At 43.1% G+C, this 144,179-nt stretch overlaps 2 protein-coding genes across 3 annotated transcripts; both read right to left on the minus strand.

Annotated features, from left to right (window-relative positions):
- Positions 1 to 7,332: 7,332 nt before the first annotated feature.
- On the minus strand, positions 7,333 to 80,770 carry EFNB2 (ephrin B2). Of its 2 annotated transcripts, XM_060233690.1 has the most exons (5): positions 80,587 to 80,770; positions 47,419 to 47,702; positions 14,074 to 14,166; positions 13,224 to 13,337; positions 7,333 to 10,931 (listed from the first exon to the last, which is right to left on the minus strand). In XM_060233690.1, exons 1-5 carry the CDS (start codon positions 80,712 to 80,714, stop codon positions 10,549 to 10,551), a joined length of 1,002 nt encoding a protein of 333 aa, XP_060089673.1. In that variant the 5' UTR covers positions 80,715 to 80,770; the 3' UTR covers positions 7,333 to 10,548. The 2 variants fall into 2 exon arrangements, with proteins under 2 accessions (XP_060089673.1, XP_060089674.1); XM_060233691.1 differs by lacking the exon at positions 13,224 to 13,337.
- An 8,937-nt stretch (positions 80,771 to 89,707) lies between these two features.
- ARGLU1 (arginine and glutamate rich 1) lies at positions 89,708 to 101,329 on the minus strand. The gene is made up of 4 exons (XM_060233692.1): positions 100,758 to 101,329; positions 93,866 to 94,091; positions 91,466 to 91,549; positions 89,708 to 90,524 (listed from the first exon to the last, which is right to left on the minus strand). Exons 1-4 carry the CDS (start codon positions 101,120 to 101,122, stop codon positions 90,360 to 90,362), a joined length of 840 nt encoding a protein of 279 aa, XP_060089675.1. The 5' UTR covers positions 101,123 to 101,329; the 3' UTR covers positions 89,708 to 90,359.
- Positions 101,330 to 144,179: the final 42,850 nt, after the last annotated feature.

The raw sequence follows: 144,179 nt of genomic DNA on the forward strand, positions 1-144,179 counted from the left end.
CAGCCAAGGCCCTGTTTCTTGTAGTCTCACCAGCCTTTCTTCAGAGGTATCTGCAACAAGGCTGGATAACTTATCACACAGATCTCTAATAGGATGAGATGATCAGGCTGTTTAGAACAGGGGTGACAAACATGCAGCCTGAGAGATGGATCAGCACTATGGAGGGCTTCTATCACTCCCACTAGCAGCTCACCATCATCTGCTTCCTTCTCCCTCTCTTGCTTCCTTCTGCATCGCAACTTGCTTTACCAGGCTTGCTCAATTGCACAGGCGTTACAGAGCAAAGCCTCTATTTTTTCCCATTGGGGAGGAAGGAAGGGAAGGGAGAGCTTGGTTTGCCAGGGTCTCTCAATTGCACAGCAGAGCTACTGAACCAAGCTTCTCTTCCTTCTATTGGCTGAGACCAGGGCTTCCCCCCCCCCCCCAGCAGGAATGCACAGGAATGCTGTTTCAGCTGGCTTCTTAAAGTGCCACAACAACTGAAACAAATAGTTGTTGTGGCACTTTAAGAAATTAATGCACTTTAGAAGACTATAATATTCCTGCAGTGGTTGAAAATTTAACTCAATAGTGTGAATATATTCATTATTATTCCACATTTTGATATTGCTGATATTATCTTTGTTTCTTCCGAATTCTTGGGTTGCTATCCTAACATTTTTTTTCTGAAAGGACTCCAGTAGGTGCCAGCCCTGGAATGGGTGGATCACAGAATCATAGAGTTGGAAGGGACTCTGAGGGTTATCTAGTCCAGCCTCTTGCGCAATACTGGACATTCACAAGTGCCTCCCCCTGCCCTCCTTCTCATGAAGTGCCCTGACTCCTTTCTCTCACATGCTGGAGCCTACACAGGAGACATGCCAGGAAAACAACAACAACCTGGCATATGCATAGATCACACCAGCTCTGGCACCTAGCCTGCTTTAGACTTGCACAAGCCCAGACCTCCTACTGAAGCAATGACTCTGTTGAACCACAGTGACTACTGGAAGGTGCTGTTTGGCTTGATTAGTGCTGTTGACCTCTTTGATGCATTGTGTGCCACTCAGACTTCATCTGGTTAATGATACACGTTAACACGCCTCCATTCAAATCATTTTCCCACAGCTGTCCTAACTTTACATACTTTGTATGTACAGTCTCTTCAATAAGTAATCTGTCTACATGAAAGGTTCTGCTATGGAGGAGGAATGTGAGGAGCAATGAAGGGTGTCCTTTTTCTTTCTTTTTAAAGCATAGCGTTGCACATTTGGGATATGCCGTTTCCTTGTGCATAGCCTGTGAGCTGCTCCTTCCTTTCTTTAACAGATTCTTTCTCCTCTCAAAGTGGATCACTACTGTACATTAGAATTTTATTTTCTACTTAGAGCCTATTGATTCAGCTGGGCTCTTGCTAGGACCACAAGCTTCATAATGAGGTAGTAAATTCTGATTTTTGTACTCAGTTGATAATTAATGTCAGCAACAGTTTGAAATGTAAGTACATTTTTTCCCTTCAAGTTACAAAACATGGGTTATAAGTCAACATGCTTTATGCTGGGCATGTTTCTGGAAGGCGTACAAGCTTTTGCCAAGAGCTGCATGATGTTACTCTGTGGAGTTTTATTTGCTTGCTTGCAGAGTTCCAAATCAATACAGTGATGTTAGCCATCCTACTACTGGTACTAAACTAGTGCGGGGGTGGGGTTATTACAAAAGTCAGACATAAGGAAATGTAGGGAAAATGTTGCTTCGATCAACTATTCTGAGCCAAACAGCTTGCTTTAAAGCAATTTATGGAACCAACTGCCCACTGCAAAACTTGTATACTTTGCTGGATGGAAGAAACATGTAATGGTGTACATAAAAGTTCCTGAACATAATGTGAGGGTCTATGGTCTAGTACAGAGCATTTGGAGACTTAGATGTGAATCTCAGGCCAGCCATACACTTAATGGGTTCACAAAGTGGAAGATTAGAACAACATCATGCCGTTGCAGAAGATAGAACTCGACTCCCCCTTGCAAAAAAATGCTGCAGAAGAGAAGAGATTGGATTTATATCCCACCCTTCACTCAGAGTCTCAAAACAGTTTACAATTGCCTTTCCTTTCCCCTCCCCACAACAGACAGGGCTGAGAGATCTCTTTTGAGAACTGCTCTTGAGAAAGCAACTCTTTCAAGAACTGTGACTGACCCAAGGTCACTCAGCAGGTGCATGTGGAGCAGCGGGGAATCAAACACGGTTCTCCCAGATTAGAGTCCTCACATTTTATCACTACTCAAAACTGGCTCTCAAACAAGAGCTTTACTGAAAGGGAAAGGCATGATAATCACCTTATGAAATCCAGACTTGTGTGGCAGCAGCTAGTGTGTGTGTAAGTGGAAAACATCAGGATTCATTATATATAATTATATGAAAGAACGGTCACATAAAAATTCTCAGGCAGGGGCGAGGGCAAGCATGGTGGCAGTGGGGTGTACAGCAAGGGAGGGCTGGTTCCAAGCACCTCTGAGCACACATGCCACCCTGCCCTACCCCTGCTCAGCCTTCCCAGGTCTGTGCTTTCACTCGACATGTTGTTAGAACTAGACCCGGAGGCTGAGAAGGGACAGGGTGGCATGTGCCCTCGGAGGCACTTGGAGCCAATCCTCCCTTGCTTCAGTGCACCCACTGCCACACCACCCCTACTCAGCCCCTTCCCCACCACTATTGCCACCCACCCACAGGGCGCAAGGCTGGATGAGGTGGAGGAGGGCAGTGGAGAGGTGGGCGAGGGTGGTAGCAAGGCTAAGCATGGCAGCAGGGAAGGGGCACCGGGGTGGCAGGGCACCCACTGCTCACCCCTATGGCCAGGTGGCACCCTAGGTGGCCACCGACCTGGCCTACTGGGTAGCGCTGGCCCTGACTGCATACACTGTATCTGAAGATGTGAGCATGCACAAGAAAGTTTATACCTTGAATAAAACTTTGTTGGTCTTAAAGGTGCCATTTATTGATTTTTTAAGACAGCCATATTCAGGTATGACAACTACAGTTGGCTGAAGACTTAATTCTTTAATCTCAGTTCAGCTGCCCTTTGTGCAAAGGGACTGAAAGGAGCCTTTGTCTTAAATGGACAAATTCTATTCCATCAGGTTCAGTAAGTACAGAAATACACCTAGATTGACTGTATCTCAACTAAAATATCAAAATCCACAGCATGAGAACCAGTTCGTTCGTTCGTTCGTTCGTTCATTCATTCATATATTCAATTTAATGAATTGCCCCTCTGGGCAATGTACAAGAATTACTAATACAATCATATAAAACCAATAAAATTAACTCAAAAACCCTGATGGCGTCCTATCAATATTCTTCTGATCTAGACTTACGGACGCAGCATCGGGGGGGAGGGGGAGGCTTGTTGAGGCAGGGGAGGGATGTGCCAGCTCGGCAACCATCGCTGTCCTACTCATAAGCCTGGTGGAACATCTCTCTTACACACCCTGTGGAGCTGTAAAAGATTTCACAGGGCCCTGATGCTCTCTGGCAGAGAGTTCCATCAGGTCAGGGCCAGCACTGAAAGGGTCCTTGTCAAGCTCTTGTCAAGGACATCTGGACTTCTCTAGGGCCAGGGATCACCAGTAAATTGTGACCAGTAGAGAGTAACGCCCTTCCAGGGACATGTCATGATCTATGAAAAGTCCTTTAGGATGCTGATACGCTGTAGTTTCCATTAGGCTTATTTCTCAGGTCTAACTACCTGTTACAGTCAGCACAATCAAATGTGTGTTGTGAGTTCAGGGCTGGGAATTTAATCCAGGCTCATATTGGAGAGGGTCTTCTCAGTCATGGCATCAAAGTGCTGGAAGTCTCTTCCCAGGGAGATTCATCTAACCCCTTCTGTTGCTGTCTTCCACCAGTGCTTAAAGATGTTTTTGTCTCATTTGGCATTCTGCCAATGACCCCTCTTTCCTAACCAATGTTTAATTACTGTTTTCAGGGCTTTTTTTGTAGAAAAAGCCCAGCAGGAACTCATTTGCACATTAGGCCACACACCCTGATGCCAAGCCAGCCAGAACTGTGTTCCTATGAGTTCCTGCTCCAAAAAGGTCATTTCAGTGTTTTGTATGTTTCAACTTCATTCTAATTGCTTTAATGTGTGTGTGGGTTTTTGGTAGGGGAGGTGATTTTGATGGTTTTAAAGTGCAATTTTATCATTTTATTTTAAATTGCTACCTGCCTTGCAAGGGAAGAAAGGTGGAATACAAATTTTGTAAATAAAAAACAATGGAATAGATTTGGTTCAGAACCACTTTTTCCCCCAAACCTGAAATGGCTCAACAAGGCTGCCTTTTGCTCTGTCAGGGGGCTCCAAGTCTACTGATGGTACTCCTTGGTCCCCCAATAAGTCAAATGCCACCAGCTGTTTCCAGTGGGAAAATGGAAGAGAGATGCTTAAACTGGCTCTCTGCATGCTGTGGTTTGCATCCAAATCAGACCATACATGTCTGGAACTGAAGATCCCAGCACTGAACTTGCCATACACATTTGATCATGTTGATCTAGAGAGGATATGGGGTAACACTGACATGTGGTCAGGATCTCAGAATCTGATTATGACTGATGATAACATGATGATGATGACCGATTTCACACTCACCTTATGCCACTCTCACGTTCATCTTCTCAGCGTGGCTTCCTTCCGATTTCCCACTATCTGCCCTGGGGCTGCAGCAAGGATAGGCGTTTTCATGCAGCAAACAAACTGCTAAAAACCAGTTTCTGTTTGCTGTGTGAAAACGCTGATCCTTGCTGCAGTCCTGGGGGGATAGTGGGAAATCGGAAGGAAACCGCACTGAGAAGACGAATGTGAGAGCAGCGTGAGGTGAGTGTGAAATCAGTCAATGATTTCAGTTTTGATGCTGATAGACATATGAAGACAACCCTGACAAATACATATATGAAACGAAAAGATAATAAAAAAACTGGGTGGTACTAAGCGTTCATCAAGTGCAGGAGTACTTTGGATGAACACGACATTTTGTTCATGTGGTCAGGTGAATGGGGGTGATACTACAGAAGTAGCCTTTGGTAGCTCTGTAAGATTTTCCACATCACAAGAAGTAGGTTTATTAAGTGAGAATTGGTGCACAATCACACAATCTTCCCTAGATATCATTAAAGTTATATTGTACAGTGAGTTTGTTGCCATTTTCCATGTTTTCACATCCCTCACTGTGGCAGTCACCTCATGGTGCTATACATTTCAACCCATGCTTATGACACAAGCAAGGCCCTATAAGGCCTCACTGGTATCTAGCCCGTCTCCACCCTCTCCAACTGTTGACATTAAAAATAGCCTCAGCTGCACATGCCTGATGGCTCATTAAAGTTGTTAGTAGTCCAGTTTTTGTATGGAGACTCAAATTGGATTGCACAGGGAAAGTCAAATGCAATCAACACTATGGGGCATCCAGTAAACAAAGCCATAAAGTTTGGGTTGCAAAAATCTGAAAACAATGCAGAAATTACATTGTAGGATTATAATTACATCAACAGACAGTGTGCGTTCTACATAGTAGTATAGTCCACAGCCCTTATTCCTTTACCACAACATCTTTCTGAAACATTTTGTTACAGTGCAGCCCTAACTGCATGTGTAGAAAAGTCCAGGGCAACCAAAGAAGCCATAAAATCCTGATGAATGTTGAAATCACACAAAATCATCAGCCTAGGGCTTTTAGGTGCTGCAGAACTCCTCAGTGGTTTGGTGACAGTAGACTAGCACAGCTCTCCCTCCAAAACATCCTGTATTCCGTTTTCTATAGTCATTTTTTTTAAAAAAAAATTAGTGCATATAGGTCAAGATTCTGCTGTGAAGGAGTTTTTCCTTGTGTAAGCTGTTGATAATGTCTGTTGTACAGCTTGACAAGAATGGGAACCCAGCTTCTCCAGCTTCATTCCATGCTAGGTAACTGTTAATAGTATTATATTGCCATTTGGGATTTTATCACAAGGACTGAAGTAGAAATTTCATAGAAGTACTTGAAGTACACATTCTTTTCACATTAAACTTCACCCTTTGCTAGTTTTAAGTGTAATTCTTTCCTATGATTCTCTATTGCATGTCCTGCGCAATCACAATCTTAATCACTGAGCCTTTACAAGGGAGTGAGGGTAGATTCTTATGCCAGCAACAGAAATGCATTGCCATTTTTCGTCTCCATTGCTTTTATTACTTAGTTTTCTTCTTGTTCAGTGTAAAAAATTTCGACATTTACCAGAGAAAATAAGCCTTTTGTCTATGAACGCTCAAAATGTACAACCATAAATTACAGCATGAGACAGAAACCTTATTTGACATGTCCATCTTGTAACCTGAAGGGAAGAAAACAAATTTATTCACTTCAGCATCTTAGGAAAAAATACACAGGTGTATCTGCTTAGATTTTTTTTTAAAAAAAAGGACTGTTAGGATTGATTCTCTTTTTCTGTGCTGCTGGAAGGAGAAGCACTGAAACTGTTGGGTCCTGTTCTTGTGGAGACTGTTTACAAACTCTGTGAAGATCAACGTTTGAATAGTGTCTGACTCTAGTAGTATGTACTACAGTTTCTACTTGGGGTCAGGGCAAGCTCAATTCACATTGCTGACTCTCATTATGTAGCCTATGTGGAAACCATTCTCTCTTCTAGCATTTTCCTTCCACTCCTAGCTCCTTTCAGAGTACAACACAGGACACCAAATACATCACAAGGGGAAAGGGCTACAGCAGGGGAAATCAACCAACTCTTTGCTTCACATCCTGTTGTTTAAAAGTTCTGAGACACATTAAAGAACTGCGTCATCCTCTCTGAGGATTTGCCAGATAATTAATTCCCTCTCGGATCCCGACATCCTAGAAAGGTACTTGTACAGCCTTATTGAGTTAGGCCAGGATATAGGCTTGGACTTTTTGCACTGTGTTCCAATGAGTCAAGGAAATGGGTCCATTCTCACAAACTGTGATTAAGAGTACCATTGCTTTGTACTGTTTGCACTTCGCTCTCCCAGTTACTAACCAGGTCTAGTTCATCACACTAAACATCTGAGTTAAAGGAAACTCTTTCCCTTAAAGTTTGGGCAAAAACTGTGTTCACCATCTCTTTGGCCGAACACTGAAGTGGGAGTGGGGATGGCGTGGAGAAGGGAAGAAAACCCACAGAAGGCATTATTTCCATAGGAAAAAAATATTTTATTTTTTTAAAAGAACAAATTCAGTTTGAAACAGATGCGGAATGTGAATTTTCATAGATTTCGTTTTCTGGGAGGGGCTAACTGCAATGGAGAACAAAAAGCAGATTTCAAATCTATGACAGTCTAGTTTAAAAAAAAGAGAGAGAAAATTATTTGTAACTCAAGCATAATACTGTGTTACTTACAAACTGGACAAAGGAATTCTTAAATAAATATTCATGGTACACAATTACAGCACAAATATGCAGCAATTTGGCAACCTTTTTTATACCATATCTTTTTTTTTCCTGGATACAGTGCAAAGGGGAATGACACTGCCTTTAAACAAGCTGTAGCTAAATACATAGCAAAAGTCAGATTTTATACAAAACATCTTGCTTAGACTTTATAAAAAACCAATGTTGCTCTATATACACAATCTGGTTAAGAAAAGATGTTTTTTCTTGTTTTCCATGTGTATTTTTAATTTTATATTTACTTTAAAAAGGTGAATAAGGCTACTGTAACACCCCAAATCCATATACAGTAAATCTGAATTTATTTACAGCATCTTCACTCTTTAGACAGGATGGTGCAAATTCCAAAAAGTTAAGTGATCAAGGGGTAACACAAAGCAAGGCATTTACAGTAACTTCTCAAAGCTGAACCAACACACCTACCAAAGGAACAGTTGGTAAGATTGTCATTATTCTGCACGAGACACAACACAGATACATGGGGTTCTTTTTTCTCTCCCCCCCTCAGTTGGTTGTAGGGTGCTCTTTCCCCCATTGATTTGTCCAGATCTCCTAATCCCCCACGGACCAGTTTAGTATATAATCAGAATACAACCAACCGTTTAATCATATTGTTGGTTTAAAAAAAAAAAAAAAAAAAATCAGGCCCACCATTATTTCCCCTCCCCCAAAACAAAATCTTAATGACTTACAAGGGGGAAAAAATCTTGCATGGATGGATTCACAGAGAGGAAGGCTTTAAGGAAAGAACTACATCTGTATTGTAGTTAGTTACCATGGTAACCTCCCACAGAACCCTGCTTCCTTTCCACCCTCCTCTCCCCCTCTCCCTTTTTCGGATCAACATTTTCAGGTTCAGAAAATACAGAGAGTAATCATTTCTGTGACAGTACATTTTTGCACGTGCTCAGTGGAGGTTTGAGAACCTTAAAACGCTGTAGTTACATGTTCTTTCCAGTCCAGAAAGTGAAGCGTTACTATGGTAACAGGACTATGTGAAAAGACATCTATTTTGCATAGCACATAAATAAGTAGATTTTTTTTCTTTCCCCCAGGGTGTAGAGGTTGGAGGGAGGACAACTACCATGCTTCAAGCAGAAACTTTACACTGGAACTCTCCTATTTGTGACTAGCTGGAATATTCCATCCCATAAGGCAAGGGGGGGGGGAGGACACAACATGGGGGGGAACTCTACCAGAATTATCTTGTTGTTAAAATGTATGATGCACTTAACATTGACTTTGTGGTATTTTGGGGCTTGTATTTCCTAGTCTACTGTTATGAAAGATAGCTTTAGAGGGCCTAGTTATTTTTATATTTCCTCTCAGTATTGTTCTTTTCGGAGTGAAGCTATTTCTTTCCCAGAAGAAGCTGCCCAAATTGTTTTGCTTTAATGCTGACTATTTTAAGATTTAATTTTTACTGCCACAGATGAATTTCACATCTTCTGGTATAGATTCTGTGCAATCTCTCTCTCTCTTTCTATATATATAGATATATATATATATTAGTAATCATAACAAAATCTGCTACTTTATATCCCTTGGGTTCTATACACCTATTATAAATAAGACATACCTTCCTTTCCCTAACCCCTGCTCTTGTGTCTTGAATGTATTGCATTTTTTATGGACCATAAGCAGTTTACCATATGTGCTTTAATTCTGAAAAAGAACAACCCCAGGAACAGCAGTGTCCACGACAACATCACTTTGTGAATACACTGCTGGAAACTAGAAATGTTAAAAGGCTTGAATGGAGGAAAAATAAAACCCTGATAATTTTTGTAAAAAAGAGATCTGAATTTCCTTTCTTTTTAAAGAGATGGAATTATAGCCCTCTTGACAGTTTAAGCTTGTAATTTCCCCCTCTCAGTCAGATGTTGCTGTTTTTTCAAACAGTTTTTCTCCCCTTGTCATTAGTTAAAATGTGATAACTATAGCAGCTGAGCCTGCTTTTAAAAACCAAGTGTCATCTGAAGCAAGCCAAGATTCTGCTCCAGCTTCTTCAAAGCTGTACATCTTATTGCTGGTACAGTACCGCAGTAGTCCTGCCCCTAATATATCACCAATGGCCTTCTGCTGTCTTGTCTTCCAGGCACGATCATCGACTTCCCCTCTCTTTGTCCTACTTTGAGGGAGAGAACTAGTTTCTCCTATATGCTGCAACTTGAGAATAACCTTGGCATCTTTCAAGTGCAGCCCTAACCCACTGACTGTCGTTACTGTATCCCCGAACGTGCTTGCCTCTTAGAACTCCAAAGTGCTGTGCTACCTAAATTGTCAGGCATTGTCCAGTTGATTTCAGAAGCGGCAGCAGTCAATCAGCTCTACCCCTCTCACTTCTCCACACCGCACCACCTCATCTTACATATGACTCTGCTGACAAGCTAACTTTCAGCTGGAAGATTCCTTTTTTAGCAAGCCCAAATTCTCCCAGAGTGTTATCCATTCAACTGAGGCTGCTATCAGAAAAGGATGGGAATATGGAATATCAAAAAAACATTTTATGTTTTTCCAACAGCAATGCAGGATGTGTAGAGAAATGATTCGTGTATGAAGAATGCTACCTAAGTGAAGTAAAATGCAATACGGGGACAGACTAAAAGCAAGAAAAAAATGATTAAAAGTCTTACTTAAAAGCCAAGGTTCTGTATGACAAATCCATAAGCACTTAGAGAGAAGCACACACACAGAGTCACTGGGCTTCGTTTCAAGGTGGATGAGTTAAGGCTTCTTCCCAGAATGCCTAAAACCATTATCATCCGTGAATTGCTTCATCTTCTCTGGGCTTTTCTCTTTTTTTTCTTTTTTTGTACGTGCCTGAACACCTGCAGCACATGACTTAGAAGGTGATGAATGTACAGCAATTGGTATGGGTATCTTCTATGTAAATTCTTCCAGCTCCCAAGCCAAAGCTTGTCCACCAAGACAGGAATTCTACAGACTAGAGAAGCTGTCCATCTCTCTGTAACAGGGTGGGGAGGGGGGCCTTGCTGTTCCCTCCGCCACACCTGGTCCAGTAACCTGCATGGGGGTTCATCGCAACCCAACCCCGTCATGGATAGCATTTGGCCAGAAAAGAGTTCCCAAAGGTACCATGCCGAGCATTTGTCAGACCTTGTAGTAAATGTTCGCTGGGCTCTGAGGGGGCATCTCTTGGACTATGTACACCGGGTGTCCATAGTCGCCGCTGACCTTTTCATAGTGGGGGCAAAAGACACTGTCTGCAGTCCTCAGAGGGATGATAATGTCACTAGGCTCAGACCCGTTGTTGTTCCCGCTGCGTTTTGGGGTGGCTAATGTGCTGAGCGACAGAGTTGTCGTGTGCTGTGGCGAATGCTTCCGGTGTCTCCTCCGATACTTCAGCAGCAGAACCACCAGTGTGATGATGATGATGAGGAATATGATGCACCCTGAAGCTATCCCTGCAAATAAGGCCACCTCTGAACCAAGGATACTGGAATGACCAGCCTTGCTGCCATCTGTGTTGGAACCTAGGAATAGGATTGGGCAGAGGAGGGGAGAGAAAAGAGAGACAAAAAGCTCAGCTCAAAATAATCATGTCCCGTCACCACTCTGCAGTACTGAAAGACTCAACTGTCAAAGTGAACTTTGACAAATCAATTACCCTGCAAGACAGCTAGATACAACCAGTCAAAGTATGCCTGTTCATATTAAGCCTGCCTCCCATCTGTTGCTTTTTTGCTTTTATGATGCTCCTAAACCACACTTGTGTTCCTTTTCATCTCTCATCGTTCATCAACAGCAAGGACAGGCACTGACAAGGCAGTCTTTGATGCATGCCAGGGTTAAACAGATGCTGGTCAGCTTAAAGCAGTTAAAAGGGACAAGACAGTGAAATGAAAAATGCAGCAGACTAGCCTTTACCACTTTCTTTTTCAGACACTAATTTCAACTAACCTCTATCTTTGCAACAGATCACAGGACATGAAAGTAGGGATGGAAGGCAGATGAAAACATTCCAAAATCTGAATTAGTTCCATCTAATGTTAGGGGGTTTATTGCTGTGCATTCAGGGAAATAACAAAACAGGAGTCTCATGCTAAGGTCTGGCCTCTTGCTGGTGGCAGGTTGTTTTCTCTCTCTTTTTGTATATTTTTGAGGGGGGGGGGGTATGTCTGCACCTGGAAGTCATGGAGACCTCTGGTGACTGACCCCTACTGGGGGCCTGGAGGATATTCAGAGAGGTGGCTGAATAAAGCCTGCCCCTGTCCTCCCAACTAGTATTTTAAAAAGTTTCCCATCGAAGTACTAACCACAGTTGACCCTGTTTAGGTTCTGAGATCTGATGAGACCAGGCTTGCATGAGCTTATCCAGGTCAGGGCCCGGTGGCAGTTTCTTTTAGGGAACAAACCTATCATCCAGGGCAGAAAAGAGTGCTTCATAAATCCCAGAACTATGATTGACACAAAGAGGGGGGGGGGGTCAGCTGATCCGCAAAAGTGCCAGGGCCCTCCTAAACCATAGTGCAACAGATTCCTAGCTCTGGTGCATTATGGCCAGGACACAGAAAACAACTTCTATGTGTGAAGGTGGCAAAAGAATCTCCCTTTGAGCTTTTGAACCCATCCAGTGGGACCTTTTGGCCTACTAGAATTAGAAAGGACAGCACTTATGTGTGCTGAACATAGCTGGTAGCAAGGGGGACAACAAGATTCCCATGTAGTTGCAGGGGCGTAAGCCATAACAGCAGAAAACAATGACACAAACAGATCAGCAGGTCACACGCTGCTGGATTAATTAATTAAATTTGGAGCAATGAGGAGATTTTGAAATCATTTCACTGCAATTGGATTCTTATGTCAAGATGGAATACTGTCACAAAGGCTAAATTAATGCGTGCAAGCCCCCTTCCTCACATGTGGTAACCTTAGTTGCATAGCTGCTATTTGATAACTCCCAAGCACAGGAGACATTAGCATGGCAGCAAATAATGTTGGGAAAAATGTGAAAACACCACTGAGAACTCATGAAGTCAACTGACACCCACTATAGCTTTGCAAGAGATCTTAAAAACTGCTTAGTATTTCTTCCCTCCCCCCGCCCCATCTTATCTAGTATATTCTTTCTTGTTCAGATCCAACCAGAAAAGGAAAGAGAAGAAGCTGATGTTAGAGTATGTGTATATGGTAGGAAAGGGAAAAGGGGTGTATTCATTCTGGAGGCTTAAACAGGCACCTTATAATCATCCACGAATGAGATCAGTCATTTACGGAGCTGATACGAGTTACAGAGCAAAGATGTGATCAGCCGAAAGATTACTGCAGTAATTATAACATGTACTAAAGCAAGCCTTATAAAGTGCTAACCAGGAAGTTCTTCATAACAGCATCAAGAGACAGCAGCGAAAATCCAGCACACAGTTAAGATATTTAAATGCCTCTGAAATCAGCAGGAGCTAAGAGTGCTTAACTCTGTGCTGGACTGCGGCCAGTGATCATAAAAGCTTCCCCTCCTCTAGCAAGGCAGCCCCTACAGTTATCAAACTGTTTAGATCAATGCCCATTTCTGCAAGCCAATAATATCCTCATGCGGAACAATTAAATTTAAGTGTCAAATTATAATGAAGAGAAGGCCCTGGTTTCGCCAAAGTAAACATCTTTGACCTCCCACATACTGGTGCATCAGAACACACACTTTTGATCTGCCTCCCTGTGCAAATGATTATTTTAATCATCTAATAAACTATTATTATAGAAAATGTATGGGAAAAAAATAGCCTTTGAAACAATCTCCTCAAAGATCTAAAAGCTGTCCTGTTTACCTGAGTGATCCTTTACAAAGGGACTTGTTGTAGAGCTTTTCCCGTTGGTACCAGCTTCCTGTTCCGGGCGTTTAGTTGGATCAGCATTATTTGGGAACCCACCAGAATTGGGAACTGAAAGAACACAAATGATTCACTACAAACTAACAGTAATGTGCTTTATAAGCCGGTTATCAATTTTCATGAGGCATGAACGGCTTTGAACACAAGATCTTTTATGTAGGCGTACAAGGAGATACGAGAGTGTAATTTTCATCTTTAAAGCAAAAAAAAAAAAAAGTTTGCTATACTAGTTATTTCTGAGGTTTAGATAATGAGGCCCATTGGTAGAAAATGAAGGAGGTTGTTGAAACAGGCAGGAAACCTTTGCAGATGACATTTCAGTATAGCCAAGCAAATTGACTGACTACTAACCAACCTCTAATTAGAAAGAATTTTTTTTTTCCTGGGGAGGTTGTGGACTATACAATAGGTTATCTTTGTATGATGGTAAAAAAGGACGATGAACACAAAAAAAATTCTCTTTTTTGGCCAGGATCCATAACAAGCAAACCACGGAAACATTAGCTCCCTGTCCCTTTTGTTTGTTTTAAATAATTTTTGAACTGTAAACCTGCACGTTTAATTTTTAGCACACAAGCAAGAATAACTGGAGCATGTGTCATTCATGGATGAGAGAGCTCTTCAATGAAGAGATCTGATCATATTAACACTTCTCCTACAAAACCTGTCCAGAAGTAAGGTATATAAAAATAGGCTTTGCCCTCTTAGTAGAAGCTGGAGGGGGGCTGAGCAGGCGGCGGGGATTGCTGATCAAAGTGGCTGGATGAAACCAACAGGTGGTCTTTACCTTGTCCAACTTTCATGAGGATCTTCATGGCTTTTGTCTGGCACACCCCTCCCTCCTGGTTATCCAGGCCCTCCAGTGATCCATTGGAAGTTGCTGTTTGAAAATAAAACAAATCAAAAATCATTTTTTATATCAGCAGGTGAAATGAATCAGAACAAGAGCACCTGAAAAGCAGATTGAATTGGTCCAGATTTTACTTATGTCATTCATATTTACCCAGACAAAGCTGCAAAATTCTGACAGCCAAGGGAATGAATACATTGTCAAGACTGGCTCTGTGATGCCTTAATATATTATCAAGTTTCACCTTTATCCAGGCATTTCTCTTCCTGATAGCTATTTCAGGTATGACACTGGATGACAGAGCAGAATCCCTTCACACCCATAGTTCCACTCCCCAAAAAGCTGAGAGTTGGTGAGGGCAGGGGAGAGGAACAGGAGTCCTGCCAGGCTTGGCAGAGCAAAGAGCAGGTGACTGGGCATGCGTGTGTTTTTTCAAGCCCGCATTCTGCAGCAATCTCTTTGGTACTGAGGTTAAACAAATGGCTTGCAATGATTCTAAATGAAGCATTTTCTCTTTCAATTTTTTCCTAAGAATTTATCTTAGGTTGAGGAGCCTGAACAGAATTTTTTCGTAAGAAGCAGCTTTTCAAGATATTTATTTTTAGAACATTTTAATCTCTTCATTCCACCCAATTAGGGCCCTAAGGGCAATGAAGTTAGAAAATAATAAAACTAATGTTTAAAACAACACACACACACACACAAACATATACATAATGAGAATTCAAGACAGGAAGGAGGGTCAACCAGAGAAAGCCGAATGACACAAAAAAGTGCCCAGTCACAAGTTGAAAATAAAAATGGAGGGGGGAGGACACAGATGAATCTCACTGTAAAGGTAATTACACAGTTCTAGTGCCACAACCAAAAAGGCCCTCTCTCAGATTCCTACCTATCTATTATCTGATGATGGGGGTGTCTGAAGCAAGGAGATAGCTGTAAGGGTTGGGTAGGTTCATATGAGATAAGCTATGAAGTTGCCATCCTCCAAGTGGTGCCTAGAGATCTGCTTGCAAAGATCAACTCCCCTAGAAAAAAAGGCTGCTTTGAAGGGTGGACTCTATGGCATTGTACCATTCTGAGGCCCCTCCTCTCCCCAAATCCCACCCTTTCCTGGATCCACCTCCGAAGTTTCCTGACATGGCAACCCTAGATTAGGTGGTCCCAAGCCATAAAGGCTCAAGAAATCCACAAAGGGTAGGGAATGTGGATAGCTCTTAGGTATTTCAATAACCAGCCAGAAGAAATGAAGAATTCTCTGCAGTCCATGCTAGGTTGGATGGAGCCTCCAGGCTACCAACTCAATCTTATGCTATCTATGTAGAAAAATTTTGACACTGCAACAAATTGTACATCCTCTTGAGCAGCAACAGCAGGGCAGATTGCATGGCTCAACTCATAATGTCAATACAATTTTAATTCGGGCAGTTAATTATAAACCTGTTAAGTTTGCTATCAACATGCTTTCTTGGCACTTTTCCCCCCTCTCTCTGTGTCCTTTTGTCTTTCAAGTACATATGAACTGACATCTGGTCACTTAACTAAGATATGAAAGGGGGAAAAGAAAAAGAAAGGCCATGGAAGTGCTTGCAGGGGGTTCCCGTGGAGAAAAAGCAATTAAATGGTGCTTCTTGCACTTAGAAGAATCTCCCTTTTCATCTGAGAGATTAATTTAGCTAGGGCCCCCGCCCCCATAAGTCTTCTTTTTCTTTCAGTTCACCCCCCCCCCCGCCCCGCACACACACACACACACACACACACACATCTTGCCTTTGGGATTTTGGGGGAATATATATATATTGGCTTATACACATTTCTGATGTCCTTCACAGTCTCCCATCACCTTTCACGAAGTATCTTCTCAGCCCCATAGTGATATTTTTCTTTCTCTAATCCTCTCACTAGCTGCAAAAACTACAAACTTTTTGGCTTGCCTTTGATCTACTTCTTGCTTTTGTTCTACTTCTCCCTCCTTGTGTGCGTAACTCAATTCCTCGCTATGTGAACTTCCCTTCTTGCAGCTCCTTCCAGGAGTCTGCCATTCTCCTTAGAGCGGATCCTGCCTAGGCTCCCCCGCCCCTCCCCCAATTGTGCTTTTCCATATTCCACAAAAATAGTCAGCCAAACTTTATTTTCCAGCTTCCTGGGTGCATTCTTCAAGTGAGTAACTCAGTGAGGGGGGGGGGTGGAGGGAGAGAATAGATCTGTTGTATACAACTACACTGCCAGACTCAGAAAATAATGGAGATATATCGTTTTGTTTCACTGGGATCTTCCCTGTTCCCCCCAGAGAAAAGAAAATCGATACTAAGAACCAGTTTTGGACATAAATCAAATGCATTTTTGCTCTTTTTATGACCTCTTTTGTTTTTGCCCTTGTGCTTGCACATTGGAAGACAATGTATAGAAATACAGCAACTGAGACGAGTATTCTATGGCCATTTTAACTTGTTATTGTTAAACTGCAGAAATTTGCCAAGACTTAAGCTACCTTTCTCAGATAACAATCAGAGGGGCTGTCTGCATTCCTCCTTCTTACTTGCCTGTCTTGTGAGGTATAGACAACATCATTTAATTCCAAACAACTTACAAATGAACTTCCATACAGCTGCACCTACAATCATTAGCTACTGTGCTAGAGCAATCTTTTGCAACTGGACTGGCTTGCCCACAAAGGATAACCCAGTTCAAATAGTTGCTATAGCATAATAATAGTGCACTATCTAGCAACACATGGATTCAGCCATTTGAGACATCAAAGACGATCACAGAAGAAAACCCAAAGACTGGTAACCTTTAGGGATCCCAACCTGTCTGGCTTCTATAAAATTTTAATTACAATGCCTGGCTTTGCAGAAGTGCAACCTTGGCCAAAATAGGCATTTATCAAAGTCTTGAGATGAACATTTGGCAAACAATATTGCAGCAAAAAATCCTTGAACTGACAACTGACCAAAATGTAACTATTTGAAACACTTTCCTAATATCATATGACAATCCAATAACAGAAAAAGAGGGATGGGGTAAAGAACGTGTATTTCCAGCAATTAAATAATTCAGTAAAGGAAAAGGATTTTCACAACAAAAGTTGCAAGTGATCTAGGTCTGACCTTAACATCAAGCAAGATGAGGCCATCCAGATGGCACTATTATAAGGTGGCAAGCTATTAATGAGTTAGTACTCTATTTTTATCACCACAGGAAAGGGAGAAACTATTGGCATTTCTGCCTCTGTTACCCAAATTTCAGCCATGTTTGCCTGGGATCTAAGAGATGAAACTGCTTTGAACTTCTAATACCTTTTGAAAGATGAGTACATAACAGTGATTAGAGAATATCGCTACATCAGGAGCAGTGTTCCCTCTAAGCTTAGCTAGTATGAGCTAGCTCACAGTTTTTTAGCCTCCAGCTCACACATTTTTGTCTTAGCTCAGGAAGGATGGCCCCAAAACAAACAAATTTATGCAGTAGCCAAATGCCCTGCTCCCGACTTCAATGCTCGTGGCCCAGAAAGTAGAATTTTTGCTCATAAGACATGACAGCCTAGAGGGAACATTGATCAGGAGTCCCAAATATGGTGCCCATGGCCCTGATGCTGCCTACTGGCTCTTTTCCTGCTGCCTGACTTCTCCAACTTTTTTTTAGGAAGCTAAGTACGGAAGTTATTCAGGAGCAGCAGCCTAACTGTTTGACTCTGAACACTGGCATTCATTCAACCAGCAATCCAGAAGGTGAATTCTGGTTTGCAAGCTGGGTGTAAACAGCTTTTTGTTTAAGCTCTAAAAGTCAACCATAAGGTTTCTGCTGATCACACTCAAAAACAGAGTGCAGGCCCACACAACCTGTGAGCCACCAAGTCAAAGGATGGCCAATATGCATGATGATCCACCAAGAGCTTAAGAACAGAGGTGTGTTTGTCTTAGGGGCGGGTAGGTTGCCAGCTCTGGGTTTGGAAATATTTGGAGATGGGGGGAGCCTGGGGAAGGAAGGCCATCCAGATGGCACTATTATAGGGTGGCAAGCTATTAATGAGTTAGTACTCTATTTTTATCACCACAGGAAAGGGAGAAACTATTGGCATTTCTGCCTCAGTTACCCAAATTTCAGCCACGTTTGCCTGGGATCTAAGAGATGACACTGCTTTGAACTTCTAATACCTTTTGAAAGATGAGTACATAACAGATGGTGGGGCCATTCAGCCCACCATCCAAAGCAGCCATTTTCTGCAGGGAAACTGATCTTGGTCATATAGAGATCACTTGTAATAGTGGGAGATCTCCAGGTGCCAGCTGGATATTGGCAACCTTAGAGGGGTGACAATCTGGAAAGCCTCCTTCCTTAGGAGCTGCATTTGTGGTAGTTGTTCACAGGATGTGGAAGCCTGATACCTTCCTCATTGAAATGTCAGTTTCAACTTTCTAATTCGTGCTCATTTGAAGGTGTAAGAATTATGATCCTATAAGCAATGCAATGTCAGGGCTTTATTAGTTTTGCTCTGTGTCACTTTTTTTTTTTTTTGAATGGCAGTTAAGGGAAACTGTAAAATGTTAAAGACAACGTAGCACAATTGTAAAATACGCTGTAAACATGGTTTACAGCTGAAGGACGCTAGTACAGCTACTTGGCTGAAACATCCACTACCAGTTTGGCCCTCTCTACATAATCATCATATTTAAAAGCATTGGAAATCCTGTAAACTGAGCTTTGGTTTGATAGATTTATTTGGTTCAAAAACTATGCCATCATTCTATTTACAGAATAAAATACATTCTTTCTGAATGCAAAGCAATCGGCAAGTGAGACAGACTAGAAGAGTATCTGGGCTCTGATTTTTATACAGTCCCCATGGAGTAGAAGTAATATTACATTTTAATACATCTTCATTTGATTATTATTACTCTGTCTCCTGGGAGGCAAAGCTACTGCCTAGATCTTGGCTGTTTCAACCTATCAAGCTGGTAACAGTACTCTAATCAGATGGAGAATTAAGCTACACTACAGGATTTGTGCCTTTAGTTCAAAAACAAATTAGAAATGAAGGCTATGTCTCTTCTCTCTCACACAAGTATTTCTTTTCTAAACATGTTTTCTTTTCTAAATGTGCAATACAAAAGTTTTTTTTAAAAAAAACTCAATAAAACTTTTTATCTCAAACTACAGATCACAGCTAGCATTTGTATTTGTAGACTATGGTTGCTAGTGGTTATGCCAACTGTAATTCCAGTTTGATATAATATTGCATTCTGCAGATTAGAGTGGCAACATGTGAATAATCCATTCACTTCAGACTAAATGGCATGGATTCTATCCAGGGATCATTTTGTAGAAAAATATGTGGTAGAGCAATTTAGCATAACTCATTTGCATATGTCCCCCCCAACTAAAAGCAACCCAACCCCCCAAAAAGGAAAGCCCCAGGCAAGCGAAGCCTGCTTGGGCTGGGCTGACTAGAGATCAAGCCATCCCAATCAGGTCTCACTCACCTGGGGCTCTCCTTGGCTGCACCCCACCCCCCAGTCAAAAGCCAGCCAACAAACCCAGCCAACAAACCACCCACCACCCATAATCACATAAGAAGTTGAGAAAGGATGGCACGGGCTTCTTCAGGTGTTATTGAGGCTGCTCGGGGTGTGGCAAAGCCCCGGATGGCTGGCTGCCCACTTTCCTAATCCAAGGACTCTTATGCAGCTGTACCTACTATTCAATGGACAAGGTAGAAGGGGAGGGGGGGCTATCAGAAAAGTTCAGGAGCTGTGCTCCTGTGAGCTCTTGCTGAATTCAAGGCCTGATTCTATCTTTGATCCTCTCTGTCTTTTGAACAGTTTACGAAGAGGTGGTATATATAAGGAAAAGGAAACATATTAAAAAGGTAAAGGTAGTCCCCTGTGCAAGTACCAGTCATTTATTACTCTGGGGTGATGTCACATCACGTTTTCATGACAGACTTTTTTACGGGGTGGTTTTCCATTGCCTTCTCCAGTCATCTACACTTTCCCCCAGCATTACCACATGACCAAGCACCTTTTCAGCATAACATATTAATTATAAATTAGCCTTCATTCTTATAATCCTTCTTGCCATTGTCATTTCTGGGGTTTTTTTTGTTATAAGCTTATTAATGAGTAATTAAAAACAAACAAATCAATGAAAAGGCAGCAACAAATCATTTCTCTGTCAATTATATCTATCAACGAAATGTTAGAGATCTGATTTCTATTAGGCACTTCCCTGGTATTCTTTGGGGGCTTCTCATTCAAATACTGATCCTGCTAACTTTCCCAGACCCAACAAGATCAGGCTAGCCTGGGCCGTCCAGGTCAGGCATTTACATAATCAATCCTCATACGTGGGTGTTATGTATCTGACATTTTAGTGTATGTTTTCAAGTTACTACTAGCCAAACTATTCTAATGTGTGAATCTTAAGGCAGCAGCTATGGAGTTGTATGTAAACCTTCTTACAGTGTTCAATGTTGCTGTTACTCCCGTCCCAGAACAGGGGTTACATAGCCTTGTTGAGCTTGTGGGGACTCGCACAATTTTGAGAAAGGGTAGTGAGCATAGGGGGCTGCAGCTAGGATTTTTTAGGTAGGGGGCTTTTTAAAAATTCAGGGGGTATCTGAAGTTTTAAAAATCCCTCTCCCACCTAAAAGAAAATCTATGCCCCCCACACCTTTCCTCCTGGCCTCAGCCTCTGCCAGCAATTCAACTCACGTGGGAGGGCTAGCAGAAGCTGACCACCCTCCCTGCATCATTTAAAGACCCCGCCAACCAGCTGGTTGACAGGGTCTTTAAATCATCCGAGGATCCCAGCCCTCTAGTCTGATTTGAATTACTGGCAGGGGTGGCCTTCAAGCCATGGCAGGTCTTTGCTCTTTGCCGCCACCAAGGCTTGTGAGCCACTCGTGCCGGCAATCCAAATCATGCAGGAGACGCAGCAGAAGCAGCCACCAGCCTCTCCCTGTGTGATTTATAAATTGAACAAGGGCATCCCCTCCCTCTGCATGATCCAAATCAAGTGGAAGCAGCAGCAGGAATGGCTGCCAGCCTCCCTATGTGATTTAAAGCCCCCGCTGACCAGCTGCTTGTAGGGGGCCTATAAATTGCAGGGGGAGGCCAACGGCTGCTCTTGCTGCCTCTCCCATGCGATTTGAATCATGAGGAGGGAGGTGACAGCAGAGAGCAAAGGCCACTGGTTGGGGGCCCCCTCCCAGAAGGCTATGGGCCTGAATGAGCACCACCACAAACTGCTACCATGGAGGTCAATATCAATTTAAACATTTCTACTATCTCCAAGTGGAGCCTGGAGAACTTATCCCAGATGACAGAGATCAGGTACCCTGGAGAAAGTGGCAGTTTTGGAGGTGGACTCTATGGCAATTTACACTGCTGGGTTTCTGCCACTCCCTCCCTCCACCAACTCCACCCCCAAAATTGCTGAGCATTTCCCAACTAAGAGTTGGAAACCCTAATTGGATGGGAGGCATCACAAAACAACTGCAACTGGGGCAGGACCAGTTCTTTGCTGTCTAGTTTCAGTTTCCAAGAAAGTACAACTCAGAGGTATAAGAAAATTGGTGTATATGTCCAAGCTGAGAGTGAATGGCTGTGACCGATGGGCTCAGAGCCTTCCCTGCCAGCCGGTTGGAAGGGAGCAACCAGATGCCTTCTGTCCAATGAAGTCTGTTTGTTTCCTCAAGACTCAAGGAGCAAATAGGTTCCCTGAAACAACAGACACATCTTGGGCACCACACTGAGAACTGCTGTCCTAAAGGTTGTCTACAATTTCCCCCTGTTTAATTTTCCTTAGTAGGAGATATATAATTTCCAGCCACTCCTGCAAATTAAACAAAAACAACACAGAAACAGGCATACCACCTTTCCGTATATACAGTGGATCCCATTCAGCAAACTGCCTCTTGGGAATTTGCAACCACAGCGCATCCCAGTGTTTTCTGCAGAATATGCCTACATCTAATGTCATAATTTTACTTTGGTATTAACAAAAGGCAATGTTTCTTTGCTCAGGAACAGAAGAAAGTGTCAAAAAATTTAGACAGGTTGAGCATGCTTGAAAAGAGGTGTTGCTCAGCATGATGTCCCAATGCTCTTTTTTCCTACCATTGTTTCTGATCAAACTGGTTTTGCAGGGTGTCAATAAAAAAAAAATGTAAAAATGGTTTGCTGGAGGCAAAAGTGGGGTGAGTGTAGGTGCTATGAGCAGCAATTCCTCCCTTCAAACGTCCTTCAGTTCCTGAGCAAAGAAGACAACAAAATATTTGTCTCCAGTATCATACGCAACACATACCCCGATGCACAGATTCTCTTAAGGACCATCTTTCCCCAGCCTGCAGACAAGTTTGTTAGAATTTTGGCCCAATGTTATTTTGGTTCACCAGGCATTTTTAATTTGAGCATGTTTTGCTAACACCTTTTATACAGGTGTTTTGTCCTGGCCTGAATGGCCCAGGCTAGTTTGGATCTGGGAAGGTAAGAAGGTCTGACCCTGGTCTGGGTCGCTACACAGAGACAGGCAATGGCAAACCCCTGGCAGGGTTGCCAGAAGTCGACTGCAACTTGACAGCACTTTTACACATTTGAAGGTGTTTATTATGCTGATGCTGGTTTTTAATTGTTGTTTTCACAACTGTTTGATGTTAGCTTTTAGGCACAGCACTCTTTCAGTTCCACTGCTCTGGTCCATTGTACTTTTCTGCTTTTAGTTCTGCACTGCATTATTAGGTTGGAAACTGCCTCCAGTGATTTTAACCAAAGATTTTATTAAATCTTTTAAATAAAATGTGAAATTGTTAAAGACAAAAAAAGATCTCCTGAGAGAGGATGACTGAGCACGGAGGCAGTCATCCTCAAAGTGTGGTACCTACTTGACATCTTCAGGGAAATTCAATCAAGTAAATAGCAAGAGCTCTGACCCAAATGGCCCAGGCTAGTCCAATTTCATCAGATCTCAAAAGCTAAAAGCAGGGTCAGCCCTAGTTAGTAATTTGATAGGAGACCAGCAAGGAAATTCAGGGTTGCTTTGCAGAAGAAGGCAATGGCAAACCACCTCTGAACATCTCTTGCCAGTTTGATGTAGTGGTTAAGTGTGCGGACTCTTATCTGGGAGAACCGGGTTTGATTCCCCACTCCTCCACTTGCACCTGCTGGCATGGCATGGCATGGGTCAGCCATAGCTCTGGCGGAGGTTGTCCTTGAAAGGGCAGCTGTTGTGAGAGCCCTCTCCAGCCCCACCCACCTCACAGGGTGTCTGTTGTGGGGGAGGAAGGTAAAGGAGATTGTGAGCCGCTCTGAGACTCTTTGGAGTGGAGGGCAGGATATAAATCCAATATTTTCATCTTCTTCTTGCCCTGAAAATCCCAAGGGGGGGGTGCGGATTGACATAAATCAGGTGTGACCTGGCAGCACTTTTCACCACCACCAAGATGGCTTAGGGCAGAACTGTTAACCCATCCTGGGAGACAGGAAAGCTCACTGTTCAAAGCTAAAATTCTTGCTACCTCTGACTTGAACATGGGAACCAAAATTGATTCACTAAAGAAATCACCGTGTAAATAAACACTGACAAAGATGTAAAAAATGAATAACTTTTTTTCCCTGTTTTAATCTTTTTAATTGAAGAACTGAAATACAGATAGATACTACAATTATAAAATAAAGTTATTTATATCAAAATTGTGAAGTTATTTAAATAAACTGTTACAATAAAATAACCACAGCCAATCAAAAAATATATCATATCACGCAACAAAAGCTCCACACATGCAATATATGACATTCTATAGTATTAGTCACAGGTCCATATTATGCTCACTGCTTCAAAGAATGGCAAACATCAGTAGAAATAGCTGCCCTCAGTGGAAGTAGTAGCCCAATGGATCGCCAGTCTGTATTCTGTGTCGGATTGCTCCTTTGTCCGAAGATTAACATATTCCACTGAGCTTCTCATCTAAGATCATAAAAATCTCCTGTGATCCTTTGTTCTCCAGCCAGTGCAGAATTGAAAGTATACTAATTTCTATATAAATTTTATACACAAACTTCTTAAACCTTTCCTGGAGTGCTGTTGTTTATTCACCACTGAAACCAACCAATGAAATGCTGAGCTACTACTTCCACATCATATATTGTATGTGTGCAGCTTAAGTTGTGTGATACCATATTGTTAATAGTTATTTTATTATAACCATTTATTTAAATAACAGTACACAATTTTGATATTCATTTATTCATTTTTCTTATATTGGTTAGTGTTTGTTTACACTGCAATTTCTTTAGTGACTGACCTTTTGAGCGCCTGGTAAAGCGAAGACACTACATGGGGATCACAGTTCTTCCTACCGGCTTCCTTTTACACAAGGCTCATATGAGCCGTTGCACAGGAGTGGGCTGTGGCTCAGTGGTAGAGCATCTGCTTGGCATGCAGAATGTCCCAGGTTCAATCCCTGGTATCACCTGTTAAAACAGCCAACTAGTAGCTGATGTGAAAGACCACCACTTGAGTCCCTGGACAGTCTGAGTAGACAATACTGACCTTGATTGACCGATGGTCTGATTTGGTATAAGGCAGTTTTGCATATACTTTTAAAGGATTAATATTCCTTAAGAAGCTGGGCAACTGTGAACTATTCAGCCTTCACCAAATATTGTACTCAAAGACAGATAATAAGCAAATGGGGTAGGAGGATATACAAAAGGGAAAATAAAAAAGAAAGTCACCACAACAGCTTTCAGCCCAGTAATAGCAATAACATATGCTCAATAGCAAAGTTATTCTTGCTGTAATGTGAATTCCCTGGATTATCAACTACACAGTCTTTTTTTTTAAAAAAGTGAGAAGAAAATTAGTTTGTTAAAGGATTGCACATCTACACTGCACCTGCTGTCAGTTGCCTTTGCCTCTGTTAAATGTCTTTCTTGGTAAAGTATTGAGTAATTACATCTTCTTACACATATGTTATCTAATTTTACAAGACAGCTTTAAGAACACCGGGAACCACAGAAATTGAAAAACCACAAATCAAGGTGTTTGTTTCTAGAACAGCCAGAAACAGCAAATAAAGCAGCTGTGGTGGATCTGTGCACAGAGTGTTTCAATTAAATGGTATTAACATTTGCTTTTAAACACAAATTCTCTGATCTCAGAGCTTCCAGAGCATGGAAGAAGTAGAAGCAATACCTTCAGATCAGGTTCAAAGCACAGGGAAAGCCCACAGATGCTGTGCTTGTTGATCTTGTGATACATTTTACATTGAGATGAAGTCTGTTTCTCTAAGTAACTTAAATACACAACGCCATTTAAAATGCATGCAGTACTTGATTTAAACAGCTTTCTAATTCTATCCCCAGGTAGATCCAAATATAGATGTCACATATTCACACTATTCTTGTTTTAAGTAAGTGTTGCTAAGTTACACAATCCATATAACAATTGCCAAGTCCAGGATCCGGAGATCCTTAAGATCTGGAAAATAGTATCAGAGAAGCCACATGGCATCCTGCTTGATGAGGCTATCAGACAGAGGGGGAGGCAACTTCCAGGCACTCTGAGTGTGTAACAACTGAGTTCTAGCAGACACACTTTTTCCTTCTCCCATCACCAACTCCTCCCTAGCTAACAATCCTTAATTCTTCTTTTTGTGCGTTATGTGCTTTCTTAGGTGCACTGAACAGTTAAACTGGACTTCCCATTTTAAAAAGCTTCTGTAATGGTCAGGATTTTATTTTTTTAAAAAAGACTCCACTTTTTCTAGGGTAAAATGCATTAGAAAAGAGCATGAGTCCAGTAGCACCTTAAAAATTAACAACAGCTCATATTCTGCCACAAATTTTGTTAATTTTTAGGTTACACTTGATCTTTTCTACTGCTACAGACAGATTAACCCAGCTACTGCTACAGACAGATTAAACACAGCCACCCATCTTGATCTATCTCCAATGGCTGATGACCAATGCGACCACAGTCCACAAAGCACTTGAAATACCTCCGAAGAGCAGGTCGGGAGAGGGGGAAATGTGGAGAATCACATTGCCTTTCCACTTTTTTATCGCCATGTTGTGAGATTTAGAGCCAAACTAGATGTGCAGGCTCCCCACCACACAGCTGCCTCACAGCCACAAATACTCAACATGGAGCAGCAAAAAGGGGAACATAACTCCACCCCAGAACTATTTTGGTGTGGGAAAATGGCTAGGGAGAAGGCTGGAGTTCTGAGCCCAAACAGGCTCTCCTTTACTTTTTAAAAAGCATTCCATGGCAGCTGCGGGGAACCCAGACACAATTCTTTAAAAACCTGCACATCCAGTCTGACCCTTAATTTTCTTTTAAATGAAAGCAGGGAGTTCAAAGGACCCAGGAGATCATGGCAACAGATCGTTATAACATTATTGCTCTATAGCACAACAGCAATTGCCAATTTATAAAAAGCCCTCTGAAGGCACAGCAGGGGGAAATGGCGGCTGACAAAGGAAAATACAAAACTCTGGTAAGGACACTCCATTACCCGTGCAAATGCCTCTACATTCGCAGTGGGGAACAAAAGTCCTTGCCGTGTGGATGCAAATCTTAAGATCCTGCTCAAGATATTCTTAGAACAATGCATTCTTCATTTGGGATGGCCTTTGTTGCCATGCTGAACAGGCCACACTATGCTTAGGAATTTTTTCAAACACCACCATCGACTGAGCTATTACATATATTTGTGCTATAATATGTAACAGCCTATAACAGACTAACTCAAAAGCCTTCACCAGTGCAACTCAAAAAGGATGCTTCTGACATTTTTCAGTTGCCAAAGTTATCACCTTCCTTGCACTGCCTTCTTCGCTCTTATAGAACCAAGATGGCTATCAAAGTTCTTTAATCCATTGGTTGTGAAAATAAGCAAACGGCAGTGGAAACTCAAGGTGCCTACTGAGAAAGTCCCAGAAAGACACTTGTTCTGTGATCTCAAAATGCATTAAAATGCATTAGTTAGTGTCCAAGTTACACTGATTCACAGTAACAACATGCAGGCTTCTTCATGGGGGGAAATGGATATTTTAATTTAATGGGATAATGTGATGTGGGGCAAATGTTTTCCTATTTTTTCCAGCCTTCTCAAAAATCTCCTAGAGTTTTGTAACTCTGTCCCTTGTTTGAGAAAGGTTAAAATGGAAAGTTCCTATTTGGGATGGAGGGGAAAAGAACTAACAACCCCTTTTGGGTTCAGTCAGCTGTTACTAATTGCATGCAATGATATTAATGACCCAGTAATTGCTGTAAGAGTGGCACTGAAGTGGAAAACGTCATCTTGAGGCAGAGTTCATCTCTAGGTGGTAGGACATCACCATTGATTGAGTTAATGCCTACTGACATTTTAGAATATAACACTGCAGATGAGAAAATGTGCCACTCGCACCACACTAATGGCTTAGATGGACATGACGCTATTTACTGTGACCGCACCGAGGCCACCAGTAACCCCAAATGAAGTGGCACAGGCAGGGTTTGCCCTACAGATGAACCTCATTCCTTTCCAGGGAGATAGCTGCTCTTATAACAATCTAGTGCAATTTTCCACATGTTTGCTTCAATAAAAGAATACCTTCATCTCTTGCTTCTACTTCCAGCACAACAGAAGTGTGTATTATTGTATGACACAAAAAGCTATTTAGATCCTCTGGCCATTGTCTATAGCAAAAAAACAAAAACCCATACACACAAAGGGAGGGGGAAAGAGAGAGAGAGAGGCCATTTTAAGTATCCAGAGCAGTTATGAAGTATAACACAATTGTGGTTTTATTGCTATGCAATTGACAGGTTTGGGTTCAGACTGAGTTACACATATTTAGATGACAATCAATACTTTATATCTCTTGCATGTACCACTTCAGAGGTATTCAAAGTTTGACCATTTTCCACCCCTCTCAGTGGGCAGGCATTCCAGACTCTAGATTCCTTTACCCAATAACAGAAATACAAGCCTAAGAATTAATGTATACACTGCTGAATGAGTATTAGCAGTAGCAGAACAACGAACTCAGCAAAGCAATACATTAGCAACCAAACACAACCTTCTTGCACACAGAAGGCAATATATAGGACAGTGTGCATTTAATCATCTTCACCATACAATGCAGACCTTCTCCTAAATCTAGTGGAGGCTACTATGAACAACACATACATCGCTACAGATACTTATTGTCTCCGACTCCAAAATAATTTTTGAATGTAAACTCTCAGGTTGTCAGGTTGAAGCAGACTTTTTAAAAATGTGGAGATACAGTTCAGTGTATAATGAGATAATGCAAATAGCAAGTATATGCAAAATGCTTTGAGCATTTAGAAGCAGGGCTTTTTTGGTAGAAAAAGCCTAGCAGGAACTCATTTGCATATTAGGCCACACCCTGTGATGTCACCATTGTTTCCCATAGGGTTTTTTGTAGAAAAAGCCCAGCAGAAATTCATTGCATATTAGGCCACACCCCATGATGCCAAGCCAGCTGGAACTGCGGTCCTGCTCAAAAAAAGCCCTGCTTAGAAGTGTTGAACTACCTGCCTCAGTGCCACAAGGTCAATGAACCGAGAGAAGCAAACCCTCTGTTGAATTCACTTTTCACTTCTGTTTAAAAACGTGATGAAAAGAGATATACTGGCACGGCTACCAGCATAAGAAGAAGAAGATATTGGATTTATATCCCGCCCTCCACTCCGAAGAGTCTCAGAGCGGCTCACAATCTCCTTTACCTTCCTCCTCCACAACAAACACCCTGTGAGGTGGGTGGGGCTGGAGAGGGCTCTCACAGCAGCTGCCCTTTCAAGGACAACCTCTGCCAGAGCTATGGCTGACCCAAGGCCATTCCAGCAGGTGCAAGTGGAGGAGTGGGGAATCAAACCCGGTTCTCCCAGATAAGGGTCCGCACACTTAACCACTACACCAAACTGGCTCTTTTAATCCAGTCTTCAGGGCTCCAAAAGCACTCCCCAACATTAGAGCGGAAGGGGACATGCAATTCAGAATGAGGGCACATGAGAGTCAAAGCTGACAGCATCGCTCACTTATCCAAAAAAGGAGGTGAATGTAGCTGTCCTGACCCCCTTTCTCCAAGATCGATCCCTTCCCGCCAAGAATCCTGCTACTACGCAGTGACTAACACAGACATACCCTCTTAGGTTGAGAACACCAAAACTGATTTATTTATTTATTCATACACATTCATTTTAAGTTTATAACAGTACAACCTTAGATTCTCACCTAATTTTAAATGGGGAAGCAAACATTTACACCATGTGGTTATTTGTTGTTGTTTAGTCACACAGTCGAGTCCGACTCTTTGTGATCCCATGGATAAAGTCACACCAGGCCCTTCTGTCTTCCACCATCCTCTGAAGTCTGCTAAAATTCATGTTTGTTACATCAGTAAACACTGTCCATCTCATCTTTTGCCGTCCCCTTCTTCTTTTGCCTTCTGTCTTTCCTAGCATCAGGATCTTCTCCAGGGAGTGCTTCCTTCTCAATTGGTGGCCAAAGTATTTGAGCTTTAGCTTCAGCATCTGACCGTCCAGTGAACAGTCTGGGTTGATTTCCCTTAGGACTGACTGATTTGATCTTCTTGTAGTCCAAGGGACCCTCAAGACTCTTCTCCAGCACCACATCTCAAAAGCATCTATTCTTCTGTGCTCAGCCTTCCTTATGGTCCAGCTTTCACAGGCACACAGGGAATACCATCGCTTTGACTATACGGACTTTTGTTGGCAGGGTGATGTCTCTACTTTTTATTATACTGCCCAGGTTCGCCATAGCTGTCCTCTCAAGGAGCAAATGTCTTTTAATTTCATGGCTACAGTCACCATCTGCAGTGATCTTGGATCCCAGAAATGTGAAGTCTGTCACTACTTCCATGTCTTCCCCTTCTATTTGCCAAGGTGTGATGGGGCCAGATGCCATGATCTTAGTGTTTTTGATATTGAGTTTCAAGCCTACTTTTGTGCTCTCCTCTTTCACCCTTAACAGATCCTTCTCACTTTCTGCCGTTAGAACAGTGTCCTCTGGATATCTGAGGTTGTTGATGTTTCTCCCAGCAATCTTAATTCTGGCTTGTGCTTCATCTAGGCCAGCATTCTGCATGATGTACTCTGCATATAAATTAAATAAGCAGGGTGACAGTATACATCCTTGTCAAACTCCTTTTCCTATTCTAAACCAATCAGTTTTTCCATATCCCATTCTGGCAGTTGCTTCTTGACCCTTATACAGGTTTCTCAGGAGACATGTGAGGTGGTCTGGTACTCCCATCTCTTTAAGGACTTGCCACAGTTTGTTGTGATCCACACAATCAGAGACTTTAGCATAGTCAATGAAGCAGAAATAGACATTTTTCTGATACTCCCGTACTTTCTCCATAATCCATCGAATGTTGGCAATTTGATCTCTAGTTCCTCTACCTCTCCAAAACCCAGCTTGAACTTCTGGTAGTTCCCGATCGACATACTGATGAAGCCTAGCTTGTAAGATGTTTAACATGACCTTGCTGGCATGTGAAATGAGTAAAATAGTTTCAACATTCCTTGGCATTACCCTTCTTTGGGATTGGTATATAAACTGATCTTTTCCAATCCTGGCCACTGTTGTGTTTTCCAAATTTGTTGATGTAATGTGTGCATCACTTTAACAGCATCATCTTTTAGGACTTTGAATAGCTCAACTGGGATACCATCATCTCCGCTCACTTTGTTGTTAGTAATGCTTTCTAAAGCCCATTTGACTTCACACTCCAGGATGTCTGGCTCAAGGTCATCGATTTCACTGTCATGGTTGTCTGGGACATTGGGATTCTTCTTGTATAATTCTTCTGTGTATTCTTGCCACCTCTTCCTGATCTCTTCTGTTTCTGTTAGGTCCCTACCATTTTTGTCCTTTATCATGGCCATCTTTGCACGAAAAGTTCCCTTGATTTCGCCAATTTTCTTGAAGAGATCTCTTGTCCTTCCCATTCTATTATTTCCCTCTATTGCTTTGCATTGTTCCTTCAGGAAGGCCTCCTTATCTCTCCTTGCTGTTCTCTGGAAATCTGAATTCAGTTGGGTGAATCCTTCCTTTTCACCTTTGCCTTTCACTTTCCTTCTTTCCTCAGCTATTTGTAAAGCCTCATCAGACAGCCACTTTGCTTTCTTGCATTTCTTTTTCTTTGGGATGGTGCTGATTGCTGCCTTCTGTACAATGTCATGAACTTCCATCCATAGTTCTTCAGGCACTCTGTCTATCAACTCTAGTTCCTTAAACCTATTCTTCACCTCCACTGTATATTCATAAGGGATGTGATCAAGGTCAAACCTGAATGGCCTAATGGCTTCCTCAGTTTTCTTCAGTTTAAGCCTGAATTTTGCGATGAGTAGCTCATGATCTGAGCCGCAGTCAGCTCCAGGTCTTGTTTTTGCTGACTGTAAGGAGCTCCTCCATCTTTGAGTGCAGAGTATATAATCAATCTGATTTCTGTGTTGCCCATCAGGTGATGTCCACATGTAGAGTCACCTTTTAGGTTGTTGGAAGAGGGTGTTTGCTATGACCAGCTTGTTCTCTTGACAAAACTCTATTAGCCTTTGCCCAGCTTCGTTTTGTTCTCCAAGGCCAAACTTGTCAGTTGTTCCGGTCACCTTTTGACTTCCTACTTTGGCATTCCAGTTCCCTATGATGAGGAGGACATCTTTTTTTGGTGTTAATTCTAGAAGGTGTTGTAGATCTTCACAGAATTGGTCCACTTCAGCCTCTTCTGCATCAGTGGTTGGGGCATAGACTTGGATTACTGCGATATTGAATGGTTTGCCTTGGATTCGGACCAAGATCATTCTGTCATTTTTGAGATTGTATCCCATTTCTGCCTTACTCACTCTCTTGTTAACTATAAAGGCCACACCATTTCTTCTGCGGGACTCTTGGCCACAATAATAGATGTAGTGGTCCTCTGAGTTAAATTCACCCATTTCCGTCCATTTTAGTTCACTGATTCCCAAGATGTCGATGTTCAGTCTTGCCATCTCTTGTTTGACCACATCTAGCTTACCTTGATTCATAGATCTTACATTCCATGTTCCGATGCAGTATTGTTCTTTGCAGCATCGGACTGTTCTTTCACCATCAGACACATCCACAGCTGAGCGTCCTTTCGGCTTTGGCCCAGACGCTTTACTCTTTCCTGTGGTTACTTGAACGCTCTTCCCCAGTAGCATATTGGGCACTTTCTGACCTGAGGGGCTCATCTTCCAGCGCCATATCTTTTAGCCTTTTGTTTGTGTTCATGGGGCTTTCTTGGCAAGGATACAGGAGTGGTTTGCCATTTCCTTCTCCAGTGGATCACATTTAGTCTGGGTTCTGAGCTGTGGCCTGTCCATCTTGGGTGGCCCTGCATGGCATAGCCCACAGCCCCAATGAACCACGCAAGCCCTCTCACCACGACAAGGCAGCAATCCAGTGGAACTCATATTAAATTGTGGAGAATTTCAAACTTCAAATTAAGGAATATTTAGGGGTACCAATGAGCAAGATTCTTTCCCAACAGTCAACATCTCAAATTTCTGTCCCCTCTAGTGTGGCCAGAATAACTGAAATCCATGTACTATTATTTAATTGAGCTTGTTTTACTAACAAAAGGAATATACTGAGACTTTCAGTACATCAATTTTCTAAATATGAATAGTAAAAAGGTAAAGGTAGTCCCCTGTGCAAGCACCAGTCCTTTTCAACTCTGGCGTGACGTTGTTTTCACAACGTTTTCATAGCAGACTTTTTATGGGGTGGTTTCCAGTTTCCATTTGCGCCGCAAAAGCCGCGGGACTTTGCGGCTCTTCCGGGTGCTCCGCGGCAATTGGTGCGAAATCCACGCAGATCCTGCGCGGTGAAGAGGGGCGTCGCTGCCGATTAAGGTCAGTGCGAAAACGCCCTACATCATAACAACATAAATCGAAAAAGCTTCCCGAATTTTCAGCCATTTGTATCACACTAGAGATATTATACACACAATATGTCCCCAGGTCTTACATCAGTATCTGTTCAGAAAGAATCTAAGCTTAAAATTGAGAAAATAATGTTTATGAATTTTGCTGTTTGTGGCAGAAGCTTTTAAGACCCTGCTTTTGGCTTTCTTAACTCTGCAAGATGAACTCAACAGAACAGATCAAGAAGGAAATTATAAATAAAATTACAAGCTGTAGAGGTTTGTTATAGTTCTGATTTACATGCTAATATCATATTGTCCCACCTGTACAATTAAAATACCTACTTTGCCTCCCATATACATAAGAAAAATGAAGCATGTTTCCAAAAATGCTCTGTGCTACTCATTTAAATTTATACTGGCTCTTCTTTAATGGAGCTCCTCTTCAGCGGGATGCAAATGACTCCCTTTGATTTAATGAGAGTTCTTCAAATCCCGCAGCAAAGGGAAAAGGGCCTTAGGGCACTCATTTTGCAGAGTTTTACACCAGTAGTTAACTTTACACAAGGGAGTAGTCCTACTTAAGTCACAAAGATGCTTTATATACATAAAATTAAAACCTCTATGTGTAAGCCTTTTGTAACACAGTGGCTTAAGTTATTTATTATGTTTAAAGCATTTTAGTTCATTTAATGCTAATCTGCATAATGAATACATAAAAGCTCCTTAAGCAGAGAAATTGCTTTCTCCTTTGTGCCATTATTCTGTCCCTGGTATTGTTAAATCACTTACCATGCCAATTTTTTTTCTGAGGGGGAGGATACTATAAATAAGAAAAAGCCAGAAACATTCAACTAGGTATTATAAAATATTAAACAGTTTCAATCTGAGCAAATTCCTAAATAATTCCCCCCCCCCAAGCAATCACTCCTAATTTCCCAGTCTTCTTTCAAATTTAGTACACATCTGGGGACGGAGGATTCCTTTTCACTCAGTAGCTCCCATCCTATTAACTATTAGAGCCATCTTGTTCTTTCATTTGCCACACCTGGGAATAAAGAAGTGGTACTTATAGATTTCCTGCTGTTGTACCTTTCCATCTCATTATAAATGAGATAAACTACTGGCACCGCCTAGGCAATGGCATGGTAGATGAACAAAGACAATCTATACCCACATTAGCAAGCAAACTCACACACCTTGTACAAAATAGAACAAGGGCCACACAAATTCCATTAGCAGCACAAGCCATACACTCCAAAAGGAACCCAAAGTTTTACAGTCCTTGATTTTTTTCCCCCTCCTCCTTTCTGGTAATTTTTTTGTAGGATTCAATGTAATTTGACAAGAGCTGAATTAAGCAGAAGTCCCTCCAAGACTGACCTCCACATATCATCTCACACTAAATGAAGAGCTGGAGATAATTTCATGTAGGTTTTGTGGGGGAGGAAGGGGAGAGGTGGATGCTAAAGCGTGTCTATCAAGGTTGCTTTTGTGACAGGACTTTGCCCACTTTAAGAACTACAAGTTACAGCCCTAAATGTTAGAGATGGGCACAAACTGGGAAATTCTGCTTCAGTTTGGGAACTGAGGCATGTCCCAAACTGCTTAATGTAAGAGCCACATAGACTAAACATCAGATGTTTGAGAGCTGCAAGACATGAAAATCAGATTTGGAGAGTCAGAAGACAAAGGAAGGAAGGAAGGAAGGAAGGAAGGAAGGAAGGAAGGAAGGAAGGAAGGAAGGAAGGAAGGAAGGAAGGAAGGAAGGAAGGAAGGAAGGAAGGAAGGAAGGAAGGAAGGAAGATTGGGGAAAGGAAGGAAGGAAGAAAGAAAGAAAGAAAGAAAGAAAGAAAGAAAGAAAGAAAGAAAGAAAGAAAGAAAGAAAGAAAGAAAGAAAGAAAGAAAGAAAGAAAGAAAGAAAGAAAGAAAGAAAGAAAGATAGATTGGGGGAAGGAGAGGTGGAAGGAAAGTAACTTCAAATGCATTCTCCAAGCCACCAGCTGTGTTGCTTGCAGAACTGTTTTAAAGAGACAAATGGCTTCTCCATGCTGGCTGACAGGGCAGTGGGGGATTTGAGAGGCATACAATGTGTATGAAAGAGCCACATGGGACTCCTGAGTCATAGTTTGGCCACCTCTGCCCTAGTAAGTCTCTGGACACACAGATGCCACTCCAACGACAAACAGGTCACTATTGGAGCTTTTGAAACAAACAGCTGGCAGGGAAGGTGACCCCAAGGAAGTCTCTGTACAAACAGATGCCACCCCAAAGACAAGCAGTTTAAGGGAGGGGGCTGAAATGGAGAGCTGGCAGTCAAGGGAAGTCACCCCAGTACCTCTGGACACACAGATCACTACCCAAATAGAACAAGATTTTTTTTGAGGGGGGGAGCTGAAATGGAGATCTGGCAATAAAGGGGAGGCACCTCAGCACCTCTACACACAGAGATCAACCTCCAAACAGAAGCAGCTTGAAACTGAGAACTGGCAGTACAGGGAAGGCACCCCAGTAACTCTGGATTAAGTTCCCCAAGGCAGGCTGGATGCAGGGAAGCAGGCTGACAAACACAGATTAGACCCCAAGAAAAAGTAAGCAAGTAGAGGGATTTCAAATGGAGAATAGCAAAGTCAACAGGCACTAAAGACAAACATAGATCATCCCAAAACAAAAAGCAGCCCAGTGTGTGGGGAGGGGATAAAGTGGCAAAGAACTGAGTTTAAGCCCCCCCTATCCAAAAGATCAATCCCTCTACTGCAATTCAAAATGTGGGTGGGTGGGGGGGACAAAATGAAAAGGGAAGGGAAACTCCCAAGAAAGCAGACAGCAGCAAACCCCCACTAAACCAAAATGCTTGTTCTGTGAAAGAGGAATTCAATCCCAATTTCCCCACCCTTTGAACAAAAAAAAAAAAAAAAGAATTGTGACACAGAGGAATCCAGGGCAAACCTAAGCCTCATAGCCCTTGACTGAGTAGGCTAGCTAAGCAACCCCCTCATGCCCAGCAGCAAAGTCCGTTCACGTGCTAGTATACCTTCTCTACCCCAAACCACCCTATTCAACCAACAAAGAGAATGTGCACTCATCCAACACTTAGATACATTGGGAATGGAACTGTTATTGGCAGGTAGCATTGCCTGTCAAGCTTTGAGGGTCCCTGTTCATGTTTCCAAAGCTGGAAAATGTCACCCCCAGCATCATTTTTACACCAGTCTTTGTGAGAAAAGGGTACATTTGTCACTTTTTATGTCATAACACAACTTTTACGTGACTTGAACTTTTTAACTGGTTAAGTGTTCTTTTAGAAGAGCAATCTCCACCCCCAAACTCATGAACTGGTAAGAAGAGCTCTGCTAGATCAGACCAATGGTCCATTTTTTCCAGCATCCTGTCTCACACAGTGATCAACCAGTTCCTCTGGAGAGACAACAATAGGGCATAGAGGCTGAAGCCTTCCCCTGATGTTGCCTCATAGCACTGGGATTCAGAGGTTTACTGCCTCTAAACATGGCAGTTACTTTTGTCTGAGCTGCTCCAAGTCACTTCCAAAAGCTCAGAAATTTGTTCGGGCAATGAACCAGGCAAAACTTGGTTCAGATTTTGACTAATAACATGGCTTGTGCCCGTCACTTAAAAAACGTATGTTTTTTTTAAAAGGCTCATTATCGAAATTAAACAAAGTCCCTTGGTAGTGGAGGGACTGCTGGCTGGCTGGCTTAGATAGGGAAAGAGGTGGTAGTTTGTCATTTTACAAATATGCACATGAATACTTTTACTGATAGAATTCGTTTTAGTCCTGTACAGTAAGTAAAGCAAAAGAATGGCTGTCTTTTGCTAAGTTTGAAGCCTACTCTATCGATGACACAAAAACACAAAATAATTATTTCACAACTGGGGACAAAGCATGAGACTTCTCACTGGAAGAAAAAACTGCTGAAACTTTTCATCTCAGACACATTTCAAAAAGAATAATTTATATCAAAACATTGTGCACACACAGCTTCCTGTGGGGTACAAAGCATACCTTTTCCAATAACTGTGTACTCCCTCAACACACTCTGAACATGAACACAGAAACCAAAGAGCGTTTCAGAAGGTATCTATATTAGTCTGCAGAAGAAGAGACAGATTCAAGACCAGTAGTACCTTAGACACCAACAAGACTTTTGGGGTATAAGATTTAAAGAATCAAAGCTCTCTTCATCTAATGAAGGCAGCTTTGACTCTTGAAATCTTAAAAAGGTAAAGGCAGTCCTCCTGTGCAGGCAGAAGTTGTTTCCATCCCTAGGATGACGTTGTATCACTTTTTTTACAGGGTGGTTTGCCATTGCCTTCCCTAGTCATCTACACTGGGTACTCATTTTACCCTGAAAATATTGTTGGTCTCTAGGATAGGGTTACAATAACTTGAAAAGCAAAGAGGAGGACATATTTCCTGACCAACTACTACAAACAAGTGATCATTATGACAAATCTCATTTTAAATACTCCTACTATTTAAGCTGTGACAATTGCTACTACATAGGAATATTCCTAATTTTCCAACCCCAAAAGAGGACACTTTCATCAATTTTTTTAAAAGAGCCCAAAAGAGGAGGGACACACAAAAAAGAGGATGTCCCCTAAAAAGAGGACATCTGGTAACCCTACTCTAAGATGCTATTCAACTTTAATCTAGCTCCTCTGAGCAATCAAAAACTGATCAAAAAAATTTTTGGATGTCTGTTTGGCATCTGTTTCTGACAGGAGCCCACCCAGATGAAACTTGGCCCTGTAGTAGGGTTACCAGCTTCCAGGTGGCGGCAGAAGATATTCTAGGACTACGCCTGATCTCCAAGTGACAGATGAGTTCACCTGGAGAAAATGGAACCTTTGGAAGGTGAATTCTATGTTACTATACCCAATTAAAGTCCCGCCCTTCCCCAAACTCAACCCTCCACAGGCTCCACCCCCACCCCCTATCCAGGTATTTCTCAATCCAGAGCTGGCAACCTTACCCTGTTCCAGTCTGTGGTTTCTTGAGATGCTCATGCACAGGGCATGTCAATAGAAGTAATAATCGCTAGCTCAAACCACAGAAAACTGTGGAAAATCTGGTTTTGCAAAACAATTTTCTACTGGATAAGATAATATTAGAAAACATCCATGCTTGAATCTTCAGGAAATGAACCATCAACCACTAGAGTTTATGACTGATTTCTATTTGTCGAGCAATTTTTAAGCAGGGTAAAACCTTTCATCTGTCAACCATTAAAAAGTTGACTTATACAGAAGACACAAATTTATCCATGTTCAGCTTGATTTGATCATCCATTGCTTGGTCAAGAAACAGGTTCCCCTGAGACCACTGGAAGTTACTTCCCAGGAATTGTTCTTAAATCAACAGCTGTAGATTTATTCTTTCAAAGAGAAAGACAGAGAGAGAGAGAGTATTGCTGCAAATTCTGTATAGTTTATAATATTTTCTTCTGTTGTTTAATTTTATCCAGAAGCCAATTACACAAGTAGGTCACACAAAAAAAAAAAGTTGGCAGGAAGTAAAGGAAAACTATACATCCCATTTTGCTTGCATCAAAGCCAATGATTATCTTAAGCAGACAGTGGCTCCAGATGTTACAATGAAGTAGCTTGTGAATCTGTTTTTGTGCTTCTGGTGCGATGTTCCAAAGAGGTAATTTACATTCATCTTGCCCAAAGAAATGTAAATGTTACACTTGTTCTTAGTACTGTTGCACTAGTTCTATATGCCAGATAATGGGTTAGATCCAACCAGTATTCCCTCTGGTCACCAAGGGAAGGACCCACTCTGATCAACAAAAAGGTTATGTTAGGGGTCATAGGACCTGCACAGACAAAAGCCATGTTGAATGAGGGCTGTAAAAGAGTTAGATATTGATCAGTACTGGATCCAATCCATATACCATAAGCAAACACATTTGTGCGAGTCACTCGTGGGTATCTGCTGTTTCTAAATATCACTTCATATCAATCCTGAAGACCACTGCAGACAGATCAATGGATACCAAAGAGTTCTCACAAAGGCAGTGCAAAAGGTAAGTCTTGAGCATTCTCAATAAACAAGCCGAAGGAATGGACATTCCAAAGATCTATGACAGTGACTGAAAAGTCCCTGCATCTTATGAAGGCCAATCAAGCTTCAATAGGGTTGCCAAGTCCTCTTCATCCCCCAGCAGAGGACAGCCGTGTGAGTGCTGCGCACCGAAATGACATCACCCAGAAGTGACATCATCAAAATGGTGGCACACGGATCGAGGGGTTGGCAGCCCTAGGCTTCAAAGAAATTGAAATTTGAAGCAGGACTTTGCTGGCTGACCTTAACATAAAGGGACATTGTGGGGGAGGCATTGCTGGATTTAATCAGATGGTTTGCACATTAAAACAGGGGTGTCAAATATGCAGCCCAGGGGCGAATCAGGCCCCTGAGCAACTGGCTCTTGTCTGCTTCCTTCTCCCTCTCTTACTTCCTTCTGCATCGCACCTTGCTTTGCAAGGCTTGCTCAATTGCACCGGAGATACAGAGCAAAACCTCTATTTTCTCCATTGGTTGAGGCTTCTCCCCCTCCTGGTCCCCTGGGTAGGGAGGGAAAGAGCCAGAGCTTCCTTTGCCCGGTACCCTGGATCCTCTGGGAAAAACATAACGAAAGCACCTTTAAGACCAACGAGTGCTAATGTTTTAAGCATGTTTTAAGTTTTGTTTTTTAAAAAATCTTTAATTGTGTTTGTCTGTGTCCTTTATAAAGTTTATATCTCTGCTACCTAATCTTAAATAGGTACACACATGGCCCAGCCTGGCCCAACAAGGTCTCATTTATGTCATAACAAATGAATTTGACAACCCTGCATGTAATGGTACTATCCTAAGCAGAGTTACAGGCCCACAAAGTCAACAGACTTAGAATACCACAACTCTGCTTAGGATAGCATTGATAACAAGCAGCTTGGACTGGGTTTACAACTGCAATGGAAGCCAACATGATTGTTTCATCAGCATAACTATGCTGACTTTTGTAAACCATCTGCTGTGTTCTTACAGAGAACACTGACGGTATTATGCCCACTGTGATTATGGGAGGGCTTCCGTAAAATACTCATTACTAGCTTTTGTGCCAGTCCTATTCACCAGGTGCAACATGACCACAACAGTGAGCAATAATCCCACAAGCACTTTGCTTTGTTGTGCATATAGAGAAGGAGAATTGCACCTCCCTCTCCATCCCCAAATATCTGCACACACAGATGCACATATTTAGAGAGACTTTCATGAATACAAGTGTACCTGTTATCAGGGATGCTGACCACAGGAATTTTACTCATTTGGCTCCCTGAAGACATTTGCTGATGTCTGGTGGTGGGGCCAGTGAACACAATTCAGTTTCCCCTAATGTGTGTAGAGGATATATCTTTTGAACAATTGATGAACGCTAGCAGAGTAAGTGCATGAACCACTAATGTGGTTGCATCAAGTCTATGCAGAGAGAAATGCTGGCCTTAAATCATTCTAATCTTCCATTTCAAAGGGCTACATTTACTACTGGTACAGGGGGTCACGTAAGATATCTCTCTACCAACACCACCCCAGACACACACTTCAGCCATACAGTTTATTATTTGCATGCTTACCAAGCACAAATACCAACAGCCTGCAAGCGAGACGTTTAATGGAAAATGCATCTGAGGCTGGATTCAGACAGCCAATTTGAGCTGACATAGGCACTTCCCCCAGGCAGATTAAGAAGTCAAGGTCAGACAGGCACAGCTGCCACCCATTCCGCTCCTGCACTCACCCTGTCCTCCAACATCTCTGAGACAGATCAAATAGCTACCAGTAGGGAAGTGATAGCAAAATCTTTTGGGGTCTGACCACTGGAGCATGCAAGCAATGCAGATTAGTGGTGTGAAACTGCCAATCCACCCTAGCCGCTCACCAGTATTCTTTTTTTAAAAAAAATCACTGCCACAGAGCACATGAGCGCATAAGTGCTTGGCCACTAAAATGTAAAGGAAAAAAGAAACCCAAACTGCACTACAGGATGGCACACGACAACCGTTTGAAGTGCCCCCCCGTGTGATATACAGATACCTCATGCAGGAGTGTGTGAACGGGATTTGTCTGGTCCATGTTGAGGTGGCACAATTTGCCTCCCAGTTGCATGGAGCTGCCCATCTGTACCCAGCCTAAGTGTCCTCTGCTCGTACCACTGCATACCCAACACATCCTCAGTTGTGAACTGGCAGCTGCTACAATACTATGTGGTGTTTCCTTACCAAGGAAATATCAGTGGAGCACTATAGCAGCAGCATCTGCAAAACCAACATAAAATAACCCCTTTCAGCCTACAATGGACTCTTCTGCAGGCAAGATTTAAACCACAACTGGACAGTTATACAGGGCTGCCAGATCCCCCAGAGGAGGCAAAGGTCCTTTGCTGCCACGCCCCACCCCCCCAGTTGCTGATCAGCTGGCCAGCAGAGGGACTTACTTGGAGAAAGAGAAAGGATCAGGCCTCATTGCCAGCTTTGCACAGAAAGTGACTTCATTCACTAGCAACATTCAGGAGATGTTCTGGTATTTCAACAAAAACTCTATGGTGGAAGCCAGTTTTACCATAGAGTTTTTGCCCAAATACCAGAGCATCACCAGTGTGATTATGTCACTTCCTGTGCAATGCTGGTGATGAGGCCCAAGCCACTCTCTTTCTCCAGGTAAGCCCTCCATCCCCCACTGGATGCCAAGAGGGACCTAGAAACTCCATCGATATAGAAATGACAGCAAAATCAACATGAAAGACATAAGGATCTGTCTCAAGGATCTGTCCTGGGACCTATTTTGTTCAACATCTTTATAAATGATTTGGATGAAGGAATAGAGGGAATGCTTATTAAATTTGCCGACAATACTAAATTGTGAGGGGTTGCAAATACAGTAGAAGATGGAAACAGGATGACACTGACAGGCTAGAAAACTGGGCTTGAACCAATAAAATGAATTTTAACAGGGATAAATGTAAAGTTCTGCATTTAGGTAGGAAAAATCCAATGCATGATTATAGGATGGGGGAGACTTGTCTTAGCAGTAGTATGTGCGAAAAGGATCTAGGGGTCTTAGTGGATCATACGCTGAACATGAGTCAACAGCGTGAAGCGGTGGCTGAAAAGGCAAATGCAATTTTGGGCTGTATCAACAGAAGTATAGTGTCCAGATCACGTGAAGTGATGGTATCGCTTTACTCTGCTCTGGTAAGACCTCACCTGGAGTACTGTGTTCAGTTTTGGGCACTACATTTTAAGAAGGATATAAACAAGCTGGAACGGGTCCAGAGGAGGGCGACGAAGATGGTGAGGGGTCTGGAGACTAAGTCCTATGAAAAAAGGTTGAAGGAGCTGGGGATGTTTAGCCTGGAGAGGAGGCAGCTGAGAGGTGATATGATCACCATCTTCAAGTGCTTGAAGGGCTGTCATATAGAGGATGGTGTGGAATTGTTTTCTGTGGCCCCAGAAGGTAGGACCAGAACCAATGGGATGAAATTAAAATAAAAGAGTTTCCAGCTCAACATTAGGAAGAACTTCCTGACCATTAAAGCGATTCCTCAGTGGAACAGGCTTCCTCGGGAGGTGGTGGGCTCTCCTTCCTTGGATGTTTTTAAACAGAGGCTAGATGGTCATCTGACAGCAATGAAGATCCTGTGAATTTAGGGGGAGGTATTTGTGAGTTTCCTGCATTGTGCAGGGGGTTGGACTAGATGAACATGGAGGTCCTTTTCAACTCTATGATTCTATAAAAAGCCTGGAGTCTGGATGGCAGATCTGTAGTTTTAAACTATGGATTATTTGGGAATCTGAACTGGAAGACTCAACCTGGGAGACAGTCACCAAATGTATGGCAAGGCAACATCTTGATAAACACAGCAGATAGAGGGAGAGTCCTATTTTTTACATTTGTATTTACAATGGACTTTGTACTATCACAAATTCACCTTTTTAAATTCAATAATATCTATCCTGCAAATGTGCACACAGCCATCACACTAAGATCATCACTTCAATTACTCATTGGAAGAATGGAAGTCAATTCATTTAGCAATTTCACTCCTGACTGTGTGAATAAATGAGTGGTAAAGAGTATGTAATTTGTATTAAGTAACCTTGTGAATTCCCCCTCAGGCTTCTGTTGAACCACAAAATATCAGCAAGATTTCCCCACAGATCTGGGTTAGACAGTCATAATCCCTGCCATGCTATGCTGAATGCAAACGCCTGAAACTGAATTAATCATTTAGAAAAATGTCTCTAATTTCATCTTTGAACATTTTTCTTGATTATCTTCTTTGGTCTCTCTGTAATTTTTATACCAAGTGGCATCATTTAGCCTCTCGACTTATGCATGACATGCTGGGTAACTTAAGCACATATTTTAGATTAAATTAATCTCAACAAGATTTGTCTGTTCTCTCCTTTATCAGAAAGCCGGAGTCTGAGCTTCAAAAACAGGAAATGGTCCATTAATTTCAATAAAAAGGGAACAACTGTGAAGTCCTACCATCACATGATACCTGAGCTGTGAGTTAAATCTCCCCCAGTTTTCAGAACTTTAATTGGTTTAAAAAATCAGGAAGTTGGGAAAAAATTGCTTCTGTTTTCCTCTCTTGGGTCCTGATCAGCTGAGACCAGTTCTTCTGTGTTCCCGCTTCCCACTCCTCCTTCATGGGGGAACAACAAACATACTAAGAGAAAGAGCTTTCATGAAAGTAATCATTAATTTGCCAACATATCCTAAACCACACCTATAGTTCTGGATTGATTTTAAAAAATGGCCTAGTTTTGCAGATGTCCCTTGACTGCACTCTGTTTCTGGCTATGATCCTCCTAGTTCTGCCTCCAGAGCTTTAGCCCAGAGCAGTTGAGAAATAAGCTTAACTGCTTTCTAACTGGGAAATGGACAGTTAGCAAAACAGAGCTGCCAAACTGCAGCAGCAGCTTGGCGAAGGGACAAAGGAGAAAGAGCAGTTTTGCAAACATCCAAATAATCTAGATCCCACTCAGTTGATTTGCAGAAGGTGGCAACAGGCATCTGGTTCCTTATTTTTTTACTGGTCCACACCCCATGATACATCACCCTTCCTTCTGTCTTCCTGATGATCCTAATCCAAGGAAAGAACATGACAAAGCACCAACCACATTTCCCCCAGAAGCTCCTAGTTTCACTGTACTCGGTTTATGTGTTCTGCATCTGCAAGTGCAGGATGTAAAGATATCTGCATCAAAAAGTTACCGCAAAAACTGTCAAAATAAATTACTGGCTTCATTTGGACAAGCAAACTACTGACTTTTTGGGGTTGTGCTCCTGATTATTATTCTGGTAATAAAGGTAAAGGTAGTCCCCTGTGCAAGCACCCGTCGTTTTCGACTCTGGGGTGACATTGCTTTCACAACATTTTCACGGCAGACTTTTTACAGTTCTGGTAATACGTATGTATAAAATAGTAGCGATATACATGAAATTGTCTTATATTGAATCAGTCCACTCTGACAGATCCTCTCCAGAACTCTTTAACATCACCTGCTACCTGACACTTTAAAATGAGGATGCCAGGGATTGAACCTGTGTCCTTCTGCATGCAAAGTAGATGTTCTGTCACACAACCACACCTACCAATGACAGATTTATACTAGTTTGGGTGTGAATCACTAGCTCACAGTTTTTTGGTGATTTAACAACCCTCACAATCCTTATGGTCATGCATAGTTCATAAACTGAAGACTTCTTGGTTGGTTACAAACCATAGTTTGTTGTAGTGACACCATGGTTTAGCATTATGGATTATAAACAGGAAACAAGACATACAAACTATGCTGAATTGGGAACATTGAACAAACTTGTGGCTTGCTACAAGGTAAAAAAGGTAAAGGTAATCTCCCCTGTCCAAGCACCAGTCATTTCCGACTCTGGGGTGACATTGCTTTCACAAGGTTTTCACGGCAGACTTTTTACGGGGTGATTTGCCATTGCATTCCCCAGTCATCTAGAAGATTTCAATTTATAAGCCATGCACAAGGGAAAAAGGGAAAGTATGAGCAAAAACTTTAGAGGCTTATTCTCCAGTGAACCAAATCATGATTTGTTTGGCTGTCTAAAAGCAGACATTGTATTCCATCAATAACAACCGTCTGTACTTTCAGGCCCTTCTTTTGGGACAGAGCAGTAACACCAGCTGCACCCCACATTATACGTCCCTTTGTTTCAACAATGATTATGATTCATAACCACAATAATCAATTATATATTATATATAATATACTGGAGTGAGTAATAGAGTTACACAGTCACTTGGGCAACTAAAGATGGGGAATATGAGAAGAGGGTGCTTGACTTGGCATACTGATGTCTTTTTTGTTTGTCTGCTTAAAGAAAGCAGAAGCGTCATTGGTTTTACCTGAGGATTATATACTCCCAGGTAATCTGAAATCAGACCTTACTGTATCTGTAGGCACCACCAGCCTATAAAGGCTAGCCTTCTTTCAAAGCATCTCAAAGCAGCATTTTTCCTGAGGTATTATAATAGGTCTAGTGGCATTTCCAAGGCACCAAGCTGAAGGGATAGTGAATTCTATAACCCCTAAAGAATGCCATAATCCTCCCGGAAATGTAACATCTATTATACCTTATTGCCATAATGAAATAATTATACAAAAATGAAGAAAATGAGTCCTACTTATGGATTTACTCAGAGGGATTACTGACACAGATACGATAAAGCTGACAGTCTACCATGAAGTTCCATTTTTGTCCATAACTCTCAAGTCATAATTAAAATGGTGCCATTTATGTCACAGTTGGTCTACTGTAGAGAATTAATCCCCATGGCATTAGATAACTGAAATATTTCATCTTCAGAACCTGCTATTTGAGCACAGACAGACATTTTTATGTTACACTTTTTCATCACGGCCTACCAGCAACCGTCTCTAGTTTCAACATGGCAGTTTTCACTCAAGTAAAAACAAAATTCACTGGTAAATTTCCACTGGAAAGTCACAGACCAGAGAAGTAAACCCTTCAGCACTGACACCAAAATGAAATACTTTAAATATAATCTTACAAATCTACAAGTGGCATTTTTTTTCACATTTCATATTTTATTTCATCAACTTTCTGACTGCATGTTTTAGTTATGGTGAAATGACTCAAGTAGTTCTTAATTTATTTACAAATGAATTTACTAGAAATAATTAGAATCAATGTAAGTTTGAATGTGAGACCTGTTTAGTTTTGTTACTTTAATCATATTACATTTTCTGATTTTCTAAGTTATTTTAAATGTTGCAAGGCTTCACTAACATTACATACCAAGGAAGCTGAAAAGTTCACAGATCTTTACTTTAACTTCCCATCATGTCTGCTGTGAACAAAGTACCATGAATGGTGAGCAAAACAACACTTTTACAGCCCATACACATTTTCCTGCAATCACATACAAATAAAAATACAACTCTTAATGAAATCAGCAGACTTCACTACCAAGTCAGTCTTGGGCTCCCTATCTCTGCAGTTTTATTAACGAAACACACCCAGTTCTTTATCAAGGAACGGTCTTGTCCTTTAAACCCCAGCAGGAAAAATTATAACCTCCTTTTCATGAACAGAAAAGCAGTATGTAAGCACTTTATAAATAAACAGAAAAACAACTGGTGAATTAATGTTACCAAGTTATTTTAATTATTTGTTTTAAACTTTTATTTCAAGCTGTTTTGTCCCTTTTGCTATATTTGCTTAACTTTAATATAAAAATGACTTTATATATGTGTAAAGTAACTTCAGTATAAAGGATTATAACTTAATCAGCACTGATTGGTATGCCCCTTAGAAGGGCAACAGCATAATGCTACAAACATACCTGAATGCGTGTTAAATGTGTGTAGGGGGCAACACACTTTAGACCAGAGAGTTTAAGTTAACTGACAGTTTATTTGACTTAATTTATGGAATAAACTGATGCCAATTCTTATCATTTAACATGCTTTCCCCCTCCTTCGAAACACTGTCTGGAAACAGATTAGGATACCAATGCTTTCCATAAATTGCATTACCAGCATCAATATCATAATTACTCAGCCCTCATCAGTTCTATTAAAACCCAGAAAGAACAATGGCAAAAAAAGAAGAAGACAGGATCCAAAACAGTAGGGAGATGGTTAATAATAAGCAGCCATGAAAATACCTTAAAAAGAGAACAATACAAATCCCTTAAGCTTCTTACTTGATTGAATACAATGAATAAATTAAGAAATAGCAAGAAAAGTGAAAGAGAGGAAACAAACACCATTGTTCACTTACATATGATGTAATAATCTTTGTTTTTCTGAAATTCCAAGCCCCAGAGGTTAGGGCTGAATTCTTGAAACTTGATAGTAAACTTAACATCTTGATCAGGCTTGGCACAGTTAAGTAGCGGTGTGTTGTCCTTTTTAACAATGCAGCTATCTGCTTGGTCTTTCTCAACCATGTAGACCTTATAATATTCATACTGGCCAACAGTTTTAGAGTCCACCTTTGGGCATATAATATCCAGTTTGTCTCCTATCTTTGGATACAGTACCAGTCCTTGTCCAGGAAGGAATCTAAAAGAATAAGGAGAGAACAACAGTAAGACATCTGATTTTTAAAAAATAACAAATATGTAACTTATAGGATAAGGGAGAAATGAACAAAATGCAGCAGCCAAAACAAATTACGAGTGTGCAAAAACTCTTCCTCCTAATAGTAAGGCTTTTCCCTGTGGTATCACAGCACCTGTCAGCCAAGGAATCATACTATTGACTTTAGGATCAGCACAGTGTACTGGTTAGAACACTGGACTAAGAACAAGGAGATCCAAGTCAAACCCGTTCTTATCATGATCTCACAAGTGATCTCAGTCCAGTCAATGCCTTTTGTCCTAATATACAGATCTGTTGTGAGGAGCTATTTGAAAGAAGGCTGGCATTCACATATTGTAATAAAATTTAGCTCTTGAATATTTTCACACATCTATTTAAAAAATTTTTAAAGGATGGAAGGCACAAATACATGGAAATGTTATTTGACGTGGGGATTTCACTGAAGGATAGCGTTGCCTGTGCCATCTTTTTATTTTCATTTTTAAAAGCGCAGATGCCCATATGTGATATAAGAACCCATTTTAGAAAGGACTTTTAAAAAGGTTTTCCCAGGGTGTGCATTCTGTTTGACCAAACGGAATAGAACCCTGAATACAAGCTGATTCAGCTGCATTGGGCATCGAATACAGCCAAATCAGAATTCCTGATGTTATTCAGGCCCTGAATACCGCCGCATGAATAAGAAAGAGGGTTTAGTGCATTTACCTCCTTTCCCACCATTTCTGGGCTTTTCCTGCCTCTTCCTTCACTTCCCCGGTGGGAGGGAAAGGTGGAGAGAGGTCCCCAACAGCCAATCACAGCCATGCATTTGCAAATTGCAAATACATATGCACTTTTGCAAGGCTGGTGCTATGCCAGTCAGCTCAGCAAGTTGGCAACTTGCAAAGGTCACTCCGGAAGTTAAAGGGCCAGCAGTTCCATCAACAACACGGAGCTTCCCCGCCCCCTGCGATATCTCAGGGATGGGGGGCTGCAAAACCACAGCCAAGGGGACTGGGTAGGGGAAACCCCTGGAGCAGAAGGCACCCAAAGAGGGGGCACCACAGCTACAGGGGATGCCAGAGATGCAAAAAGGTAGGAAAAAGTCAAAAATGGCTTGAGTGGGGGGGGGGGGGGCTGCTGGATTGGGCCTGGTCAGAACCCACAGCAGAAAGTTGGGGGGATTGGGGGAGCCCATCAAGCCACCGGATGGATCCCAAAATCCAGAGCAGAGAGAAGGGGAAAGTGGAGAAAGGAGGCATGAAAGATCCATGGTCCTCCTGTGACCCTGGGGTCAAACTGGGGGGACTTTCTCAGTTCAGGAAAGCCCCTCAGGGGATATCAGGCAACCTCTGCCTCTACCATGAGCCCACTCCCCCAAAACCCAGGGATCCACAGTGTAAAATGTACCAAGGTAGGTGGTGGGGGAAATGAAGCCCCCCCTTCAGGGAGTTGGAGGGTATGCTCAGGGGGAACTTATTCAGCTTGGTAGAGTACCCCCAAACTCTCCAGAGACACCTCCAGTTAAAACCTAGCATCCTGAAACCCCAAGGATCTATGTAGAAGACAGCAAAGCCAGGGGATCCAGTAGTGATGGCTGTCTGTCTGAAGGAGTTCCTCAGTGCCAGGGAAACATTACAGAGGGGGATCCAGAGGGCAACCTCACAAAAGAACAGAGTCTGGAGACCCCCCCAGAAATGGACAGAGTTAGTTTTTTCCATCATAAGAAACAATGATGGGGTGGAGGCATCCTCTTTGGGTGCCCCTAGAATTGGACCACCTGGTTCAAACTTTCTGACACTTGGGGGTTCTCTGCGGAAGAGGGTCCTTTCTGCCATTGACTTCAATGGCTCATGGGGTATAATGGAACCGTATATTCAGCAATAGCCAAATATCTCCCAAATCAGATTTGGGCACTGAATCTGAATATCTTTGCCCCAGAATACCTCTAAATCCAAATTTTAGTGCTGTGGGTTTTTTTGCACACCCCTACCATCCATGAGATTGGATGTATGGGTATGTCATAAGTACTGCTACCCAATAGCTGCCTGTTTGAGTGCAACTCCAACCACCTAGAGGCTCTAGCTATTGGTATGGCCTTTCTGTACCTGCCATAAGGATGAACTAGGAACCAGCAGCAGCTACATTTCCCAAGTGCTCCTTCTGCACACTACCCTGTGGCAAGCCTTCAAGTTATTCTCTTATCCTCTTAAAAAAAGGCATGCATAAAAGAGAGGAAGACCCTGTCTTTATTTAACACAGGGATATTCTATGTTACCCAGAACATGTAGACTTTTCCTTGGTGTCTGGTGAAACACTTGGCCTATCAATGGCCAAATGAAAAAAGAGATCTCTGGTGGGGATTAGGACAGATCTGCTAGGTTACACACACACACACACACACACACACACGAAGAATCTTCATGGCTTTTCCCAGCAAGAAAATCTAACCCAGAGAAATGTGCAACTATCTACAGTCTAGAAGGAATGGTAATGTCATGATATTCTAATATTAGAATCAAAATCAACATTCCATACATAGGAAAACCAACAGGAATATAAATCGGGTGGTTCAGAATGTGTTGGGCCAACCACACTGCATTAGCTAATTAGTTAACTAAAAACATTTATTAGCCGCCTTTCTCCCTTGCAGAACTCAGAGCAGCTTACGCTAATAATAAAACATGACAAAAAACACAAAAACAACCGTTATAAAACCTATAAAAGTAATCGTCTTAAAACTGCCCGATGACAAAAGCTAAAACAGTCAAATGCAATCCTAAATAAAACTGTCTTCAACTGAGTCCTGAAGATAAGGGGGCCCGGGGCATATCTATTATTGTGGAGCTGCCATGGGAAAGGTTTTGTGTCCCCACAAAAATGAGTACCTTTAACTGGTGAGACAATCAAGAGGGCGCCTCCCCATGATCTTAATTCCTGGGCAGGAACTTATGAGACTTTCCATATCACCTCAGTTTGTCTGCCGATAATTCCACTGGCATTAGTGCAAAAAACTGGAGGATCTCTAGAAGCCGTATCACATCCCCTACTTTTTAATTTCAAAAACAAACCCCATTTGTTCAGCTGCAAGTCACTGCAAATTAAAGCCTTCAATTGACCCCAGGAAGCCCAGAGTGCCATTACGCATATACTCATTTTGTTACTGTCTGGTATCAAAGAGACCCCTGAAATATTTCTGATTACTTACAGTTGGCCATTCATCAATCAAGCACCTGACCTTATTTTAATGCTATGCCTTTAACAAAATAAATGTTTTTAAATGACAATAATTGCTTGTAATATCGATTCAACCACAGAATGAAGACTTGTGCACTTGTAAGTAACAAAGGCTGCTGTATTTTCAGCTAATCATCCCCCTTCCTAACATGCATGTGTTCCAATTAATAACTGGAAGGCACTCTTTAGAACTACTAATACAATAGCCCACCTAATACCTACAGCTGAAAGCTTCCCTTCCCACATTTTAAATCTTTCTCACCATCCATACTGCTTCAAAGTTCTTCTTTAACAGAAAATGTCTCTGTAGACTGAAACAATGGTTTCCTAATGAACAGCCCTATCCAACAGCTAGCTTGAAAATTCAAACATCCTCATTCTCTCTGTCAGACAGAGAAGCCTAAAGCTCATTCAGATTTGTGGTGAGCTAAATCAAACATAAAAGCTTTGCAACAAAGCTCTAGGCCTTTGCTTAAAGAAGCCCTCACCAACTACCCCAGCCTGTACCGAGGGGAAGGATCTGGTAGGTGAGTTGAACAAAGTCCTGAAGATCAGACTGTGCTAGATCACAACTTACCTAAAAATGTTTATGTGGTACCTCAAATCATCAAGTAGTGACAGCTTAGTCCAAAGACAATCGAAACATGAGATCAGTCCTAATAAGTTTGGTAATCCTTGATTGAAAAGCTGCATTTAGATATCATGAACAAACAAGGCCTGTATCTGCACAATTTGGAGGTAACCTTCTCCCCAAATTTGTCATTTCCACTGCTCAATTCTCAGTTTCAGCTTTAAAAAAAAATCTAGCCTTTTTGTTACAGAGGTATAAGGAAAAAGAAAGGTTGTTGTTGTTATTCTGGATTGCCTGCGGGATGGGAAAGCAGCACAATACAGGAGTTGGGTCAGTTAAGACCTTCCTGACTACACTGATGTTCCTCTGCCCTTTTCGTCTCTTTGTTACTTTTTTGTTTGTTTCTATTGTGTATTTCCCCTTTAACAGGCTTCCAGCTTGAGTGAGAATGGGAGAACATTCAGTTTCACTTTTGTGAACTGGTATCAGTAGTGAGGGACCTGCAGAAATTCTTCAAACTCGGCCAGGACAAGAACCAGGAAAAGTCTTCATCAAGTATTTATAACTGCCTCCCCATCAAGTTGTCTACCCTAGAGTTTCTCATCTCAACCCCTCTCCACCCCCCCACAAACCACTGGGCTAAAGTCTGAGGTTCTGATTGCTGCACTAGACAATAGTTTCTTTTTTTACATCTGTAGTCACACAAGAGAATATTGGGCATAAAAATCAAGATTTATAGTCTTTTTAGGTTCTGCTGCCTGTTTACACAAGGACGTTTGTCTCACAAATGGGGGTGGGGGTGAGGGTGGGGGGTGGGAGCAACTATCAATCTCTTGTCCTTGTCCTTCCTCCCCCCCCCCAAAAAACAAAACAAAACAACCCATTCTATTAGGACTGAAGGACAGAAGGGACAAATTTATTTATTTACTTCATTTATATGCCACCTTTCACTCCAATAAGGACCCAAAGTAGCTTACAGTGTTCTCCTTTTTTCCATATTATCCTCACAACAACCCTGTGAGGCAGGTGGGGCAAAGACTGAATGTCTGGCCCAAGGTCACCCACAAATTTCCACAACAGAGCCTAGCCAAAGCCTAGTCTGACTTTCTAACCACTACACCACACTGCCCAGGCAGGTCAGAACTACAGAACCTCTCTCATAGAAAAAGAGAAATTCTTCACCGCAGAAGGCTAAAAGGGCACAATAACCCAAGTTGTAAGCTTCTGACTAACAAACAGCACGGTATTTGGGAAGCTCTAAATGTATTTGAGCCAAGAATGATCCTTTCTCTGAATGCTGAGGCTGCAGAAGCGTACCACACAGTAACTACTTATGTCTACTAGTTTGGGGGGTTAATTTCCTAGGTTGCAGGAAGTGATTTGCAAGCAAGTGTAGTTTAGGAATTTCCCTTTTAAGTGATCAAATCATTGGTTAATTGCCATCTCTCCCCGCCTAGCACTTTCCCAGCATGATTTTGAATCCTACATCCCCAGTCCTATGCCAGTCTTGAAAAAAGAATGTAGGTACACGAATTAAATCAACAAAGGACTCATAATGTGATTTTCCCTTGAATATTTGAGAGTGTACCATACTGCAGATATATGGTTTCTTCTAAGATTCATGCCTCCTTGAGGTATGTGCAGATTGAAGACGGGAGACAGCAATTGGTACTAATGGCTCAATGACATTCTATACTTAGCAGTCTATATTTAGTACATAGTTAATTTCAATGTTATTTTTATTTAGTCTGGTAAGTAGCACATTTCTTCAAAAACAAAAGTGTGGCTACATATACATATGCCATGCGATAAAGACTTAGTGGTACAAAGGAGTGCAACTATCAGTACAACTGTTTTATGGGACATCTCCAAGCTCTGCCACCCACATCATCAAGCCCCTGCCCAATTACAGGGCTTAGGATGATGGGGCTTTGGCAACTCTATCCCCTCCCCCTGCAGCAAAGAAGAAGAAGAGGTGGTTTTTATACCCCACTTTTCTCTGCTCTAAAGAGTCTCAAACTGGTTTATAATCACCTTCCCTTCCTCTCCTCACAAAAATCACCTTGTAAGGCAGGTGGGGCTGAGAGAGTTCTGTGAGAACTGTGACTGACTCAAGGCCACCAGCAGACTCAAGGTCATGTGAAGTAAGGAATCAAACCCAGTTCTCTAGAGTTTGCCGCTCTGAACTGTACTGATGTCCCCTCATCACAAAAAAGACCTGAAAAGTAGGGCCACCAACACCCTGGAGAAGAAATGCTGTGCCCTTAATAGAGGCAACCCTAACCAGATACCTCCGAGAGCTGCTGCCAGTCAGAAGAGACAGTACTGACCTTGATAGACCAAGGGCCTGACTCCATAAAAGGCTGTTTCACTTGTGCAAGTCTGACATTCAGACTATGTTTGCCCAAACTGCAATTCTGAAGTATCACATCAGCTTTTAGGGAGTCTTCTTTGGTGTCTTCTGAATTAAGTAACTACATGCTCATCTATAAGGTTGAAGCTTATAGGGGTAAGATTTGGATATCAAGATTTTTAAAGGTTTGGTTCAGAGCATAATGCCAAACCATCCTTTGCTGCTATGTGAACAAATTTAGGATACTGTCAGATTTGCACTATTCCTCCTTCAAGATGTTTTTCAAGATAATGATTTGCAGGCTCCTAGCCAACCACTGCCTGCTGTTAAATCCAAACTGGCAATTTTGCTTTGCCTGGAGTACTGGTTTGTTCTCAGTTTGGAATCCTGGTTTGCAGAGTAAGCTCAAGCCAGTTTCTCAGTTCATATCTAATGGTAAATTATAGTTTGTCTCTGACTTGGGAAGAGTTATGGCAGTGCTCAAGAGGGAGAGAGAAAGGGCGTTTTCCCACAGAGCTTACCGCGGAGCGACGTCCCTCTTCACTGCGCAGCGTCTGCGCGGATTTCCCACCAACTGCTCCACATAACCAGGAAGAACCGCGGCTTTTGCGTCGCTAACGTAAACTGGTTTTTAGCGGTTTACATCTGCAACGCAAAAGGTCCGACACTTCCTGGTTCTGCGGAGCAGTTGGTGGGAAATCCGTGCAGACGCTGCGTGAAGAAGGACATCGCTTCGCGGTGAGCTCTGTGGGAAAACGCCCAGTGCCTGAAACTGAGGATCTGCCAAGCCTAGCCCCAAAGCAGCAAACCATGGTTTGCACCTGAACCAAGCCAGAAATAAAATAAAAAATAAAAAAGCTGTACGAACTCCAAACAAAGACACAGAAAAGTTCAGACCTTGAGCAGAGATGACTGCAAACCACCAAGTAGAAATACCAATCCAGTTTAAAATCCACATTGATTTGTTGACAGATTGTGGCATGAAGAAATTGGAAGGTTTGCATGCATGATGCTGAAGCTATTAGATGCCTTGAAGTCATTCCTGTGAGGAGTTTACAGGCTGCAGACCCAGACTGAGGAATTTCACATGGCTGTAATACAGCTGGGTTCCCCAATTGTGCTTTGAAAGGTGTGCGTAAGGAGGTAGTTCGCAAGCTAATTTTTTTTTTGAAAGATTAAACTCAAAAAGGAATGTAACTAATATACAGGATCAAAAGTCTCCTCAATCCCGCACCTGGTGCCAAAGCAATGATGCCAAGGCCACATCCCCAGGAGAGTTCAGCTTGAAGCCTCACAATGAGGGGGTCGATTATGTCTGTAGCAGTTGGGTCTCTTTGAGAGCAAAACTATGTGATGTAACACGTCACATGCAAATACAAAAACCTGGAGCTGCAAAAAGCCGTCCTCCAGCTGCTTTGCTTTATGGTTCACTCTCACAGCAGATTTTTAATTTTTTTTTTTATTCCACAAGATGCCATTGCAATTAAACAGGGGCACAAACAGGCAAAATGTTGGCACTGTTAATCACAAAGCACGCAATACATGCAAGGCAGCAGAAAGACTCAGAACATATTCCTTTTAGGGCTGGCATACAGGAGCAGATGGAGCTGATGAGCAAAACTGGTTGTAATCTGCCTTTGTCTGTCTTACTCACCCTTCTCGTGGCAGCAGTGACAGAAAATATGGAGCTGCATATGGTACTAGGATCCATTCCAGCAGCCAAGAGGCACAGCCTGATGACGCTCTTTGTGGAAGCCTAGTCAGCTTTTGACTCAAGGACTGTGGCAAACAGTTCAAATTCCACATGCAACAAACCCCTCCCAGATGCTAAATTTTACTCTTTGAAGCAGCCTACTCCTTGTTTATTTTTTAACTCCTAAAAGGTGGGTGTTTAATAGCATTTTGAGCTTCTACTATAGCTTCTCTATGCTCATTTTTAAATGATTTATACTGTTAACAGCTCTGACTTGGATGGCCCAGGGCAGTGTTCCCTCTAAACTGAGTTAGTGTGAGCTAGCTCACAATTTTTTAGCCTCCAGCTCACACATTTTTGTCTCAGCTCAAGAAAAATGGCCCTAGACCAAAACCCATTCATGCAGCAGCTCACAACTTTAATGCCAGTAGCTCGCATAGAATTTTTGCTCACAAGACCCCACGGCTTAAAGGGAACACTGGCCCAGGGTAGCCCCATCTCGTCCGATCTCGGAAGCTAAGCAGAGTCAGCCGTGGTTAGTATATGGATTCCAGACTACCAAGGAAGTCTAGGATTGCTGCAGACACAGGAAACGGCAAATCACCTCTGAACCTCTCTTGCCTTGAAAACCCTATGGGGTTGCCATAAGTCACCTGCAACTTGATGGCAGTTTCCACCACCTCCATTGCTAAGGTTGGGATTATCCATACCTTTTAGAGCAGGGGTAGCCAATGGTAGCTCTCCAGATGTTTTTTGCCTACAACTCTTATCAGCTCCAGCCAGCATGGCCAATGGCTGGGGCTGATGGGAGTTGTAGGCAAAAAAACATCTGGAGAGCTACCGTTGGCCACCCGTTTTAGAGGTTTGCTACAACAGAAGAAACTATGGTAGGGTGGTATTTAAAAAGCAGAACACTACACTGTTTCCCAAAGACGTGCTTTTAAAAATTTTATTCTTTCTGCCATTGTTACCAAGCTTACACATAACACTTGAATCTGCTTTGACAGCTCAAGGGGACAAAATTCCTAAATGACTGAAAGGGAGCAGAATCAGAACCATGAAAATTACTTCTTCTGAAAATGCAGATATCAGAACATTGCAGCAAGAATCTGCTAGGTGCTCTGAATTTAAAGTGCATGAATGCGCTGCTCTCATTTGAAAACATGTAAATTAATACCAGCTTGCTAAGAGTTTTCCACCCTTGACTACTTTATCTTCAGATGTAACTACAAAGCAGGGACAATCAGAAGTTCTCAGTGAAACAATATATCTGGTTCTCAATATGGACAAATCTGTGGATACTTAAATCTAGAGACTGGAACTAGGAACAGATAAGGCAGATCTTTCTACAAGCCTGAGAAAAGTTCCAGGGTTTTTTTTTTTAAAAAAAAAATCTCAAATCTAACACACACACACATGGGGGGGGGGGTTAAAAACCATCAAAACAACAGAAGCAGCACCAGTGGCTTCAAGAAACAAATACCCTCTGTGGCCACTGCTAGGCAGCCATTACAGTACTGCCAGTTGAAGCTTTGGTTTCTGTCAGTAAATGGCAGGGAGAGGGGCAGGGCCCTTTCCAGGCCTATATCAGTCTTTGGGGGAGAACTCATATGGCCAGCTGGGTAGCAACCACCAGGCTGGCAGCAACCCACTACTGGACAACTTCCATGACTTATCTAGGTCTGGTTATTTGCTATTGTTCAACAGCAGCCACCACATGAAAGTCTGCATGGTGCAGTGGTTATACAAAATTCCCGCTATGCCACAGAACAGCACTAGCGCCAGTCACAAACTCTCAGCCTAACCTAACTCACAAGCAGAGAATGATAGAAGCTGCTTCAGATCCCCATTGTAGTGGAAGATGGGATACAAATAAAGTAAGTAAATAAATTTAGCTGAAGGGAGCAGATAAAGGAGTTGGTTTGTGGGTGTGATGGAAAGAATGCAGCTAGGAAAGCAAAGCACAGAGGGGTTGCCAGGTGGAGAAAAACAGGAAACAGTGTGGGGAAGGGTATACAGTCTAAGATCAGGTTTTCCTCACAAGTCCTTGTGGTAGTAAAACTGGTTTTGGTGGCCAGTACCACACAACTGGGTCTAGCGATTATGACTGCGCAACTTGGTTAGAGTCTTCTCAGCTGCCGGGGGGGGGGGGGAGTTGAAAATGGGGGCAGGTAAAGCTTAGGTTGACTGATGGGTGGGTAGGGTTGCCAAGTCTAACTCAGAAAATATCTGAGAACTTTGGGGGTGGAGCCAAGAGACTTTCATATTCCCTAAAACAAATAAGTAGAAATACAGCAGTGCAGTTTCCCTAAATATAGTCTTCATTTCCTCATTCCCAACTAGCTGCACATCCAGTGTAGACTCACTGGGGCCAGAATAAACAGTTTGGAATCCCACACTTGTGTGGTCTCACTGTGGCAATTTACTCGCAAGTTGCTGAAGTTCCAAGTTTTTCAGACTAACACAGGGAAACCAAAGGTTCTAGTTTAACTTTAACTATGCAAACAACTTCTGAAAAGATTGTAAAACAAACAGGAGGGTCTGAACTACTTTCCTTCCTTTCTTATAGTTTCACAGGTCACTGGGAGCAGCTATGTTGTTCTGTCGGCTTACCCCACCCCCATTCAGCCTGGCTCCTAAATTTAAAGGCACAGGCACACCATCTAAAAAGCAAGCCTTTCCAAGTGTCTTCTTAAGCCTTTGGAAGTAGAAAGGCACATGGTGGCTGTTGGGGTGGGGCTTCCCCCCTCTGGCCAGCTAACTGGGGGCAGGAAGCAGCCTGCAAAACCAGGGGATCCCCCACTGGGACCTGGAGAGTGGCAAGCCTATGGGTGGGTTGGAAGTAGAGGAGGAAGCAGGAAAAGAGGAGATGCTATGGGGGCCTTCAGAGAACAGAAAATGAGATTCCCCCCTGTGAATTCTTGCACATTCACCACTTGAACACTACTGATTATGGATGATCCCAGGTGCTAGAAAGCATCTAATAATACAGACCACCAATGCAAAAAAAAAAAAAAAACCCTCTATTAATTTAAACACATGTGATTCAGTAGATATAGTGAACTCACTCCAGAATTCTCAAATAACTGAAGTTCTTTCCCTGCACTGTCTGTAGTGTTATTTCAACATGAATCTCAACAAATTCTCTGCTTTCCCCTTTTCCTGGAAGGGTTGGAACAGTTCTGCCAGACCCCAGATTGAGTTCAGCCTATGTACCTTCAAGGTCCCCTGATAGAAAGGTTAATCAAGCAGTACAATATGCACAAGCACTTCTTCTGCATCACCAGAAGCAAAATACAAAGGGCACTACCTCCTCTCAGTAGTATGAGGAAAGGCAGGGTGGTCCGATGTATTAGCATCACTAAGGTGATGCAGTTCTCTCACTGCTAGAATCCTTAAATACTCTGGCCAAAGAGTAACAACCCCACAAGATAAATCCTGCCATTTTAGAAGCCATCATAAAGCCTAAAATTACAGAGGGGGGGGGGATGCCAATTAACCACTTGAATATACACAAACACATGCAGATCAAGATTCAAAAGTGCTTTGAATCCGAAGAGGTTTCCATATGTGGAAAGCCATTCTGTCTGTTTGGGATCAGGGTCTCCCTGGGAGGTGGGGCAAGCCCCAGATTTATCGCAAACACCACCCAATATCCTAGCACTAGCACCACCACCACACTTTGGGCCATTCCAAGCCCTGCTGCCCTAAGTGGTTGGGCTTGGATGAATACAGGGAGGTGGAGACAACCAACTGTCGTATGAAGGGGGTGTTGCTTTTTACTTATTTATTTCATTTGATTTATAACCTGCTTGCCCCAGAACCAGCTCAGAGCGGGTGACGACAATTCATAACAGTAAAATAAAACCTAAAATACAGCATAATAAATAATAAAATCAATAAAACAGTTAGTATACGATTTAAGATGGTGTAAAACTTATACAGAGGGGCAATAAAAAATGTCGGAAGAAAGGGGGGGAAGCAGGGGGAGAAGGGGTGGGGAGGAGGCACCTTATATTGCCCCAACCATAGGCCCAGAGGAACAACTCTGTTTTGCAGGCCCTGCAGAATTGTACCAAATCCCACAGGACTCTGATCTCTCATGGAGGAGTCCTGGCCGAAAAGGTCCTGGCCCTGGTCAAGGACGATTAGACACTGTTTGAGAGCCATTGTGGTGTAGTGGTTAAGTGCGCAAACTTTTATCTGGGAGAACTGGGTTTGATTCCCCGCTCCTCCACTTGCAGCTGCTGATGTAAGAACATAAGAGAAGCCATGCTGGATCAGGCCAATGGCCCATCCAGTCCAACACTCTTCTATCACACAGTGGCCAAAATACACACACACACACACACACATTGTGGCTAATAATAATAATAAACTTTTATTTATATCCCGCCCTCCCCACCGAGGCACTGATGGACCTCTGCTCCATATTTTTATCCAATCCCCTCTTGAAGCTGGCTATGCTTGTAGCCGCCACCACCTCCTGTGGCAGTGAATTCCACAAGTTAACCATCCTTTGGGTGAAGAAGTACTTCCTTTTATCCATTTTAACCTGACTGTTCAGCAATTTCATTGAATGCCCACGAGTTCTTGTATTGTGAGAAAGGGAGAAAAGTACTTCTTTCTCTACTTTCTCCATCCCATGCATAATCTTGTAAACCTCTATCATGTCACCCGCAGTCGACATTTCTCCAAGCTAAAGAGCCCCAAGCGTTTTAACCTTTCTTCATAGGGAAAGTGTTCCAAACCTTTAATCATTCTAGTTGCCCTTTTCTGGACTTTTTCCAATGCTATAATATCCTTTTTGAGGTGTGGTGACCAGAACTGCACACTGTACTCCAAATGAGACCGCACCATCGATTTATACAGGGGCATTATGATACTGCCTGATTTGTTTTCAATTCCCTTCCTAATAATTCCCAGCATGGCATTGGCCTTTTTTATTGCAATCGCACACTGTCTTGACATTTTCAGTGAGTTATCTACCACGACCCCAAGATCTCTCTCTTGGTCAGTCTTTGCCAGTTCAGAACCCATCAACTTGTACTTGTAGCTGGGATTCTTGGCCCCAATGTGCATTACTTTGTACTTGGCCACATTGAACCTCATCTGCTACGGTGACGCCCACTCACCCAGCCTCAACAGATCCCCTTGGAGTGCCTCACAATCCTCTTTCGTTCTCACCACCCTGAACAATTTAATGTCATCTGCAAACTTGGCCACTTCACTGCTTACTCCCAACTCCAAGATGTGATCTTGACTCAAGTCACAAATTCTCGCAGAGCTGTTCCTCTCAAGAGCAGTTTCTGTTAGAGTTCTCTTAGCTCCACCTGCCTCACAGGGTGTCTGTTGTGAGGAGGGGAAGGCAAAGGAGACTGTAAGCCACTCTTGAGACTCCTTCAGGTAGTGAAGGGCAGGGTATAAATCCAATCTCTCCTTCTTCGGACTGGGGACCACCAGCAGATTTTGATCACTCCATCATAATGCTCTACAGGGGATGTACCACGAAAAGTGGTCCAGAAGGTGTGCTGGTCTCTAACCATTAAGTGCTTTGAAGGTCAAGACCAGAACCTTGAACTTCATCTGGTCCTCAATCTGGAGCTAGTGCATATAAACATGGACAAATGTACAGGGGGTGAGGAAGCAACAAAGATAATGACAAATGGACATCCGTGTCTATAAAATATACTCTCTTATCAGACACCTCTAATGTCAAACTGCCTTTTCAAATTCCCCAGCTCCTGATAGGGTTCCCTGCAGCTGGCCTTTACCATTCATTTCTGTTTTCCATAGCTAACCCCCTAGCCTGTTTCCTTCTTGCTCAGGATATTTTCATACATGACCTTAGAAATGTTTGTCTTTTCCAGTATCCGTAAGATTCACTTTCACCTTCCAGTTCTCTCCTGTCCCATCCCATGTTAGCAACATCCATGCACAAACAGAGGTATGAAAGAGGAGCTCAAAAACAATTTTAATATATAAAAATATCCTCAAAATGCTCCTCTTCATTATTGCACAGGATTCTCAACTTGTACTGGTAAAAAATGCTGCCATGCCAATAAACAGAGGGGGAAGAGAGGAGGGATGTTACTTGGCCAGGTAGAAGCAGTGCCTCAGTGGCTCATCCATAACTTGCCTAGCAGCCACGTTCCCAAGGTAATGATGGGTCTAAGCCATGCCTGTTGCTTTCTCCCATGCTGCTGACCCCAGTGGCACTGTCTGGGTCTGAGGGGCTCCCCTAAGCTGGCTAGACATAGAACCTCCAGGTGAAGTTCTCCTGGAATTATAAATCAGTTTCCCTGGAGAAACTGGCAGCTCCAGGGAGAGGCCTCTATGGTATACCATAGAATCTAGGAGAAATGGAAACCCTAAAGTGGTATCATACCCCAACCTCCCTGTCTCCCCTCCCCAAACTCTGCCCCCTCCTGATGCATTTTTCAGGAATTCCCCAAGCTAGCACTGGCAATCATGCAAGTTACAGTTGTTACCTGCATAATTGCCAGTGCTAGCCTGGGAATTCCTGAAAATTTGGGAGTGGTACTCAGGAGGGTATATATCCAATACACAGGTCATGCTTTCACAATGAAACTTTAGGCCACTAGCTAGTAGCACACACATGCACAAAATCTGAGGGCATTTGTTACTAGAATGCCATAAATACTCAAAGCACTAGTTTTTATATATTTGCTAAATCAATTTGCCCCTCCCCCTCAAAAAAAAAGAATGAGTAAATGAGTGACAGGGTTTTTTAAAATGAAAAATGCTGTAGTGATACTGTGAATATTATGTTTTAGAACTGCATTTTTGCTCTGCTAACATTTCTAGTTGTAGACATCTTGCCAACCGCACTGAACTAACACTACAGTAAAAAAATAACCAATCTGTGCTGCACATAGCTGCTTTCCCAAGAAATGGTTCCTGTGCATTGTATGACAATATTTTGTTTGACTGTCTTTCTGTTGTTAAAAAAACTAAAAAGCAAGAGTCTCTGGTAATTAAGGGTGTGTTTCAAAGAGAAGTCCTTGGAAGATGCATTGCAATTAGATGCTCGGTCTAACTACTCCTTGATGAATGATGCATGTGTCTCTGGATGAGAGCCCAACTCTTGACCCCATGACCCCCTCCACATTTTAATGCTCCAGACCCCAGTGCCTAGCCTTAAAGTTCTCTCTCTTTTGCACTGCTTTCAGAGATGCACTGTTGGCAATACAGAATACAAGGGAACTGCTACTGAATGAGGCTTTTTATTTTCTGCAGCATCACTTTGTCATAAGTATCTGGCAGGGGAGGAACTCTGATTCAGTATTTTTTAAAAAAGGAGGGTAAACAAGCTTCATGCTGGGGCTAAGAGGAACATTCAGCACCATATCATTTGTTATTAAAAAGCTGTAAATATTTTTATATGCATCTGCATTTTTAAAGCACCACTAAATGCAGGAAAGAATCACCTAAAATAACAAACCAATGAATAATTGAGATCACAAACGGAGAGTAAAACAAGTATTTAATTTTAAAAGAAAAGAAAAAAAAACTCGCTCATGAAAAAGATAGCATTTTCTGGATAGCACTTTACTGCCCCCTTTTGCACTTTAACATTAGAACAGGTTTGAACATGAAGACACTCTTGTGAATCCCAGGCAAGGTAACGGAAGACTACAAGAGAGCCACGTAAGAGATTGCCAAACACTGTTTTGAAGCATAAAGACGAAGACAAACCTTCAACTCATTTCCAATAGCTGTGTGGCAGAGGACTAATTACAGAGCTAAATATAATGCTTTTCTGCCTTTGCATGTGCACCACAGAAAAGCCTGGGGACTTTTTTCATCGTATTTCTAGCAATGCTTCTTTTGCACCATTTACAAACTAAAAAAGAATACCGGCATGTTCAGCAGGTTTGTTATGGGAGAGAAATGAATTGTGATGAGATGGTCACTGTAATCAGAGTCTGAAATACACAGGCACATGTATTCCCAGCTATGCCTTCCTAGAGTGTACAAAAATACTTTTTGATGAAAGTAAAAGATGGGAAGCCTCTATGCCCTGCAAGCCTCAGGGGTAAAAACCAGCTCTACAGCTCTAGCTTGCAAACATACCAGTTAACACTACATATGCATCCATCTTGTTTCCTTCTTTTTTAAAAAAAAGTCAATAAATCTGCCAACTAGTAGCTGGTTATTTACAAAATACTGATTCATGCTGATGATGGGAGGGAAGGCACTCCCTCACTAAGTAACTTCATATTCCATCTGACAAAGTCCATGTGTGCAGTTGTGCCTTTATATTTAAACTTAATCCATTTCCCTCTGTCATCTTAAAACTACCAAACAAGTCACAATAATATTAAATTTCATTGCCTACAGCGCTACACAACTGAAAACTGTACTGAAAGCCACCTCCCCTGGATATAAAGACCAATGTTTTATTTTGTAGCCTCACAGCATGATATATTAAACTATGAGTATATATAGGTGCATACAAAATATAAGGCAGAGAGCATTTAGGCTAAATTCTCTAACCAGTTACAGAAACCAGTTTACTAATATTATTTTTTAAAAGCCCTTTCTCTACCATACTACGGAAATCAGTTTTCATGAAGCGTGAGGTTCAGGAAACAGAAATCCTCCTTTAATTGAAAGGGATGCACAGATTTTAGCATAAAAAGAAGAGCAAAGAAAAGTCAAAGTGAACCTTAACATACACTTCTTCGAAATTCCTTCAAATTTCAGCTCTAAGCGAAGCTAACAGGGATCAGCTGGCATCTGCCAAGGAGTTAGCTTTTTAAAAGGACACATTAAATCACAAGCCAAACATAATAGAACAAGACTGTTCTACTGTTGGCCTGTCTACCGCACAACCTCCTTTATTCAGAAGGGTTCCCCCCCCCGCCCTTTATCAGCCAAAGTCTATGAAGACAACCTTAAAAGTTTTGAGACTCCTTCCTCCTCATTATAATCTGTTAGCACCTGTACAGTCTTGTTCTGAGTCATACAGCCACAGCCAGCATGAACAAGAAAGGGTGGGGACTTCCTTGTCATTTGGTCTGGAATGCTACAGGAGTGACTAAAATAAGAGATTCAGACTCCTCTGTTCATTGTTGGGTGGCTTTTGCCTGGGCAAGGAAACCACAGGGATGCAGAAGCACCCCCGCAAGTTTTCTTCCAAGCAGGGATGTGCCACAGTAATGTGAACAGCAGAGGCTCATTCACACAACCATTTTTCCCTACACCCACTGTTTTTTGCAGTTGCCCTATGGATGTCACTCCTGAGAATTGCTCCAGCGCACACACACACACACACACACACACACTCCCCCCCTCTCCTTAGGCCTAACAGAAATTAGGAGAGCTTGGTTAAGTGACACTTCGGGAAGACTGCAAAATGTAATGGAAGCACAGAAAATTTGTGTATTAGTACAAATCCTGATGTAGAATTACATGTAGACTTCCTCCTATCAACCTTTTCTCAAAAGATGTGCAAACTTCACCCCAAGTGAAGACCAAAAACAAAATACTACCTTTTAATAATGAGTGATGCAAGGAAGTTTTAGAAGGAGCTGAACGAATACACTATTCAATAGTAACCTAAGTTGTGTTTCTGATTGATCCCTGTTTTTAATCTATTGAACCGGCCAGTTTTGGCATCACTCCTCTTATACAAGAAATAGTCCTGCTGCCAAAGAGGCTTCCCACACTATTCCACAACAGACCCTAAATAGGAGCTGGAACAGCAATCAAGCCAAAACCACACCTAGTCAGGCATTAACACAGAGATTATATACCATATCGCAGTACAAACTGCACAGCCGCACCCATGAAGGCCTGGCAACAAACCTGGGGTTTGCTATTCAGCAGACCTTTGACAGGGAACAGCAGTTAATCCCAACTTCTTGCAGAATGTTACCTCTACAGAATGTTACCTCTACAACTTGTATATTTTAAAGTATGTGACTGCCATTTTTAAAAACTGTACTCGGCTACATCCAGAACGCTGCTTAACGTTGGCAGCTGGATGCCAACCCCCCCCCCCCCAAATTGGAGATATGTAATATTCAGTTAAAAGAGCCCCATGGTGCAGAGTGGTAAAGCTAAAATACTGCAGTCGGAGCCCTCTGCTCACTACCTGAGTTCGATCCAGCGGAAGCTGGTTCAGGTAGCCGGTTCCAGGTTGACTCAGCCTTCCATCCTTCCAAGGTACCCAGCTTGCTGGGGGGAAAGTGTAGATGACTGGAGAAGGCAATGGCAAACCACCCCGTAAAAAGTCTGCTGTGAAAGCATCGTCACCCCAGAGTCGGAAACGACTGGTGCTTGCACAGGGGACTACCTTTACTGACTGGTGCTTGCACAGGGGACTACCTTTACCCTTTTCTTTTCTTTTTTAATATTCAATCATGTATACTAAAGCAGAGAGGCTGGGGTTAATTTCTCAAGACAGTTGCTCAGAGCCAAGCCTGCTTGGAAGATAGGCTCCAAACTGGAAGGCCTTCTTTGTGTGTGGGGGGGAGGGAGCATACAGGCAGGCAGGCATCTGGTTGCTGATATTCAGGAGACAAAGTCATTCCCCTTATTCTAGCACAAAGTTGCTCTCTATTATTTCACATGGCCCCTGGCGTTGAAAACAAAATGGTTTCATGTTTTGAGCTCCTGCTCAGATTTTATACTCAAAAATAGATTTTATGAAGATAAAAAATAGTAATGCACATTTTCTCCCCCCTTTTCCTGAAAGCTTCTTTGGCTGCACTTCAGCAAAAGGCCTAGAGATGTACTGAAGCTTTCATCCTGCACATTGTTGAGAGCCGTTCTTATGAGAACATAGCTACGGAGGGTTAACGTATAGAACTCCTCTATTATCTTAATGACTACAAAGTTAAGTTAGTTAGGATTTGGTTGGCAATGCTTTCGAAGGGATCACTGGAGTAGTCCTGATTTTGCAGATTCTGGCACATAGAAACCTCAAATAGCGCACATGTCCTTTAAAAACTTTTTTTTTAAATGTAGCTTAGTGGTCTTGCCTGCCAACCTGATTTTCCCTGCTCAGCTCACCAATAAAATCTAGAATTACCTTGAGGAGGGAGGGAGGAAAAAATCCAAAGGTTAAGCACTGCAGAATGATTAAACTAGACTGCTCCTGAACTGAAATTAATTAAACATGAAGAAAACAACTGGAGTGTGGACAGCAAATGCAATGGAACCAGGGAGCCCCCAAAAGGAAGCCAACATGTTCTGAACTTCAAAAGACACTTCTATTCAATCAGGCATAAGACTCAACTGCTGCTTCGGCACTAGTTAAGCAGATGGCAAGCACTAGTGGGAACAGGCCAGCAGTGAAGATGCCACACTTGAGACTTTAGTACTGTCGGAAATGTACAGATTCACCTACGGAACTCAGATTCTCTAAAACTGGCAACATTCCAAACCTGCCAAAACATCAGCGACCAGATCAACTTCCATGAAGGATTTGACATTGAAAAGTGCTGTGCTGATGTATTACAGAAACAGATCTAAGGTTCTGGGAGAGTCTTTCTGCCCTGGTGAGATGAGCTGCAAAATAAGGACCTAGAAGGTAGGGGAGGTCCAACAATTTTTGAAACTGCAAACCATCATTTGGGAACTCCACGCCCATGGCATCAGGAGCAGGCTCTGACTACTGCCTCATCAAAACAACAGTACTTGTTAGGCCAGCAAACAAGTGCCACCCCTTGACAAAGTCACACTGCACAAGTTCCATTTCACAGTGGCATTAGACTTTTTTTTTTTAATGGCTCATCGAAAAACCCCAAGCTTGCCTGCTATGCAAACCACTCCGCTCCTTTTGGGCAAACATCCCTTCCATAAGCTGTCAACACAAAGATCTCCCAAGTAATTCTTCCAAAATATCAGAGAACAGTGGAGAGGAAGTGAATGTTTATTTCAAGCTAGAATTCTCAAAAGACAGAAATACTGAAAGATCCATGCAAACCAGTGGGACCTACCCTGACAGAAATTTTGAAGATTGGGGGTGGGGGCTGGGGGAGTTTCCCCCCCCTACCTTTTAAAGAAGATAACAAGATTTTTTTTTTGGGGGGGGGGGGATCAAAATATATCCAGTACTGTAAACAACATAAATGTATCATCTCTAATTTAGTTGGCTCAAAAAACTGCAAATACAGCTGATGCTAGAGAAAGAGCACAGCAAAACACTACAGGTACCAGTCTTGCTTATGTTACGCTCCCCTCCCCCCAAAAAACACCCCCATCTCAAACTAAGAGCATGGGGTAAAAGTGTTAATATATGAATAAAAAGCGAGGCTTTTTTGTAGCAGGAACTCCTTTGCATATTAGGCCACACACACCTAATGTAGCCAATCCTCCAAGAGTTTACAAGGCTCTTAGTACAGGGCCTTCTATAAGCTCCAGGAAGATTGGCTACCTCAGTGAGGTACAGCCTAATATGCAAAGGAGTTCCTGCTACAAAAAAAGCACTGATCAAAATAAAACTTAAAAGTTACTCTGTGTGCCACAGTTCAGGGTGGGTTACTTTCTCTGTAGCAGTAGAAAAGAGCAACAGCCTAGTAGCTTTTGAACATATGAAGCTGCCTTACACTGAATCAGACCCTCCGTCTATCAAAGTCAGTATTGTCTAATCAGACTGGCAGTGGCTCTCCAGGGTCTCAAGCTGAGGTTTTTCACGCCTATTTGCCTGGACCCTTTTTAGTTGGAGATGCTGGGGATTGAACACCTGGGACCTTCTGCTTACCAAGCAGATGCTCTACCACTGAGCCACCGTCCCTCCCCTTTTAAAAGACTAACAAGACTTGAGGCAGAGCATGAGCTTTTATGAGTCACTGCTCACTTCTTCGGATACCACAGTGTATCACAGTGTATATATTTTCAGATAATAAAGCAACATGGCAATGCTTCTTTATAACAGGAATGCAATGGTTCAGGCACCAAGCAGATTCACTCCAGCTCCCATACAATAGCTGCCACTGTAGCTTCATCACTACAACAAGTGCCTCTAAGTTCTTTCATCTTTCTAGTAAGAGTGGATTATCCTGCTATTACTGGCTAAAAAATCTAGAAGGGTTCCCCTATCCAAACAGCATAGCATGTGGGGGTGGTTTTCGAAATCTAAAAGTACTGAATTTACTCCCTTACATCTCCAGCTGGGTGACATTGGGCCAGTTGTAGTTGTCTCAGGGCTCTCCCAGCCTCACCTACCTCACAGCGTATCTGTTGTGGGGAGGTGAAGGGAAGAAGATTGTAAGCCGCTCTGAGACTCGAAGTGAAGGGCAGGGTATAAAACTAACTTTCTTCTCTTCCTTCTGCTTAAGAATCCTCTGGTGCAGGAGGAGAAATTTTGCCCCCTCCCTCCTAATTGCAGCTGTCTATCTCACATTGGGGGGGTCCACGCAGGTTCCCAAACCACTTTAAGAAAGTGTGTATAGTTTCAAAAATTCAGTGTAAACACTTGAATAAAAATTAATTTAGTGACACCTCCTATAAGACATTAAGGTTCTTTAGATAAATCTTTGAGAAAGCCGCTCCAAGTTTCAAATATGGTACTATGTAGAATTAATACAAACTGCCCAGCAGTTTGTATCAATGGCCTTAGACGTGAACAGCCCTACATAGGATTCTGTTACAGGTCTGCCACATTATACTATAAAGGGTCCTCGACCCTAGATGGTCAAAAGCAGAACTGCAATGTATACCACTATCCCACTAGGCTTCCCAACTCTCCCGCTCTGGCGGGAGTCTCCTGGGTTTGCAGCCTCATCTCCCGGTCTTCAAGAAGTTGGAAGCGGGGGGTGGAGGGGGGGGAGAACATACCTGTAGGCTTCATTATAGAGCTCCTGAGCCGTTTGTAAAATGTCTGCTCCTTTAAGGCTGGGCAGGGAGCAGGAAGGGCTTGGGAGAACAGCCCCGCCCTTTCTTTTGCTTTCGCTTTCACAAGAGTTCTCCGGAAGAAGATCTGGTAAGTGTGTGTGTGAGAGAGAGAGGGAGGGGGCAGGGGATTCCCTGGTTTGGAGGCCCTCCCCCCTTTTAGAAAGCGTGGGCGGGGGGAGGGAAATGTCTACTGGGCATTCTATTATTCCCTATGGAGAACGATTCCCATAGGGAATAATAGGGAATTCATCCATTGGTATTGGGGGCTCTGGGGGGGCTATTTTTTGAGGTAGAGGCACCAAATTTTTAGTATAACATCTAGTGCCTCTCCCCAAAATACCCCCCAAGTTTCAAAACGATTGGACCAGAGGGTCCAATTCTATGAGCCCCAAAGGATGGTGCCCCTATACTTCATTATTTCCTATGGAAGAAAGGAATTTTAAAAGGTGTGCTGTCCCTTTAAATGTGATGGCCAGAACTCCCTTGGAGTTCAATTATGCTTGTCACATCCTTGTTCTTGGCTCCACCCCCAATGTCTCCTGGCTCCACCCCCAAAGTCCCCAGATTTTTCTTTAATTGGACTTGGCAACCCTATATCCCACACTGAACACTTGTAACTATCCTTAGTCACAATTCAAAGCCCATCAAATGTTGTACCATAAACAGGTTTATTATCACGCTGACACCCTGTGAAGAACTACTACATCAAGTAAGTCTCCCCACTAATCTCTGTAAATTGACAACACTGTATTCCACATATTTTCATGATTAATGAGAGATTATCTATCATGACTGGAATTCCGGAGAAACCAGAATAAGCTTTCAATTCCTTAGAAATGGTAAACTTTAGGATCTGATCCAACTTTTTTGTAAAAACTATTCTTGATGTATTTCCAATTATTTTTATGAGCCCTGACGTGAAGATCTAATAAACATGTCTTTTAGAAAATGATGGAATAATGGGTTAATGACAGGGTAGCTCTTCATAGGGTGGCTGAACTCAAAGTGTTTTTATGCTTCTGACAAAAGAACTTTGTCCTGAGTGGTAACTCAAAGACCAGGGGAAGAGAGTTGGAGGACTAAAACGAAGTGTTTATATGATCTCCAGACATATTAAACATTTTAGACCAAAGGATCTTGATTTTTCTTTATCATTCTGGTCCAAATCACCTAGACCAGAGTCTCAGAGAGTTCCCGTCAATAAGCAACTGGAGATAAAGAAAAATTAGGATCCTGAAATTATGTACTGTAACTGTGACCCTCAGTTCTGAGATTACATATACGCAATTCGTCTTCATGCAACACATCCTTTTAAAACCAAACATATGTGGGGAGCAGATTAGTTCTCATTTCTACACTGGACTCTAATCCTGGCTCAATTCTGGCCATGAACTGACATTCTACACTACACTCAAGTTCACCCCTGTTTTTATCTCGGGGTTTTCTCCGTTTCCACACCACACTTGAGTTCAGCCACTTTTATCTCAGGTTTTTTTCCCCATTTCTAAATTACACTGAGTTTATCCCAGTTCTGCCCCGCTATTGTCCCAGGATATGTGGATATTGTTTAGCCCAGGGTTTTCCTGCAAGGTAAGTGAACATGAGTCAAACGCAGAGAAAAACTGGGTCGAGTCTGAGTGCAGAAAGGGCCACAGAGATAAACATACACTTAAAGGGAACATAAAGTTCCTATGTGTGTGTGGAGGGGGCTCTCTTATCATCTTGAACTCCGCCTTCTCCAGGTTCCTAACTGCACAGATCTGAGTCTAAACCCACAGACAGGATTTTTACATACTGTTAAGTGAATGTCTATACCTCAGAGTTTGTCCCTGTGATGCAATTTGACCCACTGATGCCCATTAAGGCTCCATAAATGTGTTGCATGCAATGGGCTATTCACATAGCTACACTGGGGATCAAGATATTCCCATTAACCTTACAAAACTATTGTGTCTGCAAATGGCAAGCCAGCTGCCCTACATGAAATGCCTATAAACTGTAACCATTGAGATGAAAACGATCAAAAACATTTCACAGGACTTGATGGTACAAGGATAGAACTTGGAATAAGAACATGTTTCTTCTTTCATCAAAACAGTGAGCTGGCCTGTCCCCATAATTTATTCATCGTCTATCTTGCATGCGCTTAGTTATGGAACTCTACCTACTTATACTTTGGGGGAAAGGAAATGGTCAAACTAAAAACAAACACATTTTACCTGCTTTTTTTTAAACTGCCAACTTTTTCCATGCACTGTGAAACAGCTTTGCAGCAGACAACATAATTCCCTGAGCTGCAAACTTCAGTGTATTACAAGTACTCATCTGAATGAACCGGCACAGGTATGTGCAGTGTTAAATATCTGAATCCTCTACTGGTTCTGAAGAGGGAACAATGTAAAGAGAGGCATGCTTGACAATCTGCTGCTCAAGAAACGCTACATAAATAATTGCCTCTTCTTTCCCCTATGCTGTACCAAATGTACACAGCTTTATCTGCAACCGTTTCTGAAATGCGACATGACAGGTAAGTTCGAAAGCTAAATGCAGGATAATGGTTAGCAAACAAAATGACACTGGTTTTTTTTGCATTATTTCTTTAATCACTTTAACCCTTGTTCCAACAGAAAGCATAAGGCCAGAGTAATTCAGCTGCTTCTTTTGTCATTTGCCTTCCATAAATATGCACCAGTCTCCCATCTGAAAAGCTGAAGGAGGCCGCAAGCTTGCTGGACATTTATCATGCCCTGTTCCCTGCGAACAAGCAAATACTTTAGTTGAATAGCCCATTAGCAATCATTGTCAAATGCAGAATGCAAGGTGCTTGGATGTGATCAGCCTGTAAAGCAGGAAACGCTTTGCCCCTGAGCTTTTGCCTAGCATCTGCAGCCAAAATGGATCTTGTGCTATAGATTTCTGAAGGTTAGACTGGGACATTGGAAAACATCACAGTTCTTAAGGCTCCATGTATTACACAAATATACTCAAGCTCTATACACAGCGCGTCTGTTAAGCCATAGCAACTTGGAACAAGTTGTCAATTCGAGTTGAAAATCCAGGTATGGATCGAAAAATTTCAAAGGGCTTCCACATAAATACCAACCTACAGCTAACAAGGAAAGCACCAATTTGCAGATTTTGGCAAAACTCATTTCAACCTTCCATGTGCAGAACAATTCAACATGTAGCAGTTCTTATCTGAGAAACCAATGCTCCCTATGTAATAGTAGGGAAATAACATGTGGGTTTGGGTGTGTGTGTGTGTATGATATGGCTCTTTTACAAATGCTAAGGGTGCTAGCAAGACAGAAGCAAGAACACTATTTTGCACAGGATTGCTAAAGGGAGACGTACAAAAGAATACATTGCAAAACCTTAACAATACAGAGTAATCAAAGGGGGGAACTTCCTTTATGCTGGCCTAATTCGATTGAAATAGATGTAAGAGTTTGGTCCAGCTGTTTTAACGTGAAGTAGACCCACCAGGTCATTCAAGCTCTGGATTTCAGTCTTTTGGAAATAAATACCACCAGTATCTAAGCTGCTTTAATTTATTCCAGGGGACTGTGGGGGAGAAAATAAAAACTCTGCAAGATGGATTTCCCCTTTTTTCTTTTTCTACTTGGAGGTTGTGAAGCAAGTAGAAGCAATAAAAAAAAATCTCTTGAAGGATCATCTGGCTAAGGGAGGAAGACAATATGGAATGTTTATTTTAGCTTCTCCCGTGGAGTGTGAGATCCAGAGCCGCTGTCTGAAAGATGGCTGAAATGAAAAGCCCTCTGTTTTCTTTTCAGATAACCTCAGCACTACCTATCCCTTCCACTCACGGTTCCCTGCCAGCACGGCCCTGTCTGAATCCCAAATAGATTAAGGAAACAAACTCTCAAGTGCAGCTAATCCTACCGCAGCTAGGCCAAGAGTTAAAAAGGAAAATCTTCTACATCCTAACAATTGCAGTGATCCGAAGTTTTAATCAGCCCTCATCTCAAGCAATAAAAAGGCAGTAAATGAAATCTACCTTTACCATATTAGATGCTACCAATGAGCAAGAACTGAGCAGCTTTTCTTTACTGCTTCAACCAGGCCAGGCCACAAGCAGGTCTTTCATACTTTCTAATCCCAGCCCCCCAAGTTTTTTTTTCCACCATTCTCACATAATACCTTGCAGCCCTGAAGCAGGGCCCTTAGTTTCCACATCCCTTTCATAGACGTGTCATTTCTAAAATCAAGCTAATCTATATGTTGCCATGGTATCCCCCCTTTATCTGCCTTTACATCTTATGAGCTGCATGGATTTACCACATTATTTTTATCTGAAAGACAGAAAATGGTGGTTTTATTGCCATACAATCAGATTACCGCTGCTAGTTTCTCTATGCCTTTTTACCATACTTCAATCAAAAGGGATCACTTTCTTTATACCCTGCCCTTGATTTACATTACATCTGTAAAAGGCCTAGTCTGGGTTGTAATCCCCTTATTAACTAGGAACAGGGTTGATTTGCCTAAAAATAAAAGCAAATTGTGTCAGACCTTTTCACTTTGTTTTTGATTCGGAACTACAAAATGGATTACTAAAAGAAATCTTCAGAGTTCACACGGCCGCTATACTACTGAATTTGAAATGAGAATTAAACAAGTTAAACAAGAGGGACAATGCCATCGGTTTACATTTTCCATCATGGATGAAGGGCTGAATAGTGTTATGTCTTTTGTATGCGCCAGCTTTACAGAGAAACAATGAAGCCACAGGAGTTCTCTTCCCAAGCAGTTTCTTATGCTGTGTTTGGCCATCATCCCTCCAGTCTACTTTTACATTTACCAAATGCAAATTGGGGGGGGGGGGGGGTGTCTGTCACCTGGAAATACGAAAAGACACTACATGTCCCAGGTCTGATATTTATGACTGATAGGCTGCTCTTGGGCAAAAACATTCCAGCCAACCCCTTTTTCTCACCTCTCCAACACCATGCAATGAGTGAGGCCTACACAGAAGATATCAGTGGCCTGCAAAATGGCAGATTTTCATCAATGCTTAAGGAAGGTTGAGTTCGCAGGAATAAAGTTTTAACCACTGTTTCCCCTCCCTCAGAATATTTCATCCTTGTCTGCACCCATTTAAGATGAGTTCTCTACAAAAAAAAAATGATTGTAGCTTCTAAATTTTATATCACCTCAGAAAGATTTCTCTAGAGATAAACATTCAACTAACTTCCTATTACAGTTATTTTTCCCACAAGCAAGAGATATATTTTAAATGTTGTATTAAAGCTACATGCACCAATTAAAAATGGGGAAAAGAAAACTTGGGAGGGGGTTAATAAAAGCCTTGATTTATCTTGATTTTGATTCACTGCCTATCTAGCAGCAATTCTTGAAGTGAAAGTTACTTTACTTTAAAAACACACACACAGATAAGAGCCATTATACTTCCAAATAATCACATATAAAAGGGAGTTTTTAAAAAAGTGAGTCAGAAATTTGGTCTTTTGCTGGCTGTAAGTTTCCTATAGCTATTAAAAAATGACTAACATTTTGCATCAGAAGCCACTAAAGAAAGGAACACATTTAAGAAGTTTTGCTTTTGAGGAGAAACTGGGAATAATTACTTTTGGGGTGAAAGCTGAAGCAAAGTGCTCGGACTATACTACGTTCAGTCTGCATTTTACAAGCTTACATGCAAAGTTTCTAGATGATACAATAAATTAACTCAGCTTTTTCTGGACTGGGGGGCTGGCCTCTAGTATCAGGTGAATCCATGTCTCAGAGCTATTGTTATGAAGTTTCAGCTAATGCTAAAAATACCTTAAACATTTTTGGAAAGTTACTACACATCCTGGCATTTCAAGTGTGAGAACTTCCAAGTGTTGTGTTTTAACACTTCCCAGCTCACAGGGAAGTACCCAACTTTCCTAGGCCCATTAGGAAGCCAGTCCCAAGCACCTTCATATACGTTATATTCCTCTGAAATCCACAGCAGCTAAGATTAAGAAGTAAAGCGTCATGATTCCCAAATAAAAGTCTTCTCAAGTAAAAGGGATACCCTAATGCGTTGTGAGATAGCATTTCAGCAGCCTGTTTCTGCTCCAGTAGGTTCAGTTTTCTTGTGAAACAAAGCCTCCCCATTACTTACAGTTTATCATCCTGACAAAATGCAAGGAATGTGGATGTGAAAGAACTAACAATTCCACCCCTTGCTGCTTTGTATGTTTTTTTCCACACTACTCTATATTAAAACCGACAACATTAACCCAAACGTAAATTGCAGAGCACAGTTCAAGGGTCTATTCAGTCAGCAGTGAATGTGCATTTGTTTGCTTGACAACAACAAAAATAAGAATTTCACAAACAGCCAGCGAGGGGCAGTCTGGTTTACGCCACTGAAACAACGGCTTAAATAGGGCCATCAATTGCAGGCCATTTTATCAGTCTCTGACAGGTTAGTGTTTATCCAGACTAACCGTGGCAGATTTCTTGTGTAGTATGTTATCACAGATATCGACTTGGCTATCTGTTTGCTTTTCTTTAGCCAAATTATTTTGATTTAAAAAAATCTTACAGGAAAGGAGCCCAAAATTGGCTGTAAACAGTAAAGTGATTAACTGGCACAAACACTAAACACAAAGAAAGCAACCTCACACTGATAAGTGCTCTTGATAAGTTAAGCTCTCCACCCTTCAGGCTAGATCCAACCCAGTAAACTACAGACTACACAGTAGTAGTCAAGTTAGATGTTGGTTGTTATCCTAGCTCCAGAGGTCAAGCTGTAAAAAGCATGGGGACTAGTATCTTTTCAGGGACAGAGATGAAAGTGCTGAAGTAGCTGGGGAGGGAACAGCTGGGTGTACATCCACGCAGAGCAGCTTATTATGCTGTGTTTTTGGAGCAACCCTAACCAGAGTTGCACCCGTCTAAGTGCACCATGGAATGAGAAGGGTGTAACTCCACTTAAGAATGCATTGTTATGCTGATCTCTAAAAAGGATATTCAAGTTAAATATTTCTTCCCACCTATGTGCATAACCTCCTATGAAAATGATACTATACACTAAAGATTCTTTTTACCAACATAGTGTGAAGATAAAATCTTCCTCTGAAATACAGGATATAAGTACATCTAAGTTACACTTTCAGTCACTGTCTTCTCTCTCCCTTTCCTAAACATTCCAGTCAGAAATCAGTCACAATTGTAGTTTAGGAGACTAGGTAATGAAAAAACTTAGGATCAAAGTTATTCCATTTATACACAATGTATTTTAATCAAAATTTGTGATTAATTCCTTATAAGTGTAGCACTTTCATATGTACTAAAAACAGTAAATATCCATATTCCACAAATGAATAAACTTCCTGTTGTTGTTTATTCTAAGGAAAAGTTGGAAAAATGGGCCTACATCGAGCTCTACCCAAAAAATGCCCAAAGAAGAGAGGGTAGAAGTGACTCGTAGGTAAGATGCCTGCATCTTACTAAGAAATTATTCAAAGCTGGAGTCAAGTTGCACCTTTAAGACCAACCAATTTTTATTTAGAACGTAAGCTTTCGCTTCATCAGACGAGGAATCCAGCACAGTGAGCAAAGCCATACATAGCTGAGCAGAGCCATACACAGCTGGTAGGCAGTGGTCCAGAATGCAACATGGTACAGAACCAACGACAGTGAAGTAAAATTATCTGGTAGACAGTGGTTTAGAATGTAAAATGGTACAATGACAGAATAGTAAAATTAACAAACTGAGCAAACCTTTGATCTGAGTAGCATGGGTTCTGTACCATGTTGCATTCTGGGGCAATGCCTACCAGCTATGTACGGCTCTGCTCAGCTATGTATGGCTTTGCTCACTGTGCTGGATTCCTCGTCTGATGAAGTGTGCTTAAGAACATACAAAAGCTTACGTTCTAAATAAAAACTGGTTGGTCTTAAAGGTGCAACTTGACTCCTGCTTTGTTCAACTGCTTCAGACCAACACAGCTGCCCGCTTGGATCTATCTATAAGAAATTATTCATTAGCCTTCTTGCAAACAGTGGTGCTGAATTCTGAAAGAAATCCTTGAAAAGGGCAAATCTCCCCCACCCAGCAGAAATACTGCTAACGCATTTGTACAGTTCCCCAAAGCACAAACTTTCAAGGCCTACAAACCACAAAAGCTTCTTTTTTCATGTCCCCAGCACCTTCTAGCTCACCTTTCCAGACAAATAAGTCAACCTGAATTAATCAAGGAAAGAAAACTTAAAATCACCGTCACCAGGCAATTTGCAAGTAGTACTTCTTGGACCAAGACAGAGCAGTAAATTAGATTATGTTAAAGCTCCTTTTGAGCATGCTCAACCGTTTATGAAATGACACAAACTGTTTGTTGTTGTTCAGTCGAACAGTCGAGTCCGACTCTTTGTGACCCCCATGGACAAAGTCATGCCGGGCCCTCCTCCGAAGTCTGCTTAAATTTGTGTTTGTTACATCAGTAACACTGTCCAGCCATCTCATCTTTTGCCATCCCCTTCTTCTTTTGCCTTCTGTCTTTCCCAGCATCAGGATCTTCTCCAGGGAGTGCTCCCTTCTCATTTGGTGGCCAAAGTATTTGAGCTTCAGCACCTGACCTTCCAGAGAACAGACTGGGTTGATTTCCCTTAGGACTGACTGATCTGATCTTCTTGCAGTCCAAGGGACTCTCAAGATTCTTCTCCAGCACCACATCTCAAAAGCATCTATTCTTCTGCGCTTGGCCTTCCTTATGGTCCAGCTCTCACAGCCATACATTACTACTGGGAATACCATCGCTTTGACACAATCTCTATTGCCCCTTAAAACGGATTCACGACTTTAGAGACAGGACCATATACTGTAAGTGCACCCAGAACAAGCCATTTGTGACTTAAAATAGAAGGGAGGGAAAGCTGCGACAAGGTTAAGCCTGGAAGCAACTAGAAGAGAAATGGACAGTGCACACAGGCCATGTTCTGTATTGGAAGAGTGACCTCTGTAGGAATAAAGCCATTACTAGACTGCAGCAGATGAAAAAATGCCCTCCACCTCTAGCTCTCTGCTTAATGCTATCAGCCGTACGAACGTGACCCCCTTTCCCCATTTACATGGCAGCTCTTAAAAAAAAAAAAAACACTGCTTTTTCTATGGATCTGTGTTGCTTGTTTTGTGTGTAAACATAGATGTAATATTCTGTCTTTCTAAGAGAGAATTACACTAAGCTTTAATCCAGACAGCCAGACGCAACTGTTTCTTACACAGCAGCAATTTCTTTACATGTCTGTCTTGGGAGGAGAGGTGAGCACCGCTGAGTGGAACAGGAATAACATGATCCAGTTCAGGGGAAGCCAATCCCCTCATTTTAATGAAAAGAAATGGCCCCCTTCTTTGTTTTTCCCTATTTTTTTAAAAAATGCTTGTTATCAAGGGTCACAACTCCTGCTCGTAAATCTCCCTTTCCCTGGAAGAAAAATCTATAATTGAGTGGAAGAAAAAAAGGTGGCGTCACAATGTGATTGTTATAAATAAACTCCTTCAGATTCTAGGTCTAAATCCAAACTTGTGGTGTCCTTTCAGGAGGTCGCAGGGAGCGTGTGCAAGAGTCACCCAACAGAACAGCCATTTCGTACTTGTGAGACAGGCTATTTCTCCCCAATGCATCGTCCATTTAAAGGTATTTTAGCAGCCATTTAACTCTTGTGCTTCACAGGCAGCTTCAAACTGCTCACAAGCAGTAAGTTTGAGGTATATGGAAGAAATCCGCTCCTTTTCTGTTTTCCAAGAAGTCGTTAAAGGCGGCGCTGTTACGATGGCTCCTTGAAAATCATTCTGCCTGCCAATATTATCAAGAGCCTTTCATCTATGCTCCTTTTAAAAAAAAAAAAAAATGAAATCCCACTAAAGAGATTTTCTCAGATTTCCAAGTCTACCACAGTCAACTTTATCTGCAGCAAAACGTTTTGGGGTTTTTTCCCCCCTGAAACGGGGAAGAAATACAAAGTCTTTTATCAGGAGTCTCTCTGATCCCGCTTTAACTTCACCATTAGACACAAAAAGCCCTCTCTCTGCGAAATGCTTTTCACTAATGCACAAATTTCTCTGAACTGCAAACGCATCGTATCCCTTTCTGCCTCCTTATGGGGAGGAGAACATTTTTCACCTTAATTGTAAACGACAACAAGGGATACAGTTTTACAACCACCGGAACTGTGGCGGAAACTCCCACCTCCCCTTTCACTGCCTCAGCCTTTTGCAGAATAACTCTCTCATCCACTCCAACAGTTGTGTGTAGCGAAGCGACTCAGCCTCTTTCAGGGGCAATCCTTTCTTCTGTCTGCTTTTCTAAAGAGAGGAAGCCGACCCGAAAGAGCCCTTGGCTGGTCATCTGCCCTTCCTTGACTCACCAGCCGGGATGATGCCCAGCTAGGCAGAGGGACAGAGAGCGAGCCGCTGGCTCCCTCTACCCTTTCGCTAGTCTCTGCCCAGCCCCGCCACAGACTTGTCTGCAGATAGGTGATGGACGGGAACCTGCCCATGGCTGAGTCACCAGCAGGCATTTCTGCCAGGTTCTCTCTCTCCTGACCCTGCGAGATCGGTAGGCAGCAAATTTTGCATGAAAAGGATCGTGTGTGCCCCGAATAAAGGCGACGTCTGCCGGACCCCTTTGGCGTGAATGGGGAAAAATAAAAAGGCTGGGGGCGCAAGAAGGAGCAGGCACGCGGCGCCGGCAGCGCTCGCCTGGAAAGTCACCGCGCAATCCCACGCAGACACAGAGTTAAGCCCGCCGAGAGGAACTCTCCCTACCTTGGATCGCAGGACAAATGCGATGGGCACCCGCGAGGTTCACCTAAGAACGATGCGCGCTTTGGAAGGGGGGTTGGGTTTAAGGCGCTTTGGAAGAGGGATTGCGCTTAAGGCAAAAACCTCCTCCTCGGGAAACAGCCCCCCCCCCGCCCCACAACCAGGGCCCAAGCCCTCCCCCGCCTCCTGCAGCCGACGTGGGTTGGGAGCCCGGCGCAAACGAGGGCCGGCGGCCGCGTCGCCTTCCCAGGTGCCCGCCGCAGGCTGGAAGGCGCGCCAGGCAAAGGGCCTGCGGCCTGGCCGGGCTCGAGAGGGCCCCCTCCCCTCCCGCTCGCCCACCTGCTGGCCCGGCGGCGCACTTACTTGGGGTTGGAGGAGTTCCAGTAGATGGGCTCCAGCACCAGCGAGCTGGCCAGCACGGTCCGGCACAAGAGCACCCAGATGGCCCAGCAGCACTTCCCGAGCGGGGATCCCCCCCGGCACGCTACCATGGTCGGGGGCCCCGCCGCCGCCTCCGCCTCCGCCTGCCTCGAAGGCTCGCCAACTCCGCAGCAAGAAGGCGCGGCGGCCCGAGCAAGAGTCCCCGCCGCGGCGCCCGCTCGCCCTCCTGCCCTGCCGCTGCCCGCCACTCCACCAAGCAAATCCTCCGCCGGCCGCCTCACTGGCTCCCGCGCCCGGCCGCCGGCATCGAGTCGCCGCAACGCCCCGCCGAGGCGAGCGCCGCCGCCCGCCCAGCTGCCACAGGCGGAAGACAAGAGCCGCCGTCGCTCAGTCCTCTCCTCGTCGTCGTCGCCGCCGCAAGGCCCCCCGCGAACGGGCTCCGCTCCGCCGCCGTCCGCGCCTCTATAAATCCACCTGGAGAAGAAGGAGAAGCGACGCGTCCCGCCCGGCGCCTCCGCGGCGCTCCATCGCTCGTTTTCTCGCCCGCCCGGCCAAGGACGGCGAGGCAGACAAGGGCGGCAGCTTCTTCCCGGCCGCGTCCCAGCCCGCGCTCTCCCTCTCCCTGGGGACCGGGCGGCGAGAAGGCTCCGGCGGGCTCCCAGCGCCCGCCACCCCAGCCCAAGGCAGGCAGGCAGGCAGCAGTCAGGCGGTGGCGCACCGAGCCAGGGGCGCGCGCTCCCCCGCAGCCAGTCAGCCACAAACACCCACACGCAGCAGCAGCAGCCGCCGCCGAAAGGAGCTGGTCCGCGGCTCTCCTCCTCCCTCCTTCGCCTTCCAGTCCCTCCTCGGGGGCTGCTTGGGGCCGGGCGCTCCGGCTGCGCTTCCGGCCGCAGACTCCTGCTGGGCTCCAAAGGCGAGAGTGCGGCTCCGAGTCCCCGCTCCGGCGCTCGGGCTCCCCACTATAAACCCGGCCACCCCCCTTCTCCCGCAACTCCGCCGCTGGTTGGGTGGCGTCCCTGTCACTTAGGCGCACCTCGCGTCTGGGCGCACCCCCCGCGTGCCGAAAGGGGCGGGTCCGGCGCGGGGAAGGAGCGGACTGAAGGAGGGGGAGGGAGGGCCGGGAGGACAGGTAAGGCGGCCCGGCGCATTAGGCACTTCCGCGGCGGCTAATGAGGGAGTGGGGCAAAGGCTGCTGTTCCAAAAAAGAAAAAAATAATGATGATTATTATTTCGCGCCTTCTGGCGGGCCCGATCCGGTCAGACCTGGGCAGCAGCGAAGCACGACCCGGCCCTGGTTACTCTCTGGATGGGAAACTACCAAGGGGGTCCAAGGTTGCGACGCAGACAAAGGCTCTAACCCTGGAAACCCCCCACCGGGGCGCCATCAGCCGCTTGACGCATAGGGAGATGGTCAATTCTGGTGTGGGGGGGTGTCTTCTTCGTGCTTCCAAAGTTGGCGGCGATCCTCGCTAGGGGAACTCTCTCCCGCGGTCGGAAGGCATCTCCCAGCCACCCACCCCTTTCCTCTCTGGGACTGGGCCGGCTTCCTCGCGCTGATCGGCCGCCTGATGCTCGGCAGCCCCTTGAGGACTAGTCGCCCGGCGTGACCCAGATAGAGCCGGCAGGCTCCTCGCTCAGGGACGCGCGGCCGGCTTGGCTTCTCGGGGTGGGCCCCACGGATTTCAACGACGCTCGTCTCCGAGGAGGGAGATCCCGATCTTAATACTTGGAAGTGGCTCCGGCTGCTCTCCAAGAGGGCCTGATCCCCCGGGGATGGGGTGGGAGAGAGGTTTGGAGTGCAGGTCCCTATGGCGCCCGTCTGGAGCGCTTCTCTCGGGCTCTGAAGGGCTCTTGCAGGTTTCTTTCTCTGCCGGGACCTATTTCCCTTCCAGCGATCCCCACCCCATCCCTCTACCCAGACGGCCCTGGACGGTGGCCACTTTCACATCAGCGACGACGGGGTGCTTTAGGAAGCAACGTACTTTGGAACTGTTGGGCGGTGAGAGTCTGCAACTGGAAGCCTAGAGGGTCTGCAATTGAGAGGGTCTGCAACGGAGGCAGCCCAGGGAAAAGGGAGCAACGTCCGGATCAGGGCCACTGGGACGCGGCCGGGAATGGAGCCGTTTGGCCTCCGCTGCGAGCTCGGTTCGCGCCCCGCCGGCCGACTTCCCTTGGTGCGCCATTCCATAGAGCCACAGCGCCCACTAGCGCCTGCCGTGGGAAACCGCGGGCAGCATCACGACGCCCAGTCAACTTTCACCCTGCGGTCCCCGTAGCACTTTACTCTGGAGTTAACCCGACTTGATTTGTAACGGGGCTTTAGGAGGGGGGCGGGCGTTGAGCCTGTTGGGGGGGGGGGGGAGATTACAGCAGGAAAGTCCTGGTTTCGATCTCTACCTACCCGGCTGCTAGCCAAAAAGAAAGCCGCGCGAAATCAAAACCAGTTAAGAACGAACTGTATCCCATCTGTTACCCATTAGAAATTATTTTAATGTAAGGTTTTGTGTAGGAGAGGAACAGCAAAAACCTCAGAATTACCTCCAAGCCTATCAGGCGATATGGCTGCGGCAGGGAAATGATGGATGCTGGAAGCATCCTCATGTCTAATATTGGTGCATTTCGTTTGGTCCCAAAGGTGCCACTGGAGTCAAACTTGGTTATGGCGTGATTATTAGTTCTGTGCATTTATTGGAAATAATTATTCTGTGCAAACATTTATTGGAAATAAATGTGGTCGTCACTGTCAAAACGACCCTCCCCAAACGGAGAACTTGAACACTTCGTCCAAAGCCCGCTTTTCTCAAGAAAAAACCAAGGAAGACGGAAATCTCCGCGTGCCCATCTGGGGTTCCGCCGGCGCAGCCTTCATCTTCGCGGAAATGGGAATGAGGCGTCGGTTCCATCCTCGCTTTGGGAAGACCCAGAAGCGACCTTTTGACCTCTTGCCCGGGAGATCGTTGCAGCCCCCCCCCCCTCCCGTAAAGTTTGCAATGCCCTAACCTGTTCCAGAGACCCGCCAAGATTCTTCCCAACGGGCCAAAGCGGGCGCTCGGGGCAGCCCGTTTGCACGAAGGCGGAGGCGCAGGCAGTTCTTGCGACGCCCGGCTTTCTCCCCTCCCGAGCGGGTCAGAGAACAGTTCGAGCTTTCCGGAGATGCCGCTGATCGCCTTGCAGCGGAGCGGGCCTCCAATCTGCCGCTTGGAATCGACCCTGTTGGCTGTCTGCCGCGCCCAAGAGCGAAAGGAGCGCCGCCTGTCAACTCTCGGGGGGGGGGGGGGGCGCTTTCCAAATGTCGCTGCCGCCAGACAAGGGGGGGGGATCCCCTAGACGCACCTGGAGCCGGGGGCTGGGCAAGGGCCGAAGGGAGGCCTGGCGCCCGGGCGGCCAGTGGCTTTTGCCGGATCTCCAAAGGGAGGCCAAGGAGGCGTCCTCGCTGTGCGCCCTCGCGGGAAAGGCCCCCTGGCCGGCTGGCAGAGAGGCGCCCGGAAGCATGGGCTAGAGGGTGGGGTGCGGTGGGGGGGCTCGCCTTTTGGTTCCCTGCTCTGGGGCGAGGGTCCGCGCTCGCCCCCGCTCCGCCCGCACGGGCACATCTGGAAAGCCTCAACTCGCCCCGGGTGGCTAAAATTAAAGCTGGGAACAAAAGGCGGACTGACTGGGCGAGAGAAGGAGGGGAGCGCTTCTTCACACGCTGCAAATAGCCCTGCTGGACATCTGGACTCCCCCCCCCCCTAAAAAAAAAGAAAGAAAATAGTTTTAACCGGGATATAACCCATGACATCCCCCTCCTCGTTGGGGGAATAAAAATAAAGGCCAGGTTAGCTAATATTAGGGGACCTGTCAAGGATACTTTGAAATATTTGGACAAGGTTTTTGCTGTGGTTTTTTTTTTAAGCAGTCCACTCTGAGCCTCTCGACATTGTTTCCGGAAGGGGATACAATTGCCGAGTTTCCTGCAATTCACAGGAGAGAGAGAGAGAGATTGCCCGACCGAGACGCTGCCCCTGTTGAACGTCCAACTTGTTTAGCGGCCTCCCAACAAGTGAAGACGACGGTTCAACTCGGGGAGCCGGGCTGCATTTGCTCGGAAACGTCCCATGCATGCCGTTCCGGAGGGGCTTACTCCCGAGTAAATATGCCTCGGATAAGGACAGCGTCTCTCCACACACACACACACACCCAGATTTGTAGCGGCGCTTGTCCTCCCCCCCCCCCCCCGCCGCTACCCAGCCGCAACTCGCCCAGGTCCCGGGTGCTCCATTTCCTTGCCAGAAAGTCCGCGCGTGGCCGGGGAATCGCTGCCCCTGCCCAGGACGACTGGCCCCTTGCAGTGTTAACCCAGTCCCTCGGCGGCCCTCGTTTTTCCCAAGAAGCCTGCCTGGCGAGCCGGGGTGGGGTGCGGGCCTTGGAGAGGCTTTCCAATCCAGCCGACCCTCTGCTGGCCCTTCCGCCACTCGGATGATGCCTCCTGGAATCCAGATCAAACCACGGGCGGAACCCGGATCTTGTCCAGCTGCACCGCTGTGCGTTTGCGCCTGAGCTGAGGACTTATCAAAAGAATCCCGAAGTGATCTCTCTCTCACACACACACACCCGCCCGGGAAGGCCACTTCAGTTCCTCCGAGTGGGCGCCACTTCGGGCGTGGGACTCCCTTGTCCCGCGACGCGCCCGGCGGAAGCCCCTACGGACGCTGCAGTCTGGGCGGTGCGCGGCGGTTGCAATCCGGCGGCACTTGGGAGGGCTGCAGGGTTTGGGCCCGCTTGTCTGAGCCGAGCCTTGGAGGCGCGCGGCAGGGGGACTCGGAGGACTTCTCCAGACTCGGCTTGCCGTTGAAGCAGGTGCCTGCCTGGGCCGCCTGGCTCGGAAACAAGCTCGGTTCAATCGAAGGGACTCCAACGCGGCAGGCAGCCCAGCCCCGCCGTGGGTGACTGGGGAACCAGATCCCCTAGATATTCGAGTGGGGGGGATGCTATGTAAACACGCGCGTTTTCCTTTTCCTTCTCTGCATGTGTCCCAAATACAACCTCAAACAACAAAATCACAATCATGTTTAGGACTTGAACACTGACCCAGATTCCGATTTGTGGTTTCCCCTTCCTCGACCCTGGGTCGGGCCCTCTAGCTTCAGGGGGGTTAAAAAATGTGGGGGGGAAGGGGGAGAAAGGACTGGGTTCTTGAATAGCATTGGACACTTTATTTGGAAAACTGGCATCAAAGACTTTTACTCTCCCCCCCCCCCACCAACACAGAAATATCTAATCAGCAACAAAAAACTCTTGATTTTTAGATTTGCTCTCAGAAAAGTTAGTCCTCTTCGACATGTTTATCCAAAATAAAATTGTTTACAATCACTAGGATTTACTGCAAATTAACTGTCTTCAGAATTCAGTTTCCACTCTGTTTAGCTAAGAAACAAAGGAGCTCCGGGGTCAAAATGAAGATCCCCGCTAGAACATAATGGAGAAGGTGCACAAGCTGGCTAGTGAATCAGTGCCTTCACGATGAAGTCAACAACTGAACTCCTTGCTTAAAGGAGCAAGAATCGAACTCAAATTATAGGCTTACAAGACACCAAAGCAACCTGCACTGCACTTCACTTGGAGAACCTTTTACGTTTCACCTACTCAGCAAAGAGGACCGTCCCCCCCCCCCCTTACTACCCGGATAGCCCCAATGCACCAGTTGAAAGCGAGCAGAGCAGAGCACGCCAGCATCCCAAGAGAGCATCCCTTCAACTGAGATCACTAGTTTAAGTGCTCAGCACTCCTGAACTTGCCATTTCCACAGTGCCTGGCTACAAGGATTTCTCGTAGGGGCCACAGAGCCAGGGGAACGGAAACCATGGCAGGCCAATCAACTTTGTATTTCACAGGAGAAATGCAGCAGTAAGCAATTGTTTACTCTCCCACAGTACTCTTCCGCTTTCCTGTCTTCCCAATGTTCCTTGGTGAGTTTAGGAGCAAGGAAAAATAGACACAGGAAACATTATTCCTCTTCCTCTCCCCCCCCCCCAATAAATTGGCAACCATTTCCTCTGTGCTTTCCTGTTTACTCTTGGAGGTTGATAAATCAGATCCACAGAAAGAGCAGCTTCTAGATTGGTCAGATGTACAAGTGTATATGAAAAGGGATTCTCAGTTGCAAAGATTACTTGTTATGTGAGGAGGGAAGGCGAGTCAGCATCAGAAAGAACCCCCTCAATTCCAGTGCAAAGATTGTAGGGCTCGCAGAAAAACTTCACACATGGTAGAATTATTCGTGGAAGAAGCTGCTGGAGCAGGTCTCCCCCGTTTCTCTGGGCTGCTTGTTTGCTCTGAAAATCCTCCAAACTGTACAACGGTACAGGCATTGCAAACGGGGGAGAGAAGGAAATCAGATAAAATTTCTTTTTTCTTCCTTCCAATGCCAAAACCCACTAGAGGGAGAACAAAGCTATTTGACTAGATTTCCTCCCAAATAGTTCAGGGCCCTGGGCTGTCATGCATTCTCTTTGCAAGGCTCTTCCAGCCTGCTGAGCAGAGCTTCAAAATCAAACCCAGGGTGCTTGGGCAAAACAACCCACAAAGTCCTTCCAACCCATTAGTGTACTTTTAACTTATTTTAAAAAAAGGTAAAAGTAGTCCCCTGTTCAAGCACCAGTCATTTCTGACTCTGGGGTGATGTCGCATCACGACGTTTTCACTACACGCTTTTTACAGGGTAGTGTGCCATTGCCTTCCCAGTTATCTACACTTTCCCCCCAGCAAGCTGGGTACTCATTTTACCAACCTCAAAAGGATGGGAAAAAAATAGGTCCATCTAAAAAACAACTAATGAAAAAGTATTACACTATTTTGTTTTGGAATTTCAAATGCAGAATTGTATTTGAATAATCTCAACCTGTTCTTTGTATGCAGAAAAGCACCGGGAAATAACAAAACTTTTAACTACAGATTTTAAACTACAGAGTTTTAAGTCCTAACAGCATTTTCAATGCAAGGAAACAAACAAAAAAGACATTTTAGCCCTGTAGGGCGAATTAAGCTATATTGCTATGAACCACAGCACTCAATGATGTAACTTAGTGCTCCATATTTTTATTAAATTCAATACCATCTTTGCTTCAAGGAAAAAAAAAACTAGAAAGGCCAGTTTATATATGCATTGCTTAAGACGCTTAAGGATCCTGACCACCAATTCCACCATCCTGTGCAAAAGAATTAATGATTTTATTTGAATACTGCATAAAGGCGTCTCATAAAATGTTAAGCAAATAATATTTTGGAATTTGTACCATACAGTCAAATCATTTCTCAAACTGCTGGTACTCAAGTTATATTTCCAAACACCTGGACATCTGAAAGTATTTCAACCAAAGACTGAAGGAAATTGTTTCTAACATAGTCAGGATTAACATACACTTGTTTGTACAGACATTTGAATCTATGTACCTCTAATGTTAGGAATCTATAAGATTATCACAATAGCCTATTGAAACATGAATTGTCTCAAGCTCAGTAAAGTAGTGCTACACAGCAGTCCCTCTTTTCTCTGCTGGGGGGGTCTAGGAGAGCACTGGTTCATTCTACAGGGAGACTTCTAAGCATATCATAAGTTGATGTTAGAAAATATGGTCACATTAGTCAGTTGATGCTTCAGTGCTATCAGGCTTCCATTTTATTTTACAGGTTAAAATTCTGTGTCTGTGTCTTCCCTCCCCCTTGAAAAGTTTTCTTTAAGACAGGAAGAAAGCATAATAATACAAGATATCAAGTATTTCAGTCCATTATTCTTTTTTTCTGGGGGGGGGGAGAGCTGAACTAAACTTAGATCACACAACATAGTTTTAAAAGATCCTTCTACACAAAAATAGCTTTAAAAGATCCTTCCAGCTGCAACCTGAGCTTGCCCCTACTGTTTCCAGAGATAAGAAGGATATTGCTATGTTTTAGACTAGTACAAGCTGAAGTAAGAAAAGCACAATGCTTACAGTAGTATTAATTTATTACAAACATATTCAAAAATTAATTGACCTTTAGAGTTCAACTATGTATTTCCCTGCCAGCCTTTTATACTATAACTCCAAGTAAAACACGAGGCCACGCCATATCTGGGCCACATGTTGAAAAATCTGGCATCAAAGAAGTTACCCATTTGCAAAACTAGAAGGGATTAGCACTAGTTCTTTTATGACACTTTGATCATTTTGATTAAACTGCTCTAATGAAGACATAAAGAATGCACTATAGATGCGGTGTTAGAGAAACAGTACACGGCAATGGACAAAGCTGTGGGGGAATATTTGTTTGATGGATTCATTTTCAATCTAGTCTCAAAAATATTCCTGGATTGACAAAAGCAAGCAGATCCAAATGGCCAGAGGACTCACAGGTCAACCGTTTCTTGCTCCAACTTAGCATTCCACTGTATTCCTGCCTACAAAATTATCCCCCAAAAGGTTATAAAATTCTAATAATCCAAATGTGAATCTGCTGTGCCAGAAAATAAGTGCTTAGAATGGGATATGGAAATTTTATATATTACACACACACTTCTATCAGGCTTCTAAGCCACTGCTATTATGCAGGCCAAAGTGTCAGCAAACACTTCCAGGAATACTGCAGCAGCAACTGAAAAACACACCTGACAGTCTTCACTTGTGCAACATGCTCTAGAGAAAATGAAACCAAAGGCAGGGATCAAGAGTTAGAAAACCTGTTTTGTGAGCCTGAGGAACTTTCAACTTGCTGCTCCCTAACAACACCTCCTCTCCCAATGGCACACGACAAAGAGCTCTGAAAGTAAGGGGAGTACCCAAAGCCAACAATTCCACCGGACTAGCACCAGCCATGAGCCTAACTCACTCTTTGGATCCCATCCAAACAGAGAAACGCTGTAGATTTTAAAGGCCCCCTCAAAATAAAACCACCAAAAGCCAAGAACAACCACCTAACAGCACAACTGCAGGAGCTGTGATCGTATTTGCAAGCCTGGCGTTCGAAATATGCAAAAAAAAAAAAAAAGTCTAGAGGTGACTTAATTCTTGTGTGCTTTTGAGGGTGGTAAAAGAAACTGCCATTTGTTAAAGTAAATATACATGCAAGTAAAAAATGTACTTAAAGCATATGAATTTAAGACTTCACTTTATTCGGCAAATCGGATTATTTACACAATTGGGAATGCTGGTTGACTCTCATCAGTGGAATAAAAACAATTCTAGTAAAGACAAATACTGAACTCCCTTTACACACCTCCAGCAACACTGACCAACTTTTTCCTTACCTGTTATCGGGAACATCAAGCACAACAGTGGGATAGTATCATAGGACACCAAAATAACAAACCACTGAGGATCCAAGTACACCGTGGAAATCTGCCAATACCTTTGCCAAACTTTCTTTTAAAAGCCAGCAGAACCAGCATTAAAAGTTAATGTCAGAGTATAACTCTGAGATCGGTGGGTCAGTAAAAACCTTATCAGACCATACATAATTGATGAAGCGACCCGACCTGCTTCAAGTCACTTTACCTCAGAAACAAAGTGGATGAGAATAGATTTACTCTTTTTTTTAAAAAAAAAAGACAATGATCTGATAAGGATTTAACTCAAATGGAAGTAAAAAGAGAGATGCAGAGCACAGCCCCTATTAGAACAAGCTAACTTTTCAGACGTCCAAAAAGAAAAAAAAATCACAAAAGAAAAATAAAAAAAACACTTCAACATGAAGCTACTATACAAAGTTTGTTTCATTTTCCATTAAGAGTTCGGAGCTGAAATTTAATCCTGACTCTTTAGTGAGAATGACAGTTTTGGCCTAGACTTTCCCTTGCCCAGGATAATTTTTTGCTCTTCCTTTTGCTGACGTTGTCTCTCTTGCTCTAGTTTCATCCTCTCCTCATGAATTTTTCTTTGTTCTTCAACGATTTTCAACTGTTCTTCAGCCTGTAATGGGAAAATAACAGAACAGCATATAACACGAGTAGCTGCTCTTATGTAGTATTTTGTTGCTTCAGCACTATCAAACTGGAACCCAGCACTGTAGCTCACATTTGCGGGGAAGAGCCTAATTGCTGTTCTTCAGCATTAGGGTCAAGCTAAACAACTATGACTGGTGATCAAGTCTGCAGATTGCAACCTCCACTTACAAGCCAATTGGCCTAAAAAAAAATCAATATCCGTATTACTCTACAGAAACCTTAAAGTTCTTCACCTATCACAATTATTTCTTAAGAGTTTAAAATATTTTACACTTTCTCATAGCATGCTCTATAAACCCAGTAAAGCATTTGTAAAGTTAACTTAAAAAAATCGTTGCCAAATTCTCATAATCACAGATTTTGACTTTTTTTTTAAAAAAAACTATTCGCTTTAGTGGGACTAGGCATTATTTTTTTTATAAAAACCAAGCCTTCTAGGTTGGATTCAGAAGTGCTTTGCTGCGTAAGAGAGCTGTTTTACACCTTGTGCTAGAATACTGTGTGAAAAAAAGGAAACTAAATTCAAAGATGATGTTCTGTATGCACTAAAGTTTGTACAAGCACAAAGACAGCTATAGAACCTTCTACAATTGACACAGAACTGCACTCTGCTCACAAGCCTGGATCCAGTCTCTGTGCTGCAATTCAACCCAAGGCCTTCCCAACCTTCAGCAAACTTTCTCATGAGTTTCCCCAACTCTCTGGAGATGCATTCCAGGGATGGGGAAATGAGCAAACCTGTGAGCAAAAGGAAGTATCTCCCCCACAAAATGAAATGTCTTCAGATCCAACCCTCTAGCCATAACCCAACCCAAAGCTAAATACCATTAAATTCAACAAGCCCAAGGGCTTTGTGTCAGATTGCAGCCTATCATTTCTACAACTCTAAATTATAATTCTGCTTACCAATTTAGCTTGTGCTTCTGCGATTTTTCGATTGTTCTCTTCTAGTATTCGCTCTAGCTCCTCACGCTTTGCACGCTCTTCCTCCTAAAGGGGAGGACAGGGTAAGATGTTAGAGAAGTAAAATACTCACTCACCCATCTGCACTAGACTTCCTAGGAATTCCTTCTGCGAACTGACTTAAAGGGGCAGCTTTACAGCCACCGTCTTTTTGTCTTTCAAAAAAAGCAAACTGTGCAGCCACTAAAATTGGTTTCTAGCTCTAGATTTAAAATCATCCCTCCCAGTTCAAACAGCAACCAACTAAACCCTCCCTAGTCAGAGAACCCTAGCCATTTATTACTAGTATTTTTTTTAATATCACACAAATCAACAAGGACAACTACAAAAAAACTGGATAGTTATTTACCAAATTAAAAGAGTAATATATAAAATATAAATAAAGTGAATAGTTTGTCTCACCAATCATGTATACCTACGTATTCTTTACCTATACTCCTTTAATCAGCATTAAAAGTTGAATATTTACTGTCTTGTCCAGTGTCCTGCAGAGTGTGCTCCTCGGCTGCCATACGCGCCAGCTTCCTCTTTAAAATGATTTGTACTGTTAGCTTGGCAATGCCTGCATCAGCAGCTCAACCATTTATAAAGAAACAACATACAAGGAAGGCTGAGCTGAGGAATGCAGATGTTTACGGTAAGAAGGAACAAAAAATATATATAAAACATTCCTAAGGCAAACAATTAATAAGAAAAATACATTCACTGTTAGCGAAAAGTACAAATGGTAATCCATACTCCATGGAACTGTGGGGGGGTTCCTTCGTGGGGGAAAGGGACCGGACATTCTTTAGTGTGACGAGCTTTAACGACAGTCATGAAACTGTCATGCTACGATTTTATACTAGAATTCAGAAGTCCAGAGAAAGGCAGATAGGGAAATGAAACTGGGAAACTTGAGTTTCCTTTAAATTAAAGAGACTCTGTTATGCAAACCATAAGCAAAAAGATTGCAATGAGGTTCAGATGTAATTTCAGTTACTGTCATTGTATATTCATGTTATTTTAATATTTAGATTGGTTTTTTAGAATCAGCCAGAGGTCTGCACAAAAATATAATGAAAGGGAAACAAAGCAAGTATGGGACGGAAGTCCTTCTTGCTACGTCTAGTAACCAGCTACAGGTTGGCACCCTTCACTCCAGGAATTCAAGGTGATGCTGCACAGCAATAACCCGGATGAGGTAAGCCAACATCACACTGACCCCACTTCTGCTCAGTCAGCTACCCTTTGGGGAAGTGACCACTGCTTCAGCCAAAATCCATTGTACAAAGATTTGCAAAAAAAATTATTTGCAACCTTATATAATTCAGCAGTTTTTTAAAGTTATTGAAAGCCAACATTTTAGTTTTGCTGAATTTACGGCACATGCAATTACTGTGAATTGTAAAGATGCTGTATTATTAGCAAAAGCCCTGAAGGAAAAAGTATCTTACTGAAGTCTTTCTGTTATTCCCAACTTATAAACTATGCCCACTCAAGTTAGATCACCAGATACATAGACGTATGTAGTGAGAACTGAATCGGGACTATTTTCAGTCAAGGTTAAAGTAGTCTAACTTGGAATTTTAGGATCCTGGAGTGATTAGTGCTGGCAAGCATCAAAACCTCCAGTAGCAAATTACTGTCTCACAGAAAGACATTTTCAGCTTCTGCTCCAGCTGCTGACAGAAGAAGTCACATGTTTAGCTCAACACTTCAGAGACAAGGACAACCTGCTCTTTTACAACTCTCTAGTCTAGAGAAAAAGAAGGAGTTGTTAGTAGTCACTGAAAAACTGATCTCATGAATCTAGCATAAGCCTTTTTGTGAAGAAATAGGACCAGCATTCCAGAATGTGTCCACTGCGTGTTCAAGAAGAATGCATGTTTGCTTAAAAGGGAAAATAAGAGTAGCTAAGAAAAGGTTCAGCAACTCAGTGCTAAACCCTGTGTTTTTAAATTTTTTTCCCCTGACTGAAGGCATGAAGCCTCTTACAGTCTAGGTAAGACAAAACAAATGAGGGATACATAGTCACAGATTGTTTAACCCCTTCCCCCAGTAAGAAAGGACTGTGGATATATCCTGCAGCCATGGCAAAAGTTTCAAACAATTCTCAAATATGAAGATCAGTTCCATTAAAATTCAAGAATCCTTGCACAAGTTTTAGGAGAGTAACCATTTTAGGTATCAGTGAGCTCCTCTGAATAACTCAGAAATTAGGTTTCGTAGCAATGCAAGTTTACACAAGAAGGGAATTAGATTTGCTGTATTCCATCTCCTTCTCAACGCAACAGGAGGCACAACCCGACACTGAAAGTTTTGCCATGGACTGTCTCTACTTTCCAAACGACCGAGCGTTACCTCTCTAGCCTTTTGTGCCGCAAGTTCAGCTTGTCTCTGTCGCTCGAGTTCTTCGAGCAACTGTTTTTCCATGATGCGCTTAGCCTCCTCAACCCTGCGAAGAACTTCCCGCTCAATTTCATCTTTCCGTTTCTCTAGTTCTTCTTCCACTCTTTTGGCCACAAGTTCTTCCACTCTTCGGGCTGTCTCTTCCTCGATAAGCTTCTCTTCTATTTCTTGCTGCCGACTGTAGAAACAGAAATAAAAAGTAAAGAAGTAGTCACCTCAAGCAGTCAACTGGAATTTATTAGATGGCTTTCTTCTTCCTACATACAACACTAACAGGTACACATACACACTAAGCCTGCTTTCTGTATTTGCTTTTTATTTAGCAGAAAAAGATGCAATGCTGCAAGCATACGTATTATCCAATATGCTACTTATTTCTCACTGCAATCTGAAATGGATGCTACCAATCTGTCACATTTTAGGTTGCCCTCCTGTCCAGCTCAGGGGGGCATACAACAGGGCGTCCCCTTCTCCATTTTGCCCAAATAGCTCTATGCAATAGGGGCAGTCACACAAGATCAGCTTACCCTGACTGAATCAAAGGTGAAAGATCTACCCAAGGTCAAGGTGACCTGCAGTCCCATCCTCAGCAGAGCACTGATTTCAATGGACTTGACAGGTATAAGCGTCACAGCTCAGCAGAGATCTGAATATGGTCCTCCCCAGGCCTGGCCTGAAACTCTAATCACATAGGCTCCATGCCTTCAACACAAACAGTGCAAATATATATAACTTTTTAACACCTCAAGAAAACTTATCAAAGTAAAACAGAAGAAAAATATAAAACTCAAGCTCAAATACTGCTTTCAGCTCTCAGTGGAATGGGTCTTCAGATGCAGCATATATCAAGGATACTAATGTATACGCAAACCCTACTGGTTTATTTCTACATAACACAGGATCTGCCTCAAAAATGTTTTGAGTACCACATGCCACAAAGCCCCTTCCTGACTGGTAACCACCTTGAAATCAATCACCAAACTACATCCCACTCTTTGTCTTCTGTACATTTATGGGAGGGGAGGGTTCATTCTGTAAAGTAAGAGCAAAAAATGCTACCATCTAGTCTGAAGTCAACAGAAGTTCGAGTCCAATGGCACCTTTAAAACCAACCAAGTTGTATTCAGTGTGTGAGCTTTTATGCGCAATGCACACTTCCTCAGTCAAACTGGAATGAAACTTACTAGTCCATATACATAAGGCAGAGGTTAAACAGCAAATTAGCATACAAAATAATGAAATGTTTTAACAGATGCAAACAGGAATGACAAGCTAAGTTTATAAAGTTTATATATGACTCATACAATTCCAGTTTGTCTGAGGAAGTATGCTTACACACGAAAGCTCACACCCCAAGGACCACTCACTGAAGATAATGTTTCTGAGCTTAAAAGTGCCTAATTAGACAAAGCCACCTTACTATAAATATCAGGTTGGATCCTATGATTCTATCACCCTAGTGACATAGCCTTGCTGAAGAACAAAACAGCTTCTTCTGGAGGAAGAGATGTTCTCTTCCAGCAATAGGCTCTTTGTGCTGGCAGAAGGCTCTTTCATGAATGCAACAGAATAAAAAGAATCAATCCATAGTTATGGGGGCGAGTGCGCACATTCCAGGGCCACACCATGCAGACTGACTCTCCCATGGTTTGTGACAATTCTGCAGTACCCTACCTATTTTGCAGCATTCTCACAATATGGCTACAGTTATGTCTGCTTATGTACCCAGCTCATGATGCATGACAATTACATTACAGTTACAGAGAGACCACCATCACGCCACTGAACCAGAGGCGGCTCTTACTAGTTCTTTATTCTGATCCTTATAACAACATATAAACAATGGCCTTGTGAATCAAAGGTTTTTTGATCTAATGACAAAAAATGTGTCTTTTTAAAAAAAATTAAAACATACTCTCATCAGCCCAGTGAGCCACAGCCAGCCATAAGACAAAATAAAAATCTGAAGATGCAAAAAAGAGAGAAATGAATCAAATTAAAAACTCAAACTGATCTGTTTAGTGAATTAATTACACATAGTCTGCAATGAAATACTTCTTTAAAATTGTACACTGCCTTGGGCACCTTGTGGTAGAAAGGTAATTAATTTAATAAAACTTTACATGTGGCTTGCTAGTAACAGAACTTTCTCAAAATGCATCTCCATATAGCTTGCAGCTACTCTACAGAGACAACTTATTTAAGCAAATACAGACTGATCAAAGGTAATTTTAATGTGCAGAACTTTAATTAAGGTCAATGCATAAGACAGCTTTGACCAGTGGGTAGCTCCGACTGCATAATTTTGATGTTGCAGTGGCCTAAGCATCAACTACCACAGGAAAAAAGTACTGCATGAGCTAGAGCAGGGGCGTCAAACACATTTGTTATGAGGGCCGGATCTGACATAAAAGAGACCTTATTAGGTCGGGTCATGTCTGGTTGGGCCAAGGCATGTTGGGCCAGGTTATGTGTGTACCTATTTAAGATTAGGTAGCTGAAATAGAAATTTTATAAAGAACACAGACGAACAAAAATATATTTTTAAGAAAAACTTAAATCATGCTTAAAACGTTAGCACTCATTGGTCTTAAAAGTGCTTTCTTTGTATTTCTCCCATGGGATCCAGGGAACTGGACAAAAGCAGCTCTGGCTCTTTCCTTCCTTCCCCAGGGACTGGGTGGGGAAGGAGCCTCAGTCAATATAAGGAAGAGAGACTTGGCTCAGTAGCTCTGCTGTTCGATTGAGAGAGCCTGGCAAAGCAAGCTATTCCTCCCCAAGGGAGGAGCCTCAGCCAATGGAGAAAACAGAGGTTTTGTTCTGTAGCTCCTGTGCAGTTGAGCAAGCTTTGCAAGCAAGCTGTGATGCAGAAGGAAGCAAGATATAGGGAGAAGGAAGCAGATGGCAGCCAGTTGCTGATTCGGCCCCCAAACTGCATGTTTGACACCCCTGAGCTAGAGCGTTCTGTCTATTTTAGGAAAACACAATGTTTATCATTCTGAGAACCCAGCAGAGTCCCACATGCAGTTAAATGTGTATTATTTAAAGTTGGTGTCCTGAAATATAAATTAACATGTAATCTTAATATGCTTTTAAGCCTCACGAAAGAGAAAAATATTAATGTAAATCTTATCTCCTGATCTCATCACATTCTTCAACTTATTTTTTGCAATAATGAAGATGAGAAACATCACATAAAAATCTCAAAATAAAGGATGTTGACATTTCATCAACTGGAAAGTTAGGCATCTGTTTAGAACCTGGTCACTGAAATATTTCAATGATTACTTCTGGCTGGATTCATGCTAAGATTAAATTGACTCATTTTATGCACTAAAACAAATGACAAGATAGAATCTCTGCAGCCATACTACAGTGTAGTTGTCATGCAGAATTACTTGAATCCATACAGGAGTTCCTTACATCCTTTGCCCTTTCCAATGTAACTAATCTGAAAATACAAGAAGAGATACCCTGTGTGAAAACCCAAAGCACTTTGGCACCAATCTATGGAGACTGAAAAAGAATCAGTGCTGGCTGCATGCTGCTGTTGTGCAGCTTGGGGGGAGCTTTGACCAAGTCACAGCCAAGTTTTCTGGGGTTGCAGGCAAAGCGGATTGCCCACACATAACCATAAGTGGACACCCGTTCTTTCTAGTTTATCAGGCAAGTACTTTTAACAGCAATGTAAGGGCACAAGTGTGAAAGTTATGCAGAAAATTATATCCGTCTCAACAAGTATAAAAATAGGAGGAACTGCCTTCTGCTGAAAGGCCGTTGATTCATGCAGCCCTCTACTAATGCACAGCAGCTCTCCAAGGTATTAAGCAACCTATCACAGAGAGCCATTTTTAACTCAAGAGACCAGGATCAAGCCTTATAGATGCTAAGTGTGTATTTGCCACCAAACTGTGTATTTGCCACCAAGGTCCTTCTAAATGTCTGCCGTTTCTTTGACCATTTTGATCTTCAGCACTGAACTTTTTAATCTATTCACTCTATAATCCCAGTGTATTTACAGTGCACATGTGCAATGTCAGCATTCTTTAAAAACACACACACACACTGCCAGCTAAGGTTTCTTCCATAATCAGAACAAGATTTATGTAAAGCAAGATTTTAATGATTTTGTAAAATCATCTTAAGCACCTTCAAATTCCGCATTTCACTTTGGATCAGGGATCAAGCTTTACTTCTCATTAGGACATGATACCCACTGACCTTTCAGTGCAAGCATTTCAGTGCAAGAAGCAAAGCCCTTCACAAATCATAAGACTGATGCACAACCACTGTCAAACACTTAGAAGTGTGTGCATATGGAGCTCACTCAAAAAGGATAAGTGAACTTATTTCAATCTGAAAAACTAGCAGACACAAAATATATTAAACATTCAAATCCCCCAGGACACTATACTGTAACAACTTTAATTTTGATGGAAAGAAGTATAATTTCTCTAAGGTAAATAGAACTTCATAATTTTTTTAAAAAGTTACAACAGCTCAAAGCCAGTTTGTAAATTATATTGGCTTATTCATTAGAGTGATTGATTTGTCTGAATAATGTAATGTAATCATGGAATATACAGTGGTAGTTTTTATAAGCAGGATGCACAGGGAATGAGAAAATTCTCCACTCGTAGATGCTGCCGCCATGACATTCATCAATAGTTTTATCCCACACTAAATTGTTAAAGACACAAAATCTGGTCATGTTAACAGTTATTTCCATGAGTAAGGCAGAAGATAAGGCATCTAATCCAATTTTAACAATGGTCAAAATACTGAGCATATATAAATGCAACTTATGTTGCTTGTGAAGCACTGATGTGTTTACCATTGAGAATGGAATTCTGACAGCGTCAAAATAAAAGCTAAGCTTCAGCATCATGCACGCGCATCCACGCACACACAATGATCAGTTTCTACTGATCCCATTCTTCAAAGCACTCCTCTGACTGATCTATCTAAATTTATTGAATGGTTTGCATCTACAGTATTCACTTAAGGAAGTCTCTAGTGTGCCTCAGTTCTGAACTGTTAGCAGCCCAGAAGCCCTTTGGGCAAGACTACACTAGCCCTTTCTGTCTAGTGTAATTTGTACATCACTGAAGGAACAGGGTAGTCCTCCCATGTAGTGATTACTTTTGCTACAATAAAGCATAAGCAGAGCAAAAGCGATCAAATATCGAGAGGGGGGTCTGTATTACACTGTGCCCTGTAAGTATAGAGCAAGTGCTATTTCCAGTTCTGTGTCAGTATCTCGTATAGTGCTGAACAACAACATTAAATTTAAGAACTTATAACAATGTAGTCATAATTGTAAAACAGTGTCAAAACAAAAGCAAAGCAGAATAAGGAAGTTTTCCTGTGAAGGAAACCCATGACTACAGTTTCATAACCTTTAAATAGACGGATAGGGGTCGTACTCCTTCCCTCACTACCTGGGCCAATCCATCTTTGGAGACGGCTGAGATTTCAGACAGCACTTTCTCTCCACCTGTGATAATTTCTTGATAGCCACAGAGGAGAACTTGTCATATTGCTCACCCTGTCCTGAAGACAAAACCCCAAATTTCTCCCCAGACCCTTTAACAAGTGGTACACAGCAAACTAGAATCATACCTAACATTAAAAAAAAACTGGCAGATGGCAATGATTATATAACTAAGGTGTACATACTATATACACATATCTACATATAAACAAACCTGCCTTGACTGTAGCGTTTCTATGTCCTAATTTCATTACTTGCAGCTTCAGTCTTGATAATACTGCCTATAAAGTAGACAGCAGTGTATTTAAAGATTAAGAACCACTGAAATAAACCTTGCCTAATTTTCTGTCCCAGCTGACTTCAGACTTGAATAAAGCAGGAGTCAATTTGCACCTTTAAGACCAACAAAGTTTTATTCAGATCATAAGCTTTCGTGTGCTAAAAGCACACTTGTTCAGACGAAGGGATCAGGTACTTGTACCTCATTCCCTCGTCTGAACAAGTGTCCTTTTAGCACATGAAAGCTTACGTTCTGAATAAAACTTTGTTGGTCTTAAAGGTGCAACTTGACTCCTGCTTTGTTCAACCGCTTCAGACCAACACGGCGCCCACTTGGACTTATCTTCAGACTTGAATGGCAGCAAACCGAGCTTCACACTGGAGAAACCTAACGTGCAGTAGAACAATGCACGCCTTCAAGACAAGCAAAGGCTCACAGGAAGCATGCTTATATGCATTAGTCAGACCAGATGAAGAGCAGATACAGGGCCGAGAGACCACAGAAAGGAAGAGTAGGCCAAGCACAGCGGGCTTGCACGCATCAGTCGAAAGAGGCAGAAAACTGAGAGCTTGGGAAAGAGGAAAAGGCCAAGAGTGGCCCAAGGGAAGAGAAGGAGCGTAAAACTATCTGCAAATAAAATGAGGCGGGGGGGGGGGCTTGTTTGCTGAAAGCCGACTGGAGAACAGATAGGGAACGACAAAAAGGGGCCGTCCTCCTGTCGCATTCAGGCGGGGAGGACCGGGACACGAAAGATGCGGCCAGTCAGAAGCAGCGTCCTAACACGTGTTAGGCGGGCCCCCGCCCACCGTTCTCAGCAGCGTTCCCTGCAAAGACGCTTTTGACAGCGCCCTCCCCCACCTGCAGCATCCGTCCCCCCAGTGCTTTTCTGAGCGCCGAGGCCTCTCCGTCCAAGGTCCTCCACTTGCCCGTTGTCCCTCTGAAGCCCTACAAAGGGAAGGGGGTGGGAGAGAAGAGTCTCCTTCCTCTGCCCCCTCTCTCCCGTCAAACCAGGCCCTGCCACCCGGCTTCTTCCCCCCTCCGCCCTGCCCGCTCGCTCGCTGCAGGCTCACATTTTCCGCTGCCTCTCGAACTCGGCTTTCTTTTCCTCCTCCTCCCGCTTCTGTTTCTCGTCGAGGCTGCTGCGCTTGCTGACGGTGCGGCCGAAGATGTCGATGCGGTCGGGCGGGGAGGAGGCGCGCTCGCGTTCCCTGTCCCGCTCCCGTTCCCTGTCTCGGCGGGACGGGGCGGTGTTGGAGCGCGATCTGGAGCGGGACTCCCGCCGCCGGCTGCGCTTGCTCTCCCGCGACTTGGAGCGCTTGCGGGCCCGCTCCTTCTCCCGGGAATGGGACCGCGAGCGGCTCCGGTTCTTCTTGTTGTGCTTGGAGCTCTTGACGCGCTTGGAGTGGGACGAGCTCCGCGAGCGGGAGCGGCCCATCCCGAGCGCCTCGCCCGGCTTCGCGGTCCTTAGCGTAGCCGGAAGGGCATTCGCCTTCTCCTGCGACGCCTTTACCGGAGCAGGCCCGAGGCCCAGCGGCGATCAGACAAGATGGCGGCTGCCCGACTCCCAAGGCAGGCGCTTCTCCACCTTCCTCCCGCCCCACAATGCACCGCGCAACCCACAATGCACCGTGGCGTCGCGCCTTGGACGAGAGAATGCGCCGCAGTCCGGCACGGAAAGGCCCGAAGACGTTCCGACGGGATTTTCCGGAAATGGCCGAACGGGGGATCTGAGTTGGTTCGGGTGCAAGCCGAAGTGCCTGCTCCGGACATGCTGGAGCGGGAGAAAGGAGTCTCCCGGCTGCTGCTTTTGTGCAGGGACTGGGTGTCTGGAAGAGGACCCTGGGAGATGATGGAAATGGCAGACATGCCGCGAAGTGCTAATGTGGCGCTGTCGTTGGACTGGGCTGGCCTACTGGGGGTGGCCAACGGTAGCTCTCCAGATGTTTTTTTGCCTACAACTCCCATCAGCCCCAGCCAGCATGGCCAATGGCTGGGGCTGATGGGAGTTGTAGGCAAAAAAAATCTAGAGCTATCATTGGCCACCCATATCTGGGGGCTTTGGGGGTGGAGCCAGGAGCAAGAGTATGACAAGCATAACTCCAAAGGGAGTTTTGGGCATCACATTTAAGGGGACAGCACACCTTTTAAATGCCTTTCCTCCATTGAAAATAATGAAGGATTGGGGCACCTTCCTTTGGGACTCATAGAATTGGACCTCCTGGTCCAATCTTTTTGAAACTTGGAGAGTGTTTGGAAGAGAGGCACTGGTTGGTGCCTCTACCTCAAAAAACAGTCCCCCCCCCCCTGAGTCCCAGGCCTGTGGATCAATTCTCCATTATGCCCTTTGGGAATCAGTCTCCATAGGGAATAATGGAGTGCCCAGCAGACATTTCTCTTCCCCCCACCCCCGCTTTCTGATGACCCTGAAGTGGTGGGGAGGACCTCCAAACCAGGAGATCCCCTGCCTCCACCTGGGGATTTTGTTCAAATCTTCTGTCCGTGTGACTTTTCTGCTGCATACCCACCTGGGGATTGGCAACCCTAGGCTGGCCATTGGGGAGGCTCCACTTGCTATGAAACTCATTGGTTGACCGTCTCTATCAGCCTAGTGTACTTCACAGAGTTGTTGTGAGGATAAGTAGAATTCTGGTGTGCAGCCCTAAGATCTTTGGAAGGAAAAGTTGCACAAAAAATTATAAGTAGACCTTTCTACAAAATGTACTTGCCCTGAATAGGTTTCCAGAGCCCCCTAATTTAGGGACCACCTTGCAAAAAGTAAACAAATTTTGTAGCACTTTAAATATTTTTTTTGAAAAAAAAATCCTGCATAAGTATTTTCTGGGGAAGAGAAATATATTACTAGAGATTTTACTGAATCAGATTTTATTTCATCTCTGTTATGAAGGAAAAAATTCAGGAGTAAATTTCCAAACACAAGGCAAAATTGCTGGAGGTCTTTAAAATAATACACCCAAATGCATCTGCATTACTAACAGTGAAGTCAAGAACAGCAGAGCCCTTGCTATAGTGCAAGATGGATGGATGAAAAGTCAAAGCACAGAATATTAATTTGCATTAAAGAAACTCTTATGCCATTTTGCCCCCCAAATTCCCACACATTGGGGCAGGGAGTGAAGTCCTGAAGGCTGTATTTTATTTTTAAAAATTTGTACACCACTGTTCTCTACAAGAAGGATTCAAAGCAGTTTCCCTCGTTTCATCCTCACAACAGCTCTGTGAGACAGGCTTCACTAAAAGAGTATGATTGGCTCTGAAGGTCACCCAGCAAGCTTCCATAGCAGAGTGAGGATCTCAGACGGATTGTCCCAGATCTGAGGCTGAGACTTTAACCGCTCCACCATACTTCCCCTGCTGTTGGTCACAAAAAGCTCCAGTTTCATTTTATTGCGAGGAACTCCTGTTGGTGTTTGAACTGTTGTAATTTCATTGTATACTTAAGCATGGTGGGTATACTCCTACTACAAATACCCTGAAATCCCCTTGTGGGTATACTAGCACAAATACCCTGAAAAAAGAAGGGAATGTAAGGTATTAATGGGTGGGGCAGACAGAGAAATGAGGCAGTATTATAGCAGTGATTATGCTACAATTATATATATATATATATGCTTCAATAAGAGTAAATTGAATTCAAAAGAAATTATTTCCCAATGAATCATACATAGGATTAGGCTTCGTGGATGCAATTTTAAACATCGTTATTTGGAAGCAACATGTTATTTATTTGCTTAATAGACCAAACATTGAGCCCAGTGGCACTTTTAAGACCAACTATGAGCTTTCATGTGCACACACAAGTGAAAGCCAGTGTGGTATGGTGGTTAAAAGTGGCAGAGTAATCTGGAGAACTGAGTTTGATTTTCCCCCTCTACATGCAGCCAGCTGGGTGACCTTGGGTCAGTCACAGTTCTCTCAGAGCTCTCTCAGCCCCACCTACCTCACAGGGAGTCTGTTGTGGGGAGAGGAAGGAAAGGAGATTGTAAGCTGTTCTGAGACTCCTTGAATTCATACCTTGAAAAAAACTTTGTTGGTCTTAAAGGTGCCACTGGACTCAAACTTTGTTTTCTGCTTCAGATGAACACAGCAGCCCATCTGGATCTATTTGTTTAATAAAATGTTATATCTTGCCCTTCCCAGTGTCAAAGAGTGGTTTACGATGGCTTATAAATGCAGGTATAAACCACACCATACAGATGTGATAAAGCACTATAAATACAAAAAGACCAAAAAAAGTCCTAAATCCGTCTTCGCTACATGCCCTAAATTTCATGGTTTAATTAAATTAAATTGCCCTCAAAAGTCTTTGAACAGGAAGGCTTTACCTTGCTATCAAAACTACACTAGACACCTCTTCATCTCCTCTGGAAGGCTGTTCCAAAGAAAGGGTGTAATGGCTTAGAAGGAGCATCCATGAGTCATGGAAGATCTCTTGGAATTCAGAGATGGGACACTCAAGAGAGAAAGCCCTGGGGTGCCTTAATTGGTGCATTAACTCTTATCAGGAGAGGGAGTCTTTGTAAGACCGTCTTTCAGATAGGTCGATCCAAAGGCACATAGGACTTTATTGTAAGAACCAGCACCTCAAATTTGAACAGGAAGCAAATAGGCATCAAAGAAAAATTATGTTAAATTGGGATCATATAGTCATGCCTGGGAGCTGTAGTTAGTACATGAACTGCTGCTTTTTATACCAAGTGACATTGTCAGGTCACCTTCAAGAGTAGCCCCACACAAATGTAAATATGCTAAAAAATATTGGTCACAAGTTAATGTTTGGATCCAAAAAATTTTAAAAATGCAAATTAACCATGTGCCGGAATTGTATTTGTTAAATATCTGTAGACAAAGCTTGCCTCTTTCTAAATTGAAACTCTTACTGTATATAGTTACCACAGCTAGAATTTTGTATGCCAAATATTGGAAAAATGGGGAAATTCCCAATAGAGAGGAATTTATTAATACATTGTTGGTAGCCGCAGAATCTGATCTAATGTCCACAAGATTAAGAAATGGCAATGTGCAAAAATGTCAAGAGGAATGGGACCCTATTTATAAATGGGTTAAAAGCAGAGGTGTCGGATCAGAGTAACCATGGGGTTTTTCCCCCTTTGCCTTTTTTGATGCTTAACTCTCTCCATCTCCCAGTGTGTATGGTTGGGTAGATGTTAGTTGTTAGACAGTTGATTGTTTGTATCTATCTTGTTTGTGGTTTGCGAGAGATGATTGTTTATGTATTCTATGTCTATTTTTATTTTATTTCTTTGTCTTTTCTTTTACTTGTATTTTTTCTTCTTAATAAAACTTTAAAATTTTCAAAAAGAAAAAGAAAAAAAAAGAGTAGCCCCACACAGATAGTGTTGTAGCAGTACAGTCTCAAAGTTATGGGGTAGGGTTGCCAACCTCCAGCTGACGGTTGGATATCTGGTATTACAACTGATATCCTGTGGAGATAAGAGATACAGTTCATCTGGAGAAAATGGCAGCTTTGGAAGGTGGATTATAATCCATTATACTCAATCAAAGCCCCTCCCCTCCCCTAACCCTGCCCTCTTGTCATACCACAGGGGACCAGGAAGGGCCTCCTGTTGGCTGCCACCACTCTAATAAAGGTCTGTATGGGAGGGCCCAGAGCACCCAACCACCCTTGTCTTCCTTATTAGCAAACCCTTTTATCTGTGACTGAAGAGACATGAGGATGCAGGCAGTTTAACGATAACAAGAGGATTATTATAAGTGCTCAGAAACAAGTGGGTTTAAAAACATTTTACTGCAACAGTGAAGATAGGAACAGTAAAGATTGGTACAAAGAAATAAAAACTCTGATGCAACTACCTAAACATTCCTTTCCTCTAACTTCAATAGACTCACCTTTGAGTGAGAGCACCCTCTAGCTGCAGCTTTTCCAGAAATAACATTCCTCTGTCCACAGACCCTCCAGAGAAAACAACCCTTTCTGGCAGGTTTTCCCTCCAAAACTGCTTTCACCCAATCAGAGGGACAGAAGGGATCCTGGGAAATGTAAACCCTGTAGCTACTCCTACACAGGCGTCTCCAAGTCCTGTAGGCCTAAGGCATGATACCTCCTCAGACTACACCCCCAGAATCTCCAGGTACTTCCCAATCTGAAGCTGACAACAGGGCCGTAGCCAACAGGGGATGGGGACACAGGGCCAGTGCACTTGTGAAAGGGAAGATTGGGTGGGGGTGGTGCAGACTCTATAGAGGGCAACACCCCTGTGCCCCTCTCCCTGCTGACTACAGCCCTGGCTGGCAACCTCATTATGAGGGCATGGATCATAGCCAGCTCAGCAGAGTCTAGGTAGGAAGGTGATTTCCACCTTGTGAAAGAACACTTAATTATCCAACAACACAGAGGGATATAATGAATTTTCTAGTATGCACTACCCCTTCTTGGCTGGATATCACTGATGGAAAACAAATGCAGTAGCATATTATCAAAGATTTCAGGTTTTCACAGCTGGTAATATCATTAGGGTTTGTAGAATCTTTCGGGCTCAAGTGCCGTGTTCTACTGGAGAAAGTTTTCCTTCCAGACGTTTCATTCTCAGCTGCGAAGAACATCCTCAGTGGTGTTGCAGCCGAAGCAGGCGCTCTGACCTTCTTGGCTGCTGTGCATTGAGTGGGGCCAGGGCTGCTGGAGAGCTGCTATTTCTAGGCTGGAGAGGGTGTGATGCCCTTTCATCACACCCTCTCCAGCCTAGAAATAGCAGCTCTCCAGCAGCCCTGGCCCCACTCAATGCACAGCAGCCAAGAAGGTCAGAGCGCCTGCTCCGGCTGCAGCGCCACTGAGGATGTTCTCCACAGCTGAGAACGAAACGTCTGGAAGGAAAACTTTCTCCAGTAGAACACGGCACTTGAGCCCGAAAGATTCTACAAACCCTAACAGTAGCATATTCTTACACTTCTGCTTGCACTATTCAGTTCTTATGACTTCTCTTTCTAATTCAAGTCATTGATATTTGCCCAAGTCTGATTCAATTCTTCCCCTTATATGCCATAATTAATTTTTTAGAAAATATGTGCAATACAATATGTACCATCAGTAATTTAGCACATGTTCATTTTCCAACAAATAATGGCAACCAACATGCATGGAGTCAGGGGTGTTTGATCTCATGACATACTGGCTGTTGCCGCTTGGTGGTGAACAGTATACCTTCCCTTACAGTACATGATTGCAAGAAATAGTTGGCCAATACTAAGATGGTGCTGGAAAATAATAATTCTGTAATGTATAATAAAATTTAAATAATATTAATTTGCAAATGTCTCTTCTGGGCTGTGAGTCAGATTTACAGTATTATTAGCATGTGTAAATGTACAGTGAATGACATGATTTGCTGGATTAAGTTAAAGCAGCAATAGCATAACACTCAAGAGGAAGCCCAAGTGAACACAATGAGGATCCTTGCTGGAAGACAAGCACTGGTGTGCACGTACAATTATTTGTGTTAATGTTGTCTTAAAGTTGTTCCCAGTCCCCTACATTTGTCTCTGTTCTAATTCTCAAACTGCTGCTTAGGGCATGTTTTATTTTCTTGCAGCTGCTCCATATCTGCGGCAATGGATGTGTTGATTGGCTTCTACACAAGACACCAGACATCTAACATCTGTGAGATCAGGAGAGCATCTGGGTAACATTTTCAGCAGACACTCAGAACAGGTGGCACTGTGGGAAACAAACTTTTTTATCTTTTTAAAAGCTGGCTGGAAAAACACTCGCAAGACATTAAACTACGAAAGATTTCTGTAGAAAAGGGAACTGTTAAATTGCAAGGTCAGCAAAAAAGTCAATTAAGTAACAACTTTGGGCTCTGCAAGATTGCTTCTATGTGGAATGATCTGAATATGTAAACTATTATGCTGTACATGATAAAACTAGTTTGTTAAGGAGATGGATTGGGAAAGAAGAGAAAATATGTTGGTTTCTGCAGCTGGAGAAAAGAAGGGAAACTGAAACATTGCATCTGAAGAAATACATGTGCACACAAAAGCTTATACCTTGAATAAAACTTTGTTGGTCTTAAAGGTGCCACTGGACATGAACTTTGTTCTACTGGAGAGCCAAGTGACTTCACAGGCAAAGACAGGTCTCATAAAGTGGACAAGGGAGCAATCCTAGGCATGTCTACTTAGAATTAAGCCCTGTTTTATTCAATAGGGCTTACTAGACGCCCTGAGCCTGCCCTGGCGGGGAGGGCGGGATATAAATAAAAAGTATTATTATTATTACTCCCAGGAAAGAGATTTTGAAAAGGTGAATGTTCGAACTTAGGCTGATTTTAAAATGCTGCTGGTTTGGAAGTGTAGTGTATATAAGGATGCCAGCCTCCAGGTGTGAGGACCTGGGGAGCCTCCCCATAATTACAGCTCATCTCCAGACTATAAAGATCAGTTTCCCTGGATAAACTGGATGCTTTGGAGGATGGGCTTTATGGCATTGTACTCCACTGTCCTCCCCAGGCTTCATTCCTAAATCTCCAGGAGTTTCTTCTCAGGCCTATTTGCTTGCTTGCAACCAACACCTCAAACTAATGAAAGCGTCAAAGTGTGCCTGGAAACATTGGATCGGGAAATAATGTGACATACAGAATGGTGCAACAACCAGCACAGATTCTCCATAAACATTTCTACTATTTGGTAGGCATTTAACTAGTCATTACTTCATTTGAGCTAGGAAAAGGTCATACAATGTTTACCACATAATGCAGTATCAGAGATATAGGTTTCATTATACGTAACCTTGGAGTGAACAAAAACATGTTTGACATTTCTGCTAAGCCTGGACAGCTAGGGGATCTGCTCGTGGTTAAGAGATCAGGAGTAAGCCATGCACTTATGCACTTCCACTTTTGCACAAATTCCCCTGCCTCTTGCCAGTGTTTACAATGATGTAATGTTACATAAGCAGCTGGTTTGTAAATGTTCATTACACTGGGTCTACGTATAACATGGTTAATAGGCATGGATTTCATGGAACCGCTGCTTGTTCTTCTGATGTGAGGTTCTGCCCCAGCCAAATGCCTTACCTAGCATGAAGGTGTCTAGTGGACTGAGAAGACAGGCGGGAGATCCAGAGATGGTGATAAGCGACATGGCTTTGTGGCGGCAATGTGCAGTGAGGCCAGGGTGGACCAGGAGAAGGGACCATATGAGCTGGGATCAGCTGGGTCTCTTGAGGCTGCCATGACTTGGTAGGTGCTCTGGACTGCAGATGTGCCAACTACACCTCTCCAAGTGAGATGGCAACCCAGATGTCCAGCTGGTCTTGGGTGTGAAGGTGTGGCTGCCCTCAGTAATCCTGCCAACCACCTGAACAGAGTGGAATGGAAGGCCCTAACTGGGTCAGGGGTGTTGATGGGCTGGGCCCACCTTTAACGTGGGAGGTAGGTCTTAGGTGTTGGGAAGGGGGCAGGAAAGGGCAGCCTCGAAAGAGTGAGGAGGTCGGGCAGAGGTAATGGTGGCAATCAAAGAGATGAGGGAGGGGCAAGAAGGGGACTTGGCAGCCCCTTACCCTTCAAAGGAAGTAGATCTAGGTGGGCAGCCATGTTGGTCTGAAGCAGTAGAAGAAATTTTAAGTTCAGGGACACCTTTAAGACCAAGAAACTTTTATTTGAGGTGCGAGCTTTCGTGTGCACACACGCTTGCTCAGACACATTGAAATGGAGGTTAACAGTTGAACAGTTAACCTCCATTCCAATGTGTCTGGGGAAGTGTGTGCGCACATAAAAGCTCGCACCTTGAATAAAACTTTGTTGGCCTTAAAGGTGCCACTGGACTCAAAATTTGTCCTTCAAACGAGGAAATGTCCGAGGAGAGAAGGGCTTCTGCCTGGGAAAGACCAGAGAAAGAGTAGCCAGTGGGCTGGGTCAGGGATGTTGAGGTGCTGAGGTAACTGTACGTGGAAAAGCTTCAATTCAATTCAATTTAAGTCAAAAGTTGTGAGCAAGGCTTTGCTTCCCATAACATTATATTTCTAGATGGAGTGCTGACATGATGCTTCTTGCCTCCAGGGCCCCAACATATGGAAATGAGCTTGGGGAAAATGCAAGGTTATGCCCTCCTCCTCTTCACTTTGTGTGAAGCCCAGAAATTAATCTTCTCCATTTTGTGGAAGAAATATACTTTCTGTATCCAGAGCACAATGAGTGGCTTGGATCCAATGCACTGTTTATGTGAGAAGTATTGCCACCAATAGAGCATGACTTTTTCGTACCCCTCTTTCCTCTGCTCCCCCAGAATGTGGTTCCTGAGTTTCACCTGTCCCTCAGAAGCAGCATTTCAAGAGACATTTCAGACTGCTGCAAGAGGGGGAAGGTAAAAAATTCATACTTTACAGGTAGAAATCTTTCCACTGTGGAAATATACACCGGATCACTGGTTTCTGTTTTTCCCTTCAAACAAAATTGTGCCATGGTTGGGAATCCTGGTTTAAAGAAAACAGAGCTGTCAATAATTTGTAGCTTGAATGGAACAAACTACAGCTTGCTATGAAAGTAGAATTGATTAATTTCTAATTTCCACAACTGGAGGAGGGAGAGTGGACATCCAAATATGAAGATATCCAAGGTTCATTCTTGTCAGAAAAAACACTTTTCTGTTATGGGTGGAAAGGAAAGGTGGCCTGTGCAAGCACCAGTCGTTTCTGACTCTGGGGTGATGTCGCTTTCACAACGTTTTCACGGCAGACTTTTTATGGGGTGGTTTGCCATTGCATTCCCCAGTCTTTTACACTTTCCCTCCAGCAAGCTGGGCACTCATTTTACCGACCTCGGAAGGATGGAAGGCTGAGTCAACCTTGGACCAGCTACCTGAATCCAGCTTCCACCGGAATCGAACTCAGGTCGTGAGCAGAGAGTTCAGACCACAGTACTGCAGTACTGCTGCTTTACCACTCTGCGCCACAGGGTGAGTTATGTCTAATTCAAGCAAGAGTGGGAAGAAAGGAGGGGAAAGGACTGCATAAACCTCTAGCCTGCTCTCAACTTTTTGCTGGTTTTGGAAACTGGGACTATTACTTTTATGTCAATCAAACTGCAAATTCTGGAGGCAGGCTTGACCTTATTTTAACATTCATATAATGGATTTGATCCTTGAAGAAGGATAGTTCTCCTGAGGCAAGATGCTCAGAAGAGGCTCCTTACACTTGAAGAAAGCACCTCCTCTAATGGAACAGATCTGTGGGATCTAACCCAATGCCCAAATCTTCAAGGATGTTGTGATAGGCCATTTCTACTATCTGAGGAAGCCCACATAGCCTCTTATGATTCTGGGGAATCAAGTTTGTTTAATCTGCAAACCTTCCCTTCAGTTACAGGATGTTCTTAGGATAGTAAGTGTAAAGGCTGTGGTTTTGCTGCAGTGAGGTGAGTTTTGTGGGGAGCAAGAACATGGAGATTGCTGAGGCAGGAACTCTATGCAAATAACTTTTTAAACAAAAATTATTTACAGGTTGATTTTAAAGAACAGATAACATGACAGGTCTCCAGACAATCAAAGGAGAAGCCTGGTTGAAGCATATAAATTTAAGCTAGTTATGGCTTCAGAGTGTGGTTTGACTTCTCTGTAATGCTACTGGCTACTGTGATTGAGCGATTTTACTCCATAAATTAGTTAGCTCTGGGGCCATCTTCCCTGAGCAAAGACAAAAATGTGTGAGCTGAAGGCTAAAAAACTGTGAGCTAGCTCACACTAACTCAGCTTAGAGGGAACACTGGTCATAGTGTCTGTGGCAATCTAGGAATTCCCCCACAGTCTATGGTAAATTGCTAGAGCATTGTAGATGTTGTGACATCCGACATCCAGAAGCACTGTCATGGTGTTCATTTCCGCTTCCACCACCATTTTCCCTTTCCACTGCTCCAAAAAGTGAGGCTGAGAGCCAGGAGTTCTAATTGTATTTTGATTTTTAATTGATGTGAACTTCCTTGAGAGACATTTGTAACTTTTGTTTGAAAAGTGGGAACAAAATATAATAAATACCTCAGTTTACCTGAAAGAGGGACAAGTTTTTTTCCACATGTGCTGTCCAAAAAAAGTGGGAGAGTTCTTAAATTCACAACCAATTCATGACCAACTTATATACTGTAATAAAAAACAGTTTAGTGTATAATCCTTTCCAAAGGGATTGTCTTCCTTTCGGGCAAATACAGTATAAACACATCAGCGAATTAATCAGGGAGCCATGATTCATAGTTCCCCCTAGTGTACATATTCTATAGCAAGTTTGGATTGATTCATGTATGGACTGGCCCTGTGTGAATATGTGGCGAGTGGATGTGTAGTTAACAAGACTTGTTATCAAGAAAGTATTCTTTTGTGTGGGTGTGTGAGAGAGGGAGAGGAGTCCATGTAATTTATGCCAATTCAATAAAATAACTAAGTACATCTAATGTGCATCCTCTTTGTAAAGCATTTGTTCCTTTGTGGAGTGCTCTCTGCAAAAATAAGAGAAAGACAACCCACCCCCTCTCAAACTTTACATATTGGGGAAATACACAGTGGGGAAATACATAGTGACTAATAAGACTCGCTTACTCAGAGCTTAGTGTTAGGAGAGAATGTTGTGTCTGCGTCTTATAAACCCTAATTTACAACAGAAGATGTTTTCTTCATTCTCTTCTTTCTTTCTTTACCTTATACACCTGATAGCACCCAGGTTTCACAGATCATTCCTAAAATAACCAGAGACACAACTACTCCCTTAATCCTTGGACAAGTCACTAAAATGAATGGTATCTCTGTATCTAATAGTAAACTGACTGGGCCCCTGCATGAACAGTACAAGCTGTACAATGGAGGCAATTCACATACAAGGTAAAGATTTCAACCTACACTTGGAACTTCCCAGGCATGCAGAAAAGCAGGTGTGCTTCAGACTTATGGTGATGCTATGAATTAAGGACCCCCTCAAAAGTCTTATCACTAACAGCCTTGCTCAGGTCATGCAAACTGAGGGCCCTGGCTTCCTTGATTGAGTTAATCCATCTCATGCTGGGTCTTTCTCTTTTCTTGCTGCCTTCAACTTTTCCTAAGTGAGTTTTGTGTTTTCGGAAAATTAGGAGGGACATGTAGGCAAATATAGGGCTGTTCATTTGTTTTTGAAAGAATCACACTCACAATGAATCATCCTGCTTCAGAGCTACATCAGTAGAACCCTCTAAACCAGGGGTGTCATGAGGGCCAAATCTTGACATTGACCTTGTTGGTCAGGCCATACTGGGCCCAGCCAGGCCATATCAGACGGGGCCATGTGTATACCTATTTAAGATTAGCTATCAGAGACATAAACTTTATAAAGGACACAGAAAAACACAATTAAACTTAATACATGCTTAAAGCATCAGCACTCATTGGTCTTAAAGGTGCTTTCTTTGTAGCTCTCCCATGGGATCCAGGGAATTGGCAAACAAAGTTCTGGCTCTTTCCTTCTTTCCCCGGGGGATGAGGAGGGGAAGGAATAGAAGGAAGAGAGGCTTGACTCAGTAGCTCTGCTGGGCAATTGAGAGAGCATGGCAAAGCAAGCCCTCCCTCCCCCACTTCCTCCCCAAGGGAGGAGCCTCAGCCAATGGACAAAATAGAGGTTTTGCTCTGTAGTTCCTGTGTTAACTGAGCAAGTCTTGCAAAGCAAGCTGTGATGCAGAAGGAAGCAAGAGGGAGGGAGCAGGAAGCAGATGACAGCCAGTTGCTCGGGGGCCTGATAGGAGCTCTCTGGGAACCTGATTCGGCCCCCAGGCCACATGTTTGCCACCCCTGCTCTAAACAAAGCAATGTTTCTCTGAATTGTAAAGTCATTGAAAGCACTTTGATCTGCTTCAGGTAGCTGGTGGCTTCATTTGGTTCCCAGCCTCTCCATAACTTTGTCTAACTGCCTGGAACTTTTTCTTCTTTATTAGGGACTGGAGGTGGTTTCTAAGCTTTTTAGGGTAGATCAGGCAAGAGACAATAAGATCAACAGCTCTGAGTTATCAATGAGTCACTTGAACTGAATGAAGGCTGCTAATTGGTATTTTCTTTGCTTCCTCTTCCAATCAGTGAGATTCCTGAAAGGCTACTACAAAGGTGTGAAAACATGCATAGGTTTTGAGCTAATTGGTTTTTTTCTGTGTTATATGACTCTTAGAAAGAACATTCACAGGAGCATCTGGTATCATTAAACTGATAAATTATTTTACATCGCATTATTCCTAATTTATATTTCTGTGGCAGGATGTTTAATTTTGGCTCATCATTTAAACTTCAATACATAGAAGTGTTACATATTTCCATTTAGGGAAAACCTTCATAGCAATAGTATTTTTTCAATAGTTACAATCATTCATGAGTTGAGCCTCAGATATCCTCAGATGTGCTGATTGCACTGGACTGGACTATTTGAGTACATGGAAAGGAACTCACCAACAAGTTTGAGTTGCTTATGAACTGACCCCAGTAGCAGTCTTTGCAGCCACGGGGCTGAAAGTGAGTTGGAAGAAGGTTCTCTTCAGCTTCTGGCTTGCCACAGGTAGCCGGGGGGGGGGGGGGGGGCGGCGGAGGCAGGTGGACTCCTGCAACAGACCTAAGCCAACCAATAAGCTCCATGAGAGCAGGTGGGAGCAGACGTCTGAGAGGACCTGGAGTTTGGTGCCTTCCTTCATGTCTGCCCCTCCCCTACTTATGCCAATGGCTGTGGCTGCATGCCCATCCCCCCTGTTTTGGGGACCCCCTTAAGGGGTCTTGGGGCGGAGCCATACAGCAGCATACCCAACTCAGGGGCTGTCAGGTGACTCTCACCACCAGCTGGCAAGGGAATCACACAAAGGCTTGCACCCATGTAGGATAATGGGGCTTACCACTCTGTGGGTGCTCCCCCAGCAGGTGGGCTGGGTGAAAGGGTTGATATTAGGCAGTACGCGAGTCTCTCTGGGCTGGACCCATCCCTGTGCTCCTGTCATTGCACTCAATAAAAGCTGCAGGCTACCTTCCCCCAAACTGGTCTCTGGTATTATCCCCCCCCCCCACTTTCCTTTGCTCCTTCCCCTAGGACCACAAAACTGCCAGACAGCTCACAATTGGTGAACAGAATGGGAGTTGAACTGGTGGCTGCTTAAGCAACCCTATTGACAGTGATTTCCTTAAAACACCCTGCACCTATCTTTCTGACATTTTCCTCAAATTTCCACAAATCTGCAGAGTTTTTATACTTGCATGGCTTAACGTCTTGTCTTCTGCAGTCCGTTATGGCAGATTCTTGATAACTCCTCAGGAGGAAAGACTCTGCCTGTGTTATGTCTGGGAAGTGGAGTTGTGTGTGGCCGTTTTCGCACTAGCGTTTGCTCCGTCGTAGCGCCCCATTTACCTCCGGATCTTCTCTTGGATTTCGCACATCTTGCTCCGGCGCTGCGGTTTGCTCCGGCGCTACAGGGATTTTACGCCGGAGTATGTTTTTCAGCATGTTGCCGGAGTTTCCGAAAACCTCCGGATCCACTCCGGATCCACTCAGCGGAGTTTGCTGTGGGAAATCCATCCACGCCGGATCGACTGCTTTGTGGGCGGCACCCTCTCCCTTTCCATCCTCCCACCCCATCCACCCCCTTGGCCAATCATCAGCCTTTCGCGGCGCTTCCCCGAAGTGCCGGCGCGGCCATTTTTTTTTTTTAAACTTCACAGTTTTGCGTAATAGCGATATTTCGAAATTAACAAAGGGGAAAAAAAAAACCCTCCTGGAATAGTTGCGTTATTTCGCTGTTGCGTTATCCCCCGCCTCTTCTCCCTTTAGGGGCCCCGGTGGGGGGACCGCAGCAGCCCCCCCAGCAGGCCTTTTCCAGCCAGTTCGTTTCGGGTCTAGTTTGGGGAGGGCGAGCGGGAAGGAGGCGGTTTCAGCGGGCCGGCGGAGGGGCCCCGGCAGCTTCGACTCTCCCCAGCTCAAACCCCCCCACTTCACTTCCATTTGCGCCCCGCTTGACCCCGCCGGCTTCCCGCTGCCGCCGCCGCCTTGGCAAAGGGAGCCCAGCCGCCCAGAGACATTTGGCGGCGGCGGCGCTTCTCCATTGTTGGGGGGGGGGGAATCTAGTGCCGGTGCGGGCCAAAGCGTTCATGTGTGTGTGTTAAAAACGGAATGCCTCCCTCAGCTGTGCCACCAGGATTTCTGGACCTGCACAAAATCGCCATGTATAAAATGGGAAGTTGGAGTCCTGCATTCTTCTCCCTGGCTACATTCCGCTCGGTTAGAAAATAGACGGAGCTCGCTCTTCACACCCGCCACAGAAGGGGAAGGAGAGAATGGGACGGGGGGGGGGAGCTCTGGCAGCAGGAATCAGTCAGGTCCCCCGTTGCAAGCGCCAGCCGGGGAGGGGAAAGAAAGAGAGCGGAGGAAATCCCAGCTTCGCCACCCGGGAGGGAGCGAAGGGAAGAAGCTGCCACACACACACACACACAAACCCCTCGATTTCTCTCTCTTCGTTATTGCGATATTTCGCAAATTCAGAATTTGGGGGGGGGATATAGTGCTAGGAATGCTTCTGTTAATACATAAAGGACTGTGGAGGACTCTACAGCTGCAGCCAATCCATGAGCAGCAGCAGCACACGTGATGCGGTTTGTCCACGAAATGAAGGGGAGGGAACAGCTCGATGTTACGTTAGTACGTTAGTACGTTAGTACGTCATTACGCAACCAGACTTGCGCTTTAAAAAAAAAAATGATTGACAGGGCATCGAACTCAAGCCGATGCCAGTGGGAAAACGATTTGAGCCGGGGCTTCAGGGAAGGTGACTCCGCAAAGAGTCACTAGTGGGAAAACGAAAAAAATGATCCGGAGATAATTGCGCCGGGGAATAAGGGGAGCAAACGCTAAGTGGGAAAACGGCCTGTGTGATTATGCAGTTGCTGCTGGGCTCATTGAGGACTGAGCATGGGACACAGAGACAATAGGAAACAGGATCCAAATACTTGCTTCCTTGGACCAATCAGGAGTCCCCCTACTGATTCAAATGGTCCAATGATGTGTTAGTGCAGGAACTTGAAGTGTATATAGTTGGCCCAGTTGGCCCCAGTTCTTCAGTCTAAGTTTTCTGCATATCATGCTGTAATCACCAATAAAGAAGCTGATCACCATGCAGAGAGCCTCCTCATGTATCGGACCCAGTATTTAACAATGTGGAACTCCTGAACTTTTGTCTGATTCTTTGTTTCATTGTATTTTTGTACTGAGTTGAGCCCTTTAATTAGTCCTCTTTTGTGCAAGTCTAAAGGCCACTCTGACAAGCAGTTAGTTTTATATCTGACCTGAACCCTCATATCTGTATTCAAGTTAGCTACCTCCCATCTGCCATGATGCTTCAGGAATTGATCATCAATAACCTAGATAATTTCCTTTTTCTTCCTTCTTCAGACTTTATGATTGCTCATTTGTGTTGTTTCTTGAATTTGTGTAATCTGGTTGTGCAATTTGTAACAAATGTCTAATAAAGGCCTTTTTATTTGATTTGACAAGAAATTTAAAACATTATAGGGAACTGAAATTTTTCCTTTGAAATCAATTGGAAACTATATAAAATTCAAAAGTGAAATGAAACAGTTACCTAAAGAGGCACAAAATGAAACCGGTTGTTGAAATGTGCCAACAAAATTAATCAGGCCACCAAATGAAACAATGAAACAAAAATGACCCCCTCCCTGCCACTGCCTTGTGTGAAACTGTAGGGGTGAAAAGAACTTTCTCGATTAACCAATGAAGAAAGAATGAAACTCAAAAATCAGCCTGATGAGGACTAAATATGTACCAGAAGGGACAGAATGTTCAGTACAGCCAAGTTTCAGTTGCTGGGAAAAGGGAGGAGAAGTGTTGCTCAGTCCCTCAAAGTTTGATTAATCCTGAGGGGGATCTTTAAACTCTTTCCCCTATCTGATTCCTCATATCTCCCTAACACATTTATGTATATTTTCAGAAAGAATTACTTCTTCTGTGTTTCTATCTGTTTAGACATTTTTATATTAAATATATACATAATTTGTAGAAAAAAAATGGCAGTGTTCTGCTATAACTTAAATTAAATGCTTTAAATGCAAGGCCTGCAAGACAATACTATTCCAGCTAGCTTTTAACTGAACCTGCTGAGAGCTAATTGGATGCCTAAGAACACTGAATGCCATCTGTAACTAAATGGAAATCAGCACCGAATTGTTTAAATTGTTTTAACTGTTTTAACTTAATGCTTATCTAAATTGTTTTATTGTGACTTACTGTGTACTGTGAGCCGCCCTGAGCCTGCTTTAGCGAGGAGGGCGGGATATAAATAGAATAAACTAAATTAAACATGTATAGTTTTGGTGCACTTCTATGATGCATTACTCCAGCTGAGCATATTGCATTCTATGATGCATTACTCCAGCTGAGCACATTGGAGTAACTGCATTTTAATAGATCCAAGTGGGCAGCCGTGTCAGTCTGAAGCAGTTGAACAAAGCAGGAGTGAACCTTTAAGACCAGCAAAGTCCATATTGTCATGTCGGAAGTCTTATCATCTGACAAGATGAGGAACAAGCAAAGCTAGATCTCAGGCCATACAGGGAAGGGTGGGGCTAGGTTTGTTTCTGTGGTCCCCCAAAAGTTTGCCTTTGGGAGATTTTCAGTGGTCTGAAGATAGCAAGCAGCACAGTTTTGGCTCTGTTAGGGTAGAGAGTATATTTGTTAAATCTACTCACTCTACAGCACTGATGCATCTTGAGACTCTTAAATATGTGCAGGGAAAGTTACACAGTCTCTGTGTGTGGGAGAATTAGAAATCAGCTAACAAGGGAGAGGCATTTGGGGGCCAGCCCAAATAGTTCTACATTCCCTCTCTTTTGCCTCTTGGCAAAATGCCTTGATAGTATAGTCCTCCCAGGATGCCTCCTGCTACGCTCACTTTTCACAGTGGAGGCTTCTCAGGTCTGTTTAAGGCCTGCATTGCTGAATGATTCTAGGGAAAGTGATCACCATCAGTTGCTATTGCTGAGTATCAATACCAAAGAGAAGTGAAGGAACATGATGGAGAGGCCCTGTATGGGTTGGAGGTGGACTGTGCCTCTGTTTTTATTTAAGGTATTTCATCTCTGAAGTGTTAAGTGTGTATAAGGTATCCTCAGTAATACAAGGGGGACTCTCTCAATAATAATCACTGCTTCCATTATCTGGCTTTTAATGGATTATGCTGAAATAAATGTACATATTGCCAAAAGTTTCAGAAGGTACCTCATAACACAGCTCAGATCTGTTTCTCAGGAGTTTTAAAATGAGATTTGTATGAAACAATTAGAATACACTGTGAGTACTGAACCTGTTGAACTTTCTACAATATGCACACTTATTGAAGACTATTCTGTTAAAACCCAGATAATGGACCAGAAATTAAACAACAAAAATTAATGGACTGGATGTTAAAAAGCCCATTTGTGTGTCCGTGAGAGAGAGGTTTTCTCTCATTTAAAACCAGATAGTGGCTAACTACATATGATTCTGGAAACTGTTCCTCAATGCCAGACGATTTGGCTGAATGGGAAGATAATAATGTGTTAAAAACCATGCCCCCCAAAAGGAAGAACACAATCTAAGACAAGGATGTGAGGTTTTCTATTGTCAGACCTAGCAGAAGCTTTTTAGGAACAGTATGCTAGATCACTACAGCAATGAATTTCCTCATGGCTTTGGCAAGCTACTGTGCAAAGGTCCTGATTACTCTCTCTGAATATAGGAGGGCTGTGTTTTGCCAAGTTCTAATGGAAACCACGTCTGATGGGTAGGCTTCTGTTTCTTGTTGGATCCTTATCAGATAGAAACTTTTAGGACGTTGTTCCATTTCAGCACTGGGGAAAGAAACAGGTCGTTTTTAAATAAGTGCTGAAAAGAGAAAATGAAGTTAGCATGGTGATATTCCAGCCACTCAGTCAGCCTTAGAAAACAATGTATAAGTGGAAAAAGAAAATGAAGTGCTTGCCTGATGGATCACTCATGCATCATAAAAACATCTTTGCCTATCATTAATGATCCTCCTGAAGGTTAGATGCATCAATGGCCATTAGCCATGATACCTAGATAGAAACTCCATTTTCAGAGGCAGCATACCATGGAACAAACAACAAAGAGAAAGCTCTTGCCATAAATGCCCAACTTGTTGCCTTCTTGGAGCTATCTGGCTGGAAACAGGATGTTGAACTAAATGGAGCTTTAATTGGATCTAGCAGGGCTTTTGTAATGCTGTTCACAATCATTTTCTCCTTGCTGCTATTGGGAGACATAAGTGTGATCAAACGTGTGTTTATGGTCCAGAGTAGGATCCTGTCCCACATAGGGATACTTGTGGGATTATACATGCAGTCTTCACTGCATTTTCCCAAAAGCACAAGCATGTGTTTGTGTTTAGCCTGTACTTATGGTTAGTAATCTGTCAGCATTTCCATTAGGAGCCTCCTTTACCGTGGTGCCTCATATGTTAGCACCTTCTACAGTTTCTTCTCACAAAGGACTTCACATTCAAACGCTGATTGTAATTATTTTTGTATGCGTTTTGGAACAACGATTATTCTGACTGAAAGCTCCAGAGAAGGCAAACATATTGAAGCCTCCCCCCACCCCACCGGGATTCTGGATGCCCTGTTTTGCATCCAAGTGACAATAACTTCAGAGCAAAGAGGTTGCGACACAAAATGACTTGTATCCTACTGCAATTGACTTCAGCTAAGGATCCTGTCCTGTGAGTAAGCCCCATTGTATAACCTATTTCCAAGTAGACCTGCTTAGGATTGATCCCATTGTCTGCCAACAGAATAGCTCTTCCATCAGCAAAAAAGGGAGGACTTTTGCCAGTTCCATGGCGCAGAGTGGTAAAGCAGCAGTACTGCAGTACTGTGGTCTGAACTCTCTGCTCACGACCTGAGTTCAATTCCGGCGGAAGCTGGATTCAGGTAGCTGGCCCAAGGTTGACTCAGCCTTCCATCCTTCTGAGGTCGGTAAAATGAGTACCCAGCTTGCTGCGGGGGGCATGGAATGTAAAAGACTGGGGAAGGCAATGGCAAACCACCCCATAAAAAGTCTGCTGTGAAAACATTGTGAAAGCAACGTCACCCCAGAGTTGGAAATGACTGGTGCTTGCACAGGGGACCTTTCCTTTCTTTTCCTCTCCTACTACAGTCCCCTGATCACTCCCCCCCCCCATAGAATTTGGGAAGAAATTGGGTGATAGGAAAGTTCCATTTGGTGAGCTCTGAACTGTTTGCATTTCATTGGCTACAAACCTCAGTGAGATTGAAGTAATTTTACAGCCCTGGTACCCTATCTTGTGTACCATCACATGGGAGAAATGCCATTTAGCCAGTGCAACATATTCATGGAAAGCTTCCATAGAACTAGGGTAAGATGGTATTTACAGATACCGCTATCTACTTAGGAGTTACAGGAAAACACTTGGAAATCTGATTTTCCTTTCATGACATCAGTGGGTGACAAGAAGCTATTAGAAAACAGGTGATTAAAATCTAGGCTTTTAAAAAGAATATTAACTAGTCATATGCCTGTCAGGAAAAAAAAAGCAAAGCCTGGCTGTAATTCTAAGCATCCTAAATTAGCAAATTTGAGAATGATTTATTAAATATTGGGAACATAATGAAAATAAAACTGGGGTGTTTTTCCTGATTAATGAATGGAATTCGTTAGGTCAAATGAAAATACAAATTAGGTCAAATAAAAATATATTATGATATCTTTTAAATAAATAAATAAATAAAGGTTTAGAGATCTATTCACTAGCAGTGGCACTTTACTATGGAGGAAGAACTCGTCTGCTCTGGCAAGATGCTTGCTGTTCTTGTACTGCATCAAAAGAAGGCTCTTTCCATTGGAGAAAGGTACCTCAGAAGAACAGATGCCCAGCATTCCACTCAATTTTTAAAGCTCTGATTAACAAAGAAGTTAATCAGCTTTTATGTGTGTGCTGATTTTTCTAAAGATTTATTATCTCCCAAATCTTCAGACAGAATAGCTTAGAAGGCACTAGCCCAGGCGCTAGGAAGTTCCTGGTTTACCTCAGACGATTCTGTCCCCCAAATTTCTTTTGTCCCATTGTCATCTTTTCTAGCCTTTTGAAACAGTACAAAACCAACATAGCTGTGTACCAGAAATGTGGGGTGAACATTACATAAATCCTAAATATTGTTATACAGATGATCTTGCCACTGGCATTTTAGCATTTTCCCTCTATACAGCCTACCATTCTGTCCATTGTAAAAGTCACTGTGTTTTGTCCTCTCAAATATGAAAAGAGGGCAACTTAACTATTTCCTTGGGGGGGGTTGTGTTTTTTATTCCTATAATTCATAATTGTTCCTTATCACTCATTAGGGTTGCCAAGTCCAATTCAAGAAATATCTGGGGACTTTGAGGGTGGAGCCAGGAGACATTGGGGTGGAGCCAGGAACAAGGGTGTGACAAGCATAACTGAACTTTAAGGGAGTTCTGGCCATCACATTTAAAGGGACAGCACACCTTTTAAAATGTCTTCCTTTAATAGGAAATAATGAAGGATAGGGGCACCTTCTTTTGGGGCTCATAGAATTGGACCCCCTGGTCCAATCGTTTTGAAACTTGGGGGGGTACTTTGGGGAGAGGCACTAGATACTATACTGAAAATTTGGTGCCTCTACCTCAAAAAACAGCTCCCCCAGAGCCCCCGAAACCTCCAGATCAATTCCCCATTATACCCTATGAGAATCAATCTCCACATAGGGAATAATGAAGTGCTCAGCAGACATTTCCCTCCCCCTTACCATCCTGTTTCTGGTGACTCTGAAGCGAGGGATTGGTCTCTCTACTCACAAGTTGTTGCCAACTTCTTCAAAGTAATACAGACACACCATCCCAAGAGGAAGCCTTTCAATCGGAGACTGAAGCTTCCAGAGGTGGAAAGGCACATGGTCCTCTGGGGGGGGGGGGTTTCCCCCCCGCCAGCCAGCTGACTAGGGGTGGGAAGGAGCCTGGGAAAGCGGAAGAACCCCCGCTGGGACCTGGGGATTGGCAAGCCTATCACTCATCCAGGCTGAAGTTTGACTTCCATCATTAACTTGGCATTATGAGTGTCCCTCTTCAATGTGGTTGGCGTCGAACCAAACAAATATGGTGGTCGTTGGCGGCATTTGCCTGTTCAAAGTTCTCACGCGAGATCCCCATGCTGTGTTTTGAATGGGAGAGCATAAGCAGCAGTTAGGGGTTTCTGTGGGGCTTCCTTTGTAGGATGAAAAAAACCATGGGTGTGCAACCCTCTGGACATGTGAAACAAAATAATCTAAAAGGCCAGATTATTATCGCTTGTGTGGGTTGTTTTGTTCACAGCAATGTAGCCATGTTGATTTAAACCAGCTGAGGACGTGTTGCAAAACGTTTCAGGGTTCTAATCTGGAGAAAACATCTGTGACTTTCTGGTCCATGTAAGGCCTGGAAATTGACAGTTTGCAACGGAACCCAGCAAAGACATTGTTCTGGCACGTTAAGAAAACAACAAATACAAATAAAACTCCGCCACCACCATAGCTACAGACACTGCTCTGAAGCCAACAATGTAATTGGCATGTCACTACAGCACACAAGCATCTGGTGCCCTAGATCCTATCCTGTTCTTCCCACACTAGGAACAGTGAATTACTTCAGTTGCGGATTGGAGTAATTGTCTTGCAAGGGCATGCTTGAGATGAATTTGGCTCATTTGATCATCAGAGACATGAAAAAGTGACTGGATTAGAACACAAATATCTTGCAGGGACTTTCAGTTGTTGGGGATGCATCTTATAGTAATTGTGGAAGCAAACAAAATAGATCAGACATATGTAAAGCGGGGGGGGGGGTGCTCACTCTCAGCCATGTTTATTTCTGTTCCCTGCTCTTATGTGAGAAAGTGGCATGTTCTTCTCTTCCTGTTTTTATGAATCTATTTTGCATTCTTGAATCTTTTTCATTCTCTTAAATAAAATTTATTTTTGTTTATTGTCCTTGGGCTATTCAAAGTTAATACCTTCCAAAAGCTTTCTGATCACTGGAAACCTGTTACTTCTGATAGTTTACACAGAACTAAGTGGGAAGCTGCCCAATTAAACAAGAAAGATGCGCAAAACTACAGAACTATTACTCCCGATTGTTCTAGACCAGGGGTGGCCAAACTGTGGCTTGGGAGTCACATGTGGCTTTTTCGCACATATTGTGTGGCTCTCGAAGCTCCCACCACCCCATCAGCCAGCTTGGAGAAGGCATTTGTCTCTTTAAAACATTTCTCCAAGTGGCTTGGAGAATGCATTTAAAGTTGAAGTTGCTTTCCACCTCTCCCTCCCTCCCACATCTATCTATCTTCCTTCCTTCCTTCCTCTGATGTTCATGTCTTGTGACTCTCAAACATCTGACATTTATTCTATGTGGCTCTTACATTAAGCAAGTTTGGCCACCCCTGTTCTAGACCCTCAGGAATTACTACCACCCACATGTGTACCTAGGACAATACACTACTGTTGTGTACTAGGCTATCACCTCAAAGGTAAAGTAGCTGGGGTATGCATAATATTTATATACTTCACCTTTCACTCAACATAGTCAGGACCCAAGGTGGGGAACAACAATAGATTTTTTTTTTCAAATCATCCATTAAACAAATTAAAATGCATAATTAAAAACTGTGTATGATGAAGCTGTCCTATAAACTCTTGTAAATAATTCTGTCTTACAACCTTGCTGGACAGCCCCAAGGGTAGATATGTTCCTCACTTCTTGAATCCTATTCCATACCAGTAGATTAGCAACGGAAAAGGTCAGGGCACAGAGCAGGCCATGTCATTATATGACTGAGAGCACAAGGGCTATTAGGAGACCCTGCTGCTAAGGTTCATGCCCAGGATGCATTTTGCCCACTTACGGCAAGATGCCTCTCACTGATTGGGCCCACCTTGGTCCCTTGGTCCACCAAGTGGCAGGAGAAAAGGCCTGGACTGGAAATTAGGTCCAGAGACACACCCGAATGTGATGTAACCCCATTGGGTGACACTATGGCCCTCTCCCCAAATTCCATGGTAAATATTATGGAATTTGCAGGAACAGCTAGAGTGTTGCTTGACATGTTTACATCACGTGGGTTTTCAGGCAGATGTGCCATCCAATGTTCCCTCCAATATTTTTCCCTACTGAGCAGAGCACTTCACATCCTGAGCAGAACTACTGTAATCTTAAAATACACAATGGGCAGCGCAAGATCCTGTGTGGTTCCATATTGCTGCTGAGAGGGGCTTCCCATGTTAATGACACGTCCAGGGCTTTTTTTGTAGCAGAAACTCCTTTGCATATTAGGCCACACACCTCTGATGTAGCCAATTCTCCAAGAGCTTACAGTGCTCTACTTACAGGGCGTACTGTAAGCTCTTGGAGGATTGGCTACATCAGGGGTGTATGGCCTAATATGCAAAGGAGTTCCTGCCACAGAAAAGGCCCTGAATAAGCCGCTCATGTGCACAACTTAGAGAGAACACTAGACATCACATCACATGCCACTAGACATCACATCTGCCTGTTGCCCTTCTCCAAAAATTCCAAGGGATGTTGGCCAGTGTGGCTCAGAATCCCCACTGAGACAATCCTTCAAGTATATAGGCCCCAGTTTAAAATTATTTGGTTATTCTGACCAATATATGATTTCTTATACATTTTTAGGTTTCTGTGTATTACACAGGTTTTTTGTTTTTTAAAACCTCCTCTACAATATAGATAATATCTGCTTCTGGTCATATGAGGTTTTGTTAGCTGTGCTGTTGAAGTGATTTGCATGTTGATCACATGTTTTGTCAGAACTCTGTTAATCTTTTGCCAATACTTTAATCTCAGTAGATGATCATGGATGAAATATTTAACCAAATTCCGTAATGCCACTTGGGTAGATGGTACTTGTTTAAGCCTGTTTACTTTCAGCATTGCAGCCTTCCTGTTACACTGAATGAAAGTAATGGATCAAGTAATCCACTGAAACTTTATGCAATTCACCCATCTCCTGGAGGATTCTCACACCTTTGAGAAAACTGGAGTCTTGCATTAAAATCATTTTGCATGTCTGGCTTAAGTAGTTGCATTACTGGCCCCGTATATTGGATACAGTGTCAGTCTGACAAATAAAGACATCCCTTTTCCAGTTATTAAAATTTCAAACTCCCACAAGCATTGTCATGAGAAGGTTGGACGTGTGCCCTTTGAGTCATCATCCATAGTTTGGTAATGAACAATATAGTTTGCAGTGACCTCATATTCACTTCCAGTAGAACTCTATAATGTCTAACTTGCTGAGAGAGACATGGGAAATAAATGAGTGCACTTAGTGTGATGCATTTTCAGAATGCAGTGTACAGAGCAGGTCATCTAAGTGATCTGCTAATAGAAAGGTTGGCAAAAGAAACACAGAGGAAAAAAATCACCAATAGCATCTTAAAAATTAATTAGAAAATAATAGCCTGTGGAGTGGCATGCTATCGCTTTAGAAGAATTGCATTAATCACCTCTCTTCTACTTTGTCCACAGGCTTCTTAATGTCAGGGTTCTCTAGTTACAGAGAGCCTCTTTCAGCTCAAATACTCAGCTGACTTGGCTTCCTCTACTTCATCTTCACTTCTTCTTCATGGCATGCCTGTTTTATCTGCCAGCTCCATCCATGGGTTGAGATTGCCCTCTCCTGAGATAGGTTTTTAATACAGAGCCCACTCTAAGCTCCAGGAGGACTGGGTACATCTAGGGTTGCCAAGTCCAATTCAAGACATATCTGGGGACTTTGGGGGTGGAGCCAGGAGACTTTGGGGGTGGAGCCAATAGACATCAGAGTGGAGCCAGGAGCAAGGTTGTGAAAAGCATAACTGAACTCCAAAGGAAGTGCTGGCCATCACATTTCAAGCAATCATACACCTTTTAAATATCTTCCCTCCATTGGAAATAATGAAGGATAGGGGCACCTTCTTTTGGAGCCCATAAATTGGACCCCCTGGTCCAAATCTTTTTGAAACTTGGAGGGTGTTTTGAGGAGAGGTACTGGATAATATGCTGAAAATTTGAAGCCTCTATCTCAAAAAACAGCCCCCTTGAGCCGCAGATACCCTGAGATCAATTCTCCATTATACCCTATAGGAGTGCCCAGCAGACATTTCCCTCCACCCCCCACCCCCCGCCGCTTTCTGATGACCCTGAAGTGGGGGGAGGGCGTCCAAACTGGGGAATTCCCTGCCCCCACCTGGGGATTATGGCAAACAAACAGGAATGACACAAGGAATGGTGGCTGACCTGGAGAGAACTGTGAGCAAAATACACACACTAGTACAAAATCATCATTCCTGCGGAAAGCTATTAATTCATTATAAATTCCAAATCACATAAACACATTGATTTCATACAACTAAATCACTTGAAAAGCATAAATAGTCTAAAGCGGTCTCTGAGTGCTCGCAATTCACAATAACATTGTGAGTTGCATTTGAGCATTGGGTAAGCTGCTGTAACTTGCATTGTTTTATTGAAGATCATTTTGTTAGGTATGTATCTCTTACTTTATGTAATGTACAGTTCCAGATTTATGAATAATTGTGATCAGACAAAGGGCGTCACCAAAACATGGGAAAATAACCTAGGAGACGTGTTATCCTTCAGTTATCCATATCAAAACCTATTGGAATTGCCATCAAGAAATACTGCATTGCGATTCGCAAGGCTACTTTGAGTACACCATGAGTTGAACTGTGTTTGTGGTCACCTACCTAGGGATTGTCAACCCTAGCTACATCAGGGGTGTGTGGCCTAATATGCAAAGGAGCTCCTGCTACAAAAAAAGCACTGGCCTTGCTAGATCCTGCCAGAGGGCAAGGCTTCTCTTTCCACCTCCTTGCCAGCCTTGGTCTGCCCGATTGCCTGGCTGCTTGTTAGTGTTCCCCTGCTCCAGGGTCTAGGTGAACCCATTGGGTTCTTTCACCCACACAGGCTTCCATCCCACCAGTGAGTTCCTCTCTGGGGTTGCAGTGGTTTCCCTGTTGACCCTTTTCTCCTTGGTTGGCCCATGAGGCACCCTTCTGCCACACTGCTGACAATCTCAAAAGTAGTTTTGGGGGGATCTCCCAGATTTTCAGTCAGCCTTGATGTGATCTCTTTAAAACTGCTTTAATACTCTGTGTTTGATATGGGTTCATGTGAGTCTTATTTCTCTGTTATAATTACAGGTGTACATGTGTGAGCATAGCCCTAAGGCCTTTTCTATTTTGGCAGGAAGAACCCACACTTAGGCTATTTTTACATTACTATTCTAAATCAGATGTTATTTGTTGTTGGCCCAATTTTTAGTGTTGCAGATATATATCTCAGGGAGGCAAATTTTATCTCTGTAACAGCTATAATTTCTGTGTGAGGACTGCAGAGCTTATTGGATTCTCTCATTCCCCTCCACAATGCAAGCAGGCCAAGAGTTTCCTGCTCCTTCCCAGCTTCCCTCCCCTGGTCCCACTCATCTTTCATGCATGTGACCAACAAGACTGGCCTCACAAATATCCAAACAAATCACTTGCCAGCTTCAATGCACAAAGAGAAGTTTGCCTCTGGAGAGCCAGTTTGGTGTAGTGGTTAAGTGTGCGGACTCTTATCTGGGAGAACTGGGTTTGATTCCCCACTCCTCCACTTGCACCTGCTAGCATGGCCTTGGGTCAGCCATAACTCTGGCGGAGGTTGTCCTTGAAAGGGCAGCTGCTGTGAGAGCCCTCTCCAGCCCCACCCACCTCACAGGGTGTCTGTTGTGGGGGAGGAAGGTAAAGGAGATTGTGAGCCGCTCTGAGACTCTTCGGAGTGGAGGGCGGGATATAAATCCAATATCTTCTTCTTCTTCTCTGATATTGTGCGTGAGCATGGGTAGGTGAACATCAGGATGTTTGCTACAGACACTTTCTTAGGTTAACAACATATGTCACACCAATCACTGATGCCCTGAGCACCCACTGCCCAATGAGGTTCTTTCCTCCTCTTGTTTACAGGTGAAAACAGCAGCGAGCTCACTGAATGTCAAAGTATCACAATGGAGTCCAGGCATCTCAGTGATACCGCTATAGCACTAAACTACTATAGCAAAATAGCACTCATCTTAAAATGTTAAATCCAAAGAAGAAAGAAGATCTTGTGAGGGTGAAAAAGGTGGGGGGAAGTGGCATTGCAGGAAGGGCTATGGGCATTTTAAACAGCACACCACAGTGATTCAGAAGCAAAGGGGTTGAAAATGGAAGAAAGCAGTTTACATCAACAACAGCTCAGCCATGCTTTGCCACTGGGAGGCAAGCATGTTTGTCTGAAAAATTAAATAAATTCCACTAGCAGCTAATTACTAAAATGGGTCTGCCTGAAATGACAGGGAAAATCCATCAGCAACCAGTTATTAAAATGGAATAGACAGGCAATGTGAAAATCTTCTTAATAAAACACTACTGTCCTCTAGCTGGTAGCTTGTTAGATTGTGAATGTTAGAGGACTAACTCCCGCATGCCACTCTGCCCTGTCACCAGGCACACTTAACATAGAGAGGCCAAAGATCTGATTATGAACTTGGCTTGTTAGTGCTTACTGATAGTAATTATGCCTGCCTCCGGCATGTTGTGGAGATACTTGCCCTCTCTACTGCCCTGCTATTTAACCCATTTTAATATCCATTCATATATACCAAAGAAGAGTCCAGGGGTAAACAAAACCAGAACTGTGTTTCCTTCCCTGTAAGGGAAATGGTTTTGGTGTTCAGGAACAAACTGAATACAATGCAAGCTGAATAGAATGCAAGCTGTGGGGGATACTTAACTTGGACAGTGTCACAAATGGGAAGGTTAATGTTTTATTATGGAATTCATTTACACACTGACTTTTCTTCCCAACTAGGACCCAGAATGGCTTACCTTGTTCTCCTTTTCTCCATTTTATCCTGAGAACAACCCTGTGAAGTGCATCAGGCCAACAGTAGATCCACACTGTACTAGGAATCTGAAAACTGCCAACGGATACAAACTTTGTTCATCAGACTGGGAGTATATGACTGGCCCAAGGTCACCCAGCGTGTTTCCATGGCAGAGTGGGGATAAGAACCTGTCTGAAACTGCATCACACTGATCCTTGGGTAGTTACAGAGACAGAATCAGCCAAAAAAACCCTGTCCATCTGGTGTATGTGGGTAAAATAAGACAAATGTCTCAGGTTTTCCTGCCTAGTTTAAGGCTTTTGGAGCTGCTCTCATGCAGGCCTCCATGGTCTAGCCCCTATCTGACTGTCAGTTAAGCAGTTCTTTTCTTCCACAAATTTCTCCCTTCCTGTCTTCCTCTGAACATTCAAGGGGCCCCAGCTGGAAGTTTCTGGCTTCTTCACTGTGCCAACAAAAGGGAATAGAATTAGAAATGAAAAAGGGGGGCGGACTTAATCCTTTCTGTCGCAAGGACAGATGCCAACGTTGTCCCATATCTTCTCAGCTGATGTGAGGGACCCAACAACATCATCCATATTATCAGAAGCTCAGTCACCTGTTCATTTTCCAATGTTAAATGCAGCAATGCCCTTTTGAACTTTATATACATGAACAAGACAGTCTCTGTATAAAAGAATGGATTGGATCCAACTAACCTTTGGGCCACCAATAAGGATATTTGCGGACTGTAGGATATACATGGACAAAAGTCATATGGGATTGGGGCTGCATGAAGGATTGGGATTAGGTGAGACAAAGTAAAAAAAACTGGTTGGGTTCAACCCAATGAATGGGCACAAATCTGACTTGGAAAAGGAGACATTCAGAGATGAAGGACAACAGGATGCTCTGCTGTTGACCTGAATGTCTTCATTATCCAACGAAAGAATATCAAAGTTCGGTAAGAGTTCAGTAAGGAACTCTTGAATTAGAATTTTCATAAAGGTTTTTTTTTTAAAATCATATAATGCAACAATACATAACCAAACCCAAAATATAAAACCAACATGTCTGGTTCACAAATTAAAAACAAATGAAGGAAGAGAATGCTCACCGTTATAGTTATTATGTTCTTATCCATTCATTTCTCTTTTTTTGTAATTCTTTATTTTTTCAGGTTTTTAGCAGTTTAAGGATTTTTTTTTAAATGCAGCCTACGGTTGACAATTTTTAGCATTAAAATATTCTTAGAATTGTTGTTAGTTTGACTATTGATAAACATTCCCACATCTTTAAGAACCTAACTTGCCAGGCAACATTGTTTGTTTGCATTAATGTGCAAATACCACACCTGCAGAGGTCAGCATAGATAGCAATACCTCTCTGCAACGAGTAATTACGACAGCAACACAAATTCACATCAAGTTTTATTACTTTTATGTATTTTAATAAAGATCTGCAACCAGAACTGGTATTAGATTTACTTAGAAAAGCTGGGAGGATTCTGTTACCACCAGTTCCTGCTGTTGTGGATGATCATTTGAATTGTGCATAGAAGTGTCATCGATGACTGGGGAAGGCAATGGCAAACTATCCCGTAACAATAAGTCTGGCAAGAAAATGTCATGATGTGACATCACCCCATGCATGAATATATCCTCCAACTAAGCATATTTATCATGCAAAATACAAAGTGACCCCAAATTTATGCTGCAACAAGCCTGTTAGTCTTCAAGGGGCAACAAGACTCCTTTTTGATTTTTATCTGGCACCTATTTGGACAGGTAGACCAGGAAAGAGGAGGAGGAGGAGGAAGAGGAGGGGAAAGAAGAAGAAGACAACAACAACTTCAGGTAAACCAATATTTATGAAAAATTTATGCAACTTCTAAAACTAAAGGACCTATGTCCTGCAAATATTGTATGGGAAGTTTGAAGAATATTACTAAGTAATACATCTACAGTCATCATGGAAATAGGTTGTAAAATCTTGGGCTTGGCAACAGTTTGGAAAGTTGCAGATGTTATTTAAATTCAGATGCTTAATTGATAATCTAATTAAAATCATTCCTGATACCAAGATGTCGCATTCAGATATTATGGGATATAATCAGGGTAGGAGCAGCCCTTTATAGATGGAAGAGCCTGCTTTTCTTGAAGAACAAGAGTGAGTAGTAGGGTTGCCAAGTCAAATTCAAAAAATATCTGGGGTCTTTGGGGGTGGAGCCAGGAGACTTTGGGGACAGAGCCAGGAGCAAGGGTGTGGCAAGCATAATTGAACTCCAAGGGAGTTCTGGCCATCACATTTAAAGGGATCGCACACCTTTTTAATGTCTTCCTTCCATAGGAAATAATGGATGGGGCACCTTCTTTTGGGGCTCATAGAATTGGACTCCCTGGTTCAATCTTTTTGAAACTTGGGGGTATTTTGGGGAGAGGCACTGGATGCTATGCTGAAAATTTGGTGCCTCTACCTCAAAAAAACAGCCTCCCAGAGCCCCAGTTACCGCAGATCAATTCTCCATTATTTCCTATGGGAATAAGTCTTCATAGGGAATAATGGAGTTCCCAGTAGCCATTTCTCTCCCCTCCCTCCGCTTTCTGATGATCCTGAAGCGGGGGGGGGAGGGCCTCCAATCCAGGGGATCCCCTGCCCCCACCTGGGGATTGGCAACCCTAGTGGGTAGTGGAACAAACCTGGTGCTCTCCAAACCCACCAGAGTTATGCAAGTATCCTGCCAGCATACTATCATGGAACCCTCTGACTGAACATCCTAAAGGATCAGGGGGTGGAAGAAAACAGCTAAGAAAAAAATGATTCTCATGATTCAGACTTCCTTCTTGATATGTGAAATGTTCATTCCAACTTGCACATATTATTAATAAACTACATGAATGAATCAATTGATAGCCCCAGTTTACAACATTTTCAGTCATAGTCAAAAGGCCTTGCTGCCGTTTAGAAATAAAATATTGAAGTGTTTTTGCCCTCTGGCAACAGTCTATCATTGTGCAAAAGTGCGGTGGGTGAATGTTGCTAGCAGCAAACAATGATGGATGGATATTGTGCCCTTAATTCATTCCTGACAACAACATGCTTTTGTGAGTCATGAAGTTGGTTTCATATTCATAAGATTTTCAAATACCGTAAAGTGCTTCGATGTGGGATTTTGGAGTTAAGGTTTTGGAGGAAGCATTTTCCAAATAATTCTCTCTCTCTCTTTTGTATCCTTTCCTTCTGTATTGCTATGCAGTGATACAAAATCTAACTCTAGATTTTAAAGAGGGATGTTCCCGATCCCTCTTTAAATTACCATGCTGGCTGTCCTGACCTCCCCCCCCCTCTCAGCCATCACAACAGTATTTCATGTTGTGTGTGTTATGTGATGACAACTTGCTTCCAACTTGTGGTGACTCCAAAACTTTAACACATTAACAGCCTTGCTCAGCTCTTGCAAATTTACGACCATGGCTTCCTTTATTAAGTCAATCCATCCCATGTTGGGTCTTCCTCTTTTCCTAATGCCTTCTGTTTTTCCTAGTGTTATTGTCTTTTCTGCTGAGTTTTGTTTTCTCATTTCTGTTGGAAATATGTGTATCTGCATGTTCTTTGAAATATTCTAAAGTTCCAGTCATTATAGGGTTAACACTGTGCCTGATTCCCTATTGTCTGTATGACCTAGGAAGAAGATAAATAAATATGTTTTGCTTTTTCGTGTTAAATGCCTCTCAATGATTATTTGATCCACCTGAGCAGAATCCAAACGCTGATTAGCTGAAGGTAACTTTTAATAACTTCTTGTTTCAGATTTTAGGTTCTGAGGATTGGTGTAGTGATTTGGCCCATTGATAATTGTCTTCGTTTTGGCCTTTCTTCCAAATTTACACAGACTTATCTGAGGATGAACTTGAGTTTCTTTTATCTCTTCTTGTCACCTACTTCAAACACCAGTTTGGTGTAGTGGTTAAGTGCACGGACTGGGTTTGATTCCCCACTCCTCCACTTGCAGCTGCTGGAATGGCCTTGGGTCAGCCTTAGCTCTCACAAAACTTGTCCTTGAAAGGGCAGCTTCTAGGGTAGCTCTCTCAGCCTCAATTGCCTCACAGGGTGTCTGTTATGAGGGAGGAAGGTAAAGGAGATGGTGAGCTGCTCTGAGACTTTGAGATTCATTTTGGAGGGCAGGCTATAAATCTAACATCTTCTTCTTCTACTTGCCAGGTCTCCTTGTAGGATTGCCAATCCCCACGTGGAAGCAGGGGATTTTCTGGTTTGGAGGCCCTCCCCCTACTTCAGGGTCATCAGAAAGCGGGGGGGGGGGAGGAAATGTCTGCTAGCCACTCCATTATTTCCTATGGAGACTGATTCACATAGGGTATAATGGAGAATTGATCTGTGGGTATCTGGGGCTCTGATGGGGGGGCCTGTTTTTTGAGGTAGAGACACCAAATCTGCAGGATAGCATTTGGTGCCTCTCCTTAAAGCAACCTCAAGTTTCAAAAAGATTGCACCATGGTCCTTTAAATGTGATGGCCAGAACTCCCTTTGGAGTTCAATAATAATAATAATAATAATAATAAATTTTATTTATACCCCGCCCTCCCCGCTGAGGCAGGCTCAGGGCGGCTTACAGGACATGGCATAAGCCATGTTATAACAATAAAAACAGGATAATACAATTAAATACAATTCACAATTAACATTAAATAATCTAAAAACAGTCTAAAACAATATAATTTAGTGGTGCTACTATCTCAGTTGTGTTAAAGATGGTGTGATGCTTATGCCAGGTTCCATCTTAGAAGGCTAGTTGGAAGAGGGCAGTTTTGCACGCCCTACGGAATTGATTAAAATCCCGTAGGGCCCGCACCTCTTCCGGCAGCTGGTTCCACCATTGGGGAGCCTTTATAGAGAAGGCCTGTTCTCTAGTTGTTTTTAATTTGGCCTCCTTTGGCCCAGGTACTTCCAGAAGATTTTGTGAGCTAGATTGTAGTGCTCTCTGGGGAATTATGCTTGTCACAACCTTGCTCCACCCCAGTGTCTCCCAGCTCCACCCTAAAAGTCCCCAGATATTTCTTGAACTGGACTTGGCAATCCTAGTCAGCAGCAGTTTACTCGCATGCAAATGGAAGGGAGCAACAGCGCAGCATTGGCTGGGTTTGCTGACTGTTCTACAAGCAACAGGGGCAAAGGACTACTTAACCCAGGCATCAAACATGTGGCCTGTGGGCTTAATCAGGCCCTCTGAGAGCTCCTATCAGGCCCCCAAGCAACTGGCTGTCGTCTGCTTCCTTCTCCCTCCCTTTTGCCTCCTTCTGCATCACAGCTTGCTTTGTCAGGGCAGAACCTACAAAGCAAAGCCTCTATTTTCTCCATTGGCCAATGCTCCTCCCTTGGTGAGGAAGAGGTGGAGGAAGGGCTTGCTTTGCCAGTGTCCCTCAGTTGCACAGCAGAGCTACTGAGCCAAGTTTCTCTTGAACATATGAAGCTGCCTTATACTGAATCAGACCCTTGGTCCATCAAAGTCAGTATTGTCTTCTCAGACTGACAGCAGCTCTCCAGGGTCTCAAGCTGAGGTTTCTCACACCTATTTGCCTAGACCCTTTTTTGGAGATGCCAGGGATTGAACCTGGGACCTTCTGCTTCCCAAGCAGATGCTCTACCACTGAGCCACCGTCCCTCTTCTTTCTCTTGGCTGAAACTCCTCCCCCTCCTGGTCCCCTGGGGAGAGAAGGAAAGAGCTTTTTTTGCCCAGTTCCCTGGATCGCACAGGAGAGATACAAAGAAAGCACCTTTAAGACCAATGAGTGCTAATGTTTTAAGGCTGATGGGAGTTGTAGGCAAAAAAACATCTGGAGAGCTACCGTTGGCCACCCCTTCAGTAGAGCATCTGCTTTGCATGCAGAAGGACTGAAATTCAATCCTCTATCTCCAGTTTAAAGGTACAGCCAGGTGATGTGAAAGATGTCTATCTTGTCCTTCAAAAGCTCCCACCAGTCAAAGTAGGCAATACTGAACATGATAGACCAATGTTATGACAACATCTACAGCAGTTTCATGTGTTTAATGTGGCAAAGCTGCTAGGTATCCTTCTATAGTAGGAGGCCTCCTATCAACAGCCATCCTTGCCTACTGCTGCCCCAAGTGGTGGTTGAGGAATTTATTTAAAAAAAAATTGGCATCGTGTATAAAGGGTAGCTTCCACTAATTCATGTGTGTTTGCTTCAGGACAAGATAACTGCTAAAAGCCAAGGTTATTTAGAGCATGTTTACTCCCCAAAATAACCAAGTATAGAGTTGTTTATAAGGAAAAACAATGTGGTCAGAAACAAAGGGTTGGAACTTGTGCTGTATAATCAGAAACACAAACTTGCTCAGCATAGGTCTACTTGGGCAAGTAACAGTGTTTAATATTCTTGTACATTGGTTTGCACAAAAGGAAACGCAAGTCTCAATACGGTAAGTTTAGTGCAAACTGGCAGCACCATCTTTTTATGTTTCCATTTGCGACACCTAAGGGCGCATGCAAAAATCTTCCATTGGATCCAACCCAAAGGGTGGAGGACAATGGCTAATCCCTAAATGTGCTTCTAACACAGACCATTGGTATGCATATAATAACAGAATTGTTTCCATATTATGAAAGAAGAGAAACATCACAAACTGATAGATGAAACTAGCAGTTGCAGCTCTGCCCTCTGCCCTATTTCCCTGCTTGTTCCCCGAGCCATCCAGTTGTGCAGAAAAACCCAATGGCACTATTGGGTTCAAAGAGACACATTTGGCTGTAGTGAACATTAAAGAACAGCACTCCAAAAGAACTTTGAGTAGCCCACACAATCTGTGTCTTTTCTTAAGTGAAAAGAAAACTTTGTCCTTTGCTCTACAATTCAACAAGAACACTTGAGAGGATGTCTCTGTCTTGATCATATCTATAATGTTTAGAGGATGAACAAAGCAGGAAGACAAAAGAGATCAAAGGCTTTGTACTCCTTGGAGGTTAAAGAGGTGGAGGGAGAAAAGTGTCTTTAAGAATAGGTTTAAAACTATAGCAATGTAAGGATTTGTAGAGAAAAACTAAAAATCTATTTCCAAGAGGAGCATCAAACCAAATCCAAGATGTACCTCAATTGTTCCTGTTCACTTATTAAAAGTAAACAAAACTTTTTTCCCCCCATGAAGCATTGGTGACATATCCAGAGAATGAAAGACCAATGTAGCCACAGGCTGGCTGCATCAAGCTTAGGGAACTGTCACCTTTGGGTTGAGATCAGCATTGTAAAGGCAGTCCGGATGTAAAGTAACGGCTTGGTGGCAACTCATGTCTATTCAAAAGCAGTATGGCATTTGTTCACAGTTATTTTTCTTGCCGTTCCCACCCATTTAGCTTTTCTAAGCAATTGAAATGGAGTGAAGTCTCAATTATCCATAATATTAAAGTAGCCATTTGGCCTACCCCATTTTTTTTTTAACTTACTTCATTTGGACTATTTATTCCATCTGGAACCACATTTCACTCTTTATCATCTGGAACAAAGCAGGAGTCAAGTGCACCTTTAAACAAAGTTTTTTTTTCAGAATTTAAGCTTTCGTATGCATGCATACTTCATCAGACAATGGAATGGGGTACAGTGAGCAGAGCTACATATAGCTGGTGGGCAGTGGTTAAGAATGCAAAGTGGTACAAAGTTATTATTATTACTTTTAATTTTTATCCTGCCCTCTCCATGAGTGGCAGCTAACAATCAGTTCAAAACTTCAAACATATGAGTCCCGGAGGTTGCTACAATCGGCCGGCCCACATCTTCTGACCATCCCTGGCCCAAAGGACATCTGGCTTGCCTCGACCAGGGCCAGGGCTTTCTCAGCCCTGGTCCCGACCTGGTGGAATCAGCTCCCTGTGGAGGTTCGGGCTCTCCAGGATCTGTTACCATTCCGGAGGGCCTGTAAAACAGAGCTGTTCCATCAGGCCTATGGCTGAGGCAGACAGGTATCCCCTGCACCAACTGCACTGTACTGATTCTTTGTACAATATAGCCGAGATTTGAACACCTAGATTGGGACAATCAAGCTGAATCGAACTGTTAATACCATCTCTGCCGCCCCACTTAATGTGAGCTGTGGCTTAATTGTCTTAATTTTAAACTGTTTTAATTGTTTTAAATTGATTTTATTGTTTTATTGTGTTGGAAGCCATCCTGAGCAGCCTATAAATCTATGGAAATAAATAAATAGAAATACAATTATACAGTTCAAAACTTCAAGCAGTAAATACAATTAAAACATTGTAAAACAAGTTAGAATCCAATGGCAAAATAGTGCAAATGCTATCTATTCATTTAACTGTTTTGCCATTGGATTCTAACTTTGTACCACTTTGCATTCTCAACCACTGCCCACCAGCTATACGTAGCTGTACTCACTGTACCCCATTCCATTGTCTGATGAAGTATGCATGCATATGAAAGCTTACATTCTGAATAAAACTTTGTTGGTCTTAAAAGCGCAACTAGACTCCTACTTTGTTCTATTGCTTCAAACCAACACAGCTGCCCACCTGGATCTATCTTCATTGTCTATTTAGAGGAACAGCTACTTCATTATTTGATATGTCCAGCATACCATGCTCTGTGTCAGTCTCGAACAATCCAATCCTACACCCTTCTACGCTCTTCTACACCTGTAGGGGACTTAGATGGGTGTATTTCTACCTTGGGTTGCTCTGTAAATGTACCATCATTTGGGCTGTCTCATTAAAATAACTCCTGGGCAGAAATAAAAGATTTTATCTTACTGTTCTCCTTATAGATAAATCACATCAGACTACAGTGGAAGTTGCAAAGTATTATACTAAAGCAAGATCTTTCTGAGCCTCATTGGAGAAACAGAATGGAAATTGCACTTTTAAAATGTTAACACTGCTAAAAGAACTCTTAGCATATAGATTTGTAATGTTGAATTGTTTAATCAATGTTTTATTATGTTTATTTCTGCTGGTCTTTGACTGTAATAATCAATCAATCAATCTTACTTGGTGCAATGTTCTTGACAAATAACATGCCCTTATAATTAGTACTGAAATAAAAAAGTGTGTGTGTGAAGTGCATCAAGTCACAGCTGAGTTATGGTGACCTCAGCAAGGCTCTTTCAAGTCAAATGAGAAGCAGAAGTGGTTTGCCACTGCCTTCCTCTGCGGAAGCTTCCTAGTACCAACCCTTCTTAGTTTTCAAGTTCTAACAAGATCGGGCTAAACTATGCCACCTTCCCTGCCAAAATTAAAATAAACAATGCAAATTTAAAATTTGATGATTTATATACAACTGCAACAATTTTGTTTGCTTACATAATTTTTTAATTAATTTTCTTTACCCTTTTGTCAACTTTCTTTTGAGCACTATCTAGGCTGGTGAATCTGCAGACAAGGTAAAAACTGTGGTAAATCCAAAACTGGAACTAAGAAGCTCTCAGGTTGATTTTTGAGAACTTCTGTGAGTAGTGTTTATTAATTGAAGTCTTTTTTTCTGCATTTGTTTTAGCTCTGTGACCTCACCTGCAGCTGAGCCAGTTCATAGGGCAGAGAATATTACAGATCTTTTTACAGTTCTGTTACAGAACAGAACAGTTTTCCCCAAGAAAAATCAAGTTAGATATGATTGCTGTGATGTCAAAATCTGTTGTCAGGTCATGGAAGAAGCTGAAGGGCTGCCTTCTTCCATTGTATATATTGCTTCTCTCTTCATCACCATCACCCTCAAAATGGTCCAATCATTCTTTGGTACCTTAAGTTCCTATTCAGAAACTCCTCTAGATTGCCTGTGGCCGAGTCCCATTTCTCACAGATGCTGCTTATCAACGCCCTCTGTTGTTAGCATTTAGGGGGAAGGGCTTCATAAACTCTATGCCATGGAGTGTGCATCCTCTTCCACTAAAACTTCTATTTGCTCAAGATCCTGTGAACACATGGAACTTGTTCACAGGATCCAAGTCAAGGTTTTCTCTGGAAAGAAATCATGGTATGAAGATATAATGTATGTATGTGCCATCGATTTACAATAAGGCTGCCAAGTCCAATTCAAGAAATATCTGGGGACTTTAGGGGTGGAGCCAGGAGACTTTGGGGGTGGAGCCAGGAGCAAGGGCGTGGCAAGCATAATTGAACTCCAAGGGAGTTCTGGCCATCACATTTAAAGGGACAGCACACCTTTTTAAATGCCTTCCTTCCATAGGAAATGAAAGATAGGGGCATCTTCTTTTGGGGCTCATGTAATTGGACCCCCTGGTCCAATCATTTTGAAACTTGGGGGGTATTTTGGGGAGAGGCACTAGATGTTATACTGAAAATTTGGTGCCTCTACTTGAAAAAACAGCCTGCCCAGAGCCCCCAATACCTCCAGATCAATTACCCATTATACCCTATGAGAATTGATCTCCACATAGAGAATAATGAAGTGTCCAGCAGACATTTCCCTCCCTCCCTCCCCCCCCCGCCCCGTTTCTGGCAACTCTGAAGTGAGGTATTGGCATCTCTACTCACAAGTTGCAGCCAACTTCTTCAAAGTAACACAGACACACCATCCCAAGAGAAAGCCTTTCCAATCGGAGACTGAAGCCTCTGGAGGTGGAAAGTCACATGGTGGCTTTGGGGGCGGGGCTTCCCCCCTCCTGCTGGCTAGCTGATTGAGGGTGGGAAGGAGCCTGGGAAAGCAGAAGAACCCCTGCTGGGACCTGGGGATTGGCAAGCCTAATTTACAACCAACTTATGGCAACCCCAGGGAGGGGCTTTCAAGGCAGGCAAGAAGCAGAGATGGTTTGCCATTGTCTACCTCTGCAGAGGCTTCTTTGGTGGCAGAGACTTCTTTGGTACTGACACTGCTTAGCTTCTGACATTTGACAAGATCAGGCCATCTTCCTTCTCGATACTCCGACACAGACGTGGGAGGAAATTTCAGATGCAGATAACCCTACATTTAACATGCTCATATACTCCCAACATAGCAGGAAACTGTATCTAATGATTTTATTGTGATTTTGCTATGTTGTTTTTAAATGTTTTTAGCCGCCCCGAGACAGTTAGGGGAGGGCGGGATACAAATAAAACAAACAAACAAACAAATAAATATTCAAAGCCAATCGGTTTCAATAGACACATTGATAGATTGCTGTGTCCTTTATGGTAAATAATGTCAAGTTATTTATTGTATATATTCATAATACAGTATAAGTATGGAAGCTTCTGATTAGTTCCCCTGACATCTGATACCTGTATGGCTTCACTGATAGTTCATGATTAAATGGCTGTTTCCAGGGCATCTTAAAAAGCATCGCCTCCCCTGCGAACATAACCTGAGGCTAATTTTAGTGTGCCATTTGGCAAACCAATGGCAAAATTTGGGAAGGAAATCCCTAGGTGTGGGAGATTCAGTTACTGAAGAAGGGAGGGTGGAAAGGAAGGAGAAAATAATTCCACCTTTGAAGAATACCTTCTCTATGCAGTGCATATAATTCGCTTCATGGCCTACTTTTTTGTGTGAAATCAATACCATACAGTGGTAAAATGAATAAAGCTGTCACTTTAAGAGGTGATGTCATGCCTGTCTTGTCAGGGCCTATTAAAGTATAGGCCTTGTATTGGTTGTAGTCCAGGTAGAAATGCACAGTGCGATTAGAGCTTTTGTAATTTTAGATGGTTTGGCTTTTGGAGCGATATTAACCTGACAGAACTGATTTATCCTGATGCGGCAATTCAAGGACTGCATTTTCTTTTGTTAACGTATCAGAAAAGTTTCCATTTTTTAAATTAGTGATAAATTACAGTTTTTATGAAGTGCTGAGTTACAGTAATTTCCTTGTCCCAGTTCCATTAACGTCTTCCATGTATTGTCTATAACAACCAGACTCTGAGGTGAACTGTTCCCACTGTATGTGGGAAGTAGTAAAATATTTATTTGTCTTGTAAACAGTTCTGGCTAAACACACAATTGTCTCTTTCACACGACATTTTTGGAAATACTGGCACAACTCCATTTGCTTTGGCAATGCAGGTAAAGCCAAGAATTCAGATATTTCATGACATTGTTGACCCCACAGAACAAATTATGTATTTTTGTGACTTTCTGTAACAGCACTCTGCTATATACATGTCCAACTTAGGGACAACAGCTGATAGGCTTGTGTCACCAATTTATGTTGGAATAAATTTTTTGATAGTCTTCATTAGATTCCTGTTTTATTTAACATATGGTGTTAGAAGTTCCACAAACTTTCAGAACATGCCCTTAAAATATCTTCAGACATGAAAGTGATTGAACACTTGTAACTAGCAGAAGATATCTGCCTAATTTTCACAAGATAGAATAGTTACTGCCAAGCGTGAAATAATCACTTAATCATTTTAAATTAAGGCTGCTGGAATTACAGTCAGGGTTTTTTTTAAGGCATTACATTCTCATGACAAGCAATTACAACCAAGGAAATAATGTCCCATCTAAGAACCACACTCTGTTATTGCAGAAGTTAACTCCAAAGCCACAAATTATCAGGAGAGATGTTTTGTTTTTATTTTTTCTTACCTTGTTCTTTGCCAGTAAATATTTCTTTTAAAAATGTGTTTGTCAAGAATTTCAAAGCTGAAAGGTGCACACAAGTAACCTGATGGTTATTTAATTTTATAAAAATAGTTTATGGAATTCTAATCAAATAAAGAATTACTCTACAGGCAACACATTACTCTTTGATGACACAGCAAGGAAATAAGAAAGTTAGCTCAACTGTCTAACACTTTTAGAACATTCATTAGATAACACAAACCTCAAATTCTAAAGTCAAAGGCCAAACTTCAGGTATTTTCTACGTTCCTGGCAATTCTGTGTCATTAGTTTAGGCTTCTAGTCCATCAACATCTGAGCTAATTTTACTCCTTAGGACCTTAGCTTAATTATAGATTTTGGGCCCAGCACATCAGGTAATGATGATATCCAATCAAGACACGTCTTCAAGAGAAACCTCTAGAAAATTACCTCTTTAACTCTGGCTCTTCTGCTTCCCATTACACAGACCATAGGTTCTCATGAGAAACTAACCACTTCGGCCTTGGAGATTATAACAGTGGTGTAGACCCAACCTGCAGCAACACCTGCAGAACAGACCAGGGCCATTAATATTCACATTAACCCTTGAAAGGATGCTAGGGATGCTTTACCTCAAAGTGTTACTATATGGGGAAAATAGATGACTAAATCAACTTAGAAACGCAATCTTTCTCACTACCTAGTGGGTAACTGGAAAAAAGGTAATTATTTTAATCACTAAGGAACTTTTCTCAATGTCAAAACAGATGCTTATATCCAAATCTGAAAACCCATCCTATGAAGACCGTTGATGATAAACAGATCCCTCTGTGCTTTCTTTATGAGCAAATTGGTGGCTCCACTCCAGCTTGCTCTGTACCATCTTGTACTTGTTCCCGGTACCTCCTGTTTGGCCTTTTCTAGAGCTTAAGTAGGAGAAAGTGTGCATTATCTCTTTTTCACATCTCTCATAACAGCCGATCCAGAGAATAAATCTTGCTTAATGTCTTTGGGCTGTAGCCATTCTACAGTAAGTATAACCAGATTCATCCGCCAATTAAACATGTTTAAGTGTTTTTAAAAGTACACTGTTAAGGCTAATTTACTGACATACTACTTCGGAAGCCAGGGCAAGATAGACAGTCTCAGCCTATAATGAATAACAAGCAAAGAAGAACCTTCAGCGATGGGTATTGAGGGGAGGAGGAAACTCAGGCAGCAATCCCTGGTGTACAAATAGAAGTGTCAAGAATACAGAACAGTGTCATTTTTATCTGTGGAATGTTGAACAATATGACAACTTTTTTACTAGTGTAATGTTATCTGCATTGTTAACTCCATTCAAGAACCACCACACAGTAGTAGTTACTACCAATGGCTTTAGCTAGCATGGTGTATCAAAATTTTTCCATGACCAAAGGTACTCACATGCCCCAAATGGTGAAGGAATAGCACCATACACACAACCAGTCATCAATGACATTATGCCATCTATAGATCTGCCTCTTGTAGGAGAGCATATTCACAACTAGTCCCTTCAGTGATCACGAGTGATATCAGTGATCCCCAGCCTTGCTGAACATGTGGGCTCCTTTAGAATTTTGATGTCAGGTAATGGAAAGCACAACAGAATGGTTGTCACCAGGTAGGTTGGACCTAACTCAACCTAGATTGTTAGCCAATCTAACAATGCCCTGCAGCTCCACAAAATGTTTGAAGATTCTAACCCAAGCATCTTCATATCATGGAAGCAGCTACTACTGGATGGATGCGGTCTGCAGAAACAACAATGCTGGCATCTGGGCTCTCCTGAAGCATCTCCTGATCCAGCAAGATGGAAGAAAGACAGTATTAGCTTTTTGCTTTGATGAGGAGATGCTTTGGGAAAAGAGCAAGTGGGCATCAAGACATACATCAGTGGTTGCCATGGCAGCCTTAGCCATCATGTAGGGAATCATTG

Source organism: Heteronotia binoei, chromosome 3 (assembly GCF_032191835.1).
Source record: "Heteronotia binoei isolate CCM8104 ecotype False Entrance Well chromosome 3, APGP_CSIRO_Hbin_v1, whole genome shotgun sequence".
Classification (NCBI taxonomy): Eukaryota; Metazoa; Chordata; class Lepidosauria; order Squamata; family Gekkonidae; genus Heteronotia; species Heteronotia binoei.

Bases quoted from the DNA above. Each gene is read 5' to 3' on its own strand.
- ARGLU1 (XM_060233692.1), bottom strand. From the start codon at position 101,122: ATGGGCCGCTCCCGCTCGCGGAGCTCGTCCCACTCCAAGCGCGTCAAG. The intron at 94,092-100,757 runs GTGAGCCTGCAG...CTGTTTCTACAG, and splicing joins TTCGAGAGGCAGCGGAAAAT to TCGGCAGCAAGAAATAGAAG. The intron at 91,550-93,865 runs GTAACGCTCGGT...CCTCCCCTTTAG, and splicing joins CGGCACAAAAGGCTAGAGAG to GAGGAAGAGCGTGCAAAGCG.
- EFNB2 (XM_060233690.1), bottom strand. From the start codon at position 80,714: ATGGTAGCGTGCCGGGGGGGATCCCCGCTCGGGAAGTGCTGCTGGGCC. The intron at 13,338-14,073 runs GTAAAGACCACC...GTGTTCTTTCAG, and splicing joins CCTCATGAAAGTTGGACAAG to TTCCCAATTCTGGTGGGTTC. The intron at 10,932-13,223 runs GTAAACAGGACA...TCCTATTCCTAG, and splicing joins CTTTGTAAAGGATCACTCAG to GTTCCAACACAGATGGCAGC.